Raw genomic sequence first — 114,616 nt, forward strand, 5'->3', positions numbered from 1 at the left:
CCATCTCAGGGAAGAACCTTTTCCTAATGTCCAAACTGAGCTTTCTCTGACTCAGTTTTGTTCCAGAACAACCAGCCACTGGAACAACCTCCCCAGGGAAGTAGTGAATTCCCCAGCAATGGACACTTTTAAGGTTCAGCTGGGCAGCGTGCTGGGACATTTTGTCTAGACTTTGCTTTTGCCAAGAAAGCTTGGACCGGATGATGCTTGAGGTCCCTTCCAAACTGCTGTTCTATGAGTCTATGATCTCCTTGTGTCCTCTCAGTGGTCACCAGGGAGAGGTGATCAGCACCTCCCCTTTTACTTCCCCCTTTGGAGAAGTTGTAGACTGTGATGTGATCACCGCTCGGCCTTCTCTTCTCCCACCTGAACAAACCAAGAAACCTCAGCCACTCCTTGTAAGTCCTGTTCCTGAGGCCTTTCTCTATCTTGGTCACACTCCTCTGAACACACTCCAGTAGTCTGATGTCCTTCTTATGTTGAGGCACTCAAAACTACACACAGTAATTTAGGTGGGGGTTAACACTAGTGCAATGTAGAGTGTGACAGTCACCTCCCTCAACCAGCTGGCTATGCTTTTGGTTGCCATAAACCAATTTTTGTGCCCTACACTAACTTGCCACTAACCCAAATGTCCAGATCCTTTTCTGCAGGGCTGCTTTCCAGCCCCTTGCCTCCTAATTTGTATGTATTGCCAGGGTTACCTTATCCCACACAGGGAATCCAGCACTTGCTCTGTTGAAGTCATACAGTTGTGATTGCACAGCAATCTAGTCTATCCAGATTTCTCTGTAAGCTCTTTCTATCCTGGACAACTCCTCTTAGTTTGGTATTGCCAGCTTATGCCCACTTTTGCATGTTCTCTCCAGCCTTTTTGTATTCAGCTTGGAAGGACTCCTGATAACCAGTATTTTTGCACATGAATCTTAAAAGCAAAGGAAGCTGTGATACACTGCCTGTGACTCTCAGCATCCAGGCACACTTCCTAGTATTTTATTATATGCAAGATATTCTTCTGACCACATCGCACTAGGAAGCACTTCTGCCTCACCCTGTATCTGTGGTACCACTAGACCTCCTGAGCTACACAAATGAAATGGGGACCAGCTCTGCCAGTGGATACAAAAGAAGGAATGTGGGTACTTACTTAAGTGTTCAGTGTCTTAGCACACTAGTACAATGAACTATTGGGTGAGAAACAGCCTGTTGTTATTCACCACTCTTAAGATACATTAATGTGATGTGTTAATAAAAAGCACTTATTCATGACACCCAAAGGAGGCAATACACTGAACAAATAATAAAAGAAAATAATAAAAGAAAATAAATAAGATAAATAAAATGAATAAAATAAATAAAATAAAATAAAGCTTGATTATATATGCCAGGGTTACTGTGGAAACACCTTGTCTTTACTGACCTGACCTTGTGTCTGCTCAGAAGAAATGGCTGACAGTTTTGGCCATACTGGATAACTCCCTCTTTCTCTGTAGTGAAGACTCTCAGGAGACAGAAATTATTCAGGATCATCTATCTGGCAACTCAGCCAAGGATAGAGCTTCTCGCTGAGAATTTTCATTAAGAAAAGCACCATATATTATCCTAGTTTCACAAGGCTTGCTCACCCTTACAGCTACTCTCCCTTTGAAAGGACGAGAGGTGAAAAAGGAGTTGAGCTGAACTACTGAGTCCCCCTAGCTGTACCCATGTGACATGGATAGGCTAAAACTGCCTCTTTACTGCCTCCCTCTCAAGGACATCTTTGATGACGTCATTATTCTCAGCTATGGTAGCACTGTCTTAATGCTTTAAAGTGTCTGGAAGCATCCCTTTGAGGCTGAACGTCTTCTCTAGTACCTGGATGGCTGATCGATAAACAGTTCATTGCCTTAACACCAGGATGTTTCAAAGTGGCAGGACCAACTGGTCTACATTGGTTTCTATATTAACAGATATGAAAAGCTGAGTAGAATACATATACACAACTCACTATCATTGTTTCACCAGATGGTGGAGATTTTTGATTAACAACATACCTGGGAGACTCATTCTCTATTTCCTTTCTCTATCAGCATACTAACATTTGTTTTATACGTAGGGATAAGGTTTTCTGAGAAGCACTTCTATCAGACAGATCTTTAAGCTTTGTTAAAGGCTGAAACAGTGCAAGCAGTAGGCTTGACTTTAAGAAAAACGAGAAAAAGAGAAGTATTATTCTGTGCTTAAGTATAGATACATATCTGTCAGCCTATCTGTGGGAAAACAAAAAACACCAAACAAAATCGAACCAAAACACTTGGCTGACATCTGTGGAGTACAGACCTAACAAAAAAAAAAATACTTCCAGTACAATCTTGTCTTGCTTAAGTCCTCAGACTGCCTTGGAGACAACAACTCATCAAAGAGAATGTAGGTTTCTATGGTACATTTATTTTCACAAAAGGAATCAGACTGTGGCAACGAAAATTGCAGTGTTTAAGCTTTTGACAGTAGTACAGGAGCCTACCTCTTCTCCTTAACAGAAATCACAGTCATGTCCCTATGTTCTGAAGAATTATGTTGCACTGACTTTGGAATCCCACTGCCTTATTTTAAATCACACAGTACTTTACAGAGGTCAGAATGGTTTCTTCACTGTTTGTCCATTCTATCATTTCAACACAGCACAATAGCTTTTATACAGAGCAAATGCTTTTATAACTCAAATATATTTGCTATTGTATATTATGATTGTCCTACAGACCATGAACACTCTTTTATCTGGATTTCACAATTCCTCTGTCATCTGCTGGGCTATTAAGTAACCCATGGAAGATCAGAGATATACATTGCAAGTGCATACTACAAACATATTTGGAAGTGATTATTTTTTTTTCTTTGAGGCTTTGTTTTGCTATTACTCCCTGAGAACAAAATAGTTTGCTATGAAACCTTCACACTCATCAAAAGATCTTTCTTAAATATCCCAACTTTTCAAAGAAATTTGCCTGCTTTTGACTTTCATCTCAACTGGTTTTCTTACAGGCACCCTTCTTTATTTGTCAGTAGAATAATAGGCCAAGTCCTGCTCTTACCTTTTGTCTAACATGGCTCAGCTGCACTTTTCACATTCAAAAAGGATCAGTTGAAAGAGAGTTTTGATCAGTTAACACAACCATAATAACAATTTGACAGACTGACTAGTAACTACTGATTATATTTTCTATCACCAAGGTTTTCACAGTTTTTGTTTTCACTAACATGCCAGTACCTAGTTACAAGTGAAGCTTAAAGGAACATGAGCATTGTTTCCTGCTCTTCAATCCACAAATCCTGATGTACTCTTGGAGAACACATTGTTATATGGAATAAAAACCTAGTATTTACTATCCCTTCAATCAAAAAGGGGCCCATTGAAACTAAAATCTGACCTAATCCCATTAAATTATTTGTATGGTGTCAAAGGTTATGAAGAGCAGCAACGGGTAGGTCACAATTCAGAATTGTATAAATTCCCAAGGGCTCAGCCGGTCTGTACATACAGCTAGAAAGCTGTATTGCCTTTGGTGCTGAAGCTCAAAAGGTAAGCATTTCTCTAGGAAAACTTACCTTCTCACTATATTATTCCGTTTTTATGCCTAAATTTAAGGAGAGAGCAATTATTGTATTATCTTTGGTATCTGCAAGGACTGAATATTTACATGATATTCTCTAAAAGTCTTCTCACCTGTGTTTATGCAATTTTATTATATGTAAAACCTGAGTATTTGTTTTCAGACAACTTTTTACAAGTTTATTCTTTGTGCTTATTATTTTATGCTTAAAATACCTTATTTCAGAGCAGTTTACCCTCCCGTTCAGTATCTTTTAAATTTAATTTTTGACAACCAAGAATAAATTTGCTTGATTGACCTCTGGTTCAACGAAGTCCACTGAGAGCAAAATTGTGGCATTTAGTAAATATACTAGGTTTAGTTTAGCGTGAAAGTTTGCTAACTATTGCATCTCTGGAAAACAAAGCTGGTGAATACTAGACAAGGTAAAAGCTGTGTGGGTGTACAGATTTATGTTTCTACCACAATCTATAAATGTGAACTTGTATACAGAAAGGAAAATAAGACAAATTTCTGTGACAGTGTACATTTATACCCATGAACATGGTCACTAAAAACCTTGGTAGAGTTTTATGCTCCAAAAGCAAACCTGAGATCCCAGCATTAAGCACCTACATAAAGGGCTGAATTTTAAAAGATATCAAACTTTCACAATTTCCATAAATCACAGGAAAGAAACTAGATCCACGCTGACCTAGACTGTTATATAAGCACAGTTGCCACAGAGGACTTACACTGTCCAGCACTTCTAGAAACCTCAGACAGAAACAAATACAAAATTTTGCTGGTCTACGCAAAAACAAGTGTTCATTTAACAGTGCTGTATTACAGTAGGCATTGCTATTTTATCATGTCTGCATTTCTATTTTATTTGAATGTCACTAACAAAATTTAATTTCTCAGAAAGTTTATACTGTAGTATATATAAATGCATTCAGGCAAAGCAAGCTATATCTGAAAGCACAATATGGTGGAATATTAATTCTGTGCATCAGTCCCTCTCCCAGATTAGGTGGCCTTAGACAAATTATATTGCCTGTCCATGCTTCCACTATTAAAACAAGGGTAAAGATACAAGCCTTTGAAGATCTACTGACTGGAAGTACTGTGCAAAAAATAGATATTTTACTGCATTTGTGTGTTTTTAGAAAACAAAAACATCAACCAGCCTCTGCTTTTATTTGTAACTGTCCAAACCTAGAGTAAATCATCTGAAATTTGCACTTGAAATTTACAGCTTTGCAAGTCTATCAAAGACAGATCATATTTTCTTGTTTTCATCAAGGTAAGGTACTACAGAGTACCAAGGAATTCTAGCCTTCACTGAATGAAAATAAGAACAGGCAATTGTTGTTTGGCTGCTTTAAAAAGGTAAGCATAAATCACATACAGATTTTAGACCGCCAAGGAACTGTACTGCCAATAAAGCAACTGAATACAATGTGACAGAAAGAGATTTATGAGTATGGATTTTTTAACATGTATGAGAAATGAGCATAGCAATAGGCATGTTACCACAGAATGACTTCAAAACTACTTTCATTGACTGAAAGCTATTATTAAAGTGCATTGTGCTGTGTTTGTACAGTATTCTGTCCTTACATCGTCATTGTACTTCTGCTGTTTGCTTTAGGCAATACTGGTTTCACAATGGGATCCATCGGTGCAGCAAGCACAGAATTTTGTATTGATGTATTCAGGGAGCTGAGAGTCCAGCATGTCAACAAGAACATCTTCTACTCTCCCCTGAGCGTCATTTCAGCTCTGTCCATGGTCTACCTAGGTGCAAGAGAAAACACCAGGGCTCAAATATATCAGGTGAGGTCTCAGTGAAAGACTTCAACCTTCTTGCAGCTCAATAGAGCCATAGCAATAAATTATGACAACATCCCTTGCATAGCCCAGAGACTAAAAAATCTGGATCCAGACTTATCAAAAGCTGCGGCCACCTCTAACTCCCATAGTGTTAAACAAATGAATTAGCCAGAAATCTTGAAACTGGATTTAAATTTTATCATTGTTAGCTGTAGCATTCTCAAAGAGAATAATACATTCTAGTGTCCTTTGTATGGAGTAAGGAGAGCAGATAAAATCTCCAGAGAAGAGCCAGAACATGTGTTCAAACTGCAAAATATTTCACATGAGTTTCCTATAGCTCTCTTCACAGAGATTGCCTGGCTTGTTACCTGGAAAAAAGTTAGTATTATTAATGGCACACACTGAAAGTGATTTATAGATGTTCAACAGAAAAAGAGATCATCTAAACAGGGAACAGTAGGCCCAGCTATTCACAGAGGTTGCAGATGGATTGCACCTCTTGAGTCACCCAGATTCACAGTTAGCTAAGAGGTTTCCTTCAAGAATCATGAATTAATCTTAGTTGCATAACTTTCATTTTTGTCATACTTGTTATTTCAACTACTGTTATTTTCAATTACAGGTTGTTCACTTTGATAAAATCACAGGGTTTGGAGACACTGTTAAACCTCAGGTACAGAAATAATTTCATCTCTTTCTCTATGTCACTTTCTCCTGTGAGCAAAATATAGCAGATAAAACAGTCTCTTGCAGTTCCAATACCTCTCTGATGAGCAGCTGGCGTTCTGCATCCCCCAGTTTGGGAGAACACTTTGTTCATATGAATAGAGAGAGAAAGGAGGTAAGAGAGGATTCAGAACAGGCATAGGATGAAACCCAGCACCGTAATATCGAGCATATAAGGAAAATTATAGATTTTTGCATGTATAGACAAGGTAGCTGGATGCTACTGGTTAAATGGGACTGGTGGTGAATGAAGAAAAGCCTATCTGATCTGCTGGAGCTAGATAATGTAGCAGGCAATTAAAAGTTCCCCTGAGAGAAGTATGAGGAAATTACAGTATAAAAACAGCACAGAATTTTACACATTAGAAAAAATATATCAGTTATAGCAACAAGATGTACAGGATGAACAACAGTTTTGTAAGCAGAAGTGTCTGAACTACTCTACTTATATAGTATAAAAAATATTCTAGGTACTAAAACTAGAATAACAATCTATCTTTTTATTTGTATTAATGTATCCTTTCAGTGCGGCTCATCTCTCAGTGTCCACAATTCACTTAAAACCGTGTTCACTCAAATCACCCAACCAAAAGACAATTATTCACTCAACCTTGCCAGTAGACTTTATGCTGAAGAGTCATACCCAATCCTACCGGTGAGTTGCTCTAAGATCTGATCTGAGTGTATTTATTTCTGTGTCAAAGCTGTACCGTTCTGTAATGCAAAAGCACAGTTAGTTTAGGTTCTGCTAAAGAAATTTTCTTCTGTATGGAAGGCAGGATTCGCAACCTCTCTATCACAGCCCTAACCCTCTACAGTCTTAAAAAAACACATGCCTCACTAAAAAGATGTTTGTGCAAAGTACAATCATGATCCAATCCTGTCAAATGATAATTAATAAAGGTAACTTTAGTTGGAAAGAGTTAACGCCAACCTTTGTCTCAACAAACCTGAAAAATAACTTCAGGTTCTCAAAAATATTTCAAGTTTTCCCTTTGAAAGGAGCACTTAATTTGAAATTAGAGGAAAATACCATTGCAAAATAAGTTTAAAAGCTGGCAAAATGAATAAACCCCCATATTTCAACTGAAATTAATTCCATCTTTGATCGAGCTCAGTTCTGGAGAACATTTTTAACCATGTGAGCATATACTCTTGCTTGAAGCGATGAATATCAGATCTTAAGAGGCTTTAGAACTAGAATCATGTCTTACTGATTAGCTTTAATAAGCATATTATTCATATACCTTAATTTCAGTCTTGTATTTCGCTTTTGCAAAATGCTTTGACATTCTGATCTAAAAACTGCTTTACTCTTCCTTTGAAGGAATACTTACAATGTGTGAAGGAACTATATAATGGAGGCTTGGAAACTGTCAGCTTTCAAACAGCTGCAGATCAAGCCAGAGAGCTCATCAATTCTTGGGTTGAAAACCAGACTAACGGTAAGAGCAAGCCAAGTATCAGCATAGGTATTTTCCCTTCTATCACCATGTTTGAGCAGCATATGAGAATGCTTTGTCAGGAGACAAAACCCCCTAAACATCTCCCTCTGTCCTCCTGGATAATAGCTCAGTTCCCAGATAAGGAACTATCATTTAACGTTTTGGTGCTTTTTTTTCCCCCTCAGAAACACCTCTTTTTTAGAGGACTCTTTATATCAGCAAACACAGATAAAAGATGCTGAATTTTAGCTGGAATGATAATATTCACAATCACACGACCTCTGGTATGGTATCACACTTTGAAGCAGAAAACCAGGCCATAATTAAGCTAGTAGTGGGAAAGGACTGAGGGAAGAGCTTGCTGTGTTCATGAGGACAGCAGAATAAAAAAGAACAAGTATAAGAAGAAAGTAGAGTGAAATTCTGGTTTCTTCCTTTCCTGCTACCTTCTTTATACAGTCATGTCATTTCAACTTTGGTTTGAAACAAGAAGTATTTGTATCTACTGTTTAGGTTGGAGACCATCCTGGGATAAACGATTCCAATAGTTCTTCCCATTGTCACAAAATATACAGTTTTACTCATTTTCTAACAAGTAAACCTCTGGGTGTTAGTATCTTCCATTATAATTCTTTACAGAGAGAGGAAACAACAGCTATTGCCAACAGCAGCAAACAAATCAACCTCAGAAGTACAAGATTACAGCTGCCCTATACCCTCTTCCCTACAAATTCTTTACCCTTCATTTAACATTGTGATTGCCAAGTAAGATGTATTATACACAGATGTGTCATATACATGTCTCTTTTCCCATGCCTTCTTAAAGGAATGATCAAAAATATCCTTCAACCGAGCTCTGTGGATCCCCAGACTGAAATGGTCCTTGTCAATGCCATTTACTTCAAAGGATTGTGGGAGAAAGCATTTAAGGCTGAAGAAACCCAGGCAGTGCCTTTCAGAATTACTGAGGTACGTGGAGATACATCACCTTAGAGGTGTCTTCTAGAATTTATTAAGAGAGTAGACAAGCTGTTATACAATCTTCCTGAACAAGAGCAATCAGTAGCTTTAATCATAAGTGGCTATTTCTACATTCTAAGAATAACCTTTGTGAAAACTATATTGTTTTGTTTTGCAGCAAAAAACCAGACCCGTGCAGATGATGTATCAGTTTGGTTCATTTAAAGTGGCAGTGGTGGCTTCTGAGAAAATTAAGATCCTGGAGCTTCCGTATGCCAGTGGGCAGCTGAGCATGCTGGTTCTGTTGCCTGATGAAGTCTCTGGCTTGGAGCAGGTATGGCCCTGGCAGTTGAGTGTCATAAAACCTTAAACACAGTGAGATTTAGGCTCTTCACAATAAAGCTATACTAAACACTTCACCAGAACAGTTCTGAACACTAGCAGCATGGGATTGTTGCATAGAAGCATGCAGTTGTCTCAACTGTCCTGCAATAGTTTGTGCTGAGCATGGAGGGCTTAAGGAATTACTTTAGTGGGTTAATTATTGGCCACTGAAGAACAGATTCTTCTCAGCTAAGCAGCTGCTACTCCAGCAGCTTGAACTCCAAAGGTTTTGATATCTGTATTCCTGCATGCTATGGAGCATCCTGGGAGGTTCATGTTAGCTTTACGAGTTGCAATTACTGTTTGGTTTGGCAGTGCTCAACATGCTTCCTTCATACCTTCAAAAATAAAACTATCTAAATACTGAATATGAGAGGTACTGGAATGATTAAAGCAATTTCAGAAAGTAAAATGTATATGACACACTGTTGTTGATATGAACAGAATACGGGCACAGGTTATTGTCATTAGCAGGGTCATAGTCTGAATATGAAAAGTTATGTAATAAATGAGAGTGTATTGAAATGCTTGTACAGTAATTCAAAGAGGTTGAATTATAAAAATGAAGAGGCCTTTGAGCAAAGCTAAATGCCTCAGTAATAAATGATAGTTCACTTATTAGCGACTGGTTTCTATTAACACCTGGTTACTTGAAGGCCTTTAATGTAGCTAGAGCTTACAATTCAAAGGCACAGAATGATCTTCAGAATATGTTTCACAAGAAAAGAAGATAAGCAGGGAAGAGCTTTAGGTGAAATTTGCTGAGTAGCCATCTCATTAATAAAATTAATTGACAGTGAGACTATTAAAAATAGAAAACAGGAAAGCAGGACAAAGAACAAAAAGCCATAGTTTGCTTTTCTCTCTTAGATACGTTAATCTGTATATACCTAGAAATATGCCATGCTAAGAATAGTCAGTTTATAAAGAAAAAATCCACCACTGGTACTGCATTGTCACAAAGGAAGTTGTGCTCTCATCCCAGAGACCTCATTTCCTTGTCTCCTTGCAGCTTGAGAATGCAATCACCTTTGAAAAACTTACGGAGTGGACCAGTTCTGATTTAATGGAAGAGAGGAAAATAAAAGTGTTCCTCCCACGTGTGAAGATTGAGGAAAAATACAACCTCACAGCTGTCTTAGTGGCCTTGGGTATAACTGACCTGTTCAGCTCATCAGCCAATCTCTCTGGCGTCTCTGCAGCAGAGAACCTGAAGATGTCTGAAGCTGTCCATGAGGCATTTGTAGAAATCTATGAAGCAGGCAGTGAGGTGGTAGGCTCATCAGGAGCTGGCACAGAGGTTGCAAGTGACTCTGAAGAGTTTAGGGCTGACCACCCTTTCCTCTTCTTGATCAAGCACAACCCAACAAACAGCATCCTCTTCTTTGGCAGATGCTTTTCCCCTTAAAGCAAAGAAAGCTGAAAGAATTTCTGTCCCTCACAGCAAGACCCAAAGCACTGCAGTATCAAGGGTAAAAAGAAATGCATACTCTGTCTTTCATCCATATTTTCTGAAACCAGAGGCTCCTCTTTATTAAGAAAAAAGCTAAATCAGAGAAATTATGCCAAGAAAACAGAGGCCCTTTGGCTTTCCTTTCTTCAAGTAATATTATTTACTCATAGATGAAGAGTTAAGTGAATGAAATTTGGACCCAAAGAAAGAATGAGCATGAACAGAGATGTTTGTGGTGCAAGTTAACAGTAGTAGAGCCAAATCATCACACTGAAACAACACAGTCACAATTTGTCAGCAGAACTTTTATGGAGAAAAAAGATAAAATGTAGCATTCTAACTAAGCCAGGTTTCTCTATGGCCAGGCTTCATTGCGACTCCTCTGGAACTAGTCACTCAAAAGCACCCAGATTAAACTCTAAACTAGCACCAACCATTCCTACTCCATTCTTACTGTGACACAGCAATTGCTTCCTCTTCATGTTCCTGATACTGCAAGGCTCTTCCTCCCTTTCCAAAGATGCATTACATAAGTCTTGTAATTCATATTTCTCCTTAAATCTTTTTTGGCTCTATCGTCATGACCAAATATGGCATTTTCCTATTCAAATTGTGTTCCATGTATCCATATGTAAAGGGTCTTGCAGATGTACTCTGTTGTTCCTTTGATCATAATAAAAACATGTTTAAGCACATGCATTTCATTTGGAGTATTTCAAGTGCACTCAAGATGGGGTAATCCTGATTGAACATATAAGCTGAAGGAAAAGAGGCTGGAAAGCAGTCCTACAAAAAGAAATCTGGGGGGGTGGGTTGGTAGCAAGTTCAATATGAGCCAACAGTGTGCCCTGGCAGCCAAAATGGCCAGCCATGCCCTGGGGTGAATCACAGCATTGCCAGTCAAGGGAGGTAACTGTCACACTCTACATTGCACTAGTGTTACCCCCACCTAAATTACTGTGTGTAGTTTTGGGTACCTCAATATAAGAAGGAGCATCTGAGGTTTCTTGGTTTGTTCAGGTGGGAGAAGAGAAGGCCGAGCGGTGATCACATCACAGTCTACAACTTCTCCAAAGGGGGAAGTAAAAGGGGAGGTGCTGATCACCTCTCTCTGGTGACCACTGAGAGGACACAAGGAGATCATAAACTCATAGAACAGCAGTTTGGATGGGACCTCAAGCATCATCCGGTCCAAGCTTTCTTGGCAAAAGCAAAGTCTAGACAAAATGTCCCAGCACGCTGCCCAGCTGAACCTTAAAAGTGTCCATTGCTGGGGAATTCACTACTTCCCTGGGGAGGTTGTTCCAGTGGCTGGTTGTTCTGGAACAAAACTGAGTCAGAGAAAGCTCAGTTTGGACATTAGGAAAAGGTTCTTCCCTGAGATGGTGGTGAGTCACTGGAACAGGGTCCCCAGGGAAGAGGTCATGGCACCAAGCCTGTCAGAGTTCAAGGGATGTCTGGACAATGCTCTTAATCATATGGTTTAATTTTAGATAGTCCTATGAGGATCAGGGAGTTGGACTTGATAATCCATATGGGTCCCTTCCAACTTGACTTATTCTATGATTTTGTCAGAGTTGGTTCATTGCTTACAGAGAGATGAGGAATGAGAATCGGTCCTAAATCTTGGTGAAGATACAATGTTGAGACCAATTTTTCTGCAGGAAGGGATCCATATAACAGGACCATATCAGGACCCATATAACCTCATGCATGCAATTCAAACTAGTCAGATATAACACTTCCAGCACAAACCACAACTCATTCAGTCTCTCTAAAACAGAGCTGATAAGCACTTTGGAAGGCAGCTGCATATGTGCCGAATCTACATCCTTCTGAGACACAGGACTGCCTTAGGGAACACATGTGAATGGGAAATGGGAAGGAATTTTCTAACTATCTTTGTGATGTTTATAAAGCTTTATAGGCTCTTACTTTGTAACTGAAGAGAATAATCATGCTAAGAGAAGCCATGGTTATGGCAAGTTGTAGTTTCCCGCTAACAAATTATTCTTCCCTTTGTCACTGAAGCAAGAAAGGAAACAGATCTGCGAGAACTGTCACAGAGAAGTACCAGGAGAGTGAAAGGTTTTTAGGGATTAAGTTACTGTAAGAAAGATGTGTTATTTCCTGACTCCAGTATGCACAGCATGGCACCAGAGCTAGGTGGTCTGTGATGGAATGTTCTACTTGTTTTAATTCCAAGATAACACATATTTTGGCAGGACCTTGAGAGCATAGCTTGCTGGTAGCAAATACTATCTTGCAAAAGAAAGAAAGTAACATGATACTACCTACATTGGTGCACAAATAGTTCAAATAATTTCCTTTACTTTCCTGTATATTTGTCGATTGCTGGTCAGGAGATGTCAAATGGGGGAATTTATCACAAGAGAGCTAATCTGTTTACTTTTGTCCTGGAGTTTCTGTTGATGTGGTCATGGAAATAGGGCACTTAAAATCATCAGGAGACTTACTTTTCAGTAGCTTTGTTCTAAAACTGCACTATTTCTTGGTTGTTGTAGTTCTTATCAATTAAAAGCTACTTCTTCACAAATGGAAGATACAAAGAAATATATCTGCTCCTGCACGTAGACAGATTCAGTGCTGCTTCCTGATTTCTGCTGACTTCTCCCATCAGCACAAAATGAGTAGTCACATCTTCTCCTCAGCAGTCACCTGCTTAACCAGCTGTGCAGTCCATCCATCTCTAGTACACAAATGAAAAATACCAAACCAAACCAGCCTCATGCTTTCTCAGTCCTTTGTTTTCAGAGAGTGAAGGCTTTGAAACTGTTCTGGGACTTGGCAAATCACCAACTCACTAATGAATGGATGCTGGCATCCTCAAATCTCAGGCAGATAAATATTTGTCTAACAGCTAAAAACTTCAACAGCCTTCCGCACCTGAGGCACTGTAGCTTCTGTAAGAGCAGGTCTGACCTAAAGAATAGGCTTCTTAAGGACAAGTCTGGATATAGCCCCAAGTTGGGTGGCAGATAACAGACCTCCATCACCCTACATGGAAGAAGTCCTCTCCTTTGTGCCAACAGAGAAGGTTACAACTTTTTCTCTCCATCCCCAAATAAGCAAATTAATTGGAACCATGTCCCAGAGACTTTGGCTCTCTGCTGTGTCACAAAGTACAGATGGATTACCCTTTCTTTTACCCTCAGTACGTCTTTCAGCAGAAGTATGGAAGAAGGCTCAGGCTTACATCTTTAGGACCTGTCATAAGAGGCTTTTACTGCTTTACCACCACACTCCATGCACGTTTGTAATTTCACAGGTGTAGAGACACAACTAATTCAAAGAATCAGTAAGTTTTGCAGATACAAGACCACACTTGCAGTCTTACGATGGGAAGGTAATTCACGTAATGAATTTCCACAGAGATGACAGAATTTGACCCTAGGGCCCTACTATTTATTCCAGTCCTAATTCTTCTAATTACTTACATAAAAATGCAAGTAATATTGTTCAGTTGAAAAAAGTCAGTTACTTGTAAAACTCCTGAAGTTCACACAGTCAGAGAGTAACTTCAGTTGGAATGGGCAGCTGATAGTCATCGGGTCCTAGCTTCTGATATATATACCAGGCTGCTCAGGGCCTTTCCCAGTCAGATGTTGCATATCTGCAAGGGTGGAGAATCCACAATGTTCTGATTAATTTCTTTTTAAACATGAATCCAAACCTTGCTAATGTAGAAGTAGTATAAGCCATTCAGCCAGCTTAGCTTTTCTCTCACTCAATGAGAGTTGGCCACATGTGAGAATGACTCCCACAAGTTTCTTCAACCTTGATTCTCCTATGGTTAGCCCACAGAGCTCTCAGTGTCTTTCATCACTTTTCATGCTCTTGGAGCCAAAGATTTATCTCTGTAAATCTCAAGCAGTGCTTAGTCACTTTGTGAACAGCAAATTCCTAAGATAGTCAATGCTAAGGAGCAACGGTGAGATAATGCATAGGTAGCTTCATGCTACATGTTTTCAGTCCCAGTCCCATAATTTATATTTTGTCTCTCTTTTATGTGGATATCAATGGGCTATCATTTGTACCTGGCCTCCCTTTCTTCACTTTATACTCTTTAAACATCACAAGGTAAAGACATTAATACTATACAGTCTTAACCATCCTGTGACCTAAGAACTCACAATTGCAGGCTACTCCTGGAAAAAAAAAGAGATTCCAAACTAATTATGAGCTTTGATTTTTTTCAACTCAGACAGCATTTTTCTAATTTTTCTAAATGCTAGCAATAGCAACCCACAGTCTAAAATCAGTGCAGGCAAACAGTGAACTTCTATTTGTGGCACCTTAGAGACAAGGAAATCCTTACACTGGAAGGCTGACTTCTTAGTCACACAGGTAAAATTCCAGTGTTGTGGATCTGATAAGAGGTCCTGAGGGAGAATAGCGAGGTGTCAGATTCATCCCTGTAAAAAAGGCATAGATATAGGAACTAAACGTGAATAAAGGGGGAGGAGGAGGAATCATTAAACTTCACAAGGCTGTGTGTAAGAGCAGTTCTTCTTTCCTCTTTTCTTCTTTTCTCGTTCATTCTGCCCCATCTCCCTTGGGCACCTCGAGACCTAACATCCTTTCACATGGTTCAAGTTAGCAAGCTTTTCATAATAATGACCAAGTAGAAATTAATGACATGATACATGACAGGTAAGACAAGATGATATCATGTTCCTTTCTGCTGTCAAACAGAATTCTGTCTGAGACAGTTTCATTACTATCCAGTAGCTCACTTCCCCCAAGACACTGACTATCCCTACCCTCACCATAGCCTCCTGTATCTTCCTTGCCCTTCAGCAATCTATCTGCTCCTTGGGGCAGTGAGGGAAGGGGGCAGGGCTGGAGTCAAGCCTTGTTTCTAAGAGGAGAAATGTCAGGGAGAGGAAGGTTTAGGACTAAGGAAAAAAGTGGGAGTAGTGTTGCCACTCCTACTGCCTAGAGGGATCATCCGGCATGCAGTAAGGCTGTGTCAGCTTCAGAGTCCAAGCTGAATCTCAGCTGCACCTGCAGGAGGTGGGGTGAAGACCAATTCTTCCAGCCACAGAGAGCAACTGCTCTGCCTCTTCTTACACATACTCTGCTAAGTTTCTTTAGCGTGATGTTGCCTCTGTACTGCTGAGTTCAAATTAGCCTTAGTCTATGGCTTGGTCTGTACATGTTCCCGGACAAGGAATTGGCAACCACAGAAGCAAAAGTTGTAAAGAAAGCCATGGAAGATAAAGCCGAAGCTTCAGAATATGAAAGGAGACAAATCAAGAAGAAAGAGAAGTCTAGAGCAGCTGAAAAGGACAATTGCTCTAGTTTTAAACTACACAAAGAGAGTTCTGCTTTTGGCTTTGAAAGAGCTAAAAGAGCCACAAATACCAGTCCAGAAGATAATGGAGCTATGAAGATCTGCATACAGCTGAAACATAACTGAAAAGGGCAGCTCCAAAGAGTTGGAAATGCTGTGGTAAAGAAGAGCAGATGATCTTCAGGGTATTTTAAAAGAAAGTCCTCAGTTCAAAACCATGCAGGTTCATACTACTGTATCTCTCACAAAAGCTTGAGGAACAAAATCAAAACTTTCCATCTCATTCTGTCTGAGAGCAGAAAGGAACATGCTATTATCTTGTCTTACCTGTCATGTACCATGTCATTTATTTCTACTTGGTCACCGTTATGACCTCGCTTGCTAACTTGAACCATGCAAAAGGATGTCAGGTCTCAAGAGACTGAGCTCCTTCGTGCAACAGGCAGAGAACACAAGAAATGGCAAGATGTAAGAATCTTGTAGTGGCAAAGATATTGATAAGACATGTTCAAATAATGCTAATGACACCCCAGCTCACACAGGGTCCTTGTCAGTCTGAGGGGGAAATTCCATTCCAAGCCCCTGTTTGGGAGTTACTCTGTTCCAGGACAATGGCTTACTGCCTTTGTATCTGCACTTTAATAGGTAGTTCAGATCAGTCTCACGGATAGCCTAAAAAGCATAAAATTACAAAGAGCCAGCAGATGCCGAGCAGCTCATTGAACAGCTAAGATATCCAGTACACTACCACAAGCAAGTATTGGGGAAATTCTCCTGATGAAACTTCTGAAAATACCAACTCCCTGTGAAATCCGTGGTCATTCCACCAGGCAAGAATATTTGCAGCAGTGCTGTATGAAAAAAATAGCAAATGTTTAAATGGGTTTCTTAAAAGAGAGCACTTCCTCTATACCCTGCTCTTGCACATCAGCACGAGGCTCCTGCTTAGGATGAGCTCCTGCTTAGAAGTGCGGTTTGAAAATACATTGACTTGATATTCACATTTTTCATCCCACAACATGGCACATCTTGCACTATAGCACTGCGGCCTGGGAAACTCCCATTAACACAAAGCAGGAATCAGCTTTCTGATTCAGTAGTTGCGCAGCTGACGTGCAGCTACACCCTTTGAGAGATTTCTTTAGAAAAATCACAAGTTTCGGCTAAAGTGCGTACAAGCCCCATGTCATTACTCACAATGCAGTACTGCGTATCACGATTGAGAAATTCTGGCCACTTTTCATATTTTTGATGTTAGCCTGGGATACTTTATAAATGCTCACCACCTGCGTCATTCAAAGGAAAGCTGCACCCTTGTGCATGTGAAAACCGTGTGTGTATTCATTAACAGATAAACTATCTCTCTTCAGATATAGAGATCAGTCCTTTCTCAGAAGTGTTGCGCTTCTTAGCAGAAGCAGAGCAAGCACTACCTTTATTAATTACAGTGTCTAAGCCAAAGCATGTAGAAATAATAGTACAGTATGATGAATTGAGCCAGTACTGTCAAATTTCACCACACCTTTGCTTTCTGCAGGTGTGGAGCCAAATGCCTCAATAATATTTATACAGGAACCTCACCACACCCTCTGGAAACTCATGTGGTTTTAAATACTGTTAGAATATGTCAGCAAGGATTGCTTGGCAAGGGAATGCTTGCAAACTTACTTGTGGGAGGTACACAACAGATAGATATCTACTCTGTTTCAAAATAAAGACACGTGTATTCTCAACCAAAGCCTTAAAAGGAAAAATGATACCCAAAGAACTAATCTCTCAAAAACTATTTGAGATCTCAGGGTGGTACAAACTTACCCTAAATAAACATCTGCTATAGCACAAACCCAAATCTGTTATAACCAGTCAAGGTGATGCATAGAACTTAATAATGTTCTGGTTTTTGAGTTGACAAGGTTAGGAAAAGCTCATGCCATGCTCTCAATTACATTATGAGAGAGACATCACCCAGAAGAGAGTCCTCCTCCGCACAGGAAGGTATCTAGTCACTCAATAACCTTACTAGTTTCTCAGTTGCTGTGCCCCTTACAGTTTTTAACTTTAAATCACACAGAGATTTAGAGAAAAATATATCAGGGATTAGTTTAATCAGGGACTAAAATATTCTCAGATTTCAAAACCTTTCTCCTCCCTGTAGTATCTCTGAAGTCCTTTTAAGGGTTTTGGGACATTTAAATCCTTTCATCTTTATAAACTATTGGCTTGTTCTGGCTGAACCAAAAACCTGAATAGAGTGCTCTGCTGATCGAACCAGGAATTCTTCCCTCCTGGGTAAATAAACAGTGCTTATACTGGCAAAAAAAATATTTGAAGATGTCAGGGAAATTGAAGATTCAACTGTTTCTTCAAACATCACTTCTTCTTTTGATCTACCTAAATATAGAATATGCTAGTTTTGATTTAAATCAGATTTTCAAAAGCTATACAGAATTGATAGCTAAAATATGCTACCGATGAATGTGAAAAACAAAACAGCCATGGAAAGTTGTATCCTAAAATAGTGTGTGAAAGCAGAACCTACCAGTTTTCTGTGACAGAAAGCCTTTCTCTCAAGACCCTCAAGAGCCTTTATAGAGCACTTGATTATATTCTGTTCAGACATCAAGCATTTCATTTACTCCTGAATCTAGGTGTGCTAATGTACAGGACAACACACTGTGTAAGAAAGTCACAATGACTTGTGCTAAGTTATACTGTAACTGGATGAAAACAAAATGCATTTATAGAGCTGGGATCTGGCCACGGCACTGATGTCCTGCCAGTATTTGTCCTGACCAAATATAAACATGAATGGCTACAGTAAGGGAGCCCACGGGTTTACTTCCCTCAGGAATGGTACTGTTAATACAAATATAAGTCTTCTAGTGTGCTGATGTGTTGACTTAGTATGGAGTGGGAGAGAGAGTACCGCTGCTCCTGAGTCAGAAGTAGCACCACCCATTGAATTGAGTCCTCTGGTAGTGTTACTTTAAAAGGACATCATTGGAAAACGTTATCAATTCATCACTTTGATTTAGCATAGGATGTCCTTTGAGACTAGTATAATTTTAGTTACACAGTATGCTTTCTTGTTTTTTGCTAATAACCAGCCATGCTATTCAAAAGGTGTTTTAAAAAGGAAGATTTAAAATCCTGTACAAAGGCACAAGCCGCTCATTCCCTCTAGCCCAGCATTTCTGCATAAGCAGAACACCTCAGCTACTTCTTGTAAAGCAGTAAGCAATATTGTAAATTAGCAAATTAAATTCACCCATTTTAAAACCAGAAAATCCACAGTAATTGCTCTAAGGGATAAAATCTATACAGTATTATCTATCATTCACTCAACAATGTGGCTAAATATGAAAAGATTACTCAAATCATTTAGGCTTTGGGAATCACTTAAGGCCAATGTAAACAGATTACAACTTTCCCAGGCACAATGGAAGCAATTAATTATGCAGTGAACACCTCTCCTACGCTATGTTGCTCTCTGAAAAACCTAACAAACAGATGCATCTAATTATAACTCACACTGAAACCTGCTGGTTTTGTGTATCTACAATTTCAAAAGACCCAAGGGGCAGGAAAACACTATCTGATTAAAGTCGTGCAGTTCCTCACAGGTAGACAAGCAACTTTAACGAAGCCTTTGGTTCCCAAATTATGTTGATGCAGAAGGGTCACCATTGGCAAGGGACTCTTTGCAGTTGCACCTGCCTATGTCCTACACCAAATTTTGTAGGTACTTCCATGACTCATTCCTTATTACAGGGTCCTCTGTGCCAGCCACTGAGATTATAGTTTTAGTCCATGCTAAATGTATGCTTATAGGCAGAAGAAAGGTCTCAGAAAGCAGTTTATGCCAAGAAGATAGAATTCGTGAGTCTTCCTCAGTGTCGAGGAAGCAGCTGCGGAGAGACAAGTACCTCCTAATGAGGTCTTCAAGGTGGTATTATCAACAGTGCAGAGAGGTAAGGAATGAAATAAAGGACAAGGGTAGGAATACACAGGGGTTTCCTAAGTTAGGGGTTAGAGAAGGGATGGACAGCTACAGAAGAGACAACAGAGGAAAGGACAGCATGACTGCAAGGAGAATCAGGGAAGGAGGTGTTTTAGTAGCCAGCCAGGACAAGGAAAAAAAAATAATTTGACAGAACTTCCATTTATTGAACGGAAAATAAGGAATAGCTCTCTGAGGTGCTACACTGGTCAAACAGCAGCTTTCAGATTAGGGTGGGGAAACAGAAGCAGAAGAGAAATGAAGTCAAACCTAAGACCCACACCAGGTTCTGGTCACCAGTGATTAAGAAAAGCAAAGGTCCCGTGCCTGTTTCTCAACCTTCACTATCCCACAGTGACAACATTTTCCTGGTTGTACACTCTTAGAATCCTCTGAGATTAACAAAATTCATTTTTCTAAAATAGAAACCCACCAGAAGTGACAAATACCTTCTCAATACGAAACAGACAATAGAAAAACTCAAATATAAGAAGTCACTGTCTTCTCTCTGTCTGTTCAGTTAATGTGTCTAATTTCAGCTAGATGAATCATAAAACAAGTATGTCAGCAAATTTAAAACCCTCCAAACCACCAAAAAAAAAAAGTTGTTTAAAGTAGTGTGGGTTCAAGTTGTTACTAGCCTGTTGCCAGAAAGATGTTTATAGAAATACTTGTGCAGTCAGTTTTGTAAGTTTCTTGTATGGTATCATTCTCACCACCACTTCACATCCTACTCTGAGATGATTCAGTTCTTCTGAATGTGGGATGTGGCTTACAGGGCATACAGTCATGAGTCATAAGAACTGTCCACTATAAATTTTCCCTACCCTTCATGTGAACTGAAGAAACCTTGGAGACAACCAGAAGAGCAGCATTCTTCCCTGAACAAAATAAGGTACTGTAATGATTTCTGGAGATTATTTATTTCATATACTCTTAGATGGTGTTGCTTTGCTGACAAATGCAGAGAAAAGAAAGGAAGCAGAGATGTGAATTGGAAATTGAAAATGCTTGGGAAAGTGATTTACTTGCACAGGCATTGTCTAGAAGGTGGAAGTCTTACACAGGAAGAGCAATTTATTGTACAGAGTTCTATGATTTCTAGAGCCTCACTGGCTAGCATATCTATCATAGCAAAGTAAGAACCACTGTGTTTGCTTAAGTCGGCTAATTTGTTCTTGTCCTCTGTAGTTCTTATGAACATCAGGTCAGCTCTTAGTTTGCAAGTTACCCAGGACACAAACTGTCTTTAATCTAAGGTCATCTAGTCCCGGCCTAGTGCTCTCAGCTAAACCTGCAATGCAAATGACAAACAGCAACATTTGTGGTCTACTGAATATTGAAACTCTGTCCTGCAGAAGAACTGGGAAGCTAGGATCTGGGATAGCACTGTAAGACAGAGTTTCAGGACATTTTTGAAAGTCAAAATGGGAATGCTTATCATGCAAAAGTCAGGGCAATGCCTGCCCAAGCATTGGCAGGAATATTTTGTCCTAAGGAATATCCTAAAGGAAACGGAGTTCACTACAGTTATGAGCATCAAAAGGCTCTTGCAGAAACTGAAGCATAAAAATTGTCATAAAATACAGTCTCTCAGTATCTACTAGCCCAGGCAGTGGTTAATAACATTACCAACTGCGGCTCCAAGATGCTGTAAAGAACAGTGCAATAACTGTCCTGGTGAACAAATACAAAACAAGGTTGGAGGCTGATTTTCCCCTAACCTAAATGATAGCTATGAGTGTCATCAGTGAAACAGGACATGTTAAACCTTGTCTGACTTTATAATGGTTAATCCTCCTCATTCTTAATATAGATAAATACTTCTAGAAATCCTTTAAATCACAAAAGAACATTAAAAAACCAAAGAGAAACTGCAGAATATGTCAGTCATAATTAGTGGTTTGCTAATAGCATCTTTTCTCCCTTTCTGTGCAGGTTCAGAACAATGGAAGCTTTGAATAAAGCAAACACAAGCTTTGCTCTCGACTTCTTCAAACATGAGTGTCAAGAAGACGGTGACAAGAATATTTTGTTCTCCCCTTTGAGTATTTCATCAGCCCTGGCTACTGTTTATTTGGGAGCCAAAGGTAACACAGCAGATCAGATGGCAAAGGTGAGTCTGAGCTTCGAAGGGTACCTGTCTGAACAGCTTATCTCTTGGATTAACTTTCTCTATGGAAGAAATTTATTGTGATGAAACAGAGGAAAGCCACAAGCAGAAAAATTAATTAAAACTCTACACACATATATACTAGCCCGCATTTCGCCCATGATGGGCACTGCAGCACTGCAATGAATAGATCAGTTCTCTACTAACGCAGGTCAAAAAAAAATATTTTACTCTAGCCTCTGGAAACAGGCCTCCTACAAATGAAAGAAGTGGCAGTGATGACATGGTTTCCTTTCAAATCTCACCAGTAGAAATAAGGGATTTTTATCCCAAAGATCAATAACGAGCACTCAGCAGGGAGCAGGAGACCTGGACTCTTTTACTCTGCCACAGACAATTTCCATCTCATGTCTCACCTCTTTGGAAATGACTCCCCACTAAAAGACTCCCTCCTATAGCTATTGTAAGTTTTGCTCTTTGCTAAACATAAATCCACTTCCACCAGATCAGAGAACAAATGTGGTGAGACTACAAGCCTTGCTTTGGGGTATGCATTTTACAGGCAAAATCTGTAATCTGCTCAAACCCATAAGTCGTATTTGTGCAAAGTTCATAGCTTCAGCAGGCAGCTGTGGGAACAAGCTCAGTGCACAGTTATCTAGCTCTTATCATAGGAGGTGAGGCTCGTGAGTTGCCATCTGCTAAAGCAGAAGTTGTCCAACCTGCTAAGGCAGATCTAACTTCTGATTTATAGGACAGAAGATGGCTGATAGGGTAACATGAAAGGAGCAACCTTCTGCTGAGAAGAAGGGAAAACAAACAAAAAAGGGGGCATAGCTCTTCCAAAAAAATGTTCAAAGGGCTGGATGCACCCCTTTGTAGTCTGGGTAAAGTGTACATGCTCAGAACAAGGTATTTAAGGCATGAGACTGCCTGCACTGTTTTTCATGCCTTCTGACACAAAGCAGCACTACATTTAAACTTGTGCTTTGGTAGCCTCCCCTGGGAGATAATTGGCTCTTCCCAAGTATTTACTGGTCAGCCCAGGGCGTTCCTATCTAGAGGAATCTACCTGCAACTCAAAGCAGGTAGATTCCTCTATATAGGCCAGGTACATGAAAGTTTTGCCCTGCAGCCTTAGTGTGCCTTAGCATGCACAAGCCATTTTGTACACATGGACCTTGACACGTAACCAAAGATTTCATATTCAGTCAGGAATATGAATTAAATATGAGTTTGGCTTTCTTCATCACCACTCCCATGACATCACTGGAAGGTTTTACTTCAATCACGGATTTTCTATCGTTGCATTTATTATTGCTTTTTCCACTATAGGTACTTCACTTTAACAAAGCTGAAGGAGCCAAGAATGTCACCACAACCATAAAAATGCAAGTCTTTTCCAGAACGGAAGAGCGTCTAGCAAACCGATGCACTTGTTTCCAGAAGGTATCTCATCAAGTCTAGTGATCAAACTATGGGCATAGTCACATCTTCTCTTGCTTGTATTTTCCTTCCACATTTGCATTTGCATATGTTTGCCTTCCTCAGATGTAGTGTGCACAATTAATTGGTACAGCATCCTGTGATACCTTCACCTAATGCAATACTTACTACATGCTTCCTCTTTTTAGGCAGAATTGCAACAACTAACCTCAAATTTGCAAAATTTAAAATTTAATGTTGCCATTCTCTGTCAATAGATCTGATCTTTTTCCTTTAGCTCTGAGGAGAGATTTCTTTCTCAAATTATTACTGTTCAATAGCTAGCTATTTAGCAACAACACGTTTTTTGAACAGGAATGGTTCCTATCTCAGAGAGCTAATCACAAGAACAGAGCTGCCATTACACACATTTGATTGCAGCATCAAGACAACAGAAACCAGAACATTAACTTTTCCAGGCTACCTGTGCTTGATATGTTTCAGAAATTGTCTCCATTTCAGTTGAATAGTTAACAAAATAAATTCACATGGAGTTTCCCAAGATTGAACAGTTGTTTGTAATAAGACCTAGTGTAATGTAAATCATATTCCTGAGATATTTCTTTGGCATACCGGCAGGCATCTTGCACCAAAGTATACACAATTTAACATAGCAGAAAAATATGGAAAAGCAAGTGTAATCCTTCTGAGTTAGTAAAAGCTGGTTTTCCTCAATGACAATTCAGCCAAGGTGGTGTCAAAATCTTCTCCCTGCTTTTTCCTGTCATCCTTCTTCTTTGTGGGAGTAAGCCATTTCCCTGCAGTCTGCCCACAAAGCCCCAGCAGTGGCAAGTCCTGATGAATGGGCACTTGGATCTGCATCCCACAGCCAAACCCTGTGGTGGGAAGATTTATTTTAGGGGCTGTGTCAGCAACCCATTTACACTGAATGAACAGGAGAGGGATTGATCCTCATGAGTAATGCATCCGAATTGTAAGAATTAACAGTGCTGTGAGGAGGTCAAAGGAACTGTTTTAACAGTTTAGAAATGCAAGTGTCTGTTAATGCCTCTGATTCTAATGTAATGACAAGAAGAATACAGCACAGGTACAGATTTTTGGTTTACTAATTCACAGCTTAACTTCCTTGAGTTCATTTGGGAGTCTGTGCCCCATTAATTTAATCCTGTTACTTCAATATAAAGAATTTACTGCAACATAAAAAAAAAAACACACCAAAAATATCACAAAATATTAACATTGAGCAAGACTAAGAAATTTAGGGGCAAACTTTCCATGTAATACACTTGACTTTCATAAATGAAAGGAGTCACACAGCCACATCTTCATGCATCATTTAACAATTACAGTCTGTCTCCCATTCACTGGATATACTTAGTTTCACAATTCCACTTACAAACCCTTAAATGTTTTACATAGTTAAGGCTACGTAAAAGGCTCTTAATGCTTGCATCTAGATATCTACAGTGTCAGTACCACCTCTGCAACTTCTAATACTTTCAAATGATTCTTTTAATAGCTGTACAGTTTAGACCACCTCTTGCGTTACAATACAGGTAACAGATCACCTGAATAGAAATACCTGGAGCTGTGTGAAGGAAAAAGTTAGAAATTTTGAACTATTTTACACAACAGATTGATAATGTCTTTTTTTTTTTTTCTTTTCTTCAAGACAGAAATTGGCAAATCGGATAATATCCATACTGGGTTTAAAGCACTCAACTTTGAAATCAACCAACCCACTAAAAATTATCTCCTTAAAAGTGTGAACCATCTATATGGAGAAAAATCGTTGCCTTTCAGTAAAGTAGGTAGCCAATTTATTCAGATTATGCTGTGTCATTTAACCTTTACGATCTATCTGTGACTAGATACCATAAACCATATAATCTAAAATATTTTCATTACTTCTGCAAGTCATATTGTTGTCCTTAACATAAATGTTTCCTATGAGACTTTTCCAAAGACACTGGACTAAAATTTTAGTTTTATCGGATGTGTATCTGATTTCAGAATAATTTCCAGATGTAGTTAGGTGAGAGTGGTTTAGAACATAAATTGTGTATTTAAACTGAAAAATAATTTTTCCCTTTGACAAAATGCTGTGCTTGTAATCTAGGTAATTTTTAAATGTTTTCTCCCTGTTTGTTTGTAGCTATTTGTTAGCATTCATATTGGCAGGCAACAAAGATAAGACAGGTTTCTCTCTTGCACTGCAGGAATATTTACAGTTAGCCAAGAAATACTATAATGCAGAGCCACAATCAGTTGACTTTGTGGGAGCAGCAGATGAAATCAGAAGAGAGATCAATTCCAAAGTCAAACACCAGACTGAAGGTAAGCTCCAGCCTCTCCCCTCACAGTTAAAATGCTATTTTGGCATTGAACAAAGTCTCCATATCCAAGGGGCCTAAAGCAGGTAAACGATTCACCTTAGAAATGTAAATCAGATCAATTTTCCTAAAGCAGGCATCTACTGACAAGTCCTTACAAAAATTAGTGTCCTCCATCTGAATATGGAAGTAATGTGGCTTGCTCTTCTTAGCAAATCAAGATTATCTCAGTTACCACATATTTGTGAATAATCTCAAACTGGATGCATGCCATATCAACACTTAGAATTTCCCTGGCTTATATCCATAAAAACTTTGCCAACACTCACACTGAAACAGTAAAACTGCACTAATGTGTAAATGTCCTGCTTTCTCTAGGTAAAATTCAAAATCTGCTGCCTCCTGGATCCGTAGATTCACTCACCAGGCTAGTCCTGATAAATGCACTCTACTTCAAAGGAAACTGGGCAACAAAGTTTGAAGCTGAAGCCACCAGGCAAAGGCCTTTCAAAATAAACATGGTATGGGAATATACTGTCCTATATCCTACACTGCAGGTGGAAAAAACAAAAAGAAGGGGGAGAGAATTTCTGTCAATCTTTAAAACCATGCAGCATTAAAATTATTTCATTTAAAGCATACAGCTTATTTTCCACACCACACATCAGCGCAAAGACTGCACACACATACTGGCACCTGAGCCACAAGTAAAATTGTCAGATGCTTACTTGAAATAAGCTTCCCTTCTCCAAAGGCAGAGAAAACAAGGAGGCAAACAAAACTGCATGGGTTTGTTCTTTACATTTTCATTTTTAACCATACAAAAAAATCAGAGTGGAATATAGATTCCTGTAATGGGTGTGACCTGAGACAGTTTAGATGGCCTGCCTAGCTTCCATGACCAGGGGTCCTCTGCAGATCCTGTGTCCTACCATTTGGAGCCATAAGGATGTCTCAGCACACTGGCAGCTTGCACAGTAAATACAACAAACCTCCACTGTGCTACTGTAACTCAGTCCTTTACTGTTTAGTCAGAGTACAAATGGCAAACATTTAATTTGATCTGTTGCAGCATACAACTAAACCAGTGCCCATGATGTACCTGAGTGATAAGTTTAACTGGACCTACATAGAATCAGTCCAGACTGATATTCTTGAGCTTCCATACGTCAGCAATGACCTCAGCATGTTTATCCTTCTACCAAGTGACATCACCAGCCTACAAAAGGTAAAGCAACTGAGAACATAAGTAATCTGAAAAATCAAGAGCGTTATTATTTACTTTATGGATGAGCAAGGTAAAAGACCAGGGTGCAGTCATGTTTCTGGGAAGAAGGGTACTGATCAGGCTCAAGGAAAAGCAAATCCCGGATGCGGTCTAGCACTGTGAACTTGAACATCTTGGAGCTCAGACTGGATTTCTTACTCTTGATAGCAGGCACTTCTGTGGTTCCTAATGTTGATCAGTCTTACAAACAACCCACTCCACCAGACTGTCTCCTCTTTCAGCTGAACAAAATTGAGGACATCTAGCCAGCCCTGCTGAGATCCAGTGTCTGTATCCATTCAAACAGATATGTTTCCACTCAAAAAAAAATCCCACCGAACCACAAACTGGGCAGCCTCCTTTACTTTCCAGGGTGTCCAGAGCTAATACATATGGACACTGCCACCTTCTGTACGGAGACAGATGCTGCCTTTGGGTAACTAACTAAATTCTCATTCACATTAGTGGGTGTTCTACAGATGAAAAGCACTTTTTAGTAAATTCTAAAATGTAGGGAATACAGAAATGTGACCAGACTACTGAAAAACTACTACAAATCAACCAGCCTACTGTTACTTGATACTGATATTTTTGTTTTAGAACTATTTAACCCTTTCATATTCCCTGACAGTTACTGAAACCAGTTAAAATACTGCATTGACCTGCTGTAGAACAACACACTCCTTCAGCCAGAAAGATCTCCAGATTGGTCTTTCCCTACCTTTTTTCTTACACTCTTGTAAAGTCTCAATTTAAGAGAAGAAATAGCCCTTAGAGCACAAGAGTTTGAACACATTTTAATTGTCTGATTCTCTTTTTATTAACTGCAGCTAGAAAAAGAATTGACTTTTGAAAACTTGTCTGCATGGACCAGCCCTGAACTGATGGAGAAAATGAAAATGGAAGTTTATTTGCCCAGGTTCACATTAGAGGAGAAATATGGCCTCAAATCTACTTTGAGCAGGATGGGGTTACAAGACGCCTTCATTGAAGGTCAAGCTGATTTTACAGGAATGTCAGAAAATGGTGACCTGTTTTTGTCACAAGTGTTTCACAAGTGTTATCTGGAAGTCAATGAAGAAGGCACAGAGGCAGCAGCTGCCAGTTCAGCAACACTGGCATCACGAAGTCTTGGTGCTACTGTTATTTTTGTGGCAGATCACCCTTTCCTCTTCTTTATTCAGCACAACAAGACCAAAAGTATCCTCTTCTTGGGAAGATTCTCTTCCCCATAAACTCAACATTTGTTAAACAGACTCTTGCAGCAACAATGAACAAACTGCACACCATGAAGAGCACCTCCATAGTCTGTGCACCTCTTAATTTTCCTGTACTGTTGACAAATCTCTCAATTTTAGAAGAGAGCACATATGGAAAATAATCTGGAATTCATGCCTCTTGCTCATTTTCCTAGCCAAAGAACCCCAAAATGCTAGCACTACACTATAAGCACCAAACTGTGCACAGAACAGTGCACTTTCTGAACCAGAACTACCACAATGCAGAACATACCAAGTTCTGATCTAAACCAGTAATTCCAAACACGCTTGCTTTGGTTCATAAGAAGAAAAGGACCAGGAAAAAAATCATTCCTGCAAAAGGCTGTTGCATCTCCATTAGTTTCAGCTCACTGAGCTGGTCATCCCATGACAGCTACCTTACCACATTCTTGCCAGTTTTATACCCATTTTGCAGCCTGGCACAGTTGACAGTGAAATAAACCTGCAAAATCCTGTGTTCTGATGGTGCCTCTTTCTTGCATGCAAAGGGGCTAACACATGTACTTTCTAATTTTGCCCCACAACAATTGGAAAATATTGAACAACACTGTAGAACTGGAAAAATATAAAACACATGTATTGAAACCTTCTCCTTTGTGACCTTTTATGCATTTAATACTGTTGCCAGCCCAGCACCCCACTGCTTTACTCTCATTTTGCTTCGCCACTTATTTCACCAGTTTGAGGCAAGATCAAATTAGACAACCAAGCCTTTAATACTGACTCCCTAAGAGCTTTCTGGAAGATTACATGCTGTCCTGGGTTCAGCTATAACAAGTATTTTTCTCCTTCTTAGTAGCTGGTGCAGTGCTGTGTCTTTTACTTTTCAGTCTGAGAACAGTGCTGATAACACCGATGTTTTTAGTTGTTGCTAAGTAACACTTGTCCCAATCAAAGACAAGACTCATGCTCTGCCAGTAAGGAGGGGCACGGGAAGCTGGGAGGAAGCAGAGGCAGGACACCTGACCCAAACTAACCAAAGGCGTATTCCATACCCCAGCACGCCATGCCTGGTATAATAACTGGGGGCAGCTACCCAGAAGGGTTAGATCACTGCTCAGGTAGGGCTGAGTATCTGTTGGTGGGTGGTGAGCAGTTGTATTCTCTTCCCTTGTTATTTCCCTTATCATTATTATTATTGGTGGTAGCAGCAGTGGTTTGTGTTATACCTTAGTTACAGGACTGTTCTTATCTCAACCCATGGGAGTTACATTCTTTCAATCCTCCTCCCCGTTCCTCTGGGAGCAGGGGGGAGGAAGGGAGGGGGGGGAGTCAGCAAGCAGCTGTATGGTTCTGGGTTACCAACTGGGCTTAAACCACAACACATTTCAGAACATATTTACTCCCATCACAGCCCTTTCTCCTAAGAGAGTGTCTTAATCAGTCACACGTGTTTGTAGGGGGTGCTCCTAACTCTCTGAATACACAACAGAGAGCAAAGGACTGGGTCTTTTACAGGACTTGCATACTGCAACAGCATCTTACTAGAAACATCTCTTCTTGAGATGGCAGGACTCCCTGTCTTGGGTTCAGCAGTAGCAGTCATGTTTCTCCTTCTTGGTAGCTGGTGCAGTGCAGTGTTTTGACTTTCGGCCTGGGAACAGAACTGATAGCGATGTTTTGGTTTGGCCAAGGACTTTGTGAGCCTCATGCTCTGCCAGGAGGAGGGGAGGCCGGGAGGAAGCAGAGACAGGACACCTGACCCAAACTGACCAAAGAGGTATTCCATACCACAGCACTTCATGCCCAGGGATAACTGGGAGTTAGCCGGAAGGGCTGGGGGACTGCAGGGTTGGAGGAGGTATCAGTCGGAGCTTGGTCGGGCTTGGGGGGTGAGTTACTAGTCAGCTGGTGCTGAGGTGTTGTATTCTGTTCCCTTGTTATTTCCTTTATCATTATTATCATTGGTGGTAGCAGTAGTGATCTGTGTTATACCTTAGTTACTAAACTGTTCTTATCTCAACCTGTGGGAGTTGCATTCTTTTCGATTCTCCTCTCCATCCCTCTGGGAGTAGGGGGAAGGAAAGAGGGGGGGGGGGGGGGGTGAGTGAACTAGTTGCCTGACTGGGTTTAAACCACGACACTCCCTTTTCCTGACAGAGAGCAGACTGCTGACTGCCACTGAGTCCTTTTTATTTTCTTCATGTGGCTAGCTGCTTCCAGGGCTCCTTCTAGCTCTGCTTCCCAAATAGAAAGGGCATAGGAGAAGTGCTGTGAAGCAAGTGCTTAATTCTATCCCCATACCACCTCAATAGCACTACCTCTGTATCGGGTGTGAAACATGATACAGGTCCCCTTTTGCATTCAGATGCTATTCTGCCATGCCATGCTTCACGTAATGCAAGGGCTTCACGTTACCATGGCCAAGCCTCTTAAGCACTTCCTAATGTGCTTCAGGAACAAAGACAGGAAAGCCACAGCTGGGAGGCCAAGGAGGAACATAACCATGACAATGTGCACCCAAACCAAATCATAGGCTATAATAAACAGTGGAAGTATGAGTCAACTTTTTTCTCTCTTTCAACTATTTTAAGCCTAGTTGCAAAGATGCCAGTTAATGTCCTCTTGGCAGTGCTAGATCATTACTAAGTGGCAATGACCACAACACTTGAAGGGTGAGCTGCACGTTAGGAAACAACTTTTTCCTCAAGTGAGCAGCACAGCACTAGAGAAGGTTGCCCAGAAAGGCTCCAAGCAGGAAGTTGGCCTGTGGATGTCCCTTTCAATTAACATGTGTGATTTTCTCTATCTTGTCAACAGCCATTCTGCCTTGCCACCTCCCTTTTTCATCCTGCCTGGCATTCTTGCACCTTGACTAGCAAAGAGAGCTAGCTTGCTTATCCTCAGCATACATTTTAGGGACTTGGAGCCTCTCACTTCGGGGCTTGGGCTTTCCCACTACCTAACCATTCAGCTGACCTTTCTCCTATCCTGACTTCTTGAGGACTTACTCATCATATTAAACATTTGTTTAATTTCTGTCATTTCTTCACTGCCTTGCACAACACTGATTTCTGCCACTTTTTACAAGACTTGGCCCACCCTGTTCCTGTAATCAGGCTTGCAGCAAAATGCTTAGCACACTGTACAGTTTCCTTCCCTTCCTCCATAACCCTTCCCCTGTCATCCAGGGTCTTACAGTTGTTGCCATCACCTTCTCCTTCTTCCACCACCAAACAGCGCCCTGTCTCTTTTCTGGGACCGCAGAGTAACAACTACTGTGCTATGTTTGCCCTCATTGTATTTTTTCACTCCATCCTTGCTCAAGCCCTCCTAGTGGGGTTGTTTTAGTCCTTGCCCTCCTTCACTACCTGCAAGTACTGTGCACTAACTCGGTGCTTTGTAGCATTTCTCTCAAATGATTCCCAACCACAGCTGCAATGAGATTTCTTCACCACATAAATAGTGGGGTGTCCATCCCTTACCCGAATGGTCCTTCATGGCCTTGCCTCTGTCTATGTTCTTAATGATCTCCAGTCTGAATTTGCACTCTCTGTGTCTAAACCAATCATTAAGCTTGACATTTTATGCTGACGTACCACATCTGAAACCCAGGAGTCACAGCTGCACAAAGCTGCAGAGGAGAATCAGGCCTACAGTACCTGCTTATATTCAGAAATAAAACCCAAGCATTCTAGTTGTGCAACATTTTCACTAGTCTTTTATTTTAAACAACAGACCAGCTACCTTCAGTTATGTCCACAACACCAGAAGACCATTGGAACAATTGAACTGTTCTGCTATCCTGTCAGTAGACCATCGTGGTGTAACAACAGAGCTGAGATCGTAAATCCATTGTCCTTTTGAAACACCTAAACATGAAAAGTGACAAGGTCAACAAAGAGGACAAAGTTACGTAAGGTCTTTTGGGGATGTGGTAAAAAGGAACTTTGCGTAGGCAGAAACCACCTGGATGGAGGGGAGAAGGAAAGGGAGGTGCAAGGACTACTATATTTCTAAATGCATTCCTTGCTTAACACATAAACGCAGAACCTGACTGAGGACAAGACAAAAGTCTTCTCTCTCACAGGATCAGAGGTAAATATTTAAACCAATTTAAGTAACTTTTCTGATACTTTTAAAAATCAATCTGTGGCTCATATGGCTGTATAAGTTATTTAAAATATAACACTGCTATAGTGCATTATTCTACACTGATATTTTTCTAGATGTCATCCCTTAGAGAATACAGATCTCTGAGGCTAAGGAAAAATGCTAATTTGGGGCATAAAATCACAAGAAGGGAAGTTTTCTTAGGGCAGTAACTGTCTTACTAATTAAAATCTTCAGTTTGCAATGATTTGCAACCAAACACTTGATAAATACCTTTAGACTTCAGAGATTGTCCCATAATTTCTGTTGCTCCATTCCATAGATATAAATCTCAATAATAATATTAACAACAACAATAACAACAATGAAATGTTTCTGGTCTCTTAACTGGAAAACATAAGGCAGGCACTATTGAGCAGATATTTTAAAGTCTGAAATACTCATAACCTCAAGGAATCTGCCAGTTTCTGGGAAAAATAAAATTGCTGGAACGTACGGGAGGGATGGTAGGTAAACATCATGAGTAAAACTCTATCTAAAAGCAAACACCAGAATAGGTTGCTGGGCAGGAAAAGCACATGAGCCTAAGAATTATGCCTAAATTCTTTCCCGGTTTCAGCTCTCAATTCTACATAGATCAAAGAGGAAGTAGTGGGAAACTCAGGTGTGCTGTAAGCCTGTGTACTAAAATCACATTTAAATTCCCCTGGAACATTACTTTGAGAAATCATTAGTTAAGCACAAAAAGGAAGAAAAATAAGCAGCTTACAAGTTTGCACATTTTTGAAAACCAAAAGCAGAAAGAAACACAAAGAAAATGGCAGCTCTGTAGAAGAGGACATATGTAAAATCATATGAAAATATTATTTGAATAACAAAAAACCTAAAATAAATTGCTGCTTCTAACAGATGGAAAACAGCATCTGTGTGGAAGATAAAACATACAACTAGGCTATTAGTTTTAGTGGGTGCCAAGGCATCGTGTTGCACATGTGACATTTCTCACTAATATGCACTGTGTATGTAATTTTAAACGTTCAAATAGTACAATTCTGCCTCTTGCCTCTTTCCAGGTTGCAGCAATGGAACTGATCTCAACATCAGTTGGCAAGTTTACAGTTGATCTTTTCAACAAGCTGAATGAGGCCAACAAGGGCAAAAACATTTTCTTTTCCCCCTGGAGCATATCATCCGCTCTGGCTCTGATGTACCTGGGTGCAAAAGGCAATACAGCAATAGAGATGGCAGAGGTAGGTTGCTCTATGAAGCATACATCCCACATAACACCGGTCTCCTACAATGGCTTGCAAAATTTAGTGCTAAATAGATAAAATTGCCACCACAATGACAAGGAACCAAAGCAGACCAGAGAATGAATGGTAAATTTTACTAATTTCATAGCAGATCCCCCACTTCTCCACTAAGAGAAAGTGTCCTGTGGGTATCACACACTGAGCACAGAGGTTCTCTGAACCTGACTTCTTCTAAATTATTCTACACCTTCTAATTCATCCTGTGATTCTACGAATCGGTCACAGATGGGATTGGTCACAGACCAGCCTTTGAGAAGCAAAGAGCTGGTTCCAGTAGCACCTAATTGGCAAGAGGTTGCAGATCCCAGCACCCTCCCTCTCTCCCCTGTCCAGGATGCACATTTCTATCTTGATTTATGCTTTCTTAAACAACTGCCTGACAATCCAGCAGGAAAACCAGAAGGGCTTCGGTATCTCCACATTCTCTGACCCAATCCTTCTTACTCCCTGGCATATTGCTGGCTCAAAGGGGATGTTCAGCACTGCCCAGGACTCTCCTCTGAGTCACCATGTTCCCATTCAGATGCCTTAGTACCATTATCTTGAGCAGAACCATTTTGGGTTTGCACAAACACACTGCTATTGCTGAGAGCAACAGCTGTGGAAGGGAGTTCAGCCTTGCAGCATGCAGATGGAAGCACTGTGTCAGTGCTGCGGGAGGGGGACTGTGCAACCCATTCTTACTCTGTGGGATTTATGTGTACTAAAGCTTCACCATCCCTTTGATTAGTCACCTAAGCACCAGGTAGTGCAATGAGTTATCATAGGGAGCAAAAGAAGACAACCATTTGATCCCCATTTGGCTTTAAATCACACCGGTTCCTTCTGCCTGTTTCTCACCTTCGGAAACTCTGCTTGCAGGTTCTTCATTTCACTCAAGCAGCAAGATCTGAAGGCTCTTCTTCTGTGGCCAGACCTTCTCGGGGGAGACCAAAGAGAAGAAAAATGGTACCTATCAGAACTGAAATCCAAAGATAAAGAAACCTGAGAATCAAAATATCCAAACACAGCTTTAGAAGTCTTGTATTTCTTGACTGCCGCTCTCTTTAAATTACAAACCCCAACATACTTCACAATGGATTCAGGTTCAGTTCCTTTCACTCAGATTCTGAGAAGCATGAAAGGCAAGTCATTGGGATAGTCTGAAAGGTTTGCTATATGACAAATCAGTTAATCCAGCCACAAAGAATATGCAAATAGCAGTGATGGTAAACTTAGAAAAATAAAAAGGAAGAGAACGAAATGCAAATCGCTGTCCCACATACATCACTTAGTGTGCTTTAAAAACTTCATGAGAAAATGCAATTTCTGAACATATGGTTTCTCTTTCCAAGGATCCTGAGCACAAGCAAGCTGAAGATACCCACTCTGGCTTCAAAGAGCTCCTGACTGCCATCAACAAACCCAGAAGCACTTACTCACTGAAAACTGCCAACCGCATTTATGTGGAAAAAACTTTTGCATTATTGCCTGTAAGTTAAGTCTCAGACAGCAGGAAGAAAAAGTGTAAAAAATATTTCTCATTTTAATTGCCTGCCATTAATAGATCAGGTTTGAAGCTGCCCCTGAATACTGTAACTAAGATCCCTGGAATCCAGTAATACACTTATCTGGAAAATTACCAGTTGGTTTGCTCATAGTATTTAAGGATTCACTGCCCTCTGGCTATAGGGTAGGGGTGCCTTTTCGTGCAACATGTCTTTATTACTGGAACCCCCAACATATACAGTTATAAAAGAGGCATTAAAATAAGCACATCCATGGGATGTGCACAGTCTTCCTCCTTTTTCCAAATGAAAGTGGGAACAAAAGAAGAGAATATTCTGTCCTTTGGTTATTTCTTAACTGTTAATCTGTAGTCTAACAGAGAGTAACAAATAAAAGCCTGCAGTACTCTAGGCCCAGAATCTATCAAGAAGTCCAAGAGCTAAAAAATTCCCTTTGGGACTGAAAAATCCAGTATAGTATAGAACTGACTTCTTTTTACATGTGTGTGTGTTTCATTTTTCAGGTATACATACAGCTCAGTAAGAACTACTACAAAGCAGAGCCACACAAGGTTAGCTTTAAGACAGCACTGGAACAAGCCAGAAAGGAAATTAACACTTGGGTTGAAAAACAAACTGAGGGTAAGCTGAACTCAACCCAACGTTTTTCCTCTCTTATTAAGTCAGCCTGCCATTTGCTTTGGGCAGGTGCCCTTGCTTCTCCACATGCTACTGCAGCAGCCAGGTCATGCCTTGCAATGTGGACAGTGAGCAGAGACGCAGTGGGAGGACAGAGAAAGAGCAGCACACTTAAGCAGCTTCAGATACCCAATCCAGACCTCAGTGAGCTCCCTGGGGAGACTCCCATGAGCTCTGCAGTGCTCTTCATCAGCTGGTCCTCAAGCACAACTGCTGCCCTGATGCTGCACCCATGCATCACAGGCAGAGAAGGCAGAGAAGAGAAACACCTCTGCTTGCCAGTGTGCTCCAAGGCAGGTGGGAATGCCTACCCAGCTATACCACTCTGCACCAGCCAGAGGTGCTGGCCTTCTTTTACCTGGTGTAACAAGCTGGTGAGACAGTATATGGCTTCCTGCTTCTAGCTGCTTGCCATGAAGCTGTGATGTTTCCTGGGGAAGGAGTCAATCTCTGTCAGCTAGCCAGGAGAATCAAGCAGCAAACAGCTTTAGAAACTTAAACAAGCTAATTGATTGATGTCAGGGGAGTATTTTAAGGAGTACAGCACTGAGGCATGGACTTTTTCACTAAGGAGCTGAACTGAGAGAAAAGTCAGTAAACACGTCCTCACTGTGATACACTAGAATAAAACCAACTCCTCTGATTTCAAAAGGCAAAATCAAGAATCTGCTGAATCCACGAGATGTGGCAACCTCCACGAAGCTGATCCTAGTAAATGCTGTTTACTTCAAGGCAGAATGGGAAGTGAAATTTCCGGAAGAGAATACAGTTTTGCAACCCTTCCGACTGAGCAAGGTAAACTCCTCCAGTAACCTTCTTACTGTAAACATCCTGGTGACAACAGCTACTGCTGAAATCCATTTCATAAATCTTTTAGGTAACCCTGTAGTAACTAGGCTCTCTGTAAAAAGCTGGTTACAGCAAAATGTGTCAGTGCTCAGCTCACTGCAACATTAAGATGCTGCTCAGGTAGATGTTAATGAGGTCCAGGTAACAGCTACCATTTCCAGAAGTGCTAGAGTCACTTAAGACATTTTTTTAAAGAGTGCTAAAAGGGCTAAGTTGTAAAATCATGATTTTGAGACTCCACGCTTCATGGGGAGGAACTAAATGCCATGTCATAGGTGAGTGCAGTTCCTGGGCCTCTGTGCTGAGCAGCCTAGCTAGGCACAAGCACACCTGCCCCGATACAGCTGTCTCAGGGTACCCTGAATGGCTGCATGGTTGGGCAAGACTAGAAGAAATGTGAGTGGATGTATCTCGAAGAGGTGTCAATGAATTCCCATCAAAAGACAAGAGCTCTCTGCAATTTCCACCAAGTGTATAGCTTCTGCTTTCTGATTAGCATGTATACAATGGCTGCTACCTTGAATTAAGGGCTGCAGATGTTAAGAGAGGTTACATACTCCTGCAAAGGTGACTGCTTTCCAGGAATATCCCTCTCTATGAGCCCCTTTGCTGAGACAATAGTGTCACCTCCTGTTAAGGGCTGTGACATAAAGAGCAAAATGCTCTTTTTATTGCCAGAGAGGGGGGGCCACAGAAGAAGTGCACAAAACTCATCCTCTTAAACCATAGCTGTTTCCCTGTTGCAGTGTTGTAAGACTATATCCCATAGCTGCTCCATCTCCATAATCCCCGCAGACATTTCTAACTCTCTTATGTGGGCTGCTGTCCATGTTTTGGGAAGAAAAGAAAAATCAGAACTCAGCAAAATATTCTAGGACAAATGACAAGATAAGAAACATTGTCTAGTCAAGAAAGACTTTGGAAATGAATAACAAATCACTGTTGTAAAAGCTGCTTACAAAAATGTCCTCTCCCTCTACTGCACTGAGTCACCATCATCCTTCCTTTCAAGAAATGATTTCTTACTTATAAATAAATACTTCACAGAACAAGACCAAGCCTGTGAAGATGATGTGCGTAAGAAATACATTTCCAGTTCTCATCATGGAAACACTGAATTTCAAAATGATTGAGTTGCCATACGTGAAACATGAACTCAGTATGTTCATCCTCCTTCCTGATGACATCAAAGATGCCACTACAGGTCTTGAACAGGTAAAAAAGTATGCTACATCCATTTTTTATCACCACTCAGCTATAAAATAAAAAAAAGACAGGCTGGAAGCTGTACTTTGCCCTCTGAGGAAATGCTCTTTGATCTCCTCAATAGCTGAATAAATTTAATACTTATCTAATGCCAAGAAGGTCCTCCACAGTGAGTGCCCTTAGTTTGATAATAACTGAAAACAGTTAACACTGTGCATAAGCAGATGCTTAGCTCTTTACAGTCCCATGACTGACACCCAATCCCACATGACCTGTAAGGGTTAAATCTCCTTTCATTGCCCATTCAGAAGTGACAGTACTGTACAAGTATTCACAGCTTCCTCCTGAGATAACAGACACCTCTTCTCCATGACCTGGAAGTTTACTACCCATCTTGTTCTCGTTCTGTTTGCCACACACACATTCGTTTGCTGCCTGAAAAACTAGGATTTTGATGTGACTGATTTGCTATAATAATGAGATCTGCCACTGTAGTTACTACAATTGCAAGACATTAAAATTCTTGGCCTCTGTTATTTCAAGAATACCTGTCATTGCTCTCCTTCTTTTGATCTGAGCTGAACCCTGGTAACATAAGGCTGAGGACAGAGAACGGCAGTGAAAGATTTTGCTGGAATCAGTCTGCTTTAAAATTGCCAAGGAAATAGGTGCAATATTAACACTTGTTTCTATGGAACTGGACCAAACCATTTGCTACACCGCTGGCAATATCTTAGCAATTTCCTTCACATCAGCACTGAATTTAAAGACAGTGACATGGTTTAGTGGTGAACTTGGCAGTCGTGCGGTAAATGTTGGACTTGATGATCTTAAAGGTCTTTTGCAACCTAGTTGATTCTATGAAAGAACTGACTTAGGGGATGGCAGCTGTTGAGTGCCCTCTCTTTTCTTTTGCAAGGAATTTTGGAGAAATGGTTCTCAAAACTTTACAGCCTTAAGTCTCAGGTATTTGTTGCACACCTTGCCTCTGATCATCAGAGAAACCAATCTATATTTTGTGCTTTCAGCTAAATGCTAGATTTGCCATTTAAAGATTGTTTCATTCATTAAATTGTCATGAAATTGACTAATTCATTGTTAGGAAATTGTTTTTCTCCCTTGTAAACATCAAATTCCTTCTCTTTCTTAAATGATAGCTGGAGAGAGAACTCACATACGAGAAGCTGTCCGAATGGACTGATTCCAAGAAGATGACTGAAACTCTTGTGGATCTATACCTACCTAAGTTCACACTGGAGGAGAGATACGACCTTGGTGATAATCTGGGCAGCATGGGAATGCTCAGCGCCTTCAGCAGCAATGCTGATTTCAGTGGAATGGCTGAGAAGGGTGATGTGCTCATCTCCAAAATTATTCACAAGTCTTTTGTTGCAGTTGATGAGAAAGGCACTGAGGCAGCTGCTGCTACTGTAACTGTAACAGTAACAAGTCTACCAGTTAGCCATGCTCTGAAATTTAAGGCTGACCACCCTTTCCACTTCTTCATCAGACACAACAAATCCAAGAGCATCCTTTTCTTTGGCAGATTCTGCTCTCCCCTAGAATGAGTTATTACTTGCTCCTAGACAGCACCCTATGTTCACTGTTCAATGGAAAAATATGAACTGCAGTGTTAAAAGCTCAACCTTAAGCCATGTAGCCATATGTGCTGAAAGTGTATGTCCTTTTTCTTCCTTCCGAAGTAAGGCAGCACCCAGAAACCACCCTGTGCCTCAAAGACCACCCCTCTACTGCTCCTAACTGTTCTAATCAGACAGCCCTCCACAGATAACAAGTGCAGAGTTTTGCTCCCTTGCATTAAACCTGCTCTTCTGGCTTTGTTATTTGAGAGTAAGGTGGAGCCATAAAAGCTCTCTGCACACAGGCTTTCACCCAGCCTTATGCCAAATATGACTTCAAAGGAAATGCAGTTTGCACTCTTCAATCTCCCAGAGAGGAAAACCAGATTGTTGGAAGTTAAAAAAAAAAAAAAAAATACAAACCCAGAATAATCTCAAAATACCCCTTACCTTCTCCTTACAACACACATATAGAAAAATTACATTCCTCCTCTCCTGCCCCTGAAGCTTCATGAAAAAAACAAGGCAGTGAAGGCAAATAGTCCAGCCCTTAACATTTAATTGCTGACTTCTAATCTGCTTGCATTTTTCCTCAGTTTTCTCAACTTTGTAGTTTAAGGTTGCTGAGAGTTCCAACCAGAAAAATGCTGAAAAAACTACGAGCAACATGCTTTTTTGATACTTCTTATTGATATGCAATCTAAAACATCAGAATTAAAACCTCCTCCCTCTTTTTAATTTTACCTAATTATACCTGTTTCCTGGCTAATATCTGCATGGTTTCCTTGGTACCTGTATTTTTGACCAGTATATGATTAGTAACTTATGAGTGCATCTCAGCAAAGATAGTCATAGTATTGATCGAAACACCAGTGAGATTTTGATTGATGCTTTACTTCATAAGCTTACCATGACCTGCATTTAATACAATAAATTAACCCGGAGTTGTGTTTGTGTTATTAAGGACACTGACTTACCTGGTTCTCTTAAAGCATCCTGTAAGGAGCATGGCTAGAGCACGTTTCCACTCTTGCCATTCCAAGTCAACCACCACATCATCCCAATTGACAAAACTGAGGCACTTTAATACAGTAGTGTCTTACTTCTACTAGGCTTCAAACAGCCCCCAAAACACTGTTACTCAACATGTTATTCTAGGCATTTACTAAACATATCTGTCACAACACGCTATTAATAAAAAGTCTGACTAGAGCCTGTAGCCTAGAAGAGCACCTTCCAAACACCCCTTTCATCCATGTAGAACAGTGAACAGGCAATGCTGAGGGCAGCAGTTGTGCTTTCCTGTGGCTATAAGGAATAGCAAAAAGTTTTGTAGCCATTGTGGGACTCTAACCACACATCAGATAACATTATCTAAGGCAAGATGTGAATACAGGAGGGAGTTTCTGTGAAAAAAATTTGCTCTCAGCAAAATTCCACCCATAATTACAACTCACTTCACCTCCACTAAAGGTATTCTATTTGAAATACATTTCCACCCAACAAAATATACCTGTATCTTCTTCCCTGTACAAAGTGCTGCTTCTGCAATCAGTGCCCTCCCTTGTCTGCAACCCTCAGGTCAGGGTTCAGCTGTCTGTCACCAAGGACCTAACTTGATGCAGCCCAGTTTTGTGTTATTGACTCAGATTTACTAAGAAGTTTGTTGTTTAAGTATGGAAAAGCACACGAGTGAAGGCCATGTAAAATAGAAAAGTAAAACCACACAGACCAAAGTTATTGTCAGGATAGAATAGCAGCATAGCAAGGCTTCAGGAAATGAAACACTTGCATAAGGAGGTAAAAAATCTCAATTTTTTAAAAAAATTAAAACCTGAAAGGTAACAACTAGCAACTTAGCCTCTTCTAGGGAGCAGCAAAGACCAGCCCTCTTCCACTTGAGTAATGTCTGGACAGCAAAGACTCACCAGGGTGGTAAGCATGTTAATTCTTAGCCTTATATCACGTTAATCCTATCTCTCTGCTGTGTGTGTTCAACAATAAGTAATAATGGGGAACTCCTAAACTGGGTATAACCAGTTTGAAGAGACACTTCATGTAAGAAGCAAAAGTTGCTCAAAGAGGTGAGAAGAGTTCCATGCCAAACTGGTTGAAAGGTCTTTCCATGCTAATTTCTGTACATCCCTTCACTTACATCACACTCCAAGGCCCTGCAAAGCAATACCTCTGAAGGGTCCCTGAGGAACTACAGAATGGTGTCTGCCAGCTGCTGGGTAGTGCAAAGGGTCAAACAGGCTGGTTTTGTCACCAAGCTTCTCCCAGTTTCAGCTTTGCTTGGAAGATGATGCCAAAGAGCACACTTTCCAGTAGTCCTGAAGGACATAGCTGAATGGGACTTCCTGCAGAGTAAAAATCTGTAACTGGACTTAGCATAGCACAGATTTTAAACTGTGCTCCTTTTTACTGCATGTAACTGGAAAAGAATTGATCTTCAATAAACACCAAAATGGTCCACTCGGAGTGGACCGCTTACAAGGTACAGTTATGGGAGTGTCAGGGAGTGTCATCAAACAGACAGAAAGACCTCACATCCATGCTCTGCAAGACGGGGACAAAAGATGGTTTCGAAAAAGGCCAAAATAATTAGTTCATCGGTGTGCTAATTTTATCAAAAGACTTTTTATGACTTTTTGTCAGAAGTCAATCCCTTTAGGTCAACAGGTCAGGTGTTGTGATGCTGTGAAACTTTGTTTCTACCATTCTGGTTACAGATATTCACTTATTTCCTCTTGCTATTTCCATTTGGCACAGCAAAATCAAGAGCACCTCTTTTTCAGCCAGTTTGTTCCCCTTTGAAACTTCTCCCTCTCTTGCTAAACAGGATCTTGCAGCAGCTGGAATATACCACAAAGAGTGTCTACACAGTTTGGGTACCCTTTCTTCATTTTCCTGTATTTTTGGCCAATCTTTATAGATTGTAGTACCCCTAACTGATGTTCAGGTTTTTTACTTCTCTTACTCATTTAGCTAAAAAATAGACAACAACAGTTTCAAATACATAGCAGAAACATTTCTTAAACACATAACTGAACATAATAGCGTCAAATACATTTATAAAGCAAGAAAATAAGATGGATATTCCAGGCACAAAACCTGCACACAGTTAAAAACAAAATGCTTGAAAAAGGAGGCATGTGTATCATGCCTCCTGAACCCTTGTATGGCATACTGACCAGTCAGATTTGAAGTGAATATAACCACAAAATTGTAATTCTGGGTCAAAATATGGACTTGTACACTTTATAATAATGCTTTTTACACATGACTGCATGCTCATAATTGGTTTATTCTGTGTGTGTCATACTAGTGGGCAGGCGCCATTCCTAACTAATCATAAATGTAGCAGAAAGGACATATAACGATTGCAAAGGAAATGCATCAATGCAGTTTTAATAGAAGCCACACAGACAAGAGCAGAGTAAACCTGGAGAATTGCTAATCAAACTTGTTTAAAGGAATAAATGAGGGAACATGTACGTTAGTACACGCATAGGATGTAGAAAAGGGAGGTGCAAACACTTCTACATTTCCAAAACTATTCATTGCTTCATAGACCACCACAGATCCTGACTGAAGACAGATCCTAACTCTTCTCTCCCTCAAGATTTCAGGTAATGTAAATATTCATATCAAAATAACTAGCTTTACTTTGAAAGTCTTGCAAATTCACATTAAATTCTTTGGAACTAAGTGATTAAACGGTGGTGGAAAAGTCAGGGGAAGGGAGTGCTCATTTTTTAACACAAACTGTAGCCCTTACGAAAACCCTCTGACAGGGCACAGTGGGCAGAATACAAGCTCAGCTTAGACAAAACCTATGTAGCCTGAGAGGGCAGAGAGTTTCCTCACCTGTCAGAAGGTTACCAGTCAATTTAGGGTCAGAGGACTGAGAACAAGCTGCAGGAGAGAATACCTTCCTGCTGATCCTGGAATTGAGCACACAAGACAACATGACTCAGTAGCACGGTGTTTTGGATGCTCAGCATTATGTGCATTAGTTCAAGCCTCTACTTCACTAGTATCAAATAACTACTGGAACAGGCATCCAGATATTTCCTTTCCCAGATGAATGAGATGGCTAATAGAACCAGTGAACCTCAAAGAAACACACACTTGCTCTCTCTCTCAAGTCTGAGAAAAGCTTGATTGCTCCATGCAGATTCAGTTCAGGTATTCTCTGAGAGCAGGAGATGGAGAAGTCAGTTTGAAATTCTTCAGGCAAAAATGTTCAGCTCAGCCCTGTTCCCTAGATATGCTCTGGGAGTATCAGCTTCTCCAGGCACAGCAGTAAGAGAAATCTGATTTGAAGGTCCTAGAAGTACTTAGGTGTGAGCTAGGCTGCAGGGCATGCACCTCAGGCATCCCTGAGAATATTTCAGAGCAGTTGTGGAGCCATGGGAGGCTTTGAAATCAAAACTTAAGGATCCCAGAGTCTTTGGACATCTCTAACACTGCATGGCAGCTGGCTTTGAGGACAGAAGGTTTTGATTTAAGCATGTAAATTGTGGGTGAAGATAGATTAAAATGTCCAGTTGCTGTTGTTGTTCTAATGCTTAACCTTTCACCTGATGCCATCTTACACTGACTTCAATACATGTTTTAGTAGTCCTTTTACTGGTGAAGATAACAGAAATGTCTGAATTTATCCTAATATTTGTCAACAGTATTAGACTGATATAAAATGTGCTAATAAGACCTGGATCCACATGTGGAAAATAAGTTTAATCTTGTGGTTGCTTTGTTCTCATTTGCTTTAGTTTTGTCCTGTAAAATCACGTTTAGAAAAAGAAGTAAAACAAGGATGGAAGAGGTTCTGATCAGAAAGCAGACAAAAAAAGGGAAAAATTGTTGTTTAGAACACAAACTATATGGGGTTGTACGTAAGATACAAGAGTTTATTTGAAAAACCGTAAACAATTTCTAAATGTGTGTTTACCTACACCAAGAACATCTAAAAATCTACAGATCTCTAGTAGCCGTCAAGATACATGCACTGAATCACATGAATTCACCATGATTTTTCAGCAGAAAATAATAGCACATGAAGTTTAAAGAAATAGAAAAAACCTCAAAGCAGCACAGTGACAAATGATTGTGTTTCACTCCCTCACGACTGAAGAATTCTAAAACTTAAGCAAATGGGGGTTTGAAACAAGTTGGGTCTGTGAAAACATTTCTAGCTAAAATTGTGCTCATCTGATGAGGCATAAATAAAAAGCTGAGGACATGGAGGAGTGATGGAGAAGGGAAAAATAATGCAGGTCTTAAAAAAGAGACCTACTAGCTGACTGTACTTGGTCTCTGTGCAGTATTTTACCCATTACACGGACACCCTCACACTGTATTTGAGAAGGTGCAGGCTATCTCCCACTAGCAGCTTTGTATTTGTTAAAAGAAGTGAAGAAGCAGTCACCACCTCTCTCTGACACTCATTTGTCTTAGGCTGTATCAATGGAGTCTCTCTCAGTGTCAACCAACAGCTTCACTCTGGACCTTTACAAAAAGCTGAATGAAACTTCCAGAGGCCAAAACATTTTCTTCTCTCCTTGGAGTATTGCAACTGCTCTTGCCATGGTCTACCTGGGTGCAAAAGGTGACACTGCAACCCAGATGGCTGAGGTAAGCTCTGAAATCAGCAGGATATCACTTCACAGGTTGTTGCCACATAACTTGCATTATTCTTCAGCTTGTGTGGAACAGAAAGGAACAACACAGTAGAACATAATGTTGGTACAGGAAATAACCCTGCTTGTGCCGCCAGCAATCCTGCAGGTCACTGTTCTTCCACTTTATTTCCAAGATCACCCTGCTCTGCAACACCCCACATTTAGCTTACACTTACAGCTCCTAGAGCATTGCAAGGGGTGTGACAGAGGGAAGTTACTGACATTAAAGGCTGCTGCTGGTCTTACTTGGATCACTACCTTCCATTTTAATTGTCCTTTGAACAGAATAATCCACCTGATATGGTGCTCAAATAGTAATAAAAAGACAACTTTATTAAAAAAAAAATATGGAGCTAAGACATGCTACAGAAAAGCTGGAGATAGTATCACTGCTTTTAGACCCCAGGTGGTTCTGGAAAGAGTATATCTGCTTTCTCATACTGCATACCAAAGTTAGTAAGCTCTCCTGCACAGAAGCAGTACAAATACCTTTGCTTGAGACATAGTCCGTAAATGAAGTAATCTTCCCACAAATAATGAAGACATAATACTACTGGAAATATAACTTCACTTGTGCTCACTTTTGCAGAATCATTCAATCTTTGTACTCTTCTAGGTTATAAACATTTATTTCAACACATTAAATGCAGAATTTTCCATTTGTGTCCCAGCAGTAAGATTCTGAAATGCACTATGCTCTTTGTTGTGTCTGGTCATGATCTGAAAATAAATTCCATGCAGCTAAGCACAAAATTAACATTCACCCAAATAAACTGATATTTACCTAAATAAATTAATGTTTCAGCCATAATATTGTTCTATTATTAAGCAGTACATGTGATTGAATTCTATACAGTAATGATATAATTTATAGAGACTAAATTGAGAGTAAGGACTTGTCCTTAATAACTTGAATAGACTAAACTTCATTGGGCATCACTGGTGAATTACCACAGAAAACTAACATATAACTCTTGAGCACATTTATCTTCAAATAAAAAGCTGTTTTTATGAACATTTGTCATCATCACAGGTTCTTCATTTTAACCAGGCTGCAAGAGAAGAAAGCTCATCTGGGACAACAAGGCCTTCTCTGGGGAGTCCAAAGAGAAGAAAGATGGTATTTGTTACAAAAAAAGATTCAGAGAAAAAAAAATCTCTGAGAAGGAGATAGTTAAACACAACTACTGCTTTAGTTAGTTTACTGTTTAGTTTACTGTTAGCCTTTTAACATCTGCTTGTCTTCAGTCTGTATCTACTATAGCACTTCAGTGAAAACTATATATAGAAAGAGCAAATGCAAAAAAGCAGGCAAAGGTACTGTAAAAACTCATGAACTTGGGCCTTCAAAGGCAGAACTGAGACACTAGTGGCGCTTTGATTTGCCTAATACCACCTTATTTGGTTTTAATGGGTCTATGGAAGCAACAACAGATCAATTGTCCTGATATGCTTACGACAATTCTGTCTCTTACCAGCTACAGTTTGGGTTGTTTTTTTGGGTTGTTTCTGTTTTTTTTTTTGTTGTTGTTTGTTTTTTGGTTTTGTGTTTGTTTTTTTGTTTTTTAGTGAAAAACAGTTACTGCATTCACAATAAACTCCCTTCCACTTTTCTCGTGCATGGACACATCAGGCAAACAAAATTCCTGTTTAAGCTAATGTATGTTCATAACGTTCATCAGCTCGCCAGTGACTTGCCACAGGGGGGTACTAGTTTTTCATCAAATGAACTCCCTAAGCACGGAAAGGCTTGTAGACTCAAACAAGCCATGTTTCTTTGGCACAGAAACTAAAATAAAGTTCAAAGAAACTAGATTAGACAAACTGGAAATAAAAGGGGGAAGGTTATATAATTCTCTTCCTAGATGGAGGGGGACTGATCTTCAAGATGAATCATTACATCCATGTTCATTTTAGCAACTCACTGACATTCTGAGTTGTAGCAAAGTCTGCCTAGTCTCGTCCTTTAGATATTTCCCTCTATTACCTCTTCAAGTCTGTTCCCATCCCATTGCAAAATCCAGCCTCTCCTATTCCATGCCCGCTGGCTACTAAATTCTTTCCTAGGAGTCCTTCCTAGCAGCCCATGTCTCAGCATGAGTGAGAAAACACTAGAACAAGGAATGCCACCTGACCAACCTTATGACAAATCACCATGCGTCAGTGGCACACACTCTCGGCGTCTCATATGCAGGGCACAGTATACACCATGAAGGAGGAGACTGCACCCAAGCAGCTGGAGGGAAGTAGCTAACAGGTAGCAGTTTATTCCTCCATCAGCAATGCAACAGCTGGCAACAGCTTGCATGCTCCCTGAGACCATCAACGTTGACATTCAGGAAAAGCTCCCTCCAAAATTCAAATAGTAACAACAAAATTCACGTGAAACAGTGAAAATCTGAATAGCTGGTAAGTTCATGCCCTGACATTAGTGTCTATCAAAACAGAGCACCTTCTCAGCAGCTGCCAGGCTGCACTGACCGGGCCTTGTGAAACTGAAAAGTAGGCCTGACCATGACTGGAATGAAGAGAGTCAGCTTCCTAGGTCTTGTTTCCCCAAAGGCCTGCATGGCACAACAGAAACAGATCATCTCCCTACAGACAGGAAACCATTTGTCCAGTTATACACAGTACTGCCTGCAAATGTGTAACATATCAAAAAAAGAGCTCCATCCCCCAAAACTCCATTTTAATTACAAGAGAATCCATACTAATTGGTGTCTCTTCCCAAGGATCCTGAGCACAAGCAAGCTGAAAACATCCACTCTGGCTTCAAAGAGCTGCTGTCTGCCTTGAACAAACCCAGAAGTACCTACTTGCTTAAGAGTGCCAATCGACTGTATGAGGAAAAGACCTACCCATTACTGCCCGTGAGTTTACATCTTTACTTGAGAATATTTTGACATTAAGAAGGATTATCAATAGACATTACAAAAAATCTCCAGATGATACCACTGTGGTTTCAGGGAGCACATGAGGGCAGACATGTGGGGTAGCCTTGGACAGACAAGAGGTCCATCTATCTGTAACAGTGGCCAGCAGTTCAGGAAATGCATGAGAACAAGGCATGCTGTGTAGTGATGTTTCTCCAAAATCTGCTGCAGGCACCAAGTGATCTGCAGCTCAGGGACTTCATGAATTTGCAGGCTTGCATTTTGAATCTACTGTAACCCTCATCTAGGGAACCCTCATCAGTGGCTGTGTCTTTTGAGACTGCTGACTGTTGGCATCATTATTGGTTTATTTTTCCTCTAAAGGATGCTTCTCCATATCTCTGGTCACCCAACTCACCTATCTCTGTATCTTTTACACTCTAGCATTTCTGAGACAGAAGAGGCCAGGGCTGCATATAGAACTCAGACAATGGGCTTGCCATAGCTTTATACAGTGCCATTCTAATATTCTATGTTTTGTTCCCTACTCCTTTCTTTGTAACTCTTGAATTTGTATTTGATTTTTGACGGCAATTGGTCAGATTATTTTCCTATCAACTGCCCACTATAGCTTCAATACCTAGTTCCTAAACAGTCATAATAATTTTCTGTACCTTACACTTCACTGGATCATTTATAAATATTTTAATATTTATATGTTAATGCAAACATTTAGACCTTGGTTTTATAGAATAAATACTTTAGCACAGACTTCATCAGATATCTCTTTGGTACTCCAGTAGTAATTACCATTCACTGTGAAGAGTTTCCTCCTCCTCTTGGTTTCCAGTCTTTCAAACAAACAGGATCTACCTCTGTACTCCCATTGATGCTCAGCCTTTGGTGAGAAGTCTTAGGAAATGTCTTTGAAATGCCTTTTGGAATCCAAACAGATAGACTATAATGGCTCAACCTTTCTACCCATACCCTTCCCAACACCTTAAAAAAACGCTAGCAGATTTGTGATTTAGGATTTCCTATTACAAAATGCTGTTGACATTCCTTCAATACATCATGTTTACTCCTACACCCACTACACCTATTCTACTCATTTGCCCCGTACAGACCCATGAGTTTGTAATCACCTGTATTTTTGACATCTTTTTAAAAACTGATGTTGTATTAATCACCTTCCAGTTTCCTGGAAGGTGGTTTCAAATGAGATTACTGTTCTCTGATCTTAGAACTTGTTTGGTCTCCTAAGTAATTAGTAATCTGTCCTTCTGAAGTTTATTGCTCATTTTCTCCATAATCTCATGCTTTACAGGAAATCTGAAGAATTTTCTGCTGGGAATCTCCATGAACTCTTTCACAACAGACAGCAATGCAAACATTAATTCCGCTTTTTTCCCATGACTTTATTCTACCAGAATGTTCCCTTTATGCCTGATCCTTTATTGTCCTCACAAACTCTTGGCAGGCTCCTCACCTCTGTAGCAAACTAAAAGCCTTGTTTCAACTTCATATCAAACTATTCTTCCCTCTTGTACTGAATTAGAATCATAGAATAGTTAGGGTTGGAAAGGACCTTAAGATCATCTAGTTCCAATCCCCCTGCCATGGGCAGGGACACCTCACACTAAACCATGCCACCCAAGGCTCTGTCCAGCCTGGCCAGGGCTGGAGCATTCACAATCTCCCTGGGCAAATGATGAATGAGTTATGAATTATGAATTCTATGATTTATGAATTCTACTTCACAAAGCAGGAAGGAAGTAATTAAATTATACAAAAAGGTCATTTTGAGAAGTTAAAATAACCACCACCAACAACAAAATCAAACCACCAAAATCCAAAACAACAAAAACCCAAAAGAAGAATGTTTCATGGGGCATTTCAAAATTACAAATTGCATATTGGATTTCAAACACAAAAATTTGAAGCATCAGATTCCTTGAGACTGAAGCTTGGTCTGTCCTTAATTTTTAGTATAGAATGTATTAGACTTTATTTTTAAGGCTAATCCCATTTAAAACAAAGTATGTTTTCTTCAATTAAGTACCAGCTGATTGTATAATCTGTTGAAGTGATTATTTCTAACATTTTTATAATTCAAACTTAACTAAATAAGCATACATTTTCAAATTTTATCTTTCAGAAATTCTTACAGCTCATTACAAGCTATTACAATGCACAGCCACAAGCTGTAAACTTTAAGACAGCTGCAGAACAAGCCAGAGCACAAATCAATTCTTGGGTTGAAAATGAAACTGAGAGTAAGTACCACTCTGGTGGCTTTTTTCTTGTCTAGCTTTCAAATAATTTGTATTTCCACATTTATTGCTCTTGTAGTCTTGAAAACTCAGGGGAGGTAATGAGCAAAGCACAGTTAAAAAGCATAAAGAATGTCTCTCTCCAAACTGATGCCCCTTACAAGGTCCTTCCCTTGATTCTTCATGCCATAGCCTCTTCTGAATTATTTCTCTTCATGCCATAGCCTCTTCTGAATTATTTCTGTACAGAGGAAGGCACAGGTAGATATTGATTGGCTTCACTCTGGTTACTGAGGTTTTTACTTCTGCTTGCTTCAGCTGCCTGCAACCATCTTCACAGAATAGCCAAGCTATTCCACTTTACCCAGTTTCCAATGCCATTTACTGTCATAATTGCAATAAGTATTGATATACTTCAAAGCTATTTTAACCATATGTACACGATGAAAAATGTACAGTAAAAACTCCCCCAAATGCAAACATCTTTGCTAGAGAGGAAGGCATAGAGAAGGAACAAATAAAATTGGTGAGTTATATAGTCCTACTGAAATAACAGTTCTATTTGTCTGATTTTGAAGGGAAAATACAGGGTTTGCTGCCTGCAGGATCTCTCAATTCTCGCACTGTGTTGGTCTTAGTAAATGCCATTTATTTCAGAGGAAATTGGGAAAAGAAATTTCTGGAGAAAAATACTTCTGAGACACCCTTCAGAGTGAGCAAGGTAAATTCCTTGTCTATATGCCTGTTATCATATGTCAGTATGTCTATTGCTGAGGAGCAAGAAACCTCTAAATACTTAACCCACATTTCATATGCCACTGAAATGCTCCTTGTAGCTGGACACATGGTATAAACTCAGTGAGAATAGCAACTGTGAAAAGAACTCAGCATTATCTTACCCATGCATATTCATGAGAATAAGATTTTTAATTAATAGTTCTTCAGTATCAAAACATTTGAGAACACCATGGTTAAGCAGCTGAAGGACAAGAGGAAATAAGTACCAAGGTCTGACTTTCAAAACAGACTGAGTTGCTTTTGAGAGCGCTGTTTACACACCTACAGCTCTCTTCTGCTTTTAAGACACAGTCTATACTCTGAATTAAGGAAACTGAACAAGCTGTTTGCCTGCTGGGTGTTGCATAAAACCTCAGAGGGAATTTTCATGGGGGCTGTCATTTTAGCTGAGTGCATGAGGATGATGTATTCAGCATACATGGGGGGCATGTTATTGAGCTGACAGTATTTAGTGTACTGATGATTCACAGTAGCTGACTGCATGCAGATTTTTGGACTGTGCTAAAGGCAAGCAAAATTATTCGTCAATGGGAAGTATCTTGTTTGACATAGATTATGAGTGCAAACACCTTTTGTGTGCCAGGCAAGATGAAGCAATTATGTCAATGATGCGACTGTGTACCTAAAACCTACTGTGTACCTACTATGCTACATGTGTGGTTTTAGGATTCATCATGATACATGGTTGTGGTGGGTTGACCTTGGCTGGCCACCAGCTGCCCACCAAGCCTCTCTATCACTCCATTTCTCAATTGGACAGAGAAAGAAAAACAGGATGAAAAGCTCCTGGGCCAAGACAAAGACAGGGAGAATGTACCAATTACCATCCTGGGCAAAAAAAAGCCTTGGTTTAGGGAAATTAATTTATTGTAAATTAATCAGAGCAGGTTAATAAGTAATAAGACCAAATACAAAACACCTTCCCTGGCTCCTTCCTTCTTTTAGGCTAAACTTCACTCCAAACTCTTCTATCTATCCCCAAAGGCAGTGCAGAATGATGGGGAATGGAGATTGCAGTCAGTTCATCACACATGGTCTCTGCTGCTCCTCACAATTTTTTGCTCGTGTGGAGATCCTCCCATGGGATATAGTCATTCATGTCCAACATGAGTCCTTCCCATAGGCTGCAGTTCTTCATGAACTGCTCCAGTGTGGGTTCCTTCCATGGGGTGCTGTCCTTCAGGAACGGGCTGCTTCAGCGTGGGTCCTCTGTGGGGTCACAAATCCTGCCAGCATGGGCTCCTCTTTCCATGAGGCCACAGGTCCTGTCAGGAGCCTGCTCCAGTGCAGGCTTCCCACAGGGTCACAGCATCCTTCAGACATCCCCCTGCTCCAGTGTGGGGTCCTCCACAGGCTGCAGGGTGGTTATCTGCATCACCATGGTCTTGGCTGCAGGGGAATTTCTGCTCTGATGCCTGGAGCACCTACACCCCTCCTTCTTCACTGACCTTGGTGTCTGCAGAGCTGTTTCACTCACATACTCTCACTCCTCTCTCCCAGCTGCTGTTGCACAGCAGTTTTTACCCTTTCTTAACTATGCTATCACAAAGATGTTACCAACATCACTGACTGGCTCAGCTTTGACCAGTGGTGGGTCTGGAACTGGCTCTGCCTGAGATGGAGGCAACTTCTTAAGTCTTCACACAGAAGTCACTCCTGCACTCCCTTGCTACAAAAACCTTGCTATGTAAACCCAATACATTGTGCACAGACAGTTTAATTCACAGGATACATCATAGCAAAGCCTGTGAACAGATAAACTTCTGCACTCAAATGTAACAACGTGAAGCTGAGAGTGGATATATTAGTAAAAGCTCTGTGAACAAGGCACAGCATAGGAGTTCAAAAGACTACGGCGTAATGCAGTTCCATTTGGTAATCCAGTCCTCTCTGGTTTGGGGAAGAGGAAAAGCCAGCACAAGCCACAGAAAATATGGTTCAGAAGCAAGTGAGACGATCAGTATTGCCTGGAAGGATAAAACAGGATGGGAAGGATAAAACAAAAGGGTTGATGGCATCCCCAAGAAGAAAGTGAACATTTTTTTCCCCCAATCAAGGCCCTTACTCCAAAAATGTAACTTTTGGGAGAAAACATGAAACGCTGCTGTGTCTTGTACTTGTTTGCAAATTTTTGCTTTCAGTGCAACTAAGCAAGTAAACTTCCATTTAAGGAATGAAGTAACTATTTTTTTCATGGCTGATTTTTTTCACATCTGATTTTTTTCACAGACCAAGACTAAACTGGTACAGATGATGTTTCTGAGAGATACATTTTTGATACTCCATGAAACAACCATGAAATTCAAAATCATTGAGCTGCCATACGTGGAAAATGAACTGAGCATGTTTGTCCTCCTACCAGATGACATCAATGATAACACTACTGGTCTGGAGCTGGTAAAACTGACCTGCTGTTGTGTCACATACACTATGATACAGTAACAAAAACAGACTAAAAGTGAGGAAGAATAAGCTTCAAAATCATGGTAGAATAAGTTTTGATGTGTGCATACTTTGTTTCATTAACACCTAACTTCCCAGCTCCTAAGAGGGCATGGGAGGGCATCTGATAGTATTGCACACATAGTATTTTACTTACAGATGCATCTAAAAACTATGTCTGCACAACTGGCTTAGACTGTTTTGCATCCTCTTTTCTATTGCCAGAATACCACAAACAAAGGAAGGACCAAATCTGAATCACTGCGCTCTAAAGTTATCTTCTCCTAAGAGCTGTATTAATTAATTTTTATACCATTCGCAGTCCAGATTTGCACCTGGTATTTTGTGGCGGTTTCTCAAACTAAGTGTTGACTATCCCGACCCAGAAGGTATCAACAGCCACTCATGACCATGCCAGGATAAGTTTCAGATTCTAAACAGATCAGGACAAGCATCTTCTTATTTGTACCTCAGGTCCCATGCATTCCACTTATTTCCCACTACTAGGAGTAAAGTTATCCATATACACACAAAGCAAGAGCTTACTAATATCATTATAAGTCACACATTGCAAAAAAGCAATATTCTTCACACCAGGAAAAAAAATATAACTACTCTGAGGTTTCAGGCCTACACCTCACTACCTTTAAGAAAATAAACAGAAGTATAAGTCACACAGAACTTTGCAGGATCATGCCTTATGAATATGGCGCATGTTCCAGCTGTAGCCACTGCTGGTGGCTGGGTTTTGTTTTACATGTTCTTGATGAGTGAAGCACGAAATCAGACTCTACAACTCAAGGAGAGTTATAAAGCAGGTATGTTTATTATGGGCCCAGGTGCAAGGGGAATCGCTCCTCCTAACTTGCACACCAAGGGGTTAAGCAAGCAGGTATTTATTACACACAAACATGCACATTCATTACATTTCCTGAGAGATCAGTGGGGCTATTACAATTAGTTTAGGAACTCATTATCATAAGTCTTCTCCCTTTTGGCAGTTGCACACTGCCCTCCGACAGTCATGGACAGGGGTCTTCAAGATGAAGTAAGAAGTCTTCCTCACAGTGTACTTTTCACCTTTGGCACAGTTAGATGCCCCAGTAATCACAAAACTAGCTGAAACCAGCCATAACTCTAAGTTTCTGATAGCTGGCAAAGAGTTAGAACAGTGTGACCTTCGTACGAAATTTATTGCAAGCAAAACAGGATGGGCAGACAAGAAGTATCCTAAGCTAGCCGATGTTCGGGAGTCACTGTCTCCAAACTAACCGATAATTAGAAGGATGGTAAGAAATAATTCACTCATTAGAAGGATGGTAAGAAATAATTCACTCACATTAGTAAGACTACTAAATTCTGTTACCACACCACAGACTTACAACACAAACGTTGTTCTCTATCTTAAACCTAAGTTAAGTTAAAAGTATTTCAACCCTATGTTTTCCAGGCACTTGCTTTCCTTATATGATGAGTGTTATGACACTGGTATGTGCATGTCTTGTCTCTGTCCTTCACATTCCAGCTGTTTTCCTCCTTGATTCATTGCAGGTAGAAAGAGAGCTGACCTATGAGAAATTGGCTGAATGGACCAAATCGGCCAATATGATGAAAGCTGAAGTGGATCTGTACCTGCCCAAGCTGAAGGTGGAAGAGAATTATGACCTTAAATCCACTTTGAGCAGCATGGGAATACAAAATGCTTTTGACCCCCTTCAGGCTGATTTCACAGGGATGTCAGTGAAGAAGGACCTTTTCATCTCAAAAGTTATTCACAAAGCTTTTGTGGAGGTCAACGAAGAAGGTACTGAGGCAGCAGCTGCCACAGGTGTTCTGGTGATGAGATCAAAAGCACCAAGAATGACTTTTAAAGCTGACCACCCTTTTCTCTTCTTCATCAGACACAACAAATCACAAACCATTCTCTTCTATGGCAGACTCTGCTCACCCTAGTCAGTTACTCCTGGCCCTGCAGCGCCAGAGATGCTTGCCTGCAATTAGGTGGAGAAGGACCTTGACCCTTTCTCCATCAGGCCGCACACCCCAGGGCCAGAGGCATAGCTCTTCCTGTGCCCTCCCTCTTACCCTGAAGGGACAACCATGACAGAGCCAAGAGGAGGGCACAGTGGCTTGCTTCCATAGAGCAATCCTGGTTGTCATTCAGACCAAGCCATCAAGGATAGCTCTGTCCTAACCATTATTAGCTGTGGCATTTCTATCCCTTCCCCTCTGAGCAGTGCATACAAACACATGCTAACACAGTCTCTCTCCTCACCCCATGACTAGAGCCCCTGGCTCAAACGTGGTCTGAGCACTTAATCCCAGCCTGCAGCAGTTACACCCTGCTTAGCCCTCAATTCGGTCCTTGCATTGCAGCTAGAGGCAGACCCTCCACACCCAAGGCCTGTGGCTATCCCCTTGTCTTCCTTCCACATCCCAGGTTTAAACCTTCAGCAGCTCCGAATTTAACTTCAAATTAGCTTCACATGCATGTCACTCCACGGATTTCCTTTAAAAAAAAAATAAATTAAAAATACACCTCTACAGGGACTATTTGCCTCACTCAGACCCTCGGGTACACGAGGAGGGCCCAAGCCTGTACAGCAGCAGCTCATTTTCGTTTGAAACAAGCCCTGCTTCAAAAGTAATCAAAAACAATTATAACCTGCCATGGGCTGGGGGTGTTTCCTGCCAACTCTGCCACGAGAGGGAGGCAGATCTGGAAAATCACCGGCTGTGCCCAGGGAGATACTAAGGGGGGGGGGGGGGGAACACGGTGAGGAAGGTAATGCTCTTGGCGGGAGTGGGCAGTGGCTGGCCGCCATTTTGGCCGGTGCGGTCGCGGCGCTTGCCCGTTGGCCGCTGCGAATAAGGAAGCACCGTAGCCTCCGGCTCAATCCCGGGGCGCGGCTGAGGAGGGGCCGAGCTGCCGGCCTTTCCCCCGGCTCCGCGGCGCTTCCGGGAGGAGGGAAGCGCGGCTGCCGGTGGGGTGAGTGTGCTGCTGGCCTGGGGATGCCGTTTCCTACGGGGAGCCTGTGCTGTAGAAGCTGCGTGGCGTTGCTTTTGTGCCTTTTTCTCTCTCGTGGTTTCTGCTTCTTGCCAGCTGGAGTCGCAGTGGCGTGTAGAGGGCGTGTTTCATGTGTAGAAATGATGGGGCCGGGCAGAAGTGTTGTTTTGGTGTCTTTCGTGGTGACAAGTCCAGTAGGGGCCCAGAGGAGGTTCTTCTCGTCCTAGGGAGTACCAAGCCCTTGTCTGTTTGTGCCTGAGCTTGCTGGGATGGGGTCAGACCTTGGCGACCCCCTGCTCCTTAGGGGGGGCTTAGGGCCGGTGATGTTGGGTGCTCATGGAGCTGTGTCATTCCCTGTATCCTGCTGCTCGCCCCAGAGAGGTGTGATGTGAAGAGCAGCTGTCTGGAGCTGTTAGCAGTTTTACCTTTCAGATGTTTGAACATCTGTCCTGACTCTCCTAAACCTAAGTGAAGCCTTCTTCTCGAGAAAGGTTGCTTTGGTTCAGAGGGTAGAAAAAGATGTCTGTCCCATATACGCAGCTCCCTCTGTCGAGAGTGACACCACCTGATGTTCATCACCCTGAGTTCCTCCTCTGACTTTGTCTGAAACAGTTGTTTTGTGATTCCTCAGAGGCAGTTGACGTTGGATAGGCATCTCCATATAGTGGGCACTAATCTGTGTTGTACTCTTGGGGGCATATGTCTCTTGGGCCACAGGCTGGAGCTCCCTGCACCCTGCTCTGGCCAGGTCCCCCCATGGCAAAAACAGTAGCTGAGAGGGACACTGTAGTGTGTATCTGCTGTTGAAGGTAGATACAGCCTGTCCCTGAAGACTTTCCTAAAGCATAGGGGTCTACTGCTGAGAATATATGCTTCAAATTCATAGTGGTAGGAATGAACAGGGTCGGGGCACCCAGGAACTTGCACAGGAAGACCAGAGTGAGGAATGAGTTGCTGTCAGCGAACCCTGTGATCACTGAGGGTTTTGCAGCATACAGTTTACAACTGAGTGACAAATATATGCTCGTGTCATACATTTTTTGTTCCTTAAAGTGCAGCCATTGTGTATGTCCTGGTTTCAGCAGTAGCAGTCATTTTTCTCCTTAGTAGCTGGTGCAGTGCTGTGTTTTTTGACTTTAAGCATGGGAACAATAGCTAATAACAGCTGTTGAAATGTTACTTATAATTTGGTTAAATGCATTGATTTTCAGGTAGGCAAAACAGCCTGAGTTATATCCCTTTGTCTGTTAGATCTTGCTTCTTGTGGCAGCCCTACAAAAACTTTCTAGATAATAACTGCTTATAGGTGTCACTATTACTGTGTGTTTTGGCCTACAGGTCAAAAAAATCTTATTGCTAGTAATCTGCAGGTATTAGGACAGTAGGGAAATTTGGGGGGTTGCTGTAACCACCGCAGACTGAAAATGCAAAGTGCCTCTTAGTTATGCTTTAACGTATGTGTAGTTAAATTACTGATTTCACACAGAACTGGAGGATTGCACCCCACCTCCGCCCTCCTTTTCGGTTATGGGAGAAGAGAAACAGGATAAAAGTTACTACTGTTTATAGCGGAGCTACTAGCAGAAAATTTTCTTAGATGGAAAATCAGGCATGCAGAAACTTGTCCTTTCCACCTAATTTTTTGAGATAATGAATCAGTGATGTGAATTAAGTGTTGGCTTTTTATTTGGTAGCAACGTATCAACAGTAGGCACTGCCTTAAGGGAAGGAAAAAATGCAGATGACTTTACTGCCAACTGATAGTTCACAATGTCTGGTGATACTTACTACAGTTAAGTCAGAATTCTAGTATTTATTGCTCCATTAATAGGTGTGTGGTTTAATCTCGGGTTAGCTGCCTACACATCTGTGTACGTAATGTATATTGGGCATACACATGCCTGATATACACTATGTACATACAAGTTACGTGTGTTGCACTGTGCATGTCCCATAAAGTTATCTGGAAGCAGGGTTGTTTTTTTTGTGTGTGTATGTCTGTGTGTGTTTCCGTGTTGCAGGCAATAAAATGGAACTGAAATGGACTTTGATTTTTCTTTGTACTATAGGAGGAAATTACATTAATCATCATGCTGACCAGGTAACTTTTTTTTTCTTTTTAGTCTTGTAGGTCAAGTAATTCTGCAGACGTCTGCCAGAGTGGCTGTTAGGTATAAAACACAGCATGCACATGTATCAGTAAGCTGAAGGTAATATTGAAGATACATAGACTTAGACAAGGTAAGAGTTTATAATTCTGCTATTGTGATACCTGATCTTTTGCTCTGGTTTTCCTGTAAAGGCAGATAACTGTCTTTGTGAGGTCAAAAGCGACTTGTTTCAATAAATCCTAAACAAAATACTGTTGTATCTGATTGTCTCAAAAGATGTAGTATTATTTACATAGTGAAGAGTCTAATGACACAGGTGGGAACTGCTATCTCTTTTGCAGGTATAGGATTTAAATACAAAAGCAAACAATAAATTGCCAAAATAACTTAAGTGCCTACTATGGCATTTAAGGTGCGTGTTCCACCAAATCAGTTTTTCAGTGACTTGATAATTTTCCAATCTAATTGTGACATTTTCTGTGTAGTTTATTCTGGGAAATGTAAAAGACAGAAATAAGTTGTCAGTTTATATTAGAATAAATTTGAGTCCTTCTTATTTTATATTTCGTCTCCCAGGCTCTGAACCATGGATAGCCTCTGTGCAGCAAATACCGCTTTTGCGCTCGACCTCTTAAGAAAGCTGTGTGAGAACAGAAGTGGGCAGAATCTGTTCTTTTCTCCTTTTAGTATTTCTTCTGCATTGTCTATGGTTTTGCTGGGTTCAAAAGGTAACACTGGAGCCCAAATAGTAAAGGTATGTCTCAATAAACCTAGTGTATTGAATTTGATGGGACTATATGAGCAGCAGATCAGTATTAGACTGTGACCTGAACTTCTGCTAAACTATTATTGTCATTCTGGTTTCAGAGAGCAGAGGTCTTTATTTGGTATGTATGTAAGCAGTACCTGGTTTTACTGGTTTTATAGGAGGACCTTTCTTTGGTATGAAATTCAGAGGTTCCTGTTTAGTTTTTTGTGTGGTTTTTGTGTGTTTGGTCTTTTGAGACAGATCTTCCTTCAGTATGTCATTAAGAGTTACCTGGGGTTTTTGTGTAGGTTTGATGAATTGAGCTACATAAAATACTTTCTTCCAGTATGTTCTTTTTGCTTAATATCAGACTAAACATGTTTTGAAAATGTCGCCAGGCTTAACTTTTTTTTAAACTTGCTCAGGTAGCAAATACTACTTGGTGTGTTTTTTACATATGCAACTGACTATTGAAAGTATAATCAGTCATTTTTGTTCCTATGTTTGCCTGTTTTGGGAAGTGGAAAAGGAGTATAAACACAGTTTTTTAAATGTATGGAAATTCCTTTAAAATAGTATTGTTGCCATTCTTGGAGCCATCTGGACGTGGTCCTGGGCTGCTGGTTGTAGATGGCCCTGCTTGAGGAGGGGGATTATACTAGGTGATCTTCAGAAGTCCCTTCCAACCTTGATGATTTTGCGACACTGTATGCTTGGCTTGAGTGAAGGAAACTAAATACTGCTGACTCTTCTGCTCCCTAATTCAGTACTTGTACAACACCTGTCTGGGTACATCATATGTGACTTGCATGATAAGCTCCAGATGGGAGGCTTAATGAAAAATCTTTTGTCTTCAAGTCAGTTTTTAACCCCAAAAGTCATTAAGAAAAAAATAATGTTGAAGCAAGTGTGTTTAGGGAGGGCGTGGACTCTTGCTGAGGATGTTTGTCTTTCTACAGGTGCTTTCTCTGAAAAAGGCTGAGGATGCTCACAATGGGTATCAGTCACTTCTCTCTGAAATTAATGATCCAAACACCAAATATATACTGAGAACTGCTAACCGACTTTACGGAGAAAAGACATTTGAGTTTCTCTCAGTAAGTAACCATTAAATTTGTGTAATTTTTTTAGTATAATGTATTGGCTTCCTGTTTCCTTCAGAGGTCTAAGACAAGCTTTGGATTTTACTTTCTAGTTTTTTTGGGGTGACACCTACTAATGCAGTAGGTTATGCCAGAGCCTGGTATCTGAACTTGATGGAGAAGCTCCTTTTACGTAACCTGTGACCCAAGTGCACAACTGGTGCAAAGCACTATGAAATCCGTCAGACTCCTAATTCTTCAGGATTCCATGATCCATCCATATTTTTGGCTGTGGGACAAATAGTTGACATACCTCTTTTCCCTTGATAGTGTGTAAATATGATACAAAAGAATTGTCATTCCTATTCAGCATGGGCAGTATTTTATAGTTCTTCTATTACATAAGCCATCCAAAGATCATGCTGACAGGAATAAATGACTTAAGAGATTTTCCTTGTCAGAAGATCTAAATAAGGGTAGTAGGTACTGTGTTACATATGTTCCTTTAGATGATTGCCTAAGAGCAAGAAGATAAAAGGCTCTACTTTCCCCCTCTCTTTCCCTTTCCCTCCCTAGCCTTCCCCCCAGGGAGTAATTTACGATGATTCTTTTTATGAAGAATGGTAGTATTTCATCTGTCTAATAGATAAAACTTATGTGGGTTGTACTTTAAAACTTTTCATCTGTGTAATAAAGATCTAGGTATATTAAATCGGACAGAAGGTGTGGCTTTTTTCCTAAGAAAAATCGGTTTACCTTCTGAAGAGTTTTCTATAACCTTGGGAAGTTTAACAATGAAATTTATGTCAAGAGAAGCTTACAAAATTATGTTCTCTCAATGAAGAAAAAAACGAACACTAACTAACCAAAAAACCTAGCTACATCAGTTTTCAGTTAAGTTACGTAGAACTTTAGCATGTGATTTAACATACAGTGGACAGTTCCTGGTTCAAATAGATGGTATAAAACCTAATAGGAATGTGAAAGCAAAACTTCAATGGCTCAATATGAAGCTGGGGGAGAAGAGCGGGCAGATTTTCTTGGTGTATTTGGGAATCATATGTGGCTGAATGAGAGTAAAATGTTGAAAAGCTATTCTGAATGTCCGTGTTAGTCCTTTATAGAGTTGAGTCAAAAATCCTACCATGCTGGACTAGAAAAGACTGACTTCATGCGTGCGTGGGAGGATTCCAGAAAACAAATAAATGGCTGGGTAGAGGAAAGGACTGAAGGTGAGTGTTCTGCAAGAAAGATGCTATATTGTATTTAACGTCAGCCCTGGCTTGGGTAAAGAGCTATTTCAGGATATAGTATTGTGAATTAAAAAAAACGCCAACCAAACATTGAGCTTGACATTGAGTTCGTGCTCTGTTTGGTACATAATTCTCTCATCTATATTAATTACAGAGTAGGTACTATATTAGATAATTAGATACGTATCAAACTGTTTAAATAAATTCCTTTTTCTCCCCCCCCTCCATGTATCGTAAAGGTAAAATTCAGAACCTGTTGGCAGAGGGCATTCTCGATTCACTGACCAGACTTGTGTTGGTGAATGCCATCTATTTCAAAGGCAACTGGGCAAAACAGTTTGACAAAGAGAGGACAGCAGAAGTGCCATTTCAAATAAACAAGGTATGATGTGCTAAAATGCTGACAATCCACTGTTACTCTGAAGCACTCTGAAATGAGTACATTTTAACTTCGAAGACCAGAAAGAAAAAAATTCGTGCAAGCAGGGTTACTTTGGGTAGGCTGTATGAAATACCTTATATCCTCTCACTTTAATATGAGCACTCTTTGTTTAGTTCCTGTTAAGTTTCACATAATTACTAAAAACTTTAATATAACAACTAAGTATTTTTTTCATTCTGTCTCTTCTTTCTTCCTTTTGCCCTGCTTGTTTTTTTTTGCAAGAAGTAGCTCTCTATGTAGTTATAGAGCTCAGAACTGAAGAGAACAGTTGAGTAAAGCTGCCATGCTGTTTGCGGGTTGTGAACAATTTCACAGAAGTTTGTGAACTTCATTATTTCATGATAAAACTGGTGAGGATAAGAAAAGAAAATTTCCTTTAGGTTATAGGCAGAAAGCTGCAGTTACACGTGTGCAAAACTTGTAAGTCTTCAGTCACTGCTCCCCCCCCCCCCCCATTTCTACCATTTCTGTCCAAAACAAATGTAAAATTAAAAATAAGTCTTTGAAGACCCCATGCTATACTTGCTTTTAGAAATGTATCAGTGCCATTGAAGAAGCCTTGGCTACTATCATTAGCAGGATATGACTGCCCCTCAAGATCACCTTAAACTCTGGGTCTGCCTCCAGATGTCACTAGCAAAAGCTGGTAACATGACTTCCTTAACTTCCCTGCTTAAAAATAAACACTATTCAAAACTGAAGCCCTCCTGTCTGATTTCAAACCATCCCTCCCCCAGTGGTGAAACGTATTACCTTGAACTGCTAATACCACTTTTCAGTTAGGAGTGTTGCTGCTCACCTCATACTCCCTACTGCAGCACTTCAGAAACCACTGGACTGACCTGGTTCCTGCTGCCTTGCCCTCTCACTGTTGAAGCATGTTGAAAAAAAAGCTTGCATGGTATCCAGGCGTACTACTGAATTTTCTTTTCCTTGGACTAGTACAGACTTAGGATGTCCTGAAATTAGGAAAGGGATCCAGAGAACTATTGGAGAAAGTTAAGATGTAGGATTTGGGAATGCTGCCTTGGCTTACCCAAGGAACTTGCTTTTAAACACATAGAGAACTGCAAGTCTCTTTCCTCATAATACTTAATGGATAAAGTTTGTATTTTCATCCTATTAATGACTAGCCACTGATGGTCTGCATAAGTGTGTGAGTGGACTCAAATGAACAATTGGCAATCTGAGGTGTAACCTGAAGTTTTAAGATAGCTGTCTTACAGTGTGCCCAGTGGGAAAGAGTTACATTAACATCCCAAGAGCCTTTCCAGCATCCTGTGACATTACTTCTCTGATGCTTGCACCTCTTGAAACAAAATGATTTTCATGTGCTGTGTGGCCTTTTCTTTACCTATTCATAGAATCATTGAATCATAGAATAGTTAGGATTGGAAAGGACCTTAAGATCATCTAGTTCCAACCCCCCTGCCATGGGCATGGACACCTCACACTAAACCATATCACCGAAGGCTCTGTCCAGCCTGGCCTTGAGCACTGTCAGGAATGGAGCATTCACAACTTCCTTGGGCAACCCATTCCAGTGCCTCACCACCCTCATAATAACTTCTTCCTTGTATCTAATCTAAAGTTCTTCTGTTTAAGTTTGAACCCGTTGCCCCTTGTCCTATCAGTACAGTTCCTAATGAAGAATCCCTCTCCAGCATTCTTACAGGCCCCCTTCAGATACTAGAAGGCTGCTATCTTTTTCTTGTGTCGCTGCTGCAAGATAATTTCTGCCATATTCTCTGTGGGTATTGTTTCAATGGCCTTTATTTTAAAAACAAAAAGCTACTTACATGGTTATCTCATGAAGGTAAAGGAGAAAGTAATGAAGCTCTTAACTGAAAAGATCGTAAATAATTATGTGAATTACAGTAGCTGATGTACCATGTGAAAACGGAAGGAGATACCAGAGAATGAAATTTGGGAGAAAAATCTTACACCTTCTTACTATCCATGTGACTTAAGAATTCAAAATAATGTTCTCCCTTTCTCAGTATTTTTAATAAAATTTTAAAGTATTTTAATTTCTCTTTGTTTACAGCACTTGGAGCCACATAGACTAAAAATGAAAATACCTACATTGAAACAGCTCTGCATTCATTTAAAGCAGGGAACATGGGTTCTGCTTCTTACCAGCTCTGTTTAGTGCTTGTCACTAGTTGTTAAGAGGACAAACATGTCTTTGCCTTTTTTCCTTAAAGGAAACTTGACAGAAATTTCCACATTAGTAACTAAAAATTAAGTCTCAGGGATCCTTACTTCTTCACAAAAGGCAGTGGTGAGGCTGAGCTCTGTGTTGTGTTTAGTTCTCTTTAGTCAAATTGTTAAAAGCCCTGAGTAACTGGATGCCTGCTTTGTATTTTGAGACCAGCATACTCACTCAGTACTACCTGATAACATCTCTTTACTTTTAGGAAGAGACCAGACCTGTGCAGATGATGTGCAGGAAGGATAAGTTTAACATGGCCTATATTTGGGACTTGCAGACCAAAATCCTTGAGCTCCCTTATGTTGGTAATGAACTCAGCATGATTATCCTGCTCCCTGATGCAATTCAGGATGGGTCCACTGGCTTGGAAAGTGTAAGTTGTTGAGATAAATGCAAGTCTGTGTCCTGGGGAAGAAAGTTTGATATTGCATATAGAACTGTAGTTCAGTTCCAGAGTTTTATGTCACTGGTGCTTAGCACCAGCTGAAGACCTGACCCTCCTCAGCAACAGGTGTTAGCTGTGGTTATGGTGAGGGCATGGTGTGCTGAGGAGCATATGTGGTGAGAGGGGTGTTGGGGAAGCTCTTAGGAAGTCCTATAGCTTGTCCCATAGATCTTCTGTTCTGAACAGCTGGCAGGTTGTCCCTGCCCACTTCCAGAGAAGCTCACAGGAAAATGTAGGATCTCTTCTGTTGTGGAGATATGACTCAATTTTTTTGGCTATTGCATGCCCTGGACAAGAATTTATTAATAAGGTTTTCTAACACTGACTGCAGGGGGCATTGTGAGCAGACTTTTTCATCAGCCTGTCAAACCAAGGGAGGATGTTCTGGTTAAGAAATAGAGGAACTGGGTTTGGTTTCTTTGAGAACTTGTCATTAGTTCTTCTCTGCCTTTGATTCCCATATGCAAAATGTAAAAAGCCCCCAATCTAACATGTTTTATAAAAGTAAACTTTACATGGAAGGGACTGATCCTTATTGTATCTACCAAAAAGCATGTGGGATTGATCTTGGCTCAAGCTGTAGTTCTCTAATGAGAAGCAGAACTTGCATTTCTGGCTTGAGATGCTCTAAACCCTGGAAGAAAGATGCATGTTATGCACTGTATAAACAAACACAGTAATTACTACTTATGGCTGAATAAAACTGTTTTTAATTATGTAAATATTTGGGTTTTCTTTAGCTGGAAAGAGAACTCACATATGAGAAGGTGACAGATTGGCTCAATCCACAAGCTATGGAATGCACAGAGGTGAAGGTGTCTTTACCCAGATTTAAACTGGAAGAAAATTATGATCTGAAACCCCTCCTGAGCAGCATGGGAATGCCTGATGCGTTTGACTTAGGGAAGGCAGACTTCTCAGGGATTTCATCTGGCAATGAGCTGGTGCTTTCAGAAGTCATTCACAAGTCCTTTGTGGAAGTCAATGAAGAAGGCACTGAAGCAGCAGCTGCCACAGCAGGAGTGATGATGATGCGCTGTGCGATGATTGTTGAAGACTTCATTGCAGATCATCCCTTCCTTTTCTTCATCCGGCACAACAAAACTTCCACCATTTTGTTCTGTGGGAGATTTTGTTCTCCCTAGAAAGAAGATGTCTTGGCTGCCATTACACAGTAACTTTCTGTTTCTTTGGAATAGGGCTGCTCTTTTTGCACTAATTACCTCTTTCAGCTGTGCCTGAGTCCAGTTCTGTGGTCTTCATCTCAGGCTTGATAGTATAAGAGAGCTACTTTAGACACATGGAGCCAATGCCATCTAAAGCAACTCTTAGCTGGTGCACCTCAGCGCAGAGATGTCTTCACTTCTTGCTGACACAAGAAACATCCCACTGGCTCAGCCAGTGCTTCCTCTCTCCTTGCAGATCCCATTTCGGCTTTACTTTCTGTGGCTACCTGGTAGAGTTGGGCATTGACTTCCCACTGGAAAAGAAGGTGTTAATTTGGTTCTGACAAGGCTGGAGCATGTCTTCAGCTCCCCTCCCCCTTTTTCCTCCCATCCCCTGTCTTTTTGTTCCAAACTCATCCACTTAATCTCTTGATACATTCCCTAGAGATGAAAGGAGCCTTTAGCAGTCTTTTCCAAGTGTTGCTAAGCAACCTGATGAAATAGGGTTTTTGGATAATAACTGGACAAGCACTTAGGCAAGAATGGGAATAAAAATATGGCTTTGTACCAGGTGTCCTTGTAGGGTAATCGTGGAGTGAGAAGTGTTTTATCAGCAGAGGACACCTGAGTTTATAACCTATCAGCTGGTTCTAGTCCTTTAAAGAATGTAATGAAAAAGCATATGGTGCCTATGCAATATTTGAATAACAAAGACTTTCTGCTGTGATAGATCTTTCCTGTTCATTGTTTCTTAAATATTTTAATGCAACTGCATAATACCAAAGATATAGCTGAAATAGCTTTCCTAATACAGTTTTGTTTTGCTGTTTCTATTCCTAAAATAATAAAAGAACTTGAAGTGGTGTGAGTCTTTAACCATAAATTATGCCTTTTATTTCTTAAATCTGTAGTATGAGAAATCCCATTTACCTTACAACCAGCTTCTGGGTACTTGCTGGGTTTGACAATGAATTCCAAACATTCTCCAAGTACTGCAGTCCTGCGGCGCTTATTTAGGTTGCCACGGCATTTGGTGTTGGCATTGTGAAGATTTTTAGCAAAGAGCTGTTTTTGTGCAGGACTGCACTGTTACCTTTTTGTCCACAACTCCAAAGCATTTGACTGTCATCCAGATAGTGCTGGATTGCACTGCTTATTTCAGTACACTGTAACTTGGCTGTCTGGGGTGAGGGAAATGAAAGTGCTATGTGATTTGAGGGGTGGGATATGTCAGAGCTTTAATACAGGGCTAGTGCTTTGCTCCCAAAGCCAGTGGGGTGGGTTCCTGGTGACTTGGAGAAAAAATCGGATTGAGCCTAAGAGGCCCTTCCATGCTGTTATGTTCCTTGCATTAAAAGAGAGAAGTCTGACAGCAGGGCAGTGTGGAGGGAGGACACCTGGATGAGGTGTTCTCTAGGCAAAGGGTGTGACTGATTTGATTTGGAAACAGCAGTTAGTGGAATTAAAGAGTGGAATTAAGTAATAGTATTGACTTACCCATTTCTAGTAACTACTGAAGGGTAGTAACTACTACCATTTCTAGTAACTACTGTCAAGAAGGGTATGTCAGTGAGAGCTGGTGCACAGAGCTTAGTGTACGAGGCAATTTCTGATTAAGCCGTTTTGTATCAAGTAATTTAAGGATTCACAAGAGCCCTGCAGTTCATTCACCAGAAAGCTTTTATTAGTATTATTACCAGGCAATACTAGGACTCCCAGACACATACCCTGGGTGGGCTTTCTGCACTTGTCCCGTGGGTCAGAACCCTCCGATCATGCACTGACGGAGTAGGGAGAGTCGGTTTTCAACCCGGCTCTTTCCCTCCTGGGTGAGGACACCCAGCTCTGTTCCGGGGCCGCGCTCCCGCCTCCCGCGGCCTCTCTCCTGCCTTCGTCGCGCCCCGCCGGTCCCCACGCTTCCTTCCGCGCCGGCCCGCGCAGTCAGGCGAGTGGTCTTGGGCTGTGCTGGGGTTCTCCGGGGCGAGAGGGGTTTAAGGCAGGCTTCGCCTCAGCCCCCCCCTCCAGATGCACTGACGTGAATGGGGCGATATCGGGACGCCCCGTGTCTCCCTTCCGCGGCGGCGGGGTCTGCTTGGGGCGGCGTGCACTTCTAGGGCAGGCTGGGGCGGGCGGGGGCCGTAAACCGGGTGACTTCAGTGAAAGCAGCCACACGGCGCGGCGGTGTCAGTAAGTGGAACTAAAAGTATGCGTGCTTTCTGAGTTTGTGTTTGGATTTTTTTGTCTTGTATGGGGCTGTTTATCATACAGCTAGATAAAAGAACGTTGCAAAGATGCAGGGCATTTGTCCGTCTGGTGGTGGAAGCAGATAGCGTTATTTTGCAGTTCCCGTAGAAAGACTCTGCAGACTCCTCCGTGTAGCTGGACAGTATCAGTGACAATATCGTTGGGCAGCTGCCCTGGCTGCTGCGGCATATGCACAAATGGAACTCTTTGAGGAAACAAGCTAGAAACTGCCAAATGCAAAAGTCCTGCTCCAAGCAAGCGGAGAGAAGCAGGAAGGTTTTCCAACCTCAAGCAGTGCTGCCGCTAGCCTGTGTGTAGGTTTTTGCTCCTGACCCAGCCCTCGCACCATCCATCCTGCTCCAAGGGCATCCTAAGGAGCATCTCACCAAAATTAACCCCTGCTTTGGCTGAGCAGTGTGAGGCCTGAAGCTCTGTTCTGTGCTTCACTTCTGCCTTTGATAGCCGGTATGTCACCTTCAGCTCACAACACCCCGGGGCTCTGCCTGTGTGTCAGGGGCTGCCCAGCCCTACTGGGGCTCAGGTTTGTACCTGGCTGAGGCACGCAGGTAGTTCACTTGTTCTGGGCAGAGCAGGCTGGTGGAGATAGCAGCGCTTTACACTCCTAAAGGTAAGTCTGTGCCTAAGCCTTTGGCAGCATTGACACCTTCTTGTGGCATGAAGTGGGTCAGCTTGCTGCAAAGTGTCCCTGGGCACTTGGGCAGTTACTGTGAATGTCCTCTCTGCAGGATTTGGGTAGAAGAGTGAGGTGAAAACAGCATGAGTGAACTCTCCGGGGTATGCTGAGTCTGTGAGGCTGAAGGACTTCAACTTGCAATCCTGCCAGCACACATACTTGTAGTTTCAATTTAGAAGGCAAGGAATCTTTTTAAATAATGTCTTTAAAGTTAGCATAGGGAAGGTTGGGATATGTGATACATGTGGGAAAAAAATACATATAATGGTTGTTTTTGAAGAAGAAGATGCATTGACAGTGAAATTCTTGCTGGTTTTGTACCCAGCTGCAACCAGATTAATCCAGCCTTTACTCTGTGAGTCACACAAGGTTAGGTTAGGTTTTTGACGAGTGTTTCCCAGCGTCCTCACTGATGGTTTTTTTTTTCAGCTGTAACCATGGAGACTCTGTGTAATGCCAACGGCAGATTTGCACTTGATCTACTCAGAAGGTTTAATGACACCAACCCAACAGGCAACGTTTTCTTCTCTCCCCTCAGTGTCTCTGCTGCTCTGGCCATGGTCCTTTTAGGGTCCAAAATTAATACAGAGGCACAGGTACTGAAGGTTAGTAAGAAATAAATAATTCTCTTTGGCTTTATATTTTATTTCCATTAAAGATTGTTGTGGTTTAGCAGAAAGAAGATGAAATGTTTGTGGTGTTTTTACATGCTCAGGACAAGGTTTCTGTCATGCTCACTGAGTCTTCCTTGGGCTCTTTTCTGTAGTTGCCTTCTTCCTGCCCTGCTCCAGAGCCTGCTTTCCATGTTTTCTATGACTCTTGTTTCTCATTTAATTTCACTTCTTAAATTAATTCTTGAAGTAGGAAACTACTTCATTAATTAATCAGTCTCCATTTAAATTGATTGGAGTTTCCAGTTTTCATGAGGCATTTTGACACAGAACTCTTGATTTGTAGTACAAGGTCACCAACAGTATGCTTATTGCTAATAATATAAGTGTGTATTTTGTAAGAAGCACAATAGTAATACATAGTTTTACATGTAGTGTTACAAGTATGATGATACACTGTGATGCTAGTAGTATCTCAGTAAACAGTTAAGCACTCCAGTATTTTGGGTTATCTGAGCCCACATGCTTATTCTCACCACAGCCTTAGGTTAGGTAGTATAGTTTAAAAAATATGATTACAAAAGTGGTGTACATAGGAGTGCACCAGCTTCCCATGGGCGCTCCTGCATGGAAGGGACTTAGTCACTATTATTTCCCCCCAGATTAGGCTAATGCCTGCTAGCACAAAGAAGGGTGTATGAGGCTTCTCATTGTAGTCACCATCATGTGTTTGCCTATGAATAATTTCACCTTTGTATTCTGGACTTGAGGAGGAACTGTTTAGTACTGTTGAGTTGATGCCTGCTGAATAAGACAATAAAATTATGTTCTCGCTGCTTGTACAAACAGACTTTGAACACATATTTCATGTAATCAAACTGACAGCCCCACCTACAATAAACTTACTGACAGCAGAAGTCATGCAAAAGGAACTTGGGGGAAAAATATATTTCAACATAGATACTTTAGTAATGCATGTTCCTGTACCATAAAGCATTACTTATGAGAACATAGCTAATTAAGGAGGTAGCGATTGGTAACTGTCAAGGGCTGTACTCAAGCATATAGGAATTTCTTTCCATGATCGTAATCCCATTTTGACTCCATGATGTTTTTGCTTAGTTATTCATTTGTACAACACAGCTTGCATAAGGGTGGACAGCAAGGCCTGACTGAAAACCCAGTGAGATAAGAGTTTTCCTTCGAGTCCAGTGGCTGTATCACAGTAGTTGTCCCTACTGAGAAATAGGTGGTGTAAGTTTGAATATGAATATCCCTGCTTTGGGGTAGCCTTCCCTGTCAGTGAGGTCTGGCAGCTTCTTCTGTCATATCTGTGAGCCCTGGCCAGCCAGCTTGCCTCTGGGAAAGGAGGTACTGGTGCAAAGAAACTGCAGTAGTGAATTTGATTTTTAAGATGATACAGTTTCATAGATTTATATTTTCATAAAACCATAAAAGATAATTGTTCTAAGTTTTCTTGAGACATCACCTGCGCTGGTTTTGACTGTACGTTCTGTAAAACAAAACCTAAGGTTCCATTCGGCCAAAGGGTGAAGCCAGAAAACCGAAGTGCCTCTATTGGCATCATCTCTCTTCAGTTTTGCACTTGAGAATGAGTCATTGTGCCCCATGGTCCATGGAGGGGAGTCATGCCGATATTACATGGATGGGACTGGGGATTATGATCAACAGCTTCAGCTGTCACTGTGTATAAACCAGGAGCTTAATACAAGTGGCTGATGAGCAAGTAGCACCAAGAAACTGTTTCATTAATTTTTTCAAGGTTTACAGAATTCTCTAAGCAGCTTTTAGCCTTTTGCCTTTCTTCAACCTACCTGTCTTCTGGATCAGATACAAATATACTGTATTGTTCTTTTAAGACAGTATTCGCAGCAGCTCATTCACTTATTTTATTTCAGACACTTCATTTTGACAAAGTTGAAGATATTCACTCAAGATTTCAGACTCTGACTATGGATATAAACAGAAGCAATGCTCCCTATCTCCTACGGCTTGCCAGTCGGCTTTTTGGAGAGAAGTCCTACACCTTTTTGCCGGTATGTTGGTGCAGATCGTGATGGCATGGTGGAACCTGGTGGGAAAATGCAGCTATTTGAGTGTTTATGCAGTACAAATATTTCTAGGCATATTTCTAAATGTTACTGGGCAGTCAACAAGTGTGTTACATACATGCATATGCATTTCCATGTCTGTAGGTGTCTGTGCATCTCACTTAAAGGATGTTAGACAGCAAACCCTTTTTATTGCTTGTTTGGTTCAGCTGCTCTTGGGCTCAAGAGAAATACCACTTGTCTCGGTTCTTAGTTTACAGTAACTATCACAACATCCTACTCTTGCAACCAGCTTTTTAGAATGCAGCTCTTGTGTCTGTTGCAGTCAACTTTTTAGGATGCAACCAGGCCTGTGTCTGTTGCAATCATTTTTTTAGGATTTTCATTGGTCTAGTATAACATTACTTAAATGTTTTTAAAACACTGCATTTGTCATAGAATCATAGAATAGAATCCTAGAATGCCCAACATGCCTCCACCAGTGAATTATACCTTTATGTGCACCCAGGTTGCTATTTTTATCCCTCTTTAGCTCTTTCAGAATGTTTTTTTTTAATCATAGCTGTGCTTGAGCCCGTTTCAGGAGAATGACAGGTAAATGTTGCAACACCTGCAGTAAGCACCCCGTCAGCTGTATATGTGGCAAATGTACTATGAGGCTTACTCTGAGAGGGGAATAAAACCAACCCAACCTCAGACCCACCCCAGGCAGTACACTGTTAGAGCCCCACCTCAGAGCAGGTGATAAACTGTTTGACATGCACCTTATCTACAGCATAAAGAGATGTTTTCTTATCTGCATGCAGTGAAAGCTATTCTTATGGTTCCAAAATCTAGGTTTTCCTGACTAATATTCAGAAATTCTATGGAGCTGATTTGGCTACAGTTGATTTTCTTCAGGCTAGTGATGAAACCAGGAAAGAAATTAACCAGTGGGTAGAAGAGAAAACTGAAGGTAAATGACTTTAGTTAATAAAGTAACCAGCAGTGTTTCATACCTTTGGAGTAGGAGTAGGCTTTATTCTCTGCAACCTTGAGAACAGTTTAATTTTGCCCTGGGATATTCACTTGATGTATTAACAGAACCGAATTATATCTAAACAAGACTTTTAAACAGTTCCATAAGTCCTGATACTTTTCCATCGCTTATGTTGAGGCCAGTGAGTGCAGAAGAGATGCCTAAACATAGATTTATATCACTGAATTGGAGACTCTGTTTTAGACAGTCATGGTACATACTGTATATGTTGTATATATGTATTTCTAAATCCTGTAATCCTAGCTGTGGGTTAGGATTGGGTTATCTAGTTTTTGTATGATGAGTCATATGTGACAGTTCAAGCTAAAAATATTACATATTCATCTAATTACTGTATAACAAAAGTGACAGTGTTTACTATTAAAAAGTATGGTGAAAAGGTAAAGAGACAGGTACCGAAGCACACCTTATTACAGGAATGAACTAGAGCTTTATGTTTGTAGTATTTTCAAGGTATCAGTTTCTTCATGTATGTTTTACATGGCTTCATGTATGTTTTATGTGCCATCACCTTGTCACAAGATTTTGTTGTGACACTTTGTTTCTGCCCCCTCTGAAGGTAAAATCCTTCATCTGTTGTCTGAAGGCTCTGTTGACAACACGACCAGGCTCGTACTGGTGAATGCTATTTATTTCAAAGGGAACTGGGCAGAGAAATTTAAAGAAGCTGACACCACTGACATGCCGTTTCGGTTAAATAAGGTAATACAGATCTGTCTTGGTAGTATGTATCTAACAAAAAGGTCAAATCATTCAGGTGCTAAAGTGAAGCTTTGCTTACAGGTAAAATAATAAAAAAAATCATAGAATCATAGAATGGTTTGGGTTGGAAGGGACCTTAAAGATCATCCAGTTCCAACCCCCTGCCACGGGCAGGGACACCTTCCATCAGACCAGATTGCTGAAAGCCCCATCAAACCCGGCTTTGAACACTGCTAGGGAATGTAAATAGAAAGTCTATGATGAATGTTTTCAGTTCACCCCAAAGAGTTTTTTATGGATTTTAGTATTTTTCTGTATTCAGGAACCTATTTGTTACCTCACTTACCAGAACAGTATTTGAGACAGTTCTCACATATAGATTAGGAGGATCCTACCTGTGACTAACAGAGTTTCAGGTGCCGTGAACTGTGCCTGTTTGTGATGTTAGGTAAGCAGTATTAAAATGATAGCTCATTTTGGTTAAGCCCCGTTTTCTTGTTCTGTATTCTGCTTATGTTAACAGCTTTACAAGATACTATATACAGTCATCTGCTTTATTCTGAACAAAGTTGATAGTTGTTCACTTTTAATGTCCTTTTTGGGTCCAGAGTAATATAAATGTACAGCAACTCAAAAAAATAGTTTCTTTGAGGACTGTGCTACAGAAGCCAAAGGAGAACTAAATTTAATAAAAACTCATGTCTGGAGAAGAAATTGTTAGTAATTGGGCAGTCAGGAGTCAGACAAAGTTTTATAGTCAGCTGATGTAATGCAGAAAAGTTTTGCAAGAATACAGTTTTTAAATCTTTTGTTTCCTGTTCTTAGCAGTTACTTTTGATAACTTTTGTCTATCCAGAATGAAAGAAAGACAGTGAAAATGATGTATCAGAAAAATAAATTTCATTTTGGGTACATCCCTGAAGAGAAGATCCGTGTTTTAGAGCTGCTTTATGATGGAGAAGAACTCAGTATGATCATCCTGTTACCTGATGACATTGAAGATAACTCCACTGGTCTGCAGAAGGTGGGCCATCTAAGCTAATACAGTTATTTAACAGATAATTTCAGCCATTCAAAACTAAAGCCATAATGAACCCATGTTCTCAGAGCCCCATATCTAGAGACAATGCTCTGCTAACACTGCAATAAAGAATATGTGCGGGTGCTGCATCAGGAAGAGAAATTGCGTGCTGGTTTTGTAGCTTCTGTTTGTGTCCTTTGGCTTGCTGAACTGAACCATGAGGGAGACTGCAAAACCAAAGTTAACTATAAGAATTAACTTGCCTTGCATATTTTTTATTTTTAATGACAGAACTTTTCTTTCATTACCTTTGAAAGTCCTTGTTTTCTTAGCCTTGACGTAATGAGACTGTTTTCCATTAAATGACCAGAAACTCATCAGCTGCTTTGAGCTCTCTGATGATTAGTTTAGTTACTTGTTGTTAATTGTGTAATTCCATTTAGTTAGCTTAAACAGTAAGAATTACTGGGTTTAGTTGCTATCAGTGCATGTTTCTCCTTTCTGTACATTGCAGCAAGAAGAAAATGTCTGCATTACTTTGTAAAGTAAAAACTGCACTGCCTCCATTTAATTTTAATAGCATTTGTAAGATCTACATGGAGCCATCAAAGATACAGCTATTGTCATTTTTGTATAGCTGCTTTATACTTATTTAGTGCCCTATAAAGCCTTGTAAATGTTACTGAAAATGAAACGTTTCTACACAGGTGATATGTAATGATCTCTGTCTTTTTAATTCTAGCTGGAAAAGCAGCTTACCTTAGAGAAGCTTCAGGAATGGACATGTCCAGAGCATCTGTATTCCACTGATGTTCGTGTGCATTTGCCAAAGTTTAGGCTAGAAGAAAGCTATGGCCTTAAATTAGATTTAGCTGCTATGGGCTTGGTGGATGTATTTGACAGTGGTAAGGCTGACTTGTCGGGAATGTCAGGGGCACGTGACCTCTTTCTCTCTAAAATAGTCCACAAAGCTTTTGTGGAAGTGAATGAGGAAGGCACGGAAGCTGCAGCTGCTACTGCTGGCATTGCTATGCTCTGCATGCCTATTGAAGAAGATTTCAATGCGGACCATCCTTTCCTTTTCTTTATTCGCCACAACCCCACACAAAGCATACTTTTCTTCGGCAGATACACTTCTCCATAAAAGAGAACTTGGCATTTGCAGATCAGTTCCTGCTGTAGTCAGTGAAAGCTTAGCTCCCAAATGAGTTGGCTTTTGATGTAGAAAGTTAATGCTCCTGTCTTGAGTTCCTAGTAACTTCGACTGAGATTCTGCCTTTCCCATAAAAACAGTCCCAAAGGAACTGAGGAGTAGTTTATTTTTCTTAAAGACATCATCTTTAATAATGAGGAAAATCTTAACTGTAGGCAGAAGAAATCTTTTGAAGTTGGACTAGAAATACTCTTGGAAGAAACTTGTGCCTTTTAAAGCACAGGATTACCCTCTATGCATCCTTCCATGGGTTTATCTGTGTTGACAGCCCCCTATTGTAATAACAATAATTCAGTCATTCCTTATGCACGTATATTAGGATGTTTGTGCAAAGCTACTCCTCCCCTAAAGTCTTGCTTTTCAAAAGCACTTTAATAAAATACTTCTAGGCACCAGAAGGCATGTTCCTGAACAGCTGAGTTTACCCAGTTCTGTCATGAAATAGGTCAGATAACATTTGTTTAGAGACATCTATTAATAGAGAAAGGATTAAGCTATTTAAACAAAAGTAACCCTTTCTAGTCATTACCCAGCAATACAGCTTTTGAACGAGGAGAAGTTAATAATAACTTTAAGTGACATTTTTAAAGAGGACCTTAAAAATTTATAGTCTGGTGCCATTTTAGTTATTGAAAATGTGAAAGTGTCCCAGGGCTTAGAGGTTTTAGGTGCTTGAAGCTAATGGGTGTCTTTCTTTTGTGCAAGTTCAAAAGCTTTCAATATGACATTTATTTCTGGCCAGAACCTTATGTGATCCTCAAAAAATACTTCAGCTTCCCAGGGGATGAATGTCTATAATCTGCAGTAAAGGTCTAATGTGTCTCTGTATGTACAAGGATTCAACATTTACTCCGCTGACTTCCACTACCTCTCTACATACAAACCTTCTGTACTGTTCAACGGCCTTGTCCCATGTTTATTTCTGGAGGGTATTTGCTTATATAATGTACATCTTGGGTACTGTAATGTTTACTTGTAAGCCATGGGTCTCAGTGGGGCACAATAATTTCTGTAATTGCAAACTGTATATTAATTTTGTCTTTAAGGAACAAATAAAAGTCTTCTTCTTACACATAGGTTCAAAATGTAAGCTTCTGCATATCATTTAGCATTTCAGGGTACAAAATTAACTGTCCCCTGAAGGCTAAAGAAAACCACTGGTGCAGCAGTAAAATCATCTGTAGAAGTCCTTCAACTGTTCAGAGTAAGTGAAAATGCTGAACAACAAATTACTTGGTAGAAGAGATGATTGCGTGAACCATCAGCTTCCTCTGTAAGTAAGTGTAATGACCACATCTGCTAGCACCTACAGGGAACAGGAAGAGAGCAACAGTTTATGAAATGACACAAGCACTTGGTCTGTACATTAGTAAACATGTTCCCAAGTGTTGGCAATACCTCAGTTGCAAAGATCCTGGTGAAGATGTAAAGGAGAGTGTGTACTGCAGAGTGCAGATGTGAATGTAACTGTTTTTGTGTTGAATGCTGTGAAAACCCAGTGCTTTGCAAATAAGTCAGAAAAAGATTAGCACAAAACCCATGTGAAAATGTGGAATGCTTTGACATTTGCATTAGTATGGGGTTTCTGGGCATTTGTCTTCAGCCTTTTAGCACATAAGGCTTCTGCTGCCATAGACGTTTTTTTTTACTTATGGCTCAAAAGCTCTATTGTAATTACATCCTTATCTTTATGTGCTTAAACTTGATTAATGCATGCAAGACACATGATGTCTGAAAGCTTTTAGGGCTGTGATTACCAGGAGATCAGAAGAAAGGTAAAACCTTGTGTAATAGTACAAATCACAGGAGCTTTATATACTCGTGTATTTCTTTATTACATTGGTCTCAGTATTCAGTACCTCAACTATTATACTGAGTCAAATTTGGCTTTCTTACAGACAGGATGCACAAAGTAAAATATCAGCAATTAAGACTCTCAGTAAATTCAGCTTCACATTCAGCTGTTAAAAAAAAAAGACAACCCAAACAACAAGCCTACTGACAAATATTACTCTCCCATAATTCAAGTCCCACAATAAGACAGCTGTGAATGTTTTCCTTAATAGTTCTTTCTTTTCCTGCACTTCTGTCAGAACAAGTGACTGACAAAGGCTGACTCCAGCAGGGAAAACTGGAATGTCAAATGTACTCACATTTCTAAAAAATAAAATGCTGCTTCAACTAGCTCATGTGAAGGACTTTACAACAGGCTTTATAACAATCCAGAACTCAGAGCAGTATTTGCTTACTGTGGTGTGATGAGTAAGCCAGACTTTGTACAACTGCTTACATAGACTCTCTACCATAGCCCTTTGATTTCAGTAATTTAAAACAAAAAAAAACTTGCCATCCACCACCTCTTGGCTGCTTTCTGTCTGATTCATACAGTTTAACTTGCTCTTTCTAGATAGTAAATACCATAGTGCGGATAAGGAGGACAGATATTGCTGGGGTTTAAGTCACCTTGTCCTAGAGAAAAATTTACATAGATGATTTACATACTCAGGGGATGATCGGTGATACTTTCACTGTTAAATGGTTTTATGTATTTATATATGACCAAAATCCTGGTAAAGTACATAAACCTGATCAAGTGCCCAGGTGTCCTAGAGACAGATATTTGTCTTGATTTTTTTAATATGTTTTCATTAGAAAGGATAAGGCCAGTTTAATTCACTTGAACCTATTGAGAAAAAAAGGTACTGTTGAAATCATAAACAGGCTTTTGAGTTGGTTGGTTGGTTGTTTTTTTTTACTGTAGTGAATCTGTCCAGCTCTGTCATGTCACCTTATGGTACATATTCTTACCCATATTTATTCACGGGCATATGCAATCCCTGACGACTTAATAACAATAGAAGTCAAAAAACACAGCCAAATCCTGGAGAGCTCAGCCTGTCTGGAAACATGCTGAACATGCACAGTGGCTGCTGGCAATTCAGGTGATGAATTCATCACATCAGCCAGAGAATGCTATACCTTCAGGTTAAATGAAACTCTAAACAACCAGCTTGTACAATCACTTTTATTTTTAAGTCATGTCATGAGAGACAATAGACAGTCATTTTGGCTGAGAACTCTTTCTCAACACGAGAGAAGACACTCACAGAAATAGATGCAACCCAGTGGTTAACAAGAATTTAAACTCTTTGTACATGAGAAAACAGTACAAGAATCTTAGAACAGAAGTCATGATTTCATGTAAATATTTAGTATAAAAGCCTGGACAACTCCATACCAGCCATATCATCCAGTTTTTTATCTGCGAGAGTCAAACTGACTAAATAATGGAAGCAATATTTATTAGAATCTCAGGCTGTTTCTCACGTGCACTGAATTGCCCAACATGGGCTATGGCATGGCCTTTCTCATGGTCTGCATTATTCCTTGGTGGAATGCCTTGTATAAGAGAAAAAGAGATTACGGTACGGCAGATTTTGGTGGTGCTCCTTACAGTGGAAGCAACTGTCACGTGATGGGATCCAAATCTCATCCCCAAGTTTGGGTGGCACTACAATATTTGTTCTTTCTTTAAAGCTCTACAAGCTGAAGATGAATAAACACACTGGTATTATGACTCTTCAGAAGTGACCATTCTTGCCCTGAAGTGAACTTCAAAAGGTAAGTGCCAGGGACTCAAAAGTTAGAAAACAAAGAAATATACTTCATTATTTATGGAGACTTTATACATCATCCTGAGAAGAAATTGACAGTTTTGCTTTGGGACTGTTCAGAGGGACTGGAAATGGTGCAGGTTGAAATGTCCATTTGTGAGTGCATCTGGTGCCAATGGACTTTTTAATGGGGCATGGAATTCCTCCAGCAGTGGAGGTGACCCTCTTTAGAGGGAGTATGAAAGAGATGAACATCAGCGGGAGAGAGAGAGCAGAAATTAGAAAATAGTACTTTGCTTTGAAAGAGGCCATAAAGCATGATGGGTTTGAAACTTTATCTTCTTGTTGCCAGCATTTTAGTAGGCCATTAGACTGGACTGTCTGATGGAGCTGTCCTGAGGGGCACAATCTCTTTTCATTCAGGACTGAGAAAAAACCGGGGGCCAAGGAATGAAAAAGCGCCTCTGAACATGTTGCCAAGCTGTGCTGCCCTCTGAAGGTGAGCACACACTACTTGGATTTACTTCAGCAGTGGAAAAGATACCCTGACTAATCCTGCTCTGAAACTGGGGCATGAGAGGAGACAACTGATAGTTTCCAAGGAACAGGAGGAGTAGGGGAAGGAGACGAGTACAAGGCAAACTACCCAGCATATGCAGTAAACTTAGTCACAGGGGAAAGTATTAGCCTGCGTCCACCTCATGTAACAGGTGACCTATTGGCTTACCTGCTGGCAATTGCCTGTGGCCTAGGACACATGCAGGCTCCTGTATCCTGTGTGTTAGCCACCCCAGAGCACTTGGTGAGATCCCTTTAACACTTTGGCTCGTCTTGTAACGTGGCAGAAAACCTGCAGAGCCCCAGCCATGCTGCATGACCTTCTGGTGATGGAAGAGACCAGGGCCCACTGGGGAGTTCATTGGCACAGTGAATAAAACTGACTTGGGTTCCTAGCCAGACTATTTCTGCTACTGGAAAATTATTAATGAAGTCTCCATAGTAAGGCCACCAAGTTCTATTTATTATTTTTTTATTTCTTCCTGTGGGAAAAAAAAATGGGAAACCATACAAAGAACCATGGGAAACACCATATACATGGAAAAAACAATTGTGACCAACGCAAGAGTCGCTTGATGGAACCTCCTTCCCCTCTTGCACATGAAATACACAACAGACAAGTTTATGGAAACCCAGGACTCTGTCTCACCCCATGCTATGCCTACTCAGCTCCCTTCTTGCAGGCTGAGCTCATCTCAGCAGTAGGCACAGGGATCAGCACTCCTGTTCTGCCCTAGTCCTGAGCGAGCTGCTTTGTGGAGACCCGAGCTCGCATCCCAATTCTGTGATTGCGGTGTCATGGTCAGTGCTGATCATAGTCCTGGCTGCTTGGATTATTCTGGACCAGTGTTTCAGAGGCGCCTCCTCACGCTATTACTCCTCCATGTAATTTCAGCTACATCTTGGCAATCAAGAGTCATCTACCCCTACTTCTACCTCAACCCACGTATTCCTCCACACAGTGCTCAAAAGCTCCAAGGTAAGCACTAGACAAGATCCCTAGCACAAATCTACAGGTTATCAAAACTCTCCCTAACCTGGACTTGTATACGAGTCAAAGCCCATTAACTTTTCAAGGTGACCCTATCATGACCACATCTTGCCTTATTTCTCCATGTGCCTTTCAAAAGACTACCAGGGTAAAAATACTACTCTAATTAATTCCTGTGTTAATTCAGACAACAAGAAAGTTCTAACCAAAGAGCAAAAAGAAGTGAACTATGGGTTAAAAAGAAAAACATGCAAATATACATAAATGAAGCTTATAAGAAATGTACTCAACTTTAGAAAGACACTTTGCTCACAGCTTTCAAAAGCTATCGGTACTACTGGCTTCTGGGCCTCATCACATGCTGCGAAGACATACCAAGCCTACTGTCAGTTTTATAACCCACTGCTTAGACAAGACAGGGCAGCTGTTGACCAAAACGTTTGACAACATGTGTCCAACCCCAGAATAGAATAGTTGTGACATATTTTACAGCTGAATTATCTTGGTAATTGCAACTTCTTGCAATACATAAAAGCTAACATTACCAAGAATAAGAGTCTGAAAAGTCTTGCTAGTAATTCTAAACCTGTCTTCACACTTCACGGCTATTCTTCATCACTAAATCCCCTGCCTAGCATCCTCCATAAACATGCACCCAGAATGTCCTCTAATACCTGACCCAAATAGCAACATTTTATGTCCTCCAGATACCAGCCGAGCAAAGCAAAATAAACCCATGTTTTTGATGACTGTCTTCAGTGTTTGTTAGTAAATAAATCCTGAGGTAAACTGGTCTTGAAAAAACAATTATAGCCCACTAGTGGTCTATAACTAACCAATGTGGCCTCTCTTCTAGACAATGACTTCTCATAGGCATGCCACAGAATGGAAATGGTAGTATCTAGGCCCTTGCAGATTTGGAAAGCCTTACTTCTAACATGCCACCAAGTCTTTGCTAAGTGCAGACCACCACAGAGGATTTTCATCAGGTCCACTTTGAATACTCCAAGCTGCTCCGAAACCGGAGTACTAAACATGCGAATGGGGCAAAACACAAGATTGCTGTTCTGTAAAACTTCCGTGCAACATTTGCTGTAACAGCTGGGACACAATTTGTTGCAACAAAGGAACTTTTATCACGTCTTAGGTAATTAAAGAGCTGTAAACAGAAACTGAAGGGTTTGAGTGAAGATTCCTGTCACCTGAAGGCAAGAAACTACCCTCTGGGGTTTCCCTTGGGTAAAACTTTATAGTGGATTGGATTTAGGCATTAGTAGGTTCTCACAAAGTTAAGAACAGCTGGTGAGGTTATCCCATTCTTTTAACTAACAGAAGAAAATAGGAATGGAAAAATACCTCAGACTTCATTGGCCCAACATTTCTAACTGTCAGTTGCATCAAAGGGAAGCACAACAACCTGCGGTACACCCGTAAGACAAAAAACATGTTTAAATTTACCAATGCATTGATTTGATTTGTTTTTCAAGCTAGGGTCAGCTTACAAATCATGGGCCACTTAAACATCTACATCAATTCTCTGTGTCTTAAGAATTAGAATGAACATTGACTGATAGCACAAGTAATTTTGCCAAGAGATTATGGATTAATGTAACACCTGTTTTCGTCTCTATTCCCATCTTTCTACGTATCTTGACAGACAGACACAAACTCGGAGGAATAGTTCCTAGCCTACAAAACCATCCTACTGTGAAGAATAGTGGCACTTATCTGAGGAAGAACATGTAGAAATGTTTAAAGAATCTGACTCAAACCCTCTAACAGTACACAGCCATGCAATTGGTTTAATTTCTGAAACATTTCAGTTACACCATAGTCTTTGGTTTAAGTCCTACATTTTTGTCATGCAGAAGAACTTAATATGATCACTACCAAGCTGGAAGCCTCACAACAGAATGAATCTCTAATACAATTACCCTTTGGTCAAGAGAAGACAGTAATCAGAATGTTTTGCAGGTTGTATATTGAAAACCTTTGATCAAGGTCAAGGTCCAGCAACCTATCTTGAAATACAAGTAAGTCATCAGCTGAATTTCCTGCTGCAGGAAAGTTAAAAGTTGGTTTCTGGACTTGGAACCACATTCTCAGACCACAGACCTCCTGCTCTGTGAAAGTTGCTCTGAATAAGCTCCAGATGTGTGGGCTGTGGCAACCCCTCCGCACAGCACCAAATACCTCCGCTGTCAAAAAGTACCTGCCTGCAATTTGTGCGTACCAGGTAGCTGGCTGGATCATATCACAGGTATAGCTCCAGGGAGCTGCAAAAAGCCCCATACTGCTCCAAAGCAAAGCAGTTTTCTTTTGCCAAAAAATTAAATATTTATTTACAAATTAAATTAGGTAGCTGAAATTTTTAAAAGCTGTTAAATGCAATACTGTAAATGTGAAATGAAGCACCAGTTCAGGAAATGTAACACAGGAGAAAAAAAACGAAATGATTCAATACTGTAAAGAAAAAAATAAACCTGTGATACGTAGTCCTTTTGGAGGAGAGTTAGTAACCTTTTAACACTTCGCAGGGAAGTCAGCACAGCCACCTCCTTCTTTTAGCAGGTATGTGGCATTTTCAGCTGATCAGCAAAAAATCAGATGCTATACATAAAGCACTGTAACTTTTGGCCTCATCGCATTTCATAAACTAAGCAGGATCAGGACAGGAATCCTTGCAGTCCATCAGCTAACCAGTATAAACCCAGTAAAAATGTGTATAAGACACGAAGCAAGCAAATCCTGAGTAGTTACCAAGCAAATCCAACTGTAACTGCACTGCTGTACTGTGTAGGTGGCAATTTTCAGCCAAGACGCGTATCCTTATCACTAGTGGCCACTATGACAAATGCGGACAGTTGCCCCAGTGGCTGTCCAGCATGTCATTAACGAATATCTTCTCCACTAATTATCTGCTGTAATTCTAGCCAAACATAGTCCTATTCTGCTTCCCAACTGCTAGTTAGCACAGTCGCAGGCGGTTTTAGCAGTTACTGGCTTTTCAGCACACTGGACCACAGCACACTTAAGGAGGACTGAGGCGAAGAAAAGTAATTGCCACTTAAGTGAAGGAATGTTGTCAACATTAGGGACACTGCCATGACTGTACATTCTGCTTGGTGAAATGTTCAGCCAGCAGCTGTCTTGGATGGGGATATATTTTCAGTAGGAAGAGGAAGCTAAACTCTCCATTATAGCAACACATCAATTTGTTTCTCAGCCTTCCAATTCAAAGTTAATAGAATTCCCACTGCATAACTGAAAACGTGTGTTTTCACTAACAAGAATTTCCTTTGCGAAAGCACTTCCCAAAATGTCAGCACACAATAAAAAGTGTAAGTTCAAAAACTAACATAATTCCACTTCCAAAATCATTTAAAATTGCTCTGGGAGGTAGGGATGATAAAGGAACATTAAACTTTCAAAACCACAACACTGTCATACAAATATTTAAACAAATGCATAGACACTATGTTTAACAACTTTACTGGTTTAATCAATTTTGTACAAAACTTATCTCTGGAACATCACAAGAACAAGAATTACACTGTAATTGTATTTTGTTTGCTGTATCTTAGCAGAGGGGATACAATTCACTACTTTTCCAGAAAATAAACATTCACAAAACCTGAAGCAGATACTGACTTTAAAAAGCAGCACAATGATACCCCTCGTCTAACAGCAAGAGCCAAAGCCACAAGCCTTTCTTTTTCTCCATTTTCTTTGAATCAGAGGGTGACAGCACTGTACCGATAAAGCTTATTTTTGTACTCTCTGTTGCCTAACTGCAATTCTTTACAAAACACCTAAAGAATAACAGCAGCAAAAACAGAAGGATAAGAAAGTATCTGAAAGGCTTAGTGGCTTAATACGTTCAACCACAATAATAGATGGCTGAGACTGTAAGGGGAATTTCCATCCCAAACAAAGGTATGAGTCATAAAATCAAAACCCATTCTGAGCAAGGTGGTCATGTTTTTCATTCCTTGAAGAAGTCTGTTCCTTTCAACTCTTCTGGTAGATAGTCTTGCTCTACGGGTTCCTTGTATGCGGGGTTATATTTACAGCCTTTGCCATAGCCCAAGTTCTCCATGAGCGTTGTTGGGGCATTTCTCAGGTGCAGTGGAACAGGTGGCAGAGGTCCCGTGTGCATTCTCAGGCGTTCTTTGACTTTGTTATATGCCCTGTACACCTCTATAGACTTGGGTGCTCTGGCAAAGTACACTACACATTGTGCTAGAATCACCTGGAAACAAGAAAAAGGAAATTGTTAAATGTCTTTTTTTAAGTTGCTTGGGAAAAGATTGGTTATTTAGGTTTGTGTAGCATGACAGGGATTATGTGTTTAAACTGATCTCTGCCTGCTACTGTAGTTTGATTATTATTTAACAGCACAGCTTTTAATGATTTTCACTACTGGAAAATAACAGCAACTTTAGAATATCAGAATATATTATTTTATTTATAACAAAGAAAAAACGGATAGAGCAAAATGACATTAGTTAACATTTTAACAATAAATATGCAGTGAATTTTATTTCAAAACTACATCTATTTTAAGAGCTACAATGTTCTTGTCAAAAAAGGGGCATGCTGAATGATCAAGTAATTAAATTCACCTTGTCCTTACAATCTCTTTTTATAATTACAGATAAGTTTTACAGTTTGCAGTACTTCCAAATCAGTGAATTAACGAAGCCTTTACCTCACATTCTGGCATTCCAATAAAGTGACAACCTTGATAAGCAGCAACTGCTTGTGTTAAAGCCAGAGGATCTGCCAGCCCTACAAAAAGGGATCAGACAAAAGTGCCTTAAAGTCAGTTTAAAAGTCTCTCCTTTTTTTTTAACTTCTGTAAGATGGAAAGTTATTCATGCAACATTTCAAAGTTCGTTTCTCAGATGCTGGAACTTCTCTACAATACTTTGTAGTACATAAGATATACTCACTCCATCCACAGCCTTCCTTTTTCTTTCCACCCTCTCCCTCCTCCTCCAAAAAAGAAAGGTCTAAGTCATGGGTATGATTTGCAGACTGAATCTGTCGCCACATGGTGGCAGCCTGAGCAGTAGCTGCCCGTGTGTGATTCACTTTTTGGAACTGAGAAAGAAATGGGGAAATACCGCTATATTTTATCACGCAACTAGATGCAACTTTTCCAGACCTCATAACTCTTCACCCATGACATAGATGCTAAAAGTGTTGCTGCATCTGTTATTTTGGGTAAGTTGGTGTCAAGATGCCTTTACAACCAGGGAGCCAGTTACAAAGCTGAGGTTTGCAATTCAGGGTAGGCATTCACCCTCCAGAGTCATTAAAAAAACCCAGACATCCCTGAAATACACGTACACAAGTTTACTGGTGACCAGAGTAACAAACGCCAGAGCTTAGAAGAATCCATATCAATACACAGCCAAAACCTGACCTCAAAAATATCTTTTTCACACGTACGTCTCTATACATACAATGTTTTTGTTAGATATTATTTTCAAAAGCCAGTTTTTGAAAATCAGAAGCCAGAGAAATCTTCACTCAACATAATATTCCAACATGAAATACTGTGAATACTGACCTATATCTTCACTTGCAAACCTCACCAGCCTCCTCGCCACATAGAGTGGATCCTCACCACCTTCAAGCATTCGACCAAGCCAGTAAAGGGAAGCATTTTCATCTGAGCCTCTCAGAGAATGATGCAGGGCTGAGATGCAATTGTACTGTTCTTCTCCTATTTAGAATGGGAGGGAAGAGATGCAGAAAACCATTAGGAGGAAATTAAGTGAAATGCATTTAAGGGAACAGAATATATTTTACTGGATCACAACAGAAAAATATAACCTCCTTTTTCAAGCTTTTTTTGTGCATACATGATTGTGGAGTTCATTTAATGTTTTCAGCACCTTCATGCTTTGCCACACGGATCATTCCACTAACCATGTGAGCATAATAAAGCAACTGCAGATGAAAAGGAGGTGGTTTTTTTTTTTTTAAACACTGCAAGGAAAACAATTTCCATTTAGTACCCTGATACTCTTCCTTCAAAAGAAAAAAAAAAATAAAATACAGGTATTTTAAGCAGTTAGGAAGAGGACTGTATAAACATCTCCTAACTGACAGAGTAAAGTACAAGCACATACAAACCACTGACCGTTGCTTTTGGACACAGAGTTGTTGAAGATAACAGAAGAATCACAGAAATCCAGTACTATACACCAGTGGTATTTCAGAAAAACTAATTTCACACCAACTAAAACTCAAAAATAAGGAGTGTAGTAAATCAAACATGAGTTTGCTGTATTATAAAGGGAAAACATGAAATGTTGAGGTGGATATACAACGGTGGCACATTACACAATTTGAAGGAACAGCACTGCAGCACATAGCCCTGGCAAACCCCTAAGAAACATCGAGTTCAACACCTGTCCCCCTGGAAGGGTCCTGGAAACTGTAAGCAGCTGAAACAAACAAAACCTGAAACGCCAGACTGCTAATACGGAGTGGAAAGAGTGAACAGATTACAAGGAATATATATATTTTTTACATTAAAGTTTAATGTAAAATCTGATATGGACTCCAAGGAGAAACAAAGCCATTCCGCAGAGCTTTTAGCGCTACAGTCAACAGAAGGTCAACATTACAAATACTGAACGAGATCCTTCCTGCTTGCAATTTTTCTCTCTTCAGCTGGTTTTGATTCTTATGCATTTCTCTTAAACTTCTAAGAGTATTTTGCAGCAATATTGTTAAACTTTCCACATATTCTGCCCTTTTTATTTTTTAAAGTGCCTGGCATTCCTTGGCTCACAGCTAAGCATGTCTTATCAAGACAACTGGCTGCATGCACAGCCATCTGTTAATATTTCTCTTCTTCCTACAGCTAAAAGGATTTACAGCCAGAGGGCCAAAACAGAACACATCACTGTCACTTGTAAACCGTGCAGAATAAAAGGCTGCATGCATGAGTTTGAAACCCAAGGCCCAGATACCGCTGCAACTGTTCCTTTGATAGCCAGCAAGACCTCCGCTTCCCAGGTCAGAAACTGGGTCCATCTTGCTGCATCACTGTTCACGCTGCAGTGTGGTTCTCTTGGGAATTCAACACACGCGCTGCTGGTGTACGCAGGCTGGCAGACAGCTATTTTTGCTAGAACTCCACACAAAGAGCCGTGTGGTATGCAGTCATTACTCGTGCCAACACAAACAGTGTGTCTGTGCTCCGTCATAACACTTGAGTTAGTAGCAATAAACCCAAGCAGCTGAACTCATATAGTCCTCTTGGAAGAGGCGCCTCTTGGTCTCTTAAAAGTAAGGAAGATGGCCTTTAAATATCTCCAGAGCTTGCACTCACCTAGAGTTTTTTTTTCTGGAGTGCTTTTATACACTGTCTGGGCTACTGTAAAGTGTCATATTTGGGGAAACCAACTGAAGAGGAAATCCAGCGGATTGGCAGGGATGGCATATCTCTAGACCCAACCTGTGTTCAAGGCCAGGTTGGACGAAGCCTTGGGTGAGATGGTTTAGTGTGAGGTGCCCCTGCCCATAGCAGAGGGGTTGGAACTAGATGATCTTAAGGTCCTTTCCAACCCTAACTATTCTATGATTCTATATAAACCTGCAGGGGACTTCAGAATATGTAAGGTGAGAAAGGGGACAGCTTTCTCCCTTTATCGCCTTTTCTCACAAACCTAATGTTGGTGACCAAGTCATTGACATAAAGACAATACTTACACACTAGAGTAGGACTTCAACAAAATCGCAATTTTACCTTAAATGCAATTTTAATGAAAGGCAAAATAGTTACATGCATTGGACAAAGATGTCTTATGTGTTGTTTTTTTTCTATAGTATAGTTTACATATATTCAATGCGAGATACCAGAAGCAGTGAAAAAAAAAGTAGAACTTTTTAGAGACCTTTACTTACTAGCTCTGTCTCTCAGGCTGGTTAGCCAACACAGATTTTGGCCTTACTGATTCAGTGGAGAGGCAGACACATGCAAACTTATCTATAACTGCTGTTATGCATCCCAGATGCCTCTTGAAATCAAAACTCTAATAAATTTTTGGACTCGAAATACATTTACTCTATGCAGCTTCCACAAAGGCAAATACTTTCCTGAAGAGAAACAAGATAGTACACAAGAGGCTTTGTGGAGGACAGGCTTTTCTCATGTGTAATGCATAAATCTTGTTGATTTATCCCCCTAAACTGCTCTATGCGCTCACAAAGGGTTTTCCAGTTAATTTAAGATACTGATTTCTGTAAAGTCTTATTGGTAGAAGATGGGGAAAAGGCCTCATTCACTGACCATAATTAGTATCTGGACTCCTTAAGCAATCCATATTTACCAGATAGTGGGCAAAAGTAAAATCACATCCCCATCTCATTATTTCTGTCTTAGCCAAAAGTAAACATCAGCTGCTCATCGATAAAAGACAGAAAGAAAGCCTTGGAAGAAAGACTAGAGCAATGACATGGATAAAAAGACTTCTGCAGAAAACAATAAAGCTGGCAAAAAATATCATGGCATGAGATACCTTCCCTTTCCTCCTCCATAGAAGTGGAAGCAACAACCATGTTCCAGATTACAGAACAAATTAACCTCACCTTAACATATTTCCAGTCTTTACCATAAGTGGTAACATATGTTTACCATAACTGAAGTTATGTTACTGCACAGACAGCAAGACAAAATCCTACAGTTGTTTTGATATTTATCTTTGGTATTTTCTATAAAATCAGTGTTAGCTGATTTTATACACAAGAGGAAGAAGAGACAACACATCTCTATCTTAAAAACCTATCTGCTGTCCGTTTGCAGTTAAACTTTAATTTGGTTGCTGTGTAACTTTCTCCAAAAATTAAAATTCTAAAAACTGCAATTAAAAGCTAAAGTATGAATAAAGAGTTTTGTTTCCTCTCACACTGCAAGGGCTGCAGGCCGCTGCTGGCAGTGAAATTTGACAGAGCTGTTTCTTTGTCCTTTCAGCTAAAATGCATAGATTATCTGCAGAAAGATCTTGTCTTTAGGTGTTTGCACGCAGATCAGAACAATAGCCTATTGACTGGATTACAAATCATTTCTTTCCCAGACTACTTGGTGAAAGTACATAAAAGAATGCCCAGCTACGCTTACCTGGCAACTCTTAAAGAATGTTACAAAAAATAATTAATTATATAAAAATCAAAATTCCATATTTACACAACTCTGACTGAACACTAAGCAATTATTTGGTGCTTTCTACGTGAACACACTACACTCAAATGTACGCTGCTACTATCACGATTAGACAGCATCATGTTCCTGTTTTTCAAGGTTGAAACACTTTATATTAGAGGATTGTAGACCCCACCACCACAAGGGTGATTCGAAACGTATTAGCTAAAACACGCTACAAAGATATTTACATAGTAGCCTCTATCCAGAAGACCTCTGCACATAAAAGGACAAACAGCTATCTCAGCCACAGACAAAAATCTGTTATCCAAGACATGACTACTCCAGGGAAGAGAGAAATTTTGTAAAGGCATGTACTTGGGCAACCTGTCACTGTGCCAATATCTGTGGCAGGCTCTCTGGCATTCATACCATCAAGAAAAACAGAACTGTCACTGCTCTCACCCATCTCTTGAAAATCTCTGACAAAAACCCCAAAACCAAAACACACTACACAGAACTTGAACGATTTCTGTTATGGAGAAAGAACTGACACATACTACCTACACTTGATATAAGCCTCAGGAAGAGGCAGTCTGTCCTATCTCTAGCAAAGCAAACAGTGGTAGGAGGGCTGAAAGCAACAGACACAGCCGAGAATTCTGTGTAACAGTGGACACAAGGCGACAGCAAACGCACAAGGGACATAACACTGTGCATGATGTTACTCGCACCAATAAACTGGTCAGATTTTCCTCTTCATCCTAATCAGAATTCTTCCTGCCACAGACCCCATAAAATTCTTCTTCTCCCTCCCCCTGCCTACTCTCAGCTTCTCAGCTGCCATCATACCAGTATCTGCCTGGCTGACTTTCCTGACAATGAGCCATCATTTCCTCTCTGTAGCAAGAGGGCTGCAAGCACGCATATGTGTTACAACCAACCTTGAGAGATGCCTCAGCACAGATTTTGAGTAGTGACAGTTAACTAAGCGTATCAGATACAGTGGCAGAACACAAGTCAATCAGTTCTCCAAATACTGCTTGACATAATCATTTGATACTACACTGCATGGTGATTCACGTGTTGCTGAAGAACTAGCATATGCATTCAAGCGGATTCACCTACTCTCCAAAATTCACTTCCCGATTTTTAACACTCACACAAAATGGCATAGCGGCCAACTATTTTGATGCCTAACATTGTTGAGTCACTATTTAGCAAGTGTGGTTATCACATTAGGAAGCTTTAAATGCAACTACGTTTATGTGACCTGCCCTAAGCAGGCTACAAAATTCACCACCTTAAAAAGCAACTCTAAAAGCAAACTGCTCAGGTTTTCACATAGCATTGTTGCAAAAGTAAGCACTTCCAAGACTTTCAAAGTGCAATGGAAGATTTCCAACCCCCCAAGAACAAATCACCTCATCCAATTACTTCTTATTCTTTGCACTGCAACCCTTGAAGATAATATTCTAATAACCTTGAAGAACAAATAATTTCACATGCAATTGTTTGCTGGGCAGCAAAGGTCTTTCACCCAACCCACACTTCCTAAAACAGTAAGTGGAAACCCTGTTCAGAAGGAATTTCTGGGTAAGCCCGCTACACCATAAAGGAAAAAGTAATTTTTAGTCCAAATTTCAGTACAACCACTGTTTCATCAGAGGAGCTAGTAGGAAAGGGGGAGAAGAAACAGGAATTATAGAGGTTATCAGTTCTTGAGAATGGTGCACATCAGAAACTGTATCAGGTACTCACCTGCTCGGTCATACAGGATGTGAGATTGCTGTAGCCCTTCCTTTACATCCTCTTCTGTTATCAGAATGCCATCTGTAGAACCACCTTTGGGAATATTCAACGGAGTGGTCTTCCCCATTGCTAATCTGGCCTGAACTGCTAACTGGAGTCCATTCAGTCCAGTCCTTGCATCACCGTCGCACAGGTAAGGTAGGGTTTTTAGAGCTTTCTCCTCTATGTACACTGGGAGTCTGCAACAAAATAACCATATACTGTTATTACATTCCTTGAAAATCAGGGAGCAACATTCACACCTCAGCACTACAGACAGGCACAAGATTTCTCTATATGCAATGAAAGAAGACAACAAAGAAAGCAAAGGCTATTTTTAAAAACCTGGCAGGCACTACACACAGACATCCTGCTACTAATACCTCCATCAGCAGGGAACAAAACCAAATAATGCTGCACACTGACCAAACACTCTGGATACAGCAGCAGGACAGAGTGAAGCGAAGGCTTCACCTGCAATGACTACGCTCTTTGCTTGCTTTTTCCAGAACACCACGTGCTTGAGGCTTCCATACACTGATACGCACAATTGCACTCAGCAACTGCAAGTGGAGGGGAAGAGTTGAGAGCACTAAAAGTCAGGTACTGTGCTTCCAAGCAACTAAGAACAGTCTTCTGTCCCAAAGTTGAAGCCTCAGGGTACTTTTACCGTTTATTTGACAATTAGAAGCTGGGAAAGAAAGTTGAGTGGTATTCCTGTCTCTTCAGTTTCAATCTAGGACTCTCCAAAATTAACACTGAACATCCACTGGATGCCAGTGTTCAATGTTGGTACTTGTAATTGGTGATACTTGGAGACAAAAACATAAACAAGCCACAAGGGATGCCATGGGATCCATCACTCCCTTGAGCTTAAGGAATGGAAAACGACCACTACAAGATAATACATCCTTCTTCCAGTTCCTTCTTATCGCCAAACCCTCAAGAGAGTTATGTGCCAAGAACCAACATGAAATCTATGATGAAGTACCCAGAAAACCTGTATAACACTGCAGTATTTGAACCAGTGACAAGAAAGTGTAAGCAATATCAGACAGTAAACAGAAGGAGGTCCAAGCAAGGAGAACCTGTACGATGAAAGATTTAAGAATAAAGAGCAGAACATGAGATAAAGTACCCATTGTTTCTTTTTCACATATAAATCAGTACTTTCTTACTTTCTCAGTACAATTATTCTCACACATTCACTCAACAGACTGCAACACTTTTACAGGCAAATACAGTTCTACACCTGAAATACTGCAGCATGATACGCATTCTTCCCTACCTTACAGCACTGGTTTTGAATGTTGCCTCTCATCTCAGCAACTCTATTTAATGCAAGGAAATTGGATGGATGTTCCAAAAACGGAATAATTTTCAGAATGGTATTGAATGGTCAACACCCAAAGGAAGCCCATCTTCAACACTGTGATTTACAAAATAGCGAATTTAAAACCTGTTAGTACTTGTAATACAGCCACTAACAAGGTGAACTGCATGATATTTGGGCTTGCCAACAGGAAACTAGGGATCCTTTCATTTCCCTCAGTTGTGCACCTTCTGTGCTATCTAACTTCAAATACTTTAATCCACCATCCAGTTTACTGTCCAATTTGAATTAGAGATACCACTCTTGAGGGCAGCACTTGAATGATAAAAATAAAAAGCCAAGAAAAGAAGAATTTTATGTCCTCCATTACTACCACAGTACAAGTGTAGTGTATCAGTGTACAGCTGGTACAGTTTGTGCTATTACTGAATGTAAAACTTCAGAAAGCACAAGCAAAGTTTCAGCAAAATAAAGAATATTTAACACTGACTTTTCCTTACTTCTTCACGAGTATGTTTCTTCCTTTCAAATTCCCCCATCTTGCTGCAGGCTTTGAAAAGCACAATTTGCTGGCAGTAAAGTTGAAAATACAACAAAAAGTGCATCTTATGCTAATGAAATCAAGTAACTAATACAAAAACTGTCAGAGAAGCTTTGGGAGCATGATGACATACAAAAGACACAGCATATAAAGTAGATACCACCTGCTAGTTCTATTTTAGCTTTCCAGAAAGAAAAGGCCACAGCAGGATGAAACAGAAGCCAGGTGACCTAACCTTATCAGAGACCTGCAGCAATGGTGGAAAATCAGGATAAGAAAAAGCCACCAAGAAAATGTAAGGGAAGAGATTTGGGTAGAGTACACTTTCCTTTTGATAACTGCTGCGTGTACACGGAGTGCAGAGACAATGAAACCTATTGAGTCACTCAGTGATAGCTGCATTCTCTTTGAGCACAGAAGATGCCTGTAGAAACTACAGAAGATTCACCCCCACTTATTCCTCAAGGTAACAGAAGAGACCACAAAGAATTATCCTCTTCAAAACCTCATGTAGATCAGCCATCATATCAGACAAGTGATGTGATACTTCAGTGATAAACTGAAGCCAAGCAGCACATTCACGACTTCATACAACACTTCCATGGTTTGGGATGGGAGATTCATATGTGAAATGAAACACAAAATTCAATGTACACATCTCTTGTGCCTTTTGGTTATATCCATGCAGCATTTTTAAAGTGGACATGCCACTTTCCAACTCTGGAACAAAGGTAAGCACAGCGAACAACCAGTTCAACTGTAATTGGCGACTTTCGTTCCTCACGACAACATAAACACTGTTACCTGTCTGCATGCAATGAAAGCACCGCTTCATAGAGGCAGAGAGGTAAAGAGGTAAAAAACAAAACACAGCTGCTCCTACAGAGTAGTAGGTGGAGCGGAAATGAAGGAACAGAAATGGTATGTACAGCGAAGCAAGGAATTAATAAAGAGCTCAAAACCAGAACCACAGCAAGGGACAGGATGGCTTATAAAAATACAAACTTACCAGCAACAATATAGATCAACTACAGACCAGAATCACGGGCAGGAAAGACAAGAAAGACTTAACACACAACAGCAACAAACGCTCCAAATTCTGAACAACCACATTTTTATTTTTAAATGGTTGGCTCCCATGTTATCCATTAGAGTGGGGCCCTCTCTCTCCATGGATAGATTTCTGAAACTGTGCTAGTCTGACAGTGTGACTGCCGTATTTCTTTCAGTCTGATGAAGCACCACACTGGGCTGTTTAAATCATCCATAGCTAACGGAAGGTTAAAGATACTAAGAGTCTAGCGAAACCCAAACCCAAACAACTGCATCTGAAACTATGCCTTGCACTCTAATCCTGTACAGAAAGGAAAGTCTCCGAACCCCAGTTAGGGTGTAGCCACAACCACAGCTGTGCCATTACATTAAGGCTGACATGCAGTACTGGCCTCCCTTCTAAAATTCACATTAATGCAATATGTAAAAGCTACAAATGAGTAAACCATGAGGCAGTGTACCCTAAAAATAAAAATGGAATAGCTTTCCTTCCCTGCCCTGACCTCTGTGTTCAGGTTAGCAATTCTTAGGGCTTCCATTCTGTGATAAAGTTAATTACCTCTCACTTATTTCATATGGAGCACCCACCCAATTACCACCATGTCAATACACTACATTACCAGGAGTACAGGCAAGCAACAACATCAAGGAAGTATAACAACTTGCATGAAAGTAGCACAGTACCAAGCATTATTCTTATTTGGCAGCTAGCCATTTCAGAAGGAAGATAACATCCTTTACAGACAAATCTGGACCTTGCTTTTTCTAGAACTCTCCCAAATGTTTAACATGCCTTTATCTGGCTTGGGCAACAAGGAACTGAGAAAAACAAAGTCTCTCTTAAAACAGTCTACTAACACCTCACAGCAACAGTCCCCTCTTCCCACGGCATACTGTGAAACATACCACAGGACTTCTCCTGCAGCTAAAGAACAGTAGAATCCTTCTTGATCGTACCAAAAAAAAGCATTCTCAGGAAACAACACTTTCGTCAGGCACTTCCAAATTAAATTAAAAGGGGATGCCCCATCCACCACTTAATAGTAACATGATGCTTTTAAAACCAGTAGCAAGAAGTAACACACATTAGAATATGAAAATAAATAGTTAGAGGCTTCCTCAGCAAATCCTCAGCAGCAGAACAAATTTAAATATCCTAGGAGGGTGAGTCAGGAGCTACAGATCCAAGTATACAACTCTCTCCTAATCCAGACGGTGAGATTATGTTTTGGATGGAGAGAGCCAGTGCTTTGAATTCTCTCTCTCCTGTCACCCCCTGCCATATGCTGCCACTTTTTTTCTTTACTATCAGAAGTGGCTAGGGTTTCTCTTCCCACCCCCAACTGCTTCATTCTCTCCCTGGCAGGCAGTCAATTCCTCAGGCTGTGTGCATTAACACCCTGCAGCCCATAAAGTACTCACTCTGAGCTCTCACTGCTGCTGCCAGTCGCAGAGCTGCTGTGCTGATCACCCTGGCCCAAAATCTGGACCCCTAAGGACCTGACAGCCCGCATCAGAATCGCCTCAATCGCTTCAACTGAGAGCTTCTCCAGGACAATCACCCGGCATCGACTCAGAAGAGCTGCGTTGACTTGGAAAGAAGGGTTTTCAGTGGTCGCTCCTATCAGAGTCAACGTCCCACGCTCAACGTGAGGAAGGAAAGTGTCCTGAGGATGGGAGGGAAGCAGAAAAAGCTGATCTCCATCAATGACAATCTGAAACATACCATGTGAGTAGGCTGCATTTTTTGTGTCTTGAGTCTTTGGGTTCCCTATTGGTATGACAAATAACCTCACTGACAAGGCAGCTCATCAGCTCAGCTATCTAAATGATTTAATTTCATACACACAGCACATTACGGGCTGTTCACCTTAATAACTCACATTTGTACTGAGAATGACTCTACCAGAAACAGCATAAAAATCCGCAAATTTTTAGTTTGTTTTTGTGACTTTGGTTTATTGCTTGACAAACAAGATATTGTGAAATTGTCTTATCAAATATAACGAATAATAGGACTACTTCACCTTTAGGGCTACAATTCCCTACATAATTCTACAGCATGGCTCAGAAAACTATAGGAAGATTGCAGTATAGTTCAATAACCGTAACTTGTAATATAGAATTCAAGCTTTCCATGGTATGACTAAAGAAAACTTATACTTAGGAAAGGAAAAAGGAAAAAAACGAACACCCAAGTGATGGTTGCAGCAATGCGTTTTCCTGAAGTTCCATGCCATGCCTTATTTTTCTCACAGAGAAGAGGAGACAACATTAAAACACATACCCACTCCAGCACATTCACATTCCAGACCTTTTTTAAAGTAATGCAAAGTGCTACCCCCAGAGTGGAGGCTGAAATGAAGAGGTGTGCAGAAAACATTACCAACATGACTTCGCAGAAATAAATTTCAGAAAAACTTCATGTAAAGCCTGGCACATAAGTCAACTACAAGAATAGCTCAGCCTTCCATGTAAACCTTTGAATCACAGTAATTAAACACAGGCTGGGAGTTAGTTACGGAACTTAATTTTTATGTTTCTCCCCAATTCATCTACTAAAATACTTCACATTAAAGTCAAAAGCCCAAAGTAAGCTTTCATATTAAGGTAAAGGGAGAAAATTTTACAGCAGTGCTGGCAAAGGCTTTTTTCAAAAAGCAGTGTAGTACAATACCTGCTGAGATTTATTGAAACGATGGATCTCATCAATAAAGAGGATGGTTTTTCTTTTGAAGAGTTTTTTTTCATTCTGAGCTTGGCTGATGACATCTCGAATATCAGTTGTCCTGGCATTGGTGGCCGACAATGTCACGAACCACGTGCCGTTCTTTCTGCTGCTGTTGGCTATGATGTGTGCCAGTGTAGTCTGAAACAGCAACAGGACAAAGCTCTGTAAAAATCTTTTTGGACACAGAAAGTACTCATTTGAAGGAAGTATGTGAAGAACAAAGCTCTATATTCTGGACATAAGGGACAGCATTGACAGTTTATAAGTTATTTTAGTTCATACCATTCTAGAACACAGAAGACTTAAAAACTTCCTGCTAGAGCTAGCTGCCAATTCCACTGCTGCATTTCTAATGCCTGCACTTTTACGTACCAAACCTATTCAGTTTCAATACTGAAAAGGCCAGCAATGACAGCTGTCTCCTTTACCATGGAAGAAGAAATCTTTGCCAAATACATTTCTGTCACAGGAGACGGGCCGACTGTAATTCACAGTGCAGATATTCTGTCTACACAATACGTTAACAGATAAAGAGCTGGACTACCCCAGGACACCTGTAGAAGAGTTTACAGTGCAACCACATTTAAGAAATAAAAAGCCACAGTGTTGTTAACAAAAGTCTCTCCTATTTCCACTGCAGATAAAAATGAAATTAATCAAACAGCAATTCTGTACAAAAGCATGAGAATGTTAGCACTGAAAAATTATATGCATCCTTAAGAAAATATAACCCTCTAAAGTATCAACAGCAATTAAATGCTGGCCTAGGGAAGTAAAAGACAGCTGACTTAACAAACCACTGGCAGGTTTTAGTGAGCAGCTGTGTTGATTTTCTTTCCTTAAAGATAACTTTTGCAAATTAATTTATTTGTAGAGAATTTCACTAAGCCCACCAAAGCACAGAAGCAACCTTACATACTACCTCCTGGGCAGGTTTACTATACCTGAACGCTTCACAGGTGTAATTTTTAGACTTTCCTTCAAAACCTGAGTAAAGGCAGGCATATCTGCATCTCCCAAGCAGCGCACATCTCCATTGGAAAGTACTGCTAGAGAAAAACAGGCCATTTTGCCACTGAGCTCACTCTAAAGGAGCTGACCTGGAAGACTGAAGACAGGAGAGCCTCAGAAGATGAGAAGAGGGACAGGTGCTGACAAACCACTTCAGAAGATATTCCAAGTACCGTGGTTAAAGCAGCAGGTGCTGCTAACCTGATCCTCTTGCAAGGAGGCCGCAGAAGCAACCACCTACTACATAGCTACCAGTAGTGTTTGCAGCACTGCTGTCTCTTCAATGTATCTCCTCATCCCTGGAATGGCAACCAGCCCAAGATGAGAAAAGGGAGGCTAAGGGGGAGGATGTGTCACTATTTATTCTTGCTTTAGTTTTAGCAAGGGCTTCCTGATTGTGTTCAGAACAGGTGCCATTTCACATCCCAATACAAGACTTGCATCCTGTGTTAGATCCTCTTTCACCCCCTGGAGCTCAAAGCACCAGTCCTTCCCCTTCATATATATTGCTAGGAAGACATGACAGGAAAGACATGTTGGAAAGCATTTGCAGCAAAGCCTACAGAAATCAGGAAGATCTGGGAAAGTGAAAACCAGAAGTGAAATTATTTCTGAAACTAAACTATCAAAATAAAACCAAAGTTGGTGTTTCCTTACAAAAGCACCGAGATTCAGAATGCAGCCATGCCTTAAAAATCACTGAAAGCATGGAAACCCCCAATACATCAATTCTGAGGATGAAAAAGGAAAAACGTACTTCTTACTTCTCTAAAAGTGGTGGCGAATAATCAAGTGATTATTCTTGTAGCTAAGCCCAAACTGATAGCTCATACTGCATCCTGGCCCTCATTCACCAGGTCACAGATAGATTTACTGTTTCAAAAAGGCAGCCAGGAATGGTTTTTAAACATATGCACAGAAGTAAGTATTTCTACTCCTAATTTAGGAACAAAAAAAAAAAATGCAAAGAGGTTTGTTTGAAAGTTACTATTAGACCAAAAACCTACTTGAAAACCACTGCATAGCTCCCAACCAGCATGTACCTTCTGGGTCAACAAAGGTTGTAATAAGAATAACATACATTGCCTTTCAAAAGCAGTGCTCAACATAGGCATGTTCATGACCTCTATCTTCTGTTCTGCACAATCAGCTATTTAGCAAGTCAAACTGCCCATCGCATACAGGCTGAACTTTCCCTAGTCCTCTGAAAGCCTTTTATTTTTCATACACTCCATTTTTTTAATGCTGTTTTTTCTCCTACTACCTCAAGCAACGCTGTTTTCTTCCTTTTTGTTACTATCAGGTTACAACCTAGGGAACATATAACCCAGTGGAGACTTAAGCAGGATAGCCTAAGCAGGAAAGCACTAGCACAGAAGAAACACAAACTGTATGTTAAAACCCTAGTTTCTCTCCCTATATTCAGAAGCATTGTGTGTGAGGGATAAGAAGAAAACTGAAAATCTGATATGGAATAAGGTGTTCTGAAATGCAGAAACATAGCTACCAAGAAACTCATGAACCATTACTCACCAATGAATTAAGTCTATAGTCACTTATTTTCAGATCCATTACACAAACACTTAACTACCAATACTCTCCTCCACCATCCTGCAAACTTCTTCACGTCAGCCTGAATAAGAATATTCTTTCCCAAAGGCTGCAACTGTCCAAGATGTACAAAAACCCGCCAAATGAAAAACCAGCCCACTCCCAGCAACTATGCTCCCAGCTCTTCCAGGCTTCGATGGATCTGTGGATCAAACAACAGTAACTCACAGTGTGATTGGCTCTACACACCTCCTGCTGTCAGGGCGGTAAATTGATCATTTTGTTGTGTTTCGTTGGATGTTTGTGCTAGGAGACAAGAATTTTCTGTATATCCACAAGTTCCCCTGATTAAGCAACTTTGAGTGTAACGTATTTCCCTATTCTCTGTGTTACCACTAGTCAGTGCAATCTCGCACCAACAGCTGGAAGAAAACAGTAAGAAGGAAGTATAAACTAAGCCTGTCCTTCTGACGCTGATGTTCAATGACTAGCATTAACTGTAAGGTGGTCTTTTCATTTCTGCACCTCTTTACCAGGCAATTAAACTGCATCAGCTCACCAAAGCCCCTTCCAGGAATAAAGAGCTGTATTGCCTATCTGTCTTCAGAAAGGGGAACTGAAAAAACTGGGAAGACATTAGCGCATATGATCAGATCACAGTCAAGAAGACTCCAGTCAAGAAGCTGACAGTGAAACCTGAGGTCCTTCTTACCTCACTCTGGTGGAAGATCAGGTAGACCAGGTTTAGGGATCTATGTGGTTGCCTGTTCATGGAGACTTGTCTTATTCATTCTTAAAATAAAGAAATTTAGCAAAATTGCTGTTCTAGATATCAGCCACAGAAAACGCATGGTCTCTTAGCTTACATCTCTACTGTGCTCAGCAGTCATGTCGGAGAGCTCCTGCAATGTGCACAGGACAGCTCACAGTCATTCTGGTCCAGCCTCACAACCCTTTTCACCTCTCACAGCCTTTTTATCAGGAGCTGATGTTCATACCACACTTCACAGGAACACAGTGGTGTAAAAGCTGTCCTGGCACCTGCATGGGCCCTTCCAACATACATGCTTCTCCCAACAAGTCTGGAAGGTTGTATGGTCTGCTACCTTTAAGTGACCAAACCAGAACTGACACAGATCTGCACTAGCGCATAGACTGCGGCTCAACGTGAGTTAGTCCTGAGCGGGATAATATAGTTGCCATCAAGCTTCCCCAGCAAGCAACTTTGCTGGTTTGTTCCAGAGCAAGCCACAGCGTGAATTATGTTTGTGGCAGGGTTGATAAAAACTGTCAGCCTAGTGCAAAACACAAGCCCAATAAGCTAGCTATACCTAAAGACTTGTAGCGTCTAAATTACATTACTAGAGCTGTGAACTGGCATCCTGCTTTCTTCTGCTGCCCTCTGACCATGACTTTCCCTGTGTTTTTCCCTCTTCCCTCTTTTCCCTCTTCCCCTTTTCCCTCTTCCCCTGGCCAGAGCCAGGATTTCTGTATCTTTAGTTACACGGTGTTGCCTCTTCTCAACCTCAATCCTCCCTTTGAGGGCATTAGGGCCACACCGTGGCTGACAAGCAGTCAGGAAAGACCACTCTCTATCTCACAGCCTTCAGTGAGACACCAACAGCGCCATCATCCTTAGATGCGAGCCAGGGGAGCAGTTTCCAGGATGCAGCTTAAAAAGCTGGAGTCTGTCTTACACAACAGTGCTGAGCTGACTTCAAGCTACCACACTGCATCACAGGAGATGAGACACACTGTGTCTAAAGGAAACTGTCAAGATAGCTGATGGACAAGGCCCAGGGACACTCTCTATAGAGATAAACACAATCAAATGCGGCAGCAGTTGGCATTTATATAAGGGCAGATGCTATTCTTACCCATCCCGTTTGGTTCCTCACACCCCAAATAGCCCACTGGGAGACTACTAGAGGAATAAGGTGTCACTGAACAACAGCAACAGCATGTGGTTTACTGCACTTGCAGAATCCAAGTCCGACCAAGCATAAACAGATGCAAGGTCATTGCATAACGTTTACTGAAAGGGAGCAGTACCTCCGTTTGCTGTATCTAGATTCACCTCTTTTTATTCTAACTGCTTTGTACAATTGTAGTTGCTCTCACAGTTTTCTCCTCCTACAGAGCTACTGTAAGTTATTCTTGATTTAGACTGGCATAAACAGAATCAAGCATACCGATTCGAAGACTGCTCCCAGGCAACTGCAAAGACAATCACATTTTTCAGAGTTGTTCTGGACGTTCACTCTATACTACTGTAAAAGACGTTATGCTTTCTCAGTTAAAAATCTCATGGTAATCAGAGGAACTCATTATTTCAAATAGTTCAAATCAGGCCCCAAGCTATATGAGTAAGAGCAGATGAAATATACTCAAATAATCAAATAGCTATTTAGGTTGTCTCTTGAGTCAGCAAAATGGAAAACTCCGAAGGGAACAGATGATAAATATGCAAGAAAAAATATGTTAAGTTGGACTTGCTGTTTGTGTTTCAATGTGTCATATAACAAGTCTTCAATAAAAAACAAAGAAAAGAAATACAAGGGCATCCTAGAAATAAAATATAAACTCAGTGGAGACTTCATAGCAACTGCAGACCACCTACTGGGTGTTTTAATGTTATACACTCATATCAACCATGGCATATTTTACCTTAGTACTAGACTGCAGAGTGGACCCCAGGAAAGTATGCATGAATATTCTTTGGCTTATCTTGTGTAGGGTTTTGTAGGTTGCTGCCTACATGTTTTTCTTGATAAACAGCAAACGTAAAAGGGAATGTTTACAGTCTTTAAATACAGAATGTTCGGGTTTATAAGTCTTAAACCGTATCTGTGTCAGCAAGATTATTCAGTGCTCAAGTTTCACTGTGTCCCCTCTGCTAACTCTTTACTAAAATTGGTGCCCCACAACAGACAAGCAAAAATCTAAATCCCTGTATTAAGGCATCATAAATCACAGTATGGCTTACTCAGATTACACTAGGATTCATACAGGCTTTTAAAAACCTGCATAGTCAGTATGAACAAGGTAACTTTTCCAAAGCTAATAACCACAGCATCTCTTTGAGGCAGCATTTCTTCTGGCCTGTGTCTAGTCAGCTTCTTAAAAGCAGAAAATACGTTCTTGTGTTCAACACTTAATAGTGACAAAAGTAAAAAACAAAACCAGAGTCAAAACCTTTTCACCTAAAACACTTTGGCTTCCTAAGAAATCAGAATAATGAATTAAAAGGAAAGATCATGCTCCCTTAAAATGAGAAGACTCAATACAGATGGAAACTTTGAAGAAAATAAACCTACAACAGAAGTACCCGAATTTTGTCTTAAAAATTTTGATTGTGGTTCTTGAATATTCAAGTGCAGTTGCGACTGAAATCAGTTTGGACAGAGCAGTGCAAAGCACATGTATTTTTACTCAGGTACTTCTGCTTTATTACTTTCATAATAAAAATTCTCCAAAAGCACTCTTGACCTACAAAATGAAATCCTACATTTATAGCAATTTAATGCCCAAGATTAATCTCTTCTTTAGAAAACATCTGCTGAACTATTATTTCTTATAAAGGTTCAGACTGATAAGTAATACATCAATTAACCTGAAATTTAGCCAGAAGAATTAATTTCATCTCCAGCTATTATATCTTTTTTACTTAACCCTGCTCTACCTTTCTCAAAAGAAGGATTGGTTAGCATGGCACTTGGCTGTAAAAATGGAAGAAGACATAGATAGGCTGCAATAACCCGATTCCATGGGTAGCAAGACTGTGAAGAGGCTTAAGGAGACTATGACTATCTTATACAGCACTTCTGAATTTAGACCAACATACTTGCTTACATTCCTATTTTAGCACCTACCCTGTAATACAAGACAATTTTCTTTGATCAGCAGAACTTAACATGTGAGCTTTTTACATTTGAAGCTATGTAAAATGCAATTATTTCTTAATATTTCTCCCACTGAAAAAGACTGCACTTAACAGCAGTAGTTTTTGATTATCAGTCTAGCCATAGGTCCTGAGGAGGTGAGAATATTTCTTTCTCCTTCACAAGATCTTCCAACTTTCAAGCACTAAGTTTTGTGAATCTTCACATCAGAACAGAAATAGGCTTCCTTTTCATCTGCCCATCCTCACAGGCTACTTCCTCATGAAAAGCTTTCTTAGACACCTTATATACATGACAGTAAGTGAATGAGGCAGGCAGGCAACCACAGACTTCTTCCATCTTTAGGGAACTATGTTGCCTTGCATGTTAAATCTGTAAGGACAGAAATTTAACAAATGATACCCAAGTAAAAGATAGAGCCTTCAACTATTTACTCAAGACAGACAGTATGATTTACAGGATAGAAGGCCTGAGATGAAACCATACTCCAGCACCACCCTAGAAATACTGGTAAGTATAGGTGAAAGGGAAAATTCAACTTTTACAGTAGGAATTGCTGGTTCAGACAGTAATGGATAGTCTGTCAAGAGCTAGCTGAAAGCATGTAGCTTCAAGACTGTTCGCTAAGAAGGAGTAACCTAGAATGGAGGTAAGTTACCCAACACTTGAGTACGCAGAGAGAGAAAACGTAACCGATAAATTGTGGAAGTGTTCCTTGATGGGGCAAATGGCACAATCTTGATGCAAATCACATGACTGATGACAGCAGAATTTAAATTCTGTGAGAAGCGAGCTTACAACTCTACATTAGGCATATGGGTGAGCAAGACAGGTCACGAGAGAGTGAAACCTGTGTTATCACAGGCATAAAACAGATCACCTCTTATCCAAAGTCACAAAAGAAGACCTAAAGAAGACCTAAACCACAATCACAAGCTGGCACAAACTCACGAAAAAGCATTTCCATAGCCAAAAAATGAGTTCATCAGATCATAACCCAAAGAACACCAAATTCAGTTTTGTTATCACTGTAACATTTTTTCCTAAGGAAAAAGGTCTTCAAGAAAGAGCAAGCACACACTGTTGACACAGATAAAAAGAAAGCAAAGGCAGAAGAACATGGATAAATACAGTAGCAGGCCCCTGAACATGTTATTCATTCAATAAGGTTTATTCAAATTTATTAGAGAATCCAATTATACTTCTCTCTCTGGCCATCTATCTTCTGTCAATCCACCTCCCCTTCACAGAGTTTTTAGGAATAGCCCTCACCTCCTCTGATATCTTTCTTTCTAATATTACCTTATTATTTTAAAGGAAGCGGCAATTATGTAAGTTCACCAGCTGATTCTTTTCAGGTGTATGCTATCTAGCCCAAACAACCCACTGCATCATTGCTAACAGTACTAATCTATCAATTATTCTCATACCTGGTCCTTATCAACTGTGATTAACTGGCATTATTATTAAATATCATATATAGTCTCTTTTTATCTTTAAGTAAGAGAAGTACAAGGTATTGCTGTTCTCAACTTTTCTGCTAGTTGTTATTCTCTTCCCCATCCCAGATAACCCACACATGCTCTCACATATAGCAACTATATATATATATATACATATATACAGTATGCAAAACTCTGCACTGTGCACATACTGGACTGGCAGAGATAACCATGTATTTTGCTTGCTTAGTTTCCCCCACCACCTCCAATCTGAAATACAGAGAAAAAAAGACAATATAAAGGCAAGATCTTTGAGTGCTCCCTCCTCATCACACCTGAGGCATTTGGTTGGTCCTTCCTTCACTACAGCTGCGGATCCCTTCATTGCTGTGCTGCAATTACACTGCCTTTTGGGGTTCACCATTCTGCTCCTGCCATCTTAAAAGAGGCAGAACAAGACAGTACATCAGTCAGATCCTGCAAAGACTCATCAGTTTCAGAGTGTATGAAGATAAACAGGTCCCACTTTTTAAGTCCATCAGCCTCGAGAGCCACATGGAATAGAGAAGGGCTGGAGTATCCAACCCCACTGCACAGCGTGCACCCGTGGCTGGTCGCCAGTCGCCGCCGGCCCGGGCAGAGGAAGCAGCGGCAGCAGGGCCCGGCGGCGTCACTCACCTTGCCGCAGCCCGGTGGTCCCCAGAGGATGAGGGAGGGGATTTCATGGGATTCCAGCAGGCTCCGCAGCAGGGTCTGCGCTCCCAGCACCCGCTCCTGCCCCACGTAATCCCCCAGCGCGCTCGGCCGCAGCCGCTCGGCCAGAGGCTTCTCCTCCAGCTTCTGCGCCAGGCTTCTGCGCGGCGCCGGCCCGCTGCCCGCCGAGCCTCCATCCTCCGGCTTCACCGCGGCGGCCTCCTCCCGCCCCGCCCAGCTTTTCCTGCTAGGAGCTCCGGGGCTCTGCCCGCCGCCGCGGCCCTTGTGAAAGAAAGACGAGATGGTGGCCTGGCCGACCTCCTCCGGCTCCCCCTCCACCTGGCTGCCCGACGGGGCAGAGGTGAAGCGCTGCCGCTTGCAGGTTGTCGACGGGCCCGGCTCCACCTCATCCTCCCCGCCCTGCAAGCACGAGTCCAGGTGCGAGTTAATGTGCGCGCCGGGCAGCTCCCGCAGGCACACGGGGCACCGCACCAACTGCTCATCCTCAGCAACCTCCATCGGGAGCCGATGCGCCGCAGGGCCGGAGCAGGAAGCGAGGCCGCCGGCCCTCAGCTCCCGCAGCCCTTCGGGAGCTGTAGTCCGCCCGGCCCCGCTCCCGCCCCTAGCCGCGTGAACAGGCGGGTGCGGTTTTCCCGCTCCGCAGGCTTCGAGGTGAGGAAGGAGACGGTGTCACCACCGACATGGCGTTCTGAGGGGAGGCGGCCCTCTGCCCCTGGATTCCCAGAGTGTTCCTATGCCAGTTCCTCAGAGGCAGATGCTTTTTAGCCCATGTGTAGCCCATGCTACTGGTTTTCCACCTCGACATAAGACGGTGAAAAACCTATTTGGGATGTGCAGTGTCTCTGTGATTCTAGGGGAGTGGAGGTTGACACTGTGGCTTTCCGGTATGCAGGTTTCCAGGCAGTGTGGTGCCTCAGTGGTGGTGTGCAGGCAAGCCTGGGGAAGGGGTGGGAGAAGAGTGTGGCCACATTGGCCTGATTCAAATGGCCTGAAGTGTGGTGCAGCTACTTCGGGGTCACACTGATCAATATTATTAAGGTCTGTGTATTTGGGGGTCCACCTGGTCATTTGTTCATTGAAATACGTGGAAACTTCATTCTCAGTTGAAGACCTACCAGTACATTGTTTTAATAAAGAAAAGACATCTCTTGTATTACACAGAATGCAGGGCAGGTTGTATTTGAAAGAAAAGCATAGTGGTACCATTTGCATCCTTATTTAACACCTGAACGCTACCCACTGGCAATTCTTTCCACATTACAACTTGTTTTCTTTCTTAAACTGTATATTTAGTTTTAATTATATACTGTGACATCATTGTTTCCAGCTTGTAAAATTCAGGTCAGACTAATGTCAAGATGTATTAGGAGGTAAATAAGTCTGGCTACTGGCTAACAGTACTTGTCCCCAGGCTTGAATTTTGAAAATGGCTGTTTTGCAAATGGCCAATGGGTCAGAAAGAAAGTTTTTATTTGAAGTGGAGTCCAAAGGACCAAGCTTTGTGTGAAGAGCTTTACAGCCTGTCATGTAAACCTAGTTCTCGCTGTGAAGGGGTTACGGTCGAAAAACAGCTGATGAAAGAAAAAGGGGTTATATGTAGGTTCTTCTTTTTGGCTGATACTATTTGCCTGCCTGTTTTCATTTCTGACCAGTTTTAGAAACATTTACTGCATTGTCTATTTTTTTTTTTTTATTGTACAAATCTTGTTACTTTATATTTTTATTGTGCAAAAATATATATTTTTCCTGCTCTTGGGTAGCAAAAGCAGTAGGACTGTAGATATATACCCCTTGTGCATACAGCTGGGCAAATTTCTATGTTTTTATGAAGTGTCTCTGGTTTCTGAGTGTGTAAGTGCAGATGTATTTCATGAAGCAAGCTGTTTTGCTTAAAGAGAGAGATTGGCTTGCTGAAGACGGCCCAGAAGAAAGCATGTCCCAGGCCAGAGCTGGGGAACCTAAATGATGGGGGAAGGTTTTCACCCACCTTTGGGGAAAACAGAGCTCAACACCCATTTGAACTTTTTTTTTTTCCTTTTTCCTTTTAATAAGGTAGAGGGCCATAGCTTCCCATTACTCAGTGGCACATGACCAGGGTGGGTTTGCTTCTCTACGACTGTGAAGGACACACTTGCAAACAGATTTTGCTGTGTTTATCTCAGAAAGTTTCTGTTATTTAGCTTATTGTTTCAGGGATATATTAAGGTAATGATGGGGGAGAGGGCAGTCATGTTTGGACTCAGTCCTTGTCTCTGCTTGGTGACAGAGCCCAGTAATACCTTCAGGCTTTCCATCCCATTAATATTTTCCCAGATAACTGACCTATTGGTCAGCTTGAAGGAACAACATGTCCTTTCAGTAGGACATGTCATTCTCCTTAGATGGATGGCCGCATTTGGTGATCATAACCTAGAGGATGAAGTGCTCTTTGAAGAGTTATGGAAAGCCTGAATCAACTTTCCTTGGTTGCAGTCATGCCAGGGCAGTAGTAGCTTTCAGAGCCAGGTTGCTCTAAAACCCTGTGAGATTTGGGTAGCTGGAGTCGTGGAGTCAGCGAGCAAGCATCTGGAAACATCACGTGTTTTTTCTGACAGTTTTGGAGTCACCCCTGTGTGTGGAGTAGGTCAAAGGATCTGTAGAATAATGGCTGAAAGGTTAGACTGAGCTCTTGTGGTATGTCACCTGCAATTGTCAGTACATTTAAGATAACTCTAGAACCTGCTCTTGAGAAATGGGAAGAAAATCTTGTAAAGTGTCTTTTCACCTGAAGGGGATGGAAAGGGATGTCAGAGCATGAAAGCTGGTGATGGAGGATGGAAGCAGCAAACCTGGCATTTTAACATACCGGGTGCGTGACTTCTCCACATGATGGATGTCTTCAGACCCATGCTGGTGTCCCTGCCTTTCATATTAAAAGCATGCTCTAGGGCTGAAATAACATAATATCAGGAATCCTTCTGGAAGGCTCATTTGGAAGCTGCAGGGTTGCACTGTCTTTTGCTGTCCATCATCTATAAACATCACCGCTAGCAAGTCACCTCCTCTATCACATGTGATGGCATGTGGGAAGAGTTTGGAGGGCTAACTATAGGCAGTGCAGTTAGCTGATGTAGGTATACATCTAATCTGTTACATGTGCACACAGATGTGGGGTCAAAACACAGGAGCATTTTCTGTTGGAAGGTGTTCAGGTAAAAATAACTGATTTAATTGGGTCTCTGGTTGTACACTGAAAGCTGTTTCTCTGTGCTGCTAATGACTGTAAGGCTGTATATACATTCTTAATTAAACCACATAGTTTATGGTATTTATGCAAGTTAAAATGAAAAACAAGAGCTGTGTTATGAAATTGACCAGATTCAGCTTTATACAGCTAAAGCATTAGTACCATGCTTTTGTAGCTGGGTTTCCAGTACTGTAAAAGAAGGATTGCAGTAACAACAAAAATATTTTTGTCCTCTATTTCCTGGGTCTCCACAGAGTTGTTAAGTGAAATTTTAGAGTAGTTTCTCTTTTAAAATTAGTTGTGCAAAAGGACATATATTCCAAGTGTAACCAAGTGGTTACTTGGGCAGAGGAATCCACCTTGCTGTGGAATAAAAGCCCTTCTACAGAGAATTAATCGAAACTAACAGCTTGACTTGCAATAACTTTCTAGACAATCTTACCATTAGACAAGCCTTGATAATTCTACATCATAAAAGTAGTCCCCAAATCTTCGTTCGTGAAGTCAAGCTATAACAGTAGGAAGGAACCCACCTGGAGGCTTCAGTCTTTTGCAGCTTTTAACAGAGGACCGAAAATAATCACCATTTTGGCAATTACCTATGCCCGTGGTATAAGATAGTGGGAAGAGAGGGAAGGACTTGTGTTCAGGCCTAAACCACTTTGTTTAATATAAAAAGTCTTAGTGGACTTAATAACTGAGTCCTCACATGTCAACTTGCTGGAACTGCATCAGAGGGAAGAATACATTGAGCAACAGAGAACCACCGAAGTGTTTAAAAGGTGGTGCTTGATCCATGAGCAAGGTCTGCAATTGAATGTAGGTGAGTAGGTAGAACAGCATCTATGAACAGCTGATGCTGTTAACTCTGTGTTTGGGCATTGGTTCAGAAAGTATAAGGAAGGACAGTTGAAATACAAATTAGAGCAACCACTGGTTTTCTAAACTAAAATGCATGAATAACACTGGTACCTCTTATTTGTCTTTCTTTTGTACAGCCAAGAAGGAGGAGAAATCAGAAGTTATGAGTGTTCACTGGTTTACGCATCTAAGGTAGAGAGGAAAACAGAAAGTACATTAACTGGGCATAGTATGAAGCTACTTAAGATCAACAGGCTGGAAGAGATCAATACACGATACAACAGAAACCGACTGGAAAAAACAGCCTTTTTTCAGAGCATGGAAAAAATGGAGAGAACTAGCTTCCAGGAAGAAAAAGTCAGTGAATCAGATCCTGGAACAGAAGATGAAAAGGTAACTAACTAATTGCATGATTAATTTTGTCTTCCCAAAACACTGTCCCTTTCTTCTTTATGCTACTTAAAGAGCTTACTGTCTGTGTTTCCCAGTAGAGTTAAATTTTTCATTATCATCTGTGAAAATGTGTTGCAGCTGTGAGAGACTGGTCAGCATATTTTAATCTTTTGGATTCATAAAAACAAGCACATGTGCTTTTATTCTGGGGGTTTATTTATAGCTGGACATGTTCAGAAACTTTGAGGAAGCTGTGTGATTCTGCAGCTCTTCAAAATCAGAAGGTAAATACGAATTTTGTTGGATTCATGTTTTGAAAACCTTAGTCCTATCTAACAGCTCTGGAGTTAGTGGGTACTGAATGAATCCCATGGAAAGAGCATATTTCCCAGAGGAAGTCAGGCAACTTTGTCCTTTGCTCCCCATTAACTGGGAAGAAGGGCATGGTTATGTGCTTGTGCCATCCTTGCGGGGCTAAGTGTTGTCTGTGCTACACACACCTGTGTCCAGTAAGAACAGTGCTGGGCACCACAGTATGGCATCTCTGGCAGGGAAATGACCCTGTCATCAGCCAAAATATGTTTAGAAATAGCAACACATCTTCTTGTATTATGCTTTTTCTATGGGAGAGTTGCAAGGATCCAGTATTTTTATTGACACATCATTTAGATAACTGAGAAAATCTGCTTGCAATAGGGCAATGGTAAATTAACTTTAGACAGCAATTCAGTAAAAGACTTGAAAAATTGGTGCTGTGGCTGTTTGTACTGATATAGTAGAGTAGTTCTTCAAGTATTCTGAATGTTTTTGTGTTCAGATGATACCATGGAGCATTAGTATAAAGTAAATTTCATGATGTTTTCATTTCTATTCACAACTGAGGAAGTTGAACTTTTGGTATTTCTTACACTGCTGGTTCACTTTTGTACAAAATTATTCCAGCAAGCTACTACAACATTACAGTGTAGATAAAGAAAGTGATCTATATATTAAAACAAACTGAGCATAGCATGTCTCATCTAAGTGGGACATGTTAAGTCTAGAGAGTTTCATTTAGTGTTACAGTGAAAAAGAGAATTAAAAATAGATAAATCTGGGTGGTTGAGGTTTGGAGGGCATTACTGGCTCTTTTAAGATATTTTTGTTCCAGTGTGAAAATCACAACTTGCACAGGTAAGAAAGTAAAAACTTGTTGCTGTCAAGTAGCTCTCTTCCTCTGGGTTTTGTCACTTTATGGTCAGGGAAAAGGCTGTGAGAGCTACTTTGCTTTTGTGTTAATGTGTGTCAGTTTGGTGATGAATTGCAGGTAGTAGCTGAGGTGGTGGGATTCCCCCCACTTTTGCTGCAGAATCTCTAACCCATTGTCTTGATATTTGTTTCTTCAGTCTAATGGTTGGAATTTGCTGTTTGTTAAAGAGTCTGGTAAGAAAAGCCAGGGAGAATCTGGAGGTACAGGAGGAGAGAAAGGAATACACTTGGAAGACAGACAGCTGGTGGCTAGTTGCAAGCTGGAGAAATAGCCCTGTATTCCCATTTTAGCTCATCAGTCTCCTGGGGGCAAGACTTCAGAGGTGAAAGGCAGTCCCATTGGACTCTGGTAACGTACCTCACTGGAATGAAGTTTTGAGATACATAAACATCAGTTACATGTCTACTAAGTTTTTTGGAACTTAACTTTCCCAAAAGTTTTTAGGAATTGCTCAGTGGGATACAGAATTAGGCCCTGACTGTGCTGTTAATGTTTATGAAGGGAAAACCAAGACCTTCCTTTGAAAAGCCTCAGCTTGGTCTGCTTCCCTGACAAGCAGTTTTATTGTACGATCAGGAGAGGAAGGAAAAGAAATTGTACTGGCAGAAAATGCAGTAAACTTTGCTTAGGTGTAAGTGTTTACATGTGTATGCTTGGCATACGTATGTAATTTCTGTGGATGAAGTCCTGCTCCCTTTGAAAGTATTGACAAAATATCTATTTACTTCAGTGAGAGTGGGCTACAACTGAAGGGACTGTCTAAGAGAAAGCAGTCAAAGTGTGTACTTGCTGGAAGAAATAATGCTGTCTGAAACTAACTTATTATAATTAAAGAAGAATATTATCCCCTTCCTCAAAAAGTTTTCTAGATATATTTTTTTTTAAATAAGTAAAATATTTTTCATTTTTCAGCACAGTATATTCTGTAAAAAAAAAAAACCAAAAATCTAATCTAAACGACAACAAAAAAAGTCTTTCAGAGCCATTAAAATGCAACTACGGAAAGCAAACCCAGCACTTTACAGTGTAATTAATGTCCGTCTAGCTACTGTCAAGGAGCTGGGGTGCCTCTGTCCTCTAGATGGCGCTCTTTGCCACACCAGCTCTCCACCACGACCACTTCGCTCTTGGAGGCAGCGTGTCGAAATAGCTCATGACAAAACCACTCTTTCCCAGTGTTACATGTGTTTTGTTCAGAATGTCCTCTTGCCCCTCTTTTGTATAGTTGGCAGCACGTGCCTTTGTATCTCGGGTAAGTTCTGTCTTCAGGAACAAACATGAAGTTTTGCTTCAGATTATACATGAACAAGTGAAAGATGTTCTGTTTTATAGGAATGGTTTTCATGTGTGAGAAAAAAATTAAAAAAGGAATCAAAATCCAGCTCTGTCCTGACCTGTTGCGCTGTGCTGGTCCAAGGGAAGGGATGGCACAGGGTAGGAACAAGCAGGTATGAGAAGGTGAAACCATCTCTTCTGACAACAGCACCAGTTTATGCAAAGGTGAATTGATAGTGAAACTCCACACAATTTGCCCAGCTGTATTACTTCCCAGTGAGCTCCACATTCGCCACCTAGACTACTTCTAATGGCTCAGCCAAAGCTGCATGCTGTTGGTCAGCACACCAGCAGTCTTTTCCTTCTAGCTCTTAGCTGGTTAATGATGGGTATAAGAATGCAATTCAGATTGTCCAATTTTGAATTGCTGTTGAAATTAGGACACAGACTCCCTCTCCTAAATGACTGTTCAGTTTTAAATGCTGTAAAGTTGTCTTCCTCACAGTCAGTACTTGTTTTTAAACCCTGGTTCCATGATTCAGATGCATGCTGCTTGATTTTTTTCAGTTAGCAATGTTCAGAACTATAGAAGCTCCTAGGCTCCTGTTTACTTAGTTAATAACAAAAGTAACCCACTCATGTTGGAGAATAATTACATGACCACTTTGTCAGGAGATCAAAATTAAATAAACGTTTGACAAATCTTGTCCTAAGCAAAGTTTCAAAGCTTTCTGAACTCTGGAAGACCACCCAGGGAAACAGATTTGAAATTCAGAATCTTTCTGTAAATATAATGCCACTGTTCTTAAAGTTCTCACAACCTAGTGAGTTACAGCTACAACTGTAGTTCCTGTCGTTGAGGTTATTACTAGTTGATAGTGTAACCATAGGATTTCTGGATCTTACCATTTTGCATCTACAAGGCAAATTACCATTACCTTGGCTTACTGTCCATCTTTTTTCCTTATTTGCTATGTGGTGCCAGTACGTTCCTTTGGGCAATATGCTGTGACAGTAGAGATGCTCGCTGTGCCTGTACATGAGCAAGCTTTCCTTTGGAGGAGTAAGCATTGCAAAGGACCTTTAGCTAGAGCTCAGATTCAGCTGAACTATTGTGGGCAATGCATTACCTGCTGTCCACAGAGCGGAGTCGACTGATTGTTTGCACACTTACAGTCTGCTGCAAAATGGAAAGAAAAGCCACTGGTAAAGCTCATTGCTTTAAATGCTTCTTTTATTATGATTTTAGCTTACATTTGCAGAGTTGTACTCTGCTCATTTACTGCAGCTCAGTTCATAAGCTGAGATGTATTAAATTAGTTAAATCACAGTCTTATGTACCAGAATCAAGTTTTTTCCATTATTAGAAAACATAAATGCAAATCCTAATATTTGCTAAAAATGTGACTGTTATTTGCAGCTTACTGTTTCATAAGCAATAACCTCCAGTAGCTCTATTGCCCTTGCAGCCCTCCTTGAAAGGACAGAAGTGGCAAGAAGCAGAGCTACTCTTCCCTTACTGCTGTGTTTCAGGGCTTCTGTCCTGCTCTTTTAATGAGGATTAAACCTCCCACTAGCTAGTTTTATTTGAATAGGTATTTGGTGTGCCAATTCTTTCTTAAGTTCTGGAGACAGATAGAGACAATTTAGTTCAGGACAGGTATTAGTTTCCCTAATTTTTTTTTTTTTTTTAGGTGAAAAAATATTTTTTTTTGGTATTTTGATTCTTGAGTTGGAAATACAATTTTCCATGCAAA

General features: G+C 40.7%; 7 protein-coding genes across 9 annotated transcripts; 6 read left to right on the plus strand and 1 right to left on the minus strand.

Annotated features, from left to right (window-relative positions):
* Positions 1–3,241: 3,241 nt before the first annotated feature.
* On the plus strand, positions 3,242–10,672 carry LOC133267214 (ovalbumin-like). Of its 2 annotated transcripts, XM_061449333.1 has the most exons (8): positions 3,242–3,562; positions 5,227–5,411; positions 6,034–6,084; positions 6,664–6,792; positions 7,465–7,582; positions 8,409–8,551; positions 8,721–8,876; positions 9,939–10,672. In XM_061449333.1, exons 2-8 carry the CDS (start codon positions 5,244–5,246, stop codon positions 10,332–10,334), a joined length of 1,161 nt encoding a protein of 386 aa, XP_061305317.1. In that variant the 5' UTR covers positions 3,242–3,562; positions 5,227–5,243; the 3' UTR covers positions 10,335–10,672. The 2 variants fall into 2 exon arrangements, with proteins under 2 accessions (XP_061305317.1, XP_061305318.1); XM_061449334.1 differs by lacking the exon at positions 3,242–3,562 and having other exon boundaries at positions 3,968–5,411.
* A 240-nt stretch (positions 10,673–10,912) lies between these two features.
* LOC133267209 (heterochromatin-associated protein MENT-like) lies at positions 10,913–40,270 on the plus strand. The gene is made up of 9 exons (XM_061449327.1): positions 10,913–10,917; positions 32,158–32,173; positions 33,262–33,438; positions 34,363–34,449; positions 34,836–34,973; positions 35,513–35,630; positions 36,340–36,482; positions 37,584–37,751; positions 38,900–40,270. Exons 3-9 carry the CDS (start codon positions 33,271–33,273, stop codon positions 39,308–39,310), a joined length of 1,233 nt encoding a protein of 410 aa, XP_061305311.1. The 5' UTR covers positions 10,913–10,917; positions 32,158–32,173; positions 33,262–33,270; the 3' UTR covers positions 39,311–40,270.
* Positions 20,415–28,665, plus strand: LOC133267208 (serpin B10-like). Its single transcript, XM_061449326.1, has 8 exons — positions 20,415–20,591; positions 21,635–21,812; positions 23,145–23,258; positions 24,928–25,062; positions 25,475–25,592; positions 25,967–26,109; positions 26,661–26,816; positions 27,686–28,665. The coding sequence occupies exons 2-8, from the start codon at positions 21,645–21,647 to the stop codon at positions 28,088–28,090; spliced, it is 1,239 nt and encodes a 412-aa protein (XP_061305310.1). The 5' UTR covers positions 20,415–20,591; positions 21,635–21,644; the 3' UTR covers positions 28,091–28,665.
* Positions 40,271–42,700: 2,430 nt separating the features above from the next.
* Positions 42,701–55,384, plus strand: LOC133267210 (heterochromatin-associated protein MENT-like). Its single transcript, XM_061449328.1, has 8 exons — positions 42,701–42,954; positions 44,786–44,962; positions 46,043–46,129; positions 47,742–47,879; positions 50,041–50,158; positions 50,734–50,876; positions 53,183–53,350; positions 54,947–55,384. Exons 2-8 carry the CDS (start codon positions 44,795–44,797, stop codon positions 55,346–55,348), a joined length of 1,224 nt encoding a protein of 407 aa, XP_061305312.1. The 5' UTR covers positions 42,701–42,954; positions 44,786–44,794; the 3' UTR covers positions 55,349–55,384.
* Positions 55,385–56,277: 893 nt separating this feature from the next.
* LOC133267215 (serpin B6-like) lies at positions 56,278–66,732 on the plus strand. The gene is made up of 8 exons (XM_061449335.1): positions 56,278–56,384; positions 58,534–58,643; positions 59,090–59,267; positions 60,221–60,358; positions 61,458–61,575; positions 61,836–61,978; positions 64,459–64,626; positions 65,439–66,732. The coding sequence occupies exons 3-8, from the start codon at positions 59,100–59,102 to the stop codon at positions 65,841–65,843; spliced, it is 1,140 nt and encodes a 379-aa protein (XP_061305319.1). The 5' UTR covers positions 56,278–56,384; positions 58,534–58,643; positions 59,090–59,099; the 3' UTR covers positions 65,844–66,732.
* Positions 64,489–76,530, plus strand: LOC133267216 (leukocyte elastase inhibitor-like). Its single transcript, XM_061449336.1, has 7 exons — positions 64,489–64,626; positions 69,232–69,407; positions 71,333–71,470; positions 72,323–72,440; positions 73,084–73,226; positions 74,083–74,250; positions 74,990–76,530. The coding sequence occupies exons 2-7, from the start codon at positions 69,240–69,242 to the stop codon at positions 75,389–75,391; spliced, it is 1,137 nt and encodes a 378-aa protein (XP_061305320.1). The 5' UTR covers positions 64,489–64,626; positions 69,232–69,239; the 3' UTR covers positions 75,392–76,530.
* A 7,564-nt stretch (positions 76,531–84,094) lies between these two features.
* Positions 84,095–106,529, minus strand: WRNIP1 (WRN helicase interacting protein 1). Of its 2 annotated transcripts, XM_061449314.1 has the most exons (7): positions 105,820–106,521; positions 97,182–97,373; positions 95,927–96,171; positions 91,548–91,777; positions 86,202–86,357; positions 85,335–85,414; positions 84,095–84,875 (listed from the first exon to the last, which is right to left on the minus strand). In XM_061449314.1, the coding sequence occupies exons 1-7, from the start codon at positions 106,351–106,353 to the stop codon at positions 84,609–84,611; spliced, it is 1,704 nt and encodes a 567-aa protein (XP_061305298.1). In that variant the 5' UTR covers positions 106,354–106,521; the 3' UTR covers positions 84,095–84,608. The 2 variants fall into 2 exon arrangements, with proteins under 2 accessions (XP_061305298.1, XP_061305299.1); XM_061449315.1 differs by lacking the exon at positions 85,335–85,414 and having other exon boundaries at positions 84,666–84,875; positions 105,820–106,529.
* Positions 106,530–114,616: the final 8,087 nt, after the last annotated feature.

Source organism: Pezoporus flaviventris, unplaced genomic scaffold, assembly GCF_033815535.1.
Source record: "Pezoporus flaviventris isolate CSIRO_AGI_PZ_B2104156 unplaced genomic scaffold, CSIRO_AGI_Pfla_v1 ptg000007l, whole genome shotgun sequence".
Taxonomy (NCBI): Eukaryota; Metazoa; Chordata; class Aves; order Psittaciformes; family Psittacidae; genus Pezoporus; species Pezoporus flaviventris.

Coding starts and splice junctions, on each gene's coding strand:
- LOC133267209 (XM_061449327.1), top strand. CDS start 33,271: ATGGAACTGATCTCAACATCAGTTGGCAAGTTTACAGTTGATCTTTTC. Junction 33,439..34,362: donor CAGCAATAGAGATGGCAGAG/GTAGGTTGCTCT, acceptor CTCTGCTTGCAG/GTTCTTCATTTCACTCAAGC. Junction 35,631..36,339: donor GGTTGAAAAACAAACTGAGG/GTAAGCTGAACT, acceptor TGATTTCAAAAG/GCAAAATCAAGAATCTGCTG.
- LOC133267208 (XM_061449326.1), top strand. CDS start 21,645: ATGGAAGCTTTGAATAAAGCAAACACAAGCTTTGCTCTCGACTTCTTC. Junction 23,259..24,927: donor GATGCACTTGTTTCCAGAAG/GTATCTCATCAA, acceptor CTTTTCTTCAAG/ACAGAAATTGGCAAATCGGA. Junction 26,110..26,660: donor GGCCTTTCAAAATAAACATG/GTATGGGAATAT, acceptor GATCTGTTGCAG/CATACAACTAAACCAGTGCC.
- LOC133267210 (XM_061449328.1), top strand. CDS start 44,795: ATGGAGTCTCTCTCAGTGTCAACCAACAGCTTCACTCTGGACCTTTAC. Junction 44,963..46,042: donor CTGCAACCCAGATGGCTGAG/GTAAGCTCTGAA, acceptor TCATCATCACAG/GTTCTTCATTTTAACCAGGC. Junction 50,159..50,733: donor GGTTGAAAATGAAACTGAGA/GTAAGTACCACT, acceptor CTGATTTTGAAG/GGAAAATACAGGGTTTGCTG.
- LOC133267216 (XM_061449336.1), top strand. CDS start 69,240: ATGGAGACTCTGTGTAATGCCAACGGCAGATTTGCACTTGATCTACTC. Junction 72,441..73,083: donor GGTAGAAGAGAAAACTGAAG/GTAAATGACTTT, acceptor CCCCCTCTGAAG/GTAAAATCCTTCATCTGTTG. Junction 73,227..74,082: donor TGCCGTTTCGGTTAAATAAG/GTAATACAGATC, acceptor TTGTCTATCCAG/AATGAAAGAAAGACAGTGAA.
- WRNIP1 (XM_061449314.1), bottom strand. CDS start 106,353: ATGGAGGTTGCTGAGGATGAGCAGTTGGTGCGGTGCCCCGTGTGCCTG. Junction 91,778..95,926: donor AGCAGCAGTGAGAGCTCAGA/GTGAGTACTTTA, acceptor ATTTTGTTGCAG/ACTCCCAGTGTACATAGAGG. Junction 85,415..86,201: donor GTTTGCAAGTGAAGATATAG/GTCAGTATTCAC, acceptor CCCTTTTTGTAG/GGCTGGCAGATCCTCTGGCT.
- LOC133267215 (XM_061449335.1), top strand. CDS start 59,100: ATGGATAGCCTCTGTGCAGCAAATACCGCTTTTGCGCTCGACCTCTTA. Junction 61,576..61,835: donor GGTAGAGGAAAGGACTGAAG/GTGAGTGTTCTG, acceptor TGTATCGTAAAG/GTAAAATTCAGAACCTGTTG. Junction 61,979..64,458: donor TGCCATTTCAAATAAACAAG/GTATGATGTGCT, acceptor CTTTACTTTTAG/GAAGAGACCAGACCTGTGCA.
- LOC133267214 (XM_061449333.1), top strand. CDS start 5,244: ATGGGATCCATCGGTGCAGCAAGCACAGAATTTTGTATTGATGTATTC. Junction 6,085..6,663: donor GAGACACTGTTAAACCTCAG/GTACAGAAATAA, acceptor GTATCCTTTCAG/TGCGGCTCATCTCTCAGTGT. Junction 7,583..8,408: donor GGTTGAAAACCAGACTAACG/GTAAGAGCAAGC, acceptor GCCTTCTTAAAG/GAATGATCAAAAATATCCTT.